The sequence below is a fragment of the Antennarius striatus genome, chromosome 11 (assembly GCF_040054535.1).
Source record: "Antennarius striatus isolate MH-2024 chromosome 11, ASM4005453v1, whole genome shotgun sequence".
NCBI classification, from domain to species: domain Eukaryota; kingdom Metazoa; phylum Chordata; class Actinopteri; order Lophiiformes; family Antennariidae; genus Antennarius; species Antennarius striatus.
In genome coordinates this window covers 3363732-3485627 of record NC_090786.1, presented here as the reverse complement: position 1 = coordinate 3485627, position 121896 = coordinate 3363732, and the positions used below count along the sequence as shown (strand labels likewise).

The 121896-nt window shown below is 43.4% G+C and overlaps 9 protein-coding genes, 1 long non-coding RNA gene and 1 other non-coding gene across 13 annotated transcripts; 3 read left to right on the top strand and 8 right to left on the bottom strand.

The window, feature by feature from the left end:
- Positions 1-218: 218 nt before the first annotated feature.
- Positions 219-22517, bottom strand: si:ch211-250c4.3 (uncharacterized protein LOC100535981 homolog). Of its 2 annotated transcripts, none has more exons than XR_011037379.1 (8): positions 22225-22517; positions 12622-13424; positions 7109-7270; positions 6196-6358; positions 3699-3823; positions 3420-3541; positions 2285-2518; positions 219-1840 (listed from the first exon to the last, which is right to left on the bottom strand). XR_011037379.1 is itself a non-coding variant. In XM_068327996.1 (8 exons), the coding sequence occupies exons 1-7, from the start codon at positions 22301-22303 to the stop codon at positions 2327-2329; spliced, it is 1551 nt and encodes a 516-aa protein (XP_068184097.1). In that variant the 5' UTR covers positions 22304-22515; the 3' UTR covers positions 219-1840; positions 2285-2326. The 2 variants fall into 2 exon arrangements, 1 of the variants encoding a protein (XP_068184097.1); XM_068327996.1 differs by having other exon boundaries at positions 2285-2423; positions 22225-22515.
- Positions 22518-26252: 3735 nt separating this feature from the next.
- Positions 26253-28924, top strand: LOC137604031 (uncharacterized). Its single transcript, XR_011037378.1, has 3 exons — positions 26253-26365; positions 26491-28046; positions 28251-28924. It is a non-coding gene; the product is annotated as an uncharacterized lncRNA (long non-coding RNA).
- Positions 28925-29456: 532 nt separating this feature from the next.
- On the bottom strand, positions 29457-31131 carry calhm3 (calcium homeostasis modulator 3). Its single transcript, XM_068328113.1, has 4 exons — positions 30845-31131; positions 30608-30735; positions 30410-30537; positions 29457-29979 (listed from the first exon to the last, which is right to left on the bottom strand). The coding sequence occupies exons 1-4, from the start codon at positions 31129-31131 to the stop codon at positions 29533-29535; spliced, it is 990 nt and encodes a 329-aa protein (XP_068184214.1). The 3' UTR covers positions 29457-29532.
- Positions 31132-31810: 679 nt separating this feature from the next.
- Positions 31811-38410, bottom strand: hells (helicase, lymphoid specific). Its single transcript, XM_068327315.1, has 22 exons — positions 38155-38410; positions 37622-37719; positions 37388-37506; positions 36996-37118; positions 36863-36904; positions 36748-36781; positions 36592-36650; positions 36449-36490; positions 36144-36371; positions 35885-36067; positions 35661-35804; positions 35346-35542; positions 34799-34892; positions 34551-34712; positions 34320-34462; positions 34006-34234; positions 33796-33915; positions 33589-33705; positions 32739-32898; positions 32556-32652; positions 32390-32466; positions 31811-32272 (listed from the first exon to the last, which is right to left on the bottom strand). Exons 1-22 carry the CDS (start codon positions 38160-38162, stop codon positions 32184-32186), a joined length of 2565 nt encoding a protein of 854 aa, XP_068183416.1. The 5' UTR covers positions 38163-38410; the 3' UTR covers positions 31811-32183.
- A 1278-nt stretch (positions 38411-39688) lies between these two features.
- On the bottom strand, positions 39689-47329 carry LOC137603432 (ras-related protein ORAB-1-like). Its single transcript, XM_068326896.1, has 6 exons — positions 46931-47329; positions 42776-42848; positions 42395-42490; positions 41875-41970; positions 41117-41248; positions 39689-40917 (listed from the first exon to the last, which is right to left on the bottom strand). Exons 1-6 carry the CDS (start codon positions 46942-46944, stop codon positions 40717-40719), a joined length of 612 nt encoding a protein of 203 aa, XP_068182997.1. The 5' UTR covers positions 46945-47329; the 3' UTR covers positions 39689-40716.
- Positions 47330-49203: 1874 nt separating this feature from the next.
- On the bottom strand, positions 49204-53315 carry cep68 (centrosomal protein 68). 2 transcript variants are annotated; one of them, XM_068326893.1, is made up of 8 exons: positions 53230-53315; positions 52408-52670; positions 51142-52155; positions 50847-51063; positions 50603-50769; positions 50349-50459; positions 50183-50273; positions 49204-50083 (listed from the first exon to the last, which is right to left on the bottom strand). In XM_068326893.1, exons 2-8 carry the CDS (start codon positions 52636-52638, stop codon positions 49908-49910), a joined length of 2007 nt encoding a protein of 668 aa, XP_068182994.1. In that variant the 5' UTR covers positions 52639-52670; positions 53230-53315; the 3' UTR covers positions 49204-49907. The 2 variants fall into 2 exon arrangements, with proteins under 2 accessions (XP_068182994.1, XP_068182995.1); XM_068326894.1 differs by lacking the exons at positions 49204-50083; positions 50183-50273 and having other exon boundaries at positions 50542-50769.
- A 594-nt stretch (positions 53316-53909) lies between these two features.
- Positions 53910-55044, bottom strand: sdhaf4 (succinate dehydrogenase complex assembly factor 4). Its single transcript, XM_068327928.1, has 3 exons — positions 54887-55044; positions 54568-54681; positions 53910-54362 (listed from the first exon to the last, which is right to left on the bottom strand). Exons 1-3 carry the CDS (start codon positions 54951-54953, stop codon positions 54253-54255), a joined length of 291 nt encoding a protein of 96 aa, XP_068184029.1. The 5' UTR covers positions 54954-55044; the 3' UTR covers positions 53910-54252.
- A 2086-nt stretch (positions 55045-57130) lies between these two features.
- Positions 57131-60359, bottom strand: tlx1 (T cell leukemia homeobox 1). Its single transcript, XM_068328089.1, has 3 exons — positions 59918-60359; positions 58802-59003; positions 57131-57341 (listed from the first exon to the last, which is right to left on the bottom strand). Exons 1-3 carry the CDS (start codon positions 60357-60359, stop codon positions 57131-57133), a joined length of 855 nt encoding a protein of 284 aa, XP_068184190.1.
- A 17733-nt stretch (positions 60360-78092) lies between these two features.
- lbx1a (ladybird homeobox 1a) lies at positions 78093-79989 on the bottom strand. The gene is made up of 2 exons (XM_068328032.1): positions 79439-79989; positions 78093-78775 (listed from the first exon to the last, which is right to left on the bottom strand). The coding sequence occupies exons 1-2, from the start codon at positions 79764-79766 to the stop codon at positions 78252-78254; spliced, it is 852 nt and encodes a 283-aa protein (XP_068184133.1). The 5' UTR covers positions 79767-79989; the 3' UTR covers positions 78093-78251.
- A 22059-nt stretch (positions 79990-102048) lies between these two features.
- On the top strand, positions 102049-111981 carry slc2a15a (solute carrier family 2 member 15a). The gene is made up of 12 exons (XM_068327474.1): positions 102049-102254; positions 103455-103553; positions 104185-104345; positions 104964-105088; positions 105623-105768; positions 105857-105989; positions 106208-106395; positions 109702-109812; positions 110479-110580; positions 110650-110725; positions 111309-111436; positions 111554-111981. Exons 1-12 carry the CDS (start codon positions 102210-102212, stop codon positions 111806-111808), a joined length of 1569 nt encoding a protein of 522 aa, XP_068183575.1. The 5' UTR covers positions 102049-102209; the 3' UTR covers positions 111809-111981.
- On the top strand, positions 104442-104514 carry trnak-cuu (transfer RNA lysine (anticodon CUU)). Its single transcript has one exon. It is a non-coding gene; the product is annotated as a tRNA-Lys (tRNA).
- Positions 111982-121896: the final 9915 nt, after the last annotated feature.

Here is a 121896-nt window from a genome sequence, read left to right as displayed (position 1 = left end):
TCTTAGTGTCCATAGCATTCTTGTAATTACATAAAGTGACCACCAGAGGTCAGTCAAGACTCAGCAGTTATGGAACGTTTTGAACGCATAAGGCCTTTGAGCTGCAACAAGTGAGTCAGAAAACGTGATAACCCTCAGTTAAGATGAGTAAACTTCTTCTGCTATGATTGTTATTTTTATACCACTGTAACAAATGACTTCACACAAAAATGTCTCATTCATTAACGTTTATTTTTAAAAATAAATTTGAATATTGATGCAATACGCACGATGCAACATTAAACATACATGCTGATGTCCTACATATTAACATCAGCTATCATTTATACAAAAACAGGTCCTGTATTTTTACCAAACACAACATGCATAATCTGAAAGTCAGTAAACACATCTTCGACATTCTTTGAGTACACTTGAACAACAAAATAAGATGTATCATAGCATAAAACTCAACAATATATTTTGATGGTGAAATCAGAACTCTCTGATAGTATAATTTATTTAAGAGCTAAGTTTTTTATTAAAACATTTTTTTCTCTGGAAAAAAAATCAGAGAAAGTCATTATTATTTGTATTATTATCTTTTGGTTCCATCTGCGGATCGCTTGTACATATGGTTTGTTATCCCATGATTAGCTTCTGCCAGGGTTGTGTTTATCTACAGTTTTCTACACCGCATTAATTTGTGTGGGAAAAGACAAATGGACACACGTCAGGAAGAAAGACTTTTGAATTCCCTTGTGCGGAAATGTAAATAATGCGTTCAGTCTCAAATTTAAAATTCCACACTATTGTTAATTTTATAAAAGCGGCACCATCTGGAGGAAAATAGAGATCATGATGAATTTAAAGCTGAGGGTTGTAACCTGTCAACAGGTAACGTCTGGAGAAACATGGACGTTCCAGAAAACTGGAGGTCAAAAATTTTATCTGAACACACTCCTCCTCCTGCAGGTGAAATTTGATATGATATGCATTTTGGTATCTTTTTGCATCCATCTGCATCATGAATTATTCTACTAACTATCTAATATATCGCTTCTAATGAGTTTTCTCACTCCTTTTATGTAACTGCAGCCGTACCTCTAAGTCCTGCAATCACATCTGGAAGAAAAGGGAATTTTAAGTGATGCAAAACAAATAAATCACAGCGCTTAAGGTGTCAAACATAAGCTCTGTGTGAAATTTAAAGATGCACAGAAAGAAATGTCTGCAGTCTCCACAGTTCACGCTATGAAAATTTCAAATGTCACGGCAGCCTGCGTGTTATCGTCAGCTCATCTGGTAACATGATGTAACAGCCACACGCCATGAACTCTGCAGTGTTCGTCTCCACCACGCTTCACACACATTATTTTTGCATGTAGTGCAGTTATGCAATATCACACACACACACACACACACACAATATACAAAAGCAGTATGTAATTTACAACTCCGTACAAAATAAAAAAAATATGAACTATATTTTCACATCAGTCAGATTGTTTAGATTTTACAGCATCCTGATAGAAAGTGATGGTTGTGTAAATAATAAAAAGAACTTTAATGCAGTTCAATTTTGTCACAATTTATAATTTCCACATATGGTGACCTCATCTCCTTAATTTCTTAAGGACATTGAGTATATTTTTAATGTACATACATTTCATGAGTCTACACTCGTTTTCCCCCATTTTTGAGTCGTCTCCTTCAATCGCCTGTTTCTTCTCCTTCTTTTCCTTTTCTTCTTCTTCTTCTTCTTCTTCTTTCTCTTCTTCTTCACTGTTTCTTTTCCAGTCTTGGATCATCTCCGTTACTTCAAGGTATCCTTCTACAGCCCATGTGGAATGATGTGGACCTGCAAACAACAGAAAACAACAGAATTAACATTTGGCTAACACTTTCAGGATATAACACCTGACACAGGGACACAGGTGACGGATGATCGAGTCCTGATTGGGTATAAACAGGGGGGGGAAAGCTCAGACATTCGAGTAAAGATGGGGAGACGTTCACTAGTCTGTGGAAAAACCTCACGGGAAAAAAACTTTGAAGATCTTTTTTTTTTCCTCAAGCACCTTCAGAACAGTTCTAGGATGGTTTCCAGTGGATTGAAAAGGTGGTGAAACAATAAATTTATGAGTCACAGTTTATCAGATCAAACGTTGAACTCATCGGCTTCCATATTACACGAGTCTGTTCATGCCTTGTATTCATCTTCTGCTCAGGTATGATCTCACACACACACACACACATACACACACACACACACACACACACCCTCTTATCTTATCTCTCTGACCTTCAGCTGCAGCGCTGATGAGCACCAGCCCTAACTGGATCTTTATTGTTGCCACAGGAAGTCCAATTTGCTCTGGTGGCCCAGGGAGATCATGGAGTTCCTCTGTCTGCCGGCGAGTTTCACAGATCCCAGGTCAGGCCTGTGAAGCAGAGAACACCACTATTGTGAGCTACTGGCTTCTTGGCTGCACGTCCCACTTTTTCACTCCTTCGGTTTGACTCATGGCAGGTCGACCTGGGAGTAAAACACATTTATTGTCTATTATTCCTATATTTCCAGAAGCACCATCACAGGCCAGCGTGCACAGCTCATTGGGGGGGTTGGGAGGGTTCTTTCTAATGAAACCTGGATCGCAGCCACCTCTCAGCAGGTCTCAGCTTAAACCCATATGGGAATTCTCCCACTCCTTCTTGCATACCTCAGGCCTGACTCTCAACCCCACCCCACCCCCCCTCCTCTGCTCATCTGGGTCCGAGCCAAGCCCCGGTCCTCCAACTCCCATCAGATTCCTGCACTGTGCAGCCTCTCAAACGAAGAAAAGCTTCCTTCATCCACGCCCAAGCGCCCCTCCATTGGCAAAAAAAATGAAGCTAATATCATCTTTGACTCGATTTTTAAAGGAATCTTCTGCTTTTAATTCGATATTCTCTTCTTTCCCATCATACTAAATAACTTTAATCACCTTTTTTTTAACTAAACACAACAAAGGCAACAAACACCTCCCCCTCAGAAAACGTCGCCAAACAATAATGGACTCTAAATTCATTTTCTACAGTTGTGTATTTTGTATTTTTGATGATTGAGGATTTTCAGTCAGCGTTCCATTCTCACACCGGAGTGGAAAACGTCTTTCTTTGTAGACTTGGATTTGCGTCAAGTCGTCCTATATTCATTTCATGCTCCGTTAATGAGATATAGCTTCCTCTGATGTGAGCAGTCAAACCCAAAAACATCTCCAGATAAAAAAAAAGAAGAAGTACGAGAACAAGGTGTCCTTATAAATCTGGATATACGATGTATGAAAGAAGACAGAACCTTTTATTGTTATGAGAAATAATCCACTAGCTTCTTGAAATAAATTGTAGATAATTTGTTATGTAAGAGGATTTCTTTTGAGCGTTAATCTATTACTCACATGTAAAGCTGTGGGCAGGACATCTTCAGGGAGGTGGAGGTCAGTCCCAGCCGGTTCTGGTTCCTCAGCTTGGTTTTCCTCACCAGGTCTTTGACTCGTCCCCACGCGTAGCTGTCGCTCATCTGAACACAAAAAACACAAAAGACTTGACGATTTCATCCAAATTCACATTTAAATCTGAACAGACTCAGCACTGTTTGGCTTTTCAGCGATGCAGAAAATACTGTATGCAACCATGAGGTTGATGCTGTGGACATAGAGATGGTTCACGTGGCTCACCCTGCGCCGGGGGCTGGACAGCCTGTCAGTGCTCTCCCCCAGGAAGCGAACCTCCCCTTCGGTGTAACTCATTCGATTCAGGCCTCTCCTCCGCAAACCGTCACCGCCACCGCCGCCGCCGGTGTCTGAAAGATAAAACACAAACCAGCAGCAGTTACAGTTTGTGCAATGGGAATGCTGGTGTTAAACCTGCCTGACCACCAGGGGGCGGTTAGCAGGAGAAACTACAGTTCTGTATTTGTTTACTGACAGAAATGTTAGTAATTTTACACACCGGAGATTCAAACATGAATTTTTCCGAACACTTTCAACGTGAGGTTTGATCTAACTTAACTGATTGTTATGAGTACAGGTAGTCCTCAACATACGAACACAACTGATTGTAAGAGGTTGTTTGTAAGTTGAATAGTCATTATTTATTAAATTCCGATCTATAATCACCATTTTAGGTTATTTAAATGTCATTACTATTCCAAATACTAAAGTGCTATTCCTTAAGACTGACCAGAAACAATTACAGGACATCAAAAAAAACACATAATGAAGTAAAATACAGGTACAGCTCATTTAGAGTTCAGTCGTTCTCGATTATATGTCGGTTTTCAAAAAAAAAAACACTGAAAAATAATCAAGTTTAAATCCTTTCACTCAACTTAACGTCTGTTTGCCACAAATTTTGGAGTCATAAAAATCGCTAGAAAATTAAAAATATAATTTAAAATTAAAAGTTGATTGAAAATATCATTATACTGTACAATAAATAAGAATATATATATATAAACTGTAGTTTGAAAACAGACTTAAAGAAATACAAAACTCATTGTAATAAAAACACACTAAGTTTGCAAACTAAATGCCATCTGCAGCATCAGCTGCCATGTGACCAGGATCACGCCGTTAGCACACAGAAGGCAGAGACGCCAATGCTGTGATCCTCACTATTCAATAGCTAATGGATCAGTCCAGTGTTGCATGACTGGACAACCGCTCACGACCTGGTTAATCATACGTAGCAGCCCAGAATCGGGGTTGACGTCACCCTACTGCAGGCGTTGAGGAGGCTGATGATGCAACACTGATATGAGACGCACTAAAATTGTAAAAGATTTATGGTGCTTATCTTTTTGTTTCTGATCAAACTGAACTTTTTAAAAAAAACTGGCTGAGCAAATAAACACTGGAGTGTTTTCAACTCCACTGGACGTACTTTTTTTTTTACGTGCTCTTCCCTACAAAGGAAATAACTGAATAAACAGGAGGTTTTATCAAGCTGAGTCAATATTTTTATTTTTGCTATCAGCAAACTCAAGTCACTGAAGCGTTACGCTTTCAGCCAAACGATTGAGAAAGCAGGCAGCATGGCTTCCTTTGCCTCAGAACGACCCGAAACATGTTCCCATTCCTCATTATGGATCCAACAGATAATAAATGAGACAATCTCTCGTTTTATTCAATCTTTCATGAACAAAACATGAAACTTCATTAGGTGAAAGTAGTGTACCAGACAACACATTCTGAAGCTGTGCAATGAACTTTCACTATAATGGTGTTTGGATGGTGAGGTGAACTATTTGTGCACATGGTGAAACATGCTGTGAAGGGAGTGACCACTGAAGCACTGATGGAAATCAACAGGCAGGCCGATCCTTTCACCTCCCCTTCCCTCCCACTTATCTTTCAGGGGCTGAGTTTCTACTCATCAGGACTCCTGCTCGACAACAAAACCACAAAATAGTGCAACCACTCCTTTCTTCCACACTCTGCAGCTGGTATTGACTATAAAACTTTATCATGAGGTAAAGCATTTAACCCTGTTCAAGGCAGAGCCATCCACCCCAATGCCCTGCGTCTAATCTGGGCCCCTGATCTTCCCTGACTCCAACATCTCCTCCCGGTTCACTTTCCTGTCCATCAGAGGAAGATCGGATGCATTCCGGACTCGGCAGGACTTTATGTGTTCCTGTCAGGAGGGGGATGCCAGAAATTCCGCTCATGTCCCGCTCTAGTAATAATTTGACCTTCCCCCGCGTGGGACAGCTGAGCAGTCCGCCACCGCCGCCTCCTCGGGCAACGTGAGCCACTCCAAAAGCTGCAAAAGCTAACATCTGGAGAGACGTCAGTACTCCCAAAAACACAAGAACATCACCTGGAGATCAGCCAGGGAAACACCGAGAAAGGATTCTTCAGGATCAGGTTGTGAAACATAACAGGGGAAGGTTTGGATAGCTGGACAGTTAGATCCACCTCAGGTGGGCTTTACGCAAACATGGGAATTGAATTAATATGAGGTTGCGCGTTTGGTGACACGTCCAACCAGAGCAGGTTATTAAGCGATCCTAAAGTAAACATTAATCAGGTGTGGTTTCAATAATCTCACTTAAGTCTGAGCAAACGTTGTATTATGGCCTTGAGACTCTGTTGGGCAGGGACGTCTTATCCCCTACCTGAAGCATCGACAGAATTGAATTGAATTGAATTGAATTGAGTTGAAAGTTACCTCTCCTCGTTGATAGGAATGGTTGCCGGGACACCTCGGGGATGGTGGACAGGTCTGAGAGGGTTCCGCTGGGGGACAAACATTCACTTCTAGACTGTTTCTTCGCAACTTCTTGGAAGGCCAGACTGGCAGCGCCACAGCTGCAGTACTGCCTGAAAAAGTCCTGTTCAGGAAGACAACGACAAACTATTTACTATTTTTTTTATTTTGCATATAACAGTTGTGTTTATTTCACTCTCTGTTCTTTAATTTTTTTTGTCTAGTGCAGGATTACACAACACCTACTAGATGGATTTTGTTGAAGCTACAAGCGTTGGTGATGTGGCAGGAATCATCAATCCCAAGGAACTCACGTCAGGCATGTTTTTCCTGCTCTACCATGTGGAATATTATCCTTTACACATGTGTGCACAGACGCACACAAACACCTGACAAGCCTCAACCCAAGTGGCTCATTATGTAAAGTCACTTCCTGATGTTTATCTCGTGATCTCTTTCCCTGCTCTGAAGTTACCTTTCACCCACTGTGGAGTAGGGCTTCACGCGGGCCTCTGGAAAAACATCAACCTCCACCAACCCGTTTCCCTCCCATCATCGAAGGAAAAGCCCCTCGTGCTCGACTTCATTACGTAATCACTGATTATTTATATTCCTGGAGAGTTATGAGGGTAGATAAAGGTTGGATCATCATTATGTGGTGTTAGAGTCTTAAAGAGGTTTGACAAATCACACCTGAAGATGCCAACTATTTTCCCTTTAAAATTGCTGGTTTGCTCGCCAGGTTTGAAGGATCTACTTCCTTCTGTCATCTCTCAGGGATGCAAGTTCATGCTGTGCTTCTTCCTCCTGGATGGCGGTACTACACTCGGATGAAAATGTGCTCCTAGAATAAGTCAAAGAGTCCGTCACGCACCTCTTTTGTCTTCGCCATCCTGCTGTCCTTCTGCAGGTTGCAGATCTGCCTCTGCAGCCGGAGGTTGGTCTCCTGCAGCTGGCCGATCTTCTTCAGGAGTTGGCAGATGTGCTCCAGGTAACCCAAGCCTGAACCCAGAGGGTTGGAATTCTCCTGCTGTGCCTGATAAGCAGAGGTCAAGCAGATGATTCAGCATTTAAAAGAATCATAAGCAAGGCAGTTTGTTTTAGTCAGTTGTCCAGTGGCATATGGTGCAGGTGGTCTTGAAGTCTTGAAGGCTAGCAGCTACGAAGGAAGCAAACCCAACATGAATCACGCGAGTTTAAAGACAGATTGGTTTAAGTTGTGTTTTTATATCTACCAGGTCAGGAGGTGCAAATTTACAGCAACACGAAAAGAGGAAATTCTGAGTAAATATTTATCATCAGCATTCCCAAAAGTGTCCCAATAAAAGCAGGATGTGAGCTCAGGTCGGGGTCCATTTTTTCCCACGTTTGACGCTGAAACTCAGGTCAAACTGGGACTTGTGATGGAAACACTATTCAAACAATGGAGCAGCAGCCGTAACAGGTTAGAGGATTGACATCATTCATTTCCTCTGATGAACAATCCCTCAGATCTCACAGATTCTGGACCGTGAACCCATTCCCAAGTGGTGGGTCACTTTGCCTTGATCCTTAGATTTTCATGACATCATGAGAAACCATTGTTCATGCTACCATCAGCTGTTGTGCACGTGCAATGTTTGACATAAAATGCAGGAATCGGTTTTGATTGCTATTTCAGGGTCTAGGAAGGAGGTGTCATCATCTGTTGACCCCTAGTAACCTCTGTGATATCCAGGCCATCAGAGCTCTGGTAGGCTTTAGGTGGCTAATTAAGATAAGGAAGGGTATCCCTTCCAGTAGATGACCCTCACTTCCTCAGGGGTAGCTGCTGATGAGGAGGAGGGTCTGTAATCAGAGCCCGTTCTGGCTGTGACGGTCCTAATGCTCGGGCCGGTGCTGATCTTATCCACGACCCCACAAAGACTACTGAGTGATCCGCAGTCAGGAGGAGAGAGTGGGATTCAGGAATGCCCACGTTTGCGTGCACAGGCCAATTTTCAAATGGGCAAAACACACGCAAACCAACGGACATACAACCCCCCCTACACTTCCTGTGTTTCCACTGATCCCGTGAGTCAAGAGGCAAAAATGCCTCACAGATTGATCAGACTGAGATGACACGCCATGGAATGGCACAACTAGAACATGTCATACATTTGGATGAAGCTGTTTGAATTCAGCAACTTAAGTCACTCATAAAGTAGTTTTGGTATGAATCACCAGATTTCATGTAGTGAACTTTAATGGCTTAAGAAGATGCCAAATATGTTGTGTTATCAAGTAAAACTGGTGGGATGTGGAAAAACTCCAATGTCACCCTGCAAAATATTCCAGACCTCCCTTCCAGTCGAGATTTTCCAGCTCCCATTGGGGAATCCTGTGGCCTGGCTGGATGAGATATGTAAAACTTCCAGAGAGCTGGGTCTACTCCAATGTCTCTACCCAGTTGGACAGCTGGAAAAAGGTTCCGTCTAATATGAAGACTCTACTCCGAGGTCCCTGTGGTTGTGGTTCTAACCCCGTCTCTAAGGCCGAGTCTGGACACCTAACAGAGGAAGTTGCTTGTTTCTACATCATGTTTAGCCGTGTGTACTCACAGTTGTCCCGTAAGATGAAGGGTTCACAATCACCAAGGTGATATTCAGACTTAAAGCAAGTGAACCATGCTTTCCTCTCACTCTGTACTGGGACAGATTGGTTATGTAATCCGATAAGTAAGTTCTCAGTAAACTCTGGGGCCTCAGCCCAGTTGGACATGGCTGGAAATACCTCCACAGGGGGGTGTAAAGCGCTCCTGGAGGCAGATGCCACAGCAACCTCTACCAGCTCTGTCTTTATTAAAAGGAGACGAGGTTTGACCTCAATCTTCCTCCAGTGGTGTCGGTCTTAAACTGAGGGATCAATCAAACAGAATGGAAGCTCCATGTTTACCTTGAGCAGAGACTCAAGGAAAACAGGGACTCAGAGCTGATGGGCTGGTGGTCTTTAAAATTCAGGGAATGGTGAAACATCCCAGAAACGCGAGGCCATCTTCACTTTTAGGGGTTTCCCTTATCTATGCATCCGAGATATGTTCCTAATTATTACAGTGTTGGACAGGAATGAGGTACCAGATGTGAGTGTGGAGCATACAGATAGGGAGGAAGGCATGACCAGATCACGTGCGCCGGTGTTTTCAACACACAGATAGCATTTCTGCCCCAGTTTCCTGCACTTTATCTTTCAAAGCCCTGGAACTCAACACCGTGGGCAGGAGTTGCTCGTCTGTCCATGAGTTTGTGCCACGACTGAGATGTTGTATGGTTTATTTTATAATATAAAGTTACCAGAAGATAATATCTGTTGGATTAAACATTTCTCGTAACTCAGTTGAAACCCTGACAGGAACACTTCTCAGCAGGCTTCACATTTTAATTACACGCTGCTGTTATTGCCTGACAGGAATCATGACAGCTGTACACTAATAATTACATCCAGCATCTACAACTCAAGCCCTGGGGAGATTATAGAAAGTAATCGAAGGGAAAGTCGTGAGGGTTGAAGCAGAAAAGGACTTAAAGATGAAAAATTCAATATAGCCCTACTCTGGATTTGAAGAGTCATTCAGCTGGCAGACGGGGTTGCATTACTATTACCTATAGTGACAAGTGATGATGATGATGGTGGTTGGGGGGCACTACCGCCTCACTGCCTGTCACCAACATACCCTACAGTCCGTCACGCTGGGCCCCCTAAAAGCCATCGCCACACGCCATTACCTCACCGGGGGCCCCAGGGACTTCAAAGAGCCTTCATCTGGGTAAAAATGTGAATAATTTGAGATATTTGACACCTATTTGATGCGTACAGCAGGTAGGCCGCCAAGGAACCTGGGGGGGGGGGTCCAGATGAGTGAGGGGCTGCCAGTCAGCGACAGTATCGCTGAGAAAATCTCTCGTCCTGGCGCAGATGAACAGGTGCTGCATGACAGGCGGGCACATGAAAAAGCTGCTCTGCACTGTAAAGCACGACCCCCCCATGCACACAGTACACACACACACACACACATATCCCAACCCCACCTCCAAACCGCCGCCAAGCTCTGGTTTGGTCCGACCAGCCGTCCAGGAATTATGAGGTTTTATTGGTGGACTATCCCAACTAGTTGGTTGGTTGGTTGGTTGGATGGGTAGTTAGGTAGGTAGATAGATAGATAGATAGATAGATAGATAGATAGATAGATAGATAGATAGATAGATAGATAGATAGATAGATAGATAGATAGATAGATAGATAGATAGATAGATAGATACATAGATACATACATACATACATACATACATACATACATACATACATACATACATACATAAATATAGAGGGTTGCGTCAGGAAGGACATCTGGCGTAAAACTTTTGCCAAATCAAAGATGCGAATCAAACCTATGACTTCCATACCGGATCGGTCGAGACCCGGGTTAACAACGACCGCCATTGGTGCTGTTGACCTACAGGGCACCGGTGGAAATTGGATTACTGTTGGTCGAAGAAGGAGAGGAGGAAAGTGCGTTCGCACAAAGAAAGACAAGAGGAGCGCCAAGAGTATAGGACTATGGATGTAATGAGGGAGGACATGAAGGTAGTTGGTGTGAGAGAAGAGGATGCAAAGGACAGAGCTAGATGGAGGCAATTGATTCGCTGTGGCGACCCCTGAAGGGAAAAGCCGAAAGGAAAAGAAGAAGAAGTTCTGTGGATCCATGACACCACACTCCAAAGTAACTGAAGGCCTTCAAGGCTGCCAGTAATGACGGCCTGAAGGCCCGACTCTACGTCTGTGATTCCAGGAACATCAAACAGGTGATTATGACTTTGCAGGTTCAACAGCTGTCAGGTGCTCTTTCTGCAGATCCCACCGACTGTGAACAGAGGAGCCTTTTTTTCTGGACATGAATGAAACAAACTTCCTCAGATCCTCGTGAATGAGTACAGTTGCTGTGTTGTCACACACCTATACTTTAGGTCAGCGACTTGTTTTAAAGAGATTATCTGACGGACCTTCGTGGCTGGGTCACACTTATAAATAACGTAGAGAGAAAATTGATGACTCTGAACTGTATTTTGGTTACGGTGAGGAATGACCTGGTCATAGAGAGTCTGAAAAGAGTCTAAAATTAGAGATAATTACAGAGGGCATGGAGTATTTTTGTTGTTCAACCAAAAGGGATTATCCTCGAGTCTGGAATAACCACAATTGTCCTTATTCAACAGTTTTGAGAGCTTTGCAAACAACACAAGCACAATGGAACGTATTACCCAACATTCACAGAAAAAGGTTATCACAGTTTGAACTGATCCTGAAGCCACTGAACAAACACTGGAAACATGTAGATCACCCATGTGTGAACTTGTCGAATTTTGTCAATATCATGAAACCAAACAACTGTGACTAAGGCAAAGAATGAAAGCGATCTAGAGGTAAGAAACAAATTTCTTTTTTTTCAGTCCCAGTTTAGTCAGAGACTGAGAATTTGACCCAACTGGACGTTGGGTTTGTATCTCGACGCAGTTTCAAAGTCCAAGTCCAAGTCAGGTTTATTGTCAAATGTACCATATATGCACGACATACAGCACAGATGAAATTGCAGTCCTCTCTGATCCACGGTAAACAGGCAGTACAACACAGACAGTACAACACAGACAGTACAACAGGCAGTACAACACAGACAGTACAACAGACAGTATAACACAGGCAGGACAACACAGGCAGGACAACACAAGCAGTATAACAGGCAGTACAACATAAACAGTACATCAGACAGTACAGCACGAAGTGTTAGACGAAACACAAGGGGTTATAAACATCTCTACACACTCCCTAATCCCGTAGGGGAAGTGACGTTTTCGTAGTCCCTGAGTTGATGGGGGGAGAGAGAGATCCAGTGACCCTTTCCACTGCAGCACCGTCGATGGTTAGTGGAGCATGCTGAGTGCGGCTTCTCAGGGATCATCCGGACATGGATGAGACAAAACAGCAATACCACCAGAGAGCATTCAAGCAATTCGAGGCGGATGTGTGTATTTTTGTTCCCAAACAGACCATCAGTCTGATCAGGAATGTTAAACATCTTTGAGGCAGTTTACCAGAACTTTACAGGTTACATAAATCTTTCCCATCAGGCTTGGGGAGACCTCATTTCCAAAGAAGAGCAGGAGGATGTGGCCAGAAAAGATCAGGAAGTCAGTGAGCAAAGATGATTCAGGATGTACTGCATTTCCCTTCCATCATCACGCCAATGTAGCCTCACTTGGATGTACATTACATCGAGATATCGTCAAGTCTACCGTCACCATAACCATCTTTGAAGACTATCATCGAAGAACTAGAACGATAAACCTTTATATATAACCAACCTCTCGGTCTGCTTACCTCACTTAGTTTGCAGCATTCCTCCATGTACTCCTCCAGACTCTCACTGGTGGAACTTCTCCGTAAAGGTTTTGGCTCAAACTCACCGCCCATCAATCCATCACAGGCTCCCACTGATGAATGCTTCCCATATGTCCTCATGTGCTCGAAGCAGGTCCTTTCAGGTAAATTGCCATTCTCAACTTTTCCAGACATCTCATCTCCTTCAGGACTGATTTCTGGAGAGTTTTTCTGGTCCCTGTCCACATCCTCACTTATGTGTAGTTCTTCCATCACAGCTGAAGAATTGAGTCCCTCTACGCCATCCGGAGTAGTCACTGCTGTACACAGACCGCTTTCCACCGAGTCCTCTGCCTGATTGTTTTCAGAGGTCTGTGCATATGTGGTGAGTTTATCAGTAAGAGTTGTGGGGTCAGAATTTAAGTTGCACAAGTCACACGAAGACTCTCGACTGTGGACAACAAAGCTCTGCTCAGAGCCTGTTGGGGTGGACGGAGAGTTCGCTCCACTGGGCAGCTCCACTCCGGAGTCCTCCGACTCAAACTTGTACAGTCTCGGGAGCTTCGAAGCTGAGAAAATGGCAGACAAGTAGTCCGAACTAGACTCCCTCTGAGGCCGTCCCGACTTGTTATCAAGGTGTGAATTCACCTCGGAGACTTTGCCAGAGGCTGAGATGTCACAAAGAGATGCTGTGGCTTTGGTGGAGTCACTGGGTACCAAGATCTTCTCAGGGAAGTGGCTGAAGAGCTTCATTTTCGTCAAGACAACCTCTCCATCTGGTACAGGTTCTTTGTTTCCTTTCCCTGTTAAACAGAAAAAGAAATGTAGGTTCATTCTTGGCATTCTGAAGCCTGACTTTTTACTACAAATCTGTAGATTTAAGGTGGTTTAAGGACTGATTGGATCTAGTTTTGGATCAACTCTGGTCAGACAGTGTGGAAATTAAATGACCCTATAGATATGCATTTGCTATGACTTGGTTACAAACACACACTTTTATTTTCTCAGAAATAACAACCTCCCACATTTGCATTCATGGGCGAATGCTTTCACACAGAAACAAACATCTCTGATAGGCCTCAAAGGAAACAGAAGACCTTGAAATACCACAGCCAAAGCCAAACCCAGAATGTAAGCTCAGGACCGCTGGAGAGTGGATTTGCTTGACTTAAGGTATTTCAACAATGACCAAATTATACCTGACTAATGTACAGCTATGACTCTTCTTTAGAAACAAAATTAAAGGCTGTAACCATGAAGGTATTTCAACCATTCTGTGAGCATTATCAATAAATCAGCATATGAGTGAACTCTGGTTGACACAACTTGTCTTTGTGTAATCCTGCATTCTTTCACTCAAACACTTCATGACTACAGTTTGTGTCCGTTACCCAACTGTCCCACATTGACGTGAAACTCCAAAGACCATTACAGGAAGCAATCATATGTGTCCTCTCCCCTTTCTCACTATGGGCAATCTGATATGCCTTGCTGTCAATCAAATGACATTTTTTTCCTCCCTTCCAACCTTTGAATTTTTTAACAACATTCCATCTTTCGCCAGAGAACTGAAGGATCCACATGACGCTTTGGGTATTTTTAAAATTCCTGAAATGAAACTACGGTTTAGCACAATTTTACAAGATTATAATTCCGCTGTAGAACACTAACAATGGCTGGGGTTGGGCGACTTCCTCCAGGGTGAATTTGAGATCTTGCCAAGGCAAACATAAGATTAAAAGTTGATTGAAGTGGTAAATCCAGTACTTTTATCCTCACTGAGGGTAACATTGGAGAAGGGAGTCCTTGGAAGGGAATTTTCCCCAAAGCATGTTGAGCAATTTTGACCTGACGTGGGATTCTTTGGCATCCTGATAAAAGCGAAAATATAATACAGCGTTCAAGTGTTCGTGTGGACAATCACCTCCTTCTGTGTGGTTCAGATTAGGGGATGTTCAGGCTGAGGGGAGGTTGTGAGTGTGACGGGTGGTGCGATGCACTGAATGATGAATGATTCATAGGTAATTAGAGGTTGTTGGCTGATTGGAGGGATTTTAAATTTGACCATAGTTGGAAAAGACTCAAAATATGAAATGTGATATCTTCAAATAAAGTAATAACATCGGAATATTTCCTTTTGATACACATATGGAGGCTTTTGTCTCCATTTCAAAGTCAATCAGTCAACATGTCCGCAGTTCCAAGAAGATGACAGCTGTTTTGCTAGCCCAGCTGTTGAATAGGAGCAGATCTGCCAAAACACTGATAGTCCGGTGTTGTTTTTGTGCTCAATCAGCGGCTGGAGGCTCTGAACCCGGTCGTTTCCCATGTTAAACAAGGTCTGTGTATTCCCCGAGCGGTCCAACACAATAACATATTGACCATTTCAGAATTTTACCAAGTATTTTACATGTAACTGTGACAATATAGTGTTTTTAAACACATATCACAACCTTAATTCTATCTTTAAAGCTAATTAATGTCAGAAAAATTCACTATACAAATAGGAAAAACACCTGAATTTATTGTAAAGATCATTTTTAGGGGTCACTGATGAATTCCGTCCTGCCAACAGCAGGCGCTCAAGCTGAAAATGGTCATATGGTTTCTGTTATAAAGGCAAACACTGAGTTTGCAATATTTGCAAATGTATATGTCTGCCATTGGTTGATCATTTACCATTCCATACTTGAAGATTTCGTTATTGATTACAAAGATTCATCATAACCTGAAATCAGTACCCTTTAATATTTATTTGATAGATTTTACTAATCTATATTCTTTTCCTACGTAATGAGGAATTTTAAAGACTCCTGTCGGCATCTTTAAAATGGCTCAATTCCAGCCGTTGACTTCCAAAATATACTTTCTTTTCTGTAGAGTAGAAACTCATTTCCTGTTTTTGTCACTACTGGGAATTGCTGAAGCAACTGTTTCCATTGTGGTTTCAACTGGTCGACGCTCAGGCGTATTGTTTTCCCAAATGATCTCACTGTTACTGGAGCTCATTGTGTTTTTAACTTTAAAGCAAAAGCCCCAGTGTGATGACAAGCTGTGTCATCGCTGGGAAAATAGTGCTGATAACGCTTATTTTTGCTGTCAAATGTTGATATTTAAAATATCTTACACATTCAACATTGTCTGATTTGAATAATAAACACACTGTTCTATTCTGATTGGTCTACAGTTAGTGAAATGGTAAAGAAATGTATGTCTATAAATCCAATTTGGTAAACTAGCAGTTAATTAGATTCCCAATTATTAAAAAGATTTTTTTGGGTAATTTTTGTAAATTTTGGTAAGGGTTAAATGTTTAAAACTTTAGTACACCATGTTTGGCTTTAAATCCCCTACTTGTGCTTACCTGTTCCATCACACCTGACAAAAAGCACAAGCTTCTCTATACACCTGCTGTTTCTGATGAATTGCACAATCAAAGTGTCTCCTCTTTATGCACCTCCGAGCCAAACTGCCACACCTCTGAGATTATAAACTCAAATCTTTTGTGATCATTTCTGTTTCTGTGGTGGGCTCAGCTTTACCTCAGGGTCCCTGACAACAAAGATTTAACCCAAAGATCAGTCAACTAGGAGCCCCTCCATTAGCTGGAGGCCGTTCTCGTCTTCAACCACAAAGACAAACGGAATAATAGTTCTAATTGTGAGTCACCGAAATTGCTGAAACCAAAGCTGTTTGGTGGTTGAACGTGTACAAACAGGCAGATATTCCATCAGATTATTCCTGGCTGATACATTCAGGTTCATCGACCCAAATGGATCTGAATGGAGTCCCAGTAATGCAGCATCGGGATCATAAATACACCTGAAGGATGCGTTCACATTAAACACTTATTTCTAGCCAATCGGATTGTATTTGAATTATTCAGACGATGTATTTTATGGTTCTGTTTACATTTTATGTGACGGAACATGACAAGAGTGAGCAAGAAGCTATAAAGCTGTCACCATTCTGTCCTTCATTATGAGTCAAGTTACTGAGGAGACTAATTATATGCCTGATTTATCACCACCCTGCAGCTGAACTAATCTGTAATTACATTTAATATCTAATGTATTTTGTTTGCCGCTACAAACATGACAGCTACAATACAGTTAGATAAAGGAGGATTAAAACAAGTCAAAGAGTCTACAAAGGTACCAGCAGGTCCTCTGCGCTAAATCCTAACATCATCCTGCCAATAATTTTGGTTATCAACGACAGCTTCCTGTTTGACACTTCACAAGGTACCAATCCAGGAAGTTGGTTTTTTTATTGTTGGTTTTTTTCTAATAACTTTTGAGCTATTTGTGAAAGAAAAATGAATCCCCCTGTAAGATGGGATTCAGACTCCGTCACCACCTCATGGGACCAGAACCCTCCTGCTTCAGCACCAAACACCATTAATTCATTCATTCGTTCATTTTCTGGACCGCTTCCTCTGCTTTCACGGGTCACTGGGGTTGCTGGAGCCAATCCCAGCGGACTTATAGGCATGAGGCAGTAAAATCTAAATCATAAACTGCACAATCATCCCTTGTGAACTTAATTCACGAAGGCTCTGGAGTCCATTTTTAATGACAGAGACAAACCACAAGATAAAGAGTGACTAACGTCAGTTAATCAGGTATTGATTTCACAAGCAGAACTTGTATTTTCCGACGCTTCTTATTCCCATGAGCGACCAACAAGTCAACAAGTCGACGCTAATTACAGGATGAAGTCATCTGATGTGACTTATCGTTACACAATCCCCGTCCTTCCCTGCACACAGGTGTCGCCCTCCTCCAGCTGCCCTGTCACAAGCCAGTATTCTGTTCTGTAATTGCCTACAACGCTGACTCAGCCTCCTTCCAGTCAGGACAAGTCGTTTACGAAACGCCCGCCCTCCTCTTCCTCCTCTCCGAATTCATCCCCAAAGCCCAAGAACATCCTTCAGCCGTTTCCCATCAGGCTGCTTTCACATTCCAGGCAGTGTTAGTATTGTCTTTCAAGTGACTCCCCCAACAAAGGTCTCAGGATTAAAGGTGTTCAATTAGAGTTAGTGGGAAAATTAAAGCTGCCTGGAAGGCTGGGAGGGGGGGAACGCAAGCGCCATGCAGGGGTTAACAGATCAGTCAAACTGCGCTTTACTCTTATTAAGTATACCTCTGGTTCAAAGCCTTGACTCCTTCAGACTGAGTCAAACTGAGGCACAGATGGAAAACAGACAGGGTGGACAGGATCGCCTGTTTTTAAAGTTCAAATGTACCGTTTAAAGGGGAACGCCACCTGCTCTACACGTCAAAGCTTTTCCAGGTGTTGGGAACTAAAAAAGGTGGAGGAGGTGGTCGACTGAGGCTCTTTATAGTCATAGACGTAGTTTTCTTTTGCTAGCATTACCTTGGATAGCTTGATGCTAATGGTCTGAGCAGATTGGATCTGTGACATCAGAAGCGGGCGACCAGGTGTGTGTGTAATATTTAAAAAAGAAATACTTTCAGTTAATTTCTGCTAAAGTGACAGAATCTTTTATTTGGGAGGAATCTCGGAATCCAAGGAGCAACTTCTGGAATGGAGCGACTCTGGTTCATCAACAGGTGTCAAGACTTTAGTGGAACGCTTTTTGCGTAAAAAAAAAAAAGTGAACATGACCACGAGCACGAGCGTGAGCGTGAGCGTGAGCGTGCCCACAGATGTGGGTGCAGACTTGTGCACACCTTGCCCATTGAAAGTCCCTCAGGGGGTTTCTCTCGTCAAACGGATGTCACATTCCTGCCTTGTTTGTCATGTCTGGTTTCCCAGAGCACATTTGATTCATGTGTGGAACAAGAACGGCTCGTGAGTTCGGCGCCGCAGACACGCACTGACAGCCCAATGTCGACAAATAGGATCATCTGTTACCTAAACTGATGAGTTTGAACTCTGAAACCTTAGAAGCGAAGCCTCCAGCTCTTGTGTGGGTCCTGGTGTTGCCTTCAGGTTCCAGTCGTAGTTTTCCCGGGATTTAGGGGAGAGGTTTTGAAACCCGGCATGCATTAGACCTCGGGCTAAACTGTTGGCTGGGTTGGCCTCTCAGATTCCAAGCACAGGAGGTCATAAACAGGCTGTGACAAGCCAGTAATTTTAACGGCACAGGTGGGTTCAGCTCCCTCCTGGCACAGGTGCTGGAGGGGGGGGGGGTCATGACAAGCTGCAGCAGAGATGTTAGACTGGAGCTATGGAAGCAATATCATTGAAAGTCCATTCAGAAAACCACCTTTCGCCCTATAAGGAGGCCTTTAAAGCCAGAACAGGTGACATAAAGCAGATGTGTGATAAGGCAGGACGAGCCGCCGCCCTCCAACGCCACGTCCTGACCATCACTTAACCTCTGAACCCAGGAGAAGCAGCAACATCTCCAGATTTGTCTCTCGACACATAGCCTGGGCGGCATCTCGGCTCAGTTTTCTGCTTTTTTTGACCGTGGCGTCATCAAACCTAAAGAGGAGCGAAGTTAACGGGGCCCCCAAACTCTGCTCGGTCTTATCAGAAAGCATTAAGATAAGGCAAGAATGTGCAGAAGCACTGTAGGTCTGTCAAAACACCGTCCAGTTTAATATCTTCTGACGTTTTGTTTAACTTCTGACCCCTCCCTGGATTTTCAACCAATTGGGTTTTACTGGGTTTGTCTTTGGTCCAATTGCTCAAAAGGTATCAAGAACCTCATCAGATCAAAAAGAACTGAGCTTTTACTTTTTTGTTTCTTTCAAAGAGTTCGGTTGTGACGTCAGGTCAAAACGTACAGTTTGGGGTATTTTCATGTTTTGACAAAGGGAAACGTGATAAATTATAAAACATTCGGTTCAAAAGACAAAATACAAAATTTAAAAAAAAAATCAAGGTCAACATGTTTTTTCATTGTTTTTCTTCAAAACAACTTTTTCTAGGTCAACACTGAACAGTCACATTTCATTTCCTACATAGTTTCACCAATGCTACAGGGAGAACCACTGAAACTGTTGCGTTCTCCCTCCTTTGTCACCTCAACTCGTGCCGTCTTCCAGCGTTATCTTTCACATTTTTATCTCGAATCTCCGTCTAAAAACAGGTCAACAGGAGGGAACCAACGCAGATTTACTATCTGTACTTGTTTATGCCACAAATGTATTCAGATCACACCAGACACAGGAATGGTTTGCTCTGGAAAGTGTCTTAGAAGAATATTTTCCGCATCAGAGTTTGACTAGATACATACAGCATAAATGTGAATGAAATAAAAGCTAACAAATAAAATAATGCGAATTAAAATAAAGTTTGCATGGATAAAGGAGGAGAAAACATCTTTTTATTTAATAGTTGCAAAGCCCCCGCTGTCTGAATCGTGTGCTGAAATCGGTCCAGCTCTGCACGACCGATGTGGAGAAACCTGAACCGAACGACATTTGGTTTGAAAGTTTGCTATGATTCAGACCAAAGTGGGGCAAAGTATGATGCAACCCAACACCGGTCGGTCCAGCTCACCTTCCACAAAGTTCAGAGGAAATAGCAATCCTGTAATGTTCAAGAAAGTTATTAAAACATTCCTGGATCCACCCTGATATCTGGATCCGCACCAACCTTTAATGGGCCCTTTCCTAGACTGTTCCTTATCTGTCCACCAAGTTTCACCATAATCAGGTCAGTCTTATAAATATTTAGGATTATATTTAGAAAAAAATATCAACAAACCAAACTATCTGACCTAGAATTTCATGGAATCCATGTTGGCTTGAGTCCCATCATTGACTAAGGTCTGTGGGAACAACTCTAATAGTCTTCGCCCAATTCTGTCATCAAGCATGTCAACGGAGACGCCAAACATCAATCGATCAGCCGTCCATCTCTTGTCACACACAACAGATTTCTTTATTAGATACCTGACACCTGATTGATATCCGTTAACGCCTCCCTACAACCCATCCTGTCTATTCATGACCTCCATCCGTTGCCTCGGCGTCACATAGTTCAGGGATTAGTCAGAGGTTTTTGGGGCGTCTCTGGTCGCTCTCCTCACATCATATTTCATCATCTCCACATCGGACAGAGATGTTATCTCCTTCTCCTCCGGCGATGAAACGATAACAAGGACACACACGAACGCGCCCTTAAACGCCACCCCACCCCCCAACTGAACTGAACACAATGTGAGTGCTATCTCCACAATGGGCCTCTTCTTCCCACTCTGGCTAACATGACTGCTCCCAAACGGAGCGTTGGGGAGTGTGTGTGTGTGTGGGGGGGGGGGGCACAACAATGAGTAGATTTATCATCCCTCCCACAACAAAGCAGTCGGAGGATTTTTCTGCTCGGCAGGTGTGGAGGCTCGTACTGTAAATACGCTGCTGGTGATACCCGAGAGCGGATCGGACACGGAATGCAGGCCGACCCAACGCCGGGATTAGAGCGGATGGGGGGGTGACAGGGAGTCCCGCTGCAGAGATTTACACTGCTTTTTAGTCTGGGAGTCAAATAAAGAGACTTTAAAGTCCACCTGATTCATATATCTACTAACAGGGCATCGTTTGACTTATGTCAGCCGTTTGAAGCCTTTTAGCCTCTTTCAGCTCTTTGTTTTGACTTCACAGGCCCAAATGTTGAAGATCTGTTGAAACCTAACCGGAGGTGAAAGGAGATTAAAGATTGGAGGAGATTCATCAGTCGGACACAAACACGACCAGAACCATCATCATATCTGTTTGGGTCATGCGACTGGTGTCCCATCCCTCCACAAACATTCCTGGAATCCAATTCGGTCATTGTTGGTGCAAAAACAACTGGATTGGTCTATTTATCCTGATTTGAATCAAAACTTGATGAGTTCTTGCTGTTAGAAACGTTTTCTAGGTAATAAATTGAAAAAATTCAAATTTTCTGACTTGTCTTCCATCCATCTACCAATTTTTATTGATTCCATCCAGTAAATTTTTAGTAATCCTAGCAAACAGCCAAAGGATGCATTCATTTTTGAGCCTCTTTTAACCAGTTGTTTTGGCGTTCAGATTCTTATCCACCTTGTTTCCAGCAGCTGCAGGTAACAGCTCTGATAAACCCACCGCCCATCACAAAGGTGGATCACCTCAGTTTATAACTCCAGACCAGTTCTATCAGCTTTACGTGCATGGCTGCTTGAATGGAGCCACAGGCTCTCCTACTGTCCAGGTATTTGTCCTGCAGAGGTAAAGAGGTGAACCGCTGTTACCTAACAATGTGTAAAGACCTTCAAACTGCAGCGTTTGAGCTGCCCGTTCTGCCCCGCTGTCACTCACGGGTTCTTTCAGTGTGCTTCTTTTATTGAGTGTCTCAGAAGATGACGGATCAAGTGATAAAAGATTAGAGCTTCCTGAAAGAGAAGTTAATCTACCGTCTTGGAATCCAGTCAAAAATGAAACGGACTCAGAGTCATATGATGGAGCAGCTTATCTCACTTGACCGATGACCCTGTAGAACTAGTTATGTAAAAACTGAAGGGTTTTCATAATTCTTCAGAGTGCAAATCATCCAGAATCATGCAGTGAATAGAGGCTCATCTGCTGGAGCTAGAAGCTGATGGGAAAGGTTCAACCGATGCTGCTGTGAAGAGACAGAAACCCTAAAAGGTGACTTTACCTTTCCTCCAAGGAGCCAGGATGGAGAACGACTTCTGCCAGCTGATTGCCAGCCCAGCCTTCCTCCCCTTCACGCTCATGTTGCTGTAAAATCCCCCGGTGCTGAGAAGTCAAACGTTGAGAGGATTTTTTTTATTTTTTTTTTAAAAGAAGGAGAAGAACGTCCTCAGAGATCCGTCTTCTCATCTGTGGCGGAGGTCGACCTGGAGCGGGGTCATGATACCTGCCTTCCCTCAGCCGCTGGCCTGCCGGACCGCTTCTGAGAGTGTGTGAAGGCATCCAGCTGAGAAGAGTGGAAGGGGCCGGCCTCCACCGAACAGTCATGGGGAGGAGGAGGAGGAGGAGGAGGAGGAGGAGGAGTGGTGGCAGACGAGACCGACAGAGGTGGAAGAGGAGGAGGAGGAGAAGGCTGAAAGACCCAGCCTAGAGGTGAATAGAGATCGACAACAGCTGAGGATGAGGATCCAGTTTTACGTCGATAAGATGGAGTGAATGATGATTAAACCTCCCTTCAGGCCACAGCGTGTCGCTGTTTTCCCATTTTAGACATATTCGCTCATATTTGTTTGGAAAAGTTTTTTTTATGCTGGATGCCCTTCCTCCCTTGCACATGACCTTGCATAACAAATGTGTTACACAGACCAGAGATAGCTTAAAGCTAATTTTCATCTGTAATAATTTCTGTAGGAAATATAGTAGGTTTATGAAAATTCAACTATTAAAACAAGATAAAACGACATAAAGCTGATCATCTCGTATTGATGAAGATGAGCTTTCCCCAATCGGAACCAATCCGTATTTATTGATTGTAAAAATACAAGCCGTGTGCAACCCAGACGTCGAAAATACAATCGGAATAACCTGACGACTAAAAAAAAAAAAAAAACCATGTCATTTAATTCAAAGCAGGTGTAAAAAATAAAGTGTCGTTTATGTAATCCAGAGTTATTCCATGAGGGAAATCTGAGATCAGGTGGATTCAACCCGGCGTCACCTGAGAATCCAGAGGAGAGCCTTTCGTGGAATCTCCACCCAGCGTGACGAGAAGAAACCGACATTATCTCTGAGAAGATCAACATCTCAGCTCAGAGAGGGTGGGATGGGGGGGGGAGGGTTCTGTCTTTCATTAACTCCATAAATGCAGGAAATACCAAAGTATGGATCAAATGACGTAAGCAAGACTTACAGAAAATGACAGGACTCAGCGTGTTCATATTTCTTCCACTGGTGGCCTGTCTTGTATTCCCGTGGATGATGTTATTTAAATATCACATTGCTCTCAAATATTGACCGTCGCTCTGGACATCACCTGCCTGGTATTTTCTGAAACATCATTCCCGTGTTTTTATTCCCTTGACTGGAAAAACAAAGTCCTGGGATCCAGACACACCCACAAAACTGCAATCAGCGAGGTCTCACGCCGCTCACAGTAACAGACGCTCTCATCACATTCATGTCATGTCAGAAACGTTCACGCTGTTCCGTCTTTTCGGTTCGGGGAGGAATGCATGAAGCATTCCAAGGATACAGCGGTAAACATCTCAAACGTCACATTTCACTTGTTGTTTTTGGATTGGGAAATGGAAACTCGAAGTGGAGTCCAAGACCTCACACATCCACTGGAAGCTTTATCTGCATGTACGTCTTATAATAATCTCAAATATTTTTAATTAATCTGTAATAAAGGCAACAGAACCAAAGGTTTTGATATCACAAAGTTCCAGTTCTTATAAATCCTGAAAAGTGATTCCGCTTTCTGTCAGGTTCTTCTGTTTTCTTGCCCCGTTTTTCCTCTTGCAGACAAATAAACTTATTAAATTTTGAGATTAATTCATTGCAAGAAAAACCGACTGTTAGGCAAGGCTGATTTATTCACATTGAGGAATTTATTTAATTTATTTTATAGATAAGGCTAAACCAACAGTAAGGAATGCAGCGACTGTTCTGTAATTCATGTTTAAACAAAGTGACACCCATTGTAAAAGATTTATATGCCCCTTGGGGGGCGTATTTACAGGACAGGACAGGTGAAGGGGGTGAAGGAAGAGACAACACAGGTGTATAGAAAGGGGCGTGGCCGACTGATAAAGTGACAAAGGTAATAAGACGAAGAATGTTTCACACCTTTTCTACTGTATGCTAGGATCACAAAGATCAGTGTGGCATTCAGGGACGGCTTGGAAAAAAGGCCGCTCCCAGCACCTCAAAGGCAAACTTCAGTAACTATCCTCCACTTTAAGTGTCTGTTTTGTCTTACACAATAAATTTCATCAAGGAAGGCATGAAATATAAATCAGTTGAGAGAGGTAACATCTTCTAAAAATACATTTAAGTGCATCCTGACGAAATTAGAGGCTGGGAGCGTCCGAAATAATTACCTCCCTGCAAAGGTGACGACGAGCTCCAGAAAACAAAAGCAGCTCCGTCAGCGGAAGCGGCGAGTGTGAACTTGTTTCACCACCACTCTGTCATTAACCGTGTCTGAGTTCATTTGTTTTCCAGCAGCGCTCCGAAAAACAACAGATCGGAGGAAGCTTGAAGAGACTCAGCTTCTCCCCGCTGGTGTTATCACCCGGATCATGGAGGCTTGACCTCAAGAGCTTCTTCAGTAAAGCAAATCATTTCTGTCACTTTTTAACCTACGGTGGTTAAATGTGACAGATGGAGGTCACATTTTCTTTTGATTGATTAACCCTGCAGGACTGGCTGTCTGAGCAACAAGAAGTCATTTTAACAATTAGGGTTCGTAAATTTTTAACAAATACGCTCATGACAACGATGGTATAAAAACGTCTGCAGTGTTTCCAGAGGTTAAACCACAAACTGACCTCTGCACACGCTGGATGTAGCGGTTAGCTCGACATGCCGTCGCCATCTTTTCCCGCCGTCCTGATGTGTTCAGGTGTGCTCGGTCAGAGTCGATGGCGCGTCACTTAATCGTTCCAGGACCAGACGTTCCCTGAGACTCTCCGGGTTCATCGTGTTCCTGAGAGTCTTCAGGACTTCAGAGAGATCCCCAGAATCTTGGTAATTCAGAGTCAACTCCGAGTCTGTGTGTTTTGGCCCTGAAACGCTGAAGTCGGGCGGAGGATTTGGGATGAGTTGACCGACGCTCTCTTATATTAATACCTCTGGGGCTGATAGAAACAATAAAAACACATCTGGGTTGAATCGGGATGTGATTTATTCCATCGGACCATCTGATGTCTGTCCTTGAGGGACGGATCAGGGCGCTGTGGTTCCACTTTCGGATCGCAGCAAGTGACATTCGGGATCATGAGAATCCTCTTCTTTCATAGGTTTTTTTTTTAACAGTTTACCTGAGCTTCACTTTTGGATTTTCATTCCCACGTTAGGAGGAAGAGGAAGAGGAGGAGGGGGAGGAGGAGGAGGAGGAACGCCAGAACATTTTCTTTGCAAACATGAATAATGAACCAGGGTTCACCTCTCAGTTATCAATCAACAGTCGCCGCTCCAGCCAGAATTTTCCCTGAAGAAACGGTGACATCAGGGATGAAACGGGCCCAAATTAAAAGAAAAATAGCAAATATAACATCCTGATCGTTCAGTAATATCACACTGAACGAAAGACCAGTGGAAGAACTGTAAGGCACACCTAAAAGCCTTTAATTTTCTCAGAAACTTATAATCCAGTGCATCTTATATATGAAAACATTAGAATAGGCCATTCATTGAAGGTGCGATTTATAATCAAGTGCCTTATAGTGCAAAAATACTGTAACTGAACAAAAACACAGATGAGGTCAAAAGCAGAGACGAGGGCCGGTCACGGACGGGGCGTCGGAGGGGACAAATCCAAACATTTTAACAAGCTTCCAGTATGATCCTCCCTCCGACAGGGTAAATTGCTATAAATGGGGTTATTCTTAGGCTTCTCAGCAACACCCGCTCACCCCCCACCCCACCGGACCTTTCATGTCCATCCAGTAATTGTCCCAGAGACTCTAGTGGCCAGATAGGATCACGGATGTTGTCTTTTCGCCTCTGCCCCTCGAAACGTGAGAAAAACAAAACATTAACTGTGATTAAACCAGAGAACGTCATGTGTGGCTCTGAGCGGTGGGATGGAGGGACGGGATGCAGTAGCGGAACCTCAAAACTCAACTTTTAAAGACATCCAGGTATTTATTCTCTTACTATTTCTAGTCATCTAGCGCTGTCCAATCAGATCTCAGCTTTATGTGTCAGCCTATCATCTCGCTGCTGCTTTTTTTTTTTAATTATTTGATTCTTTTGATACCTCCAGCAAGCATCGTTCCATCAACCTGCACTGTCTCAGCAGCCCCATGGGCCGTCGCCGCCACCTGCCTTTATACTCCATACAACATTTAACCCTTCTACTTGGACTAATCCAGATCAGCCAGGTGTGTTCTGTGTAATCAGCAGAAATGGTGAAAAATCCTGCATCTGCCCCTTAATCTGGATCCGATTAAAACTTTACTGGTCTTTTCTCTGTCACATGACCAACCCTGGCAAAACCTGCCGAGTATTTTTAAAGGAATCCTGCAAACGGACAAACAGGCGCTGGTGAAAACATAACCAACCTGGCAAAGGAACTGATACCATGTGTTTCCCACAGCAACACACAACTTATCACTAATACATGCCGCCTAGAAACAAATACAGAATGTCCACGAAATGTCAGGTTAGTTTTCGCACAGCTTGCCCATCACGTTTGGAATGAAATGTTTATGGACTTTTAGATGTTCTGTTTTTGTCTCTGAAATGTGATGTTTTAGTAATATTTTATTTGATAGAGAATCATTGTGTTTTACTAACATGTTGTTTTTAGATCCAAGAACCTGATACAGCAGCGTGTAAAGGCAATATTGTTCCTGGTGTGTATATATTATTTTCAGAATCACCAATAAACTCCAAGCTTCTTGTGGACAACAAATTGAAAAAAAAGCTAACATACAGAGACTTATTTCAAAGATTTGTATGGATGCATTGTTTTCAAAGCTTATTGATCAAGAGGTGGAGAACAATAGATCATCAGGTAAAATTATTTTTGAATGTTTGCTCATCCAATTTTGTTATATTTCGCTACCTAAACCACAAATTTGATCGAACAATTGTAAATACAACAAAAACAGACATAGTAGCAGCGAATTGTTTTAGAAGATATTTCCCAATGACTCTAACTTGTCTCCAACCTTCACAAATGTGAGTATTTTTCCAATTACTTGCTCATATTTGTGATTTAAAGTCTTGTCTTTAACACTCACTAAATTTCTGAAGATGTTATTTTATGTTATTTTTTATAAAGTTCATTTTTTCTTTACCTGTGCAACTTTAGGGCTCCTCGCACTACGACAGTAAAATTTTGGGTTTTAGCCATCATTTACTCAACAAAAGTGTTTTGGGGCCCAAGAACCACGTCTAAGAATGGAATGACGTCACAGCTCCACCTCACGTGCTGATGGCTGATGTGTTGAAAGGCTACACTGCCACCTGCTGCCTTGGAATGCAAACTACAGCAGAAATATGTGGGGAAAAAATCATACAAAAAAAACACATGACAGATATTCATAAGTCAGGGCTCTCATTGACAGAAAACACACCTGAGCATCCATACAGGGTTCAAAGGAATCATGGAATTTTCTGATTGGTTAATATTTTCAATATTGTTAATTGTCTTTCCAAACTGCTTTGGATCAATTTGTGACAGTTTTCTCAAGAAATTTTTGTTTTTCTGACATCCAGATCAGAAATGTTACTGACATGACCGGCCATCATCTCTGCTTTCCAAGACTGAATCAGTTGTGCTTTTTTGGGGATACTTGGTGCGGCCCCCCCCAGGTAAGTCAAGTTTGACACCCCTGGTTTAAGTCCATAATTGGAATTGTCTTACAATTTAATAAAAAGCATGAAAGCACACAGTTGTGTTTTTCTATTTGCGTATTCACAATGACGTTCCAACAACTTACTTGTGAATAGCAGCGTACGTAACAAGAAACTGCTTTGCGGAAAGAGCTGTCCCTGAAGATCACGTCCTCCTTGCAGGGAACTTTGATCATGATTCTGACCACATCCAGACCCGTGTTGTTGGGCATACCTGAGGAATCACAACACCTGGTTTTATGGTGGAACTTTGCCAACACCATCTATTCTATACGGGGATGTGTGTGCAGATACCTGTGAAGAGCGAAGGGTCGACACTGACGCTGAAGGCACAGATGAAGATAGATAGTAATGAGGATCCAGACCATCGGTGTCAGCAGGGCTGAGATGGTAGTGATCTGAGGGTGGTGGACACCAACAGACTGACCAGACTGGTCCGCAGCACTGGTGACATTGTTGGGGCACAGTTGGACTCCCTGACGGTGGTGTTGGTGAGGAGGTCATTGTCCAAGTTAAAGGTCATTTTAGCGTTGATGGGGCACAGGAGTTTATTCAGTAGCAAGATGACCCTTCATAAATACAGTACTGAACGCCATAGGAAATCTTTCTCACCTGTGGACATCAAACTATACAACTCCTCACTCTGATGAGGTGAGGAGGAAAACCTATACATACATGTACATACCTTTATATTCTCTTAATTATTGTCTTCAACACTCACTGTGATATCTTTATGAAATTATTTTCTTTATTATATTGGCCTCTTCGGGCTCCTTGAATTACGTTACATACTATCAATAAACGTTCTTTGCTTGTGACTGCCCCCTAGAGGGTACATCAGAGTACAATCTAAAGTTAAATAAAAATATATTCACAAATAAATAACACAAACTTAAGTGATTAAATGTACAAAAAACATATCTAACCAAGATGAAAGGCGACTCCAGAATTTAATCAATGAAATAAAACACACTGCGCTGAGAGACGACGAGTCAAAAGAGTTGAATGATGTTGGGTTTTGGGTTTTGCCCACTCAGCTCCATTTGCATGTTTTTGTGTGTGTGTGTGTGTGTGTGTGTGTGTGTGTGTGTGTGTGTGTGTGTGTGTGTGTGTGTGTGTGTGTGTGTGTGTGTGTGTGTGTGTGTGTGTGTGTGTGTGTGTGAGCAAAACCAAATGCAAACCAGTTCCCATCACACTCATGTAGTCAAATGACTCTCGTAGCATGTTAGCACCAAAGAGCTAACACTTTCTAGGAGTCTTGGCAATAGAGCTGCCATTGAAATACTTGACTGAACACACACACCTGTGCACATTTAGCGGTGCAGTCTTCGATGAGTCAGGAGGGTTGTGTGTTTGGAGTTTACATCTTTACAAATCTATTCAGGCTCTTTGGTCTACTGGAATCTTGGATGACACTTCCCAGGTCTCCATCTTCCTCAGGTGTTTAGACATCTGAGTATAAGGTCTTCCCATCGCGCCCCTCCCAGGTCACACACACTGTGGGTCTGTGGGCTCTCCTGGTGACGTCCAGCTCAGGTTTACTGAAGTACCACTTGTCCAGAAGCTGGTTCACCTGCTCCTGCTTCGATATGCCGTGAAGCCTCTCCTCCTCATCCTCCCACTCGTCCGTCTCCTTGGTGATGAAGGGCGGGTGGGGAAGACGCAGGATCTGGTCTTCGGACGCGTCTTCGAAGAACTGCACCACGCATTTCTGGGCGAAATCCCGAGCGTGCAAAACGCAGGTTTCATCGAAGAGCTTCTGCTCCACATCCAGGTAGTTGCTCCAGTAGCGCGTCTGAAGGAAGGTGCCGTGGTTGTCGAAGCAGGGCTTGATGAGGCGTCCCAGCGCTCCCAGTACGATCAGGAAGAGCAAGATGGACCAGCCGAAGGCCTGGAGAGAGTGGGAGAAGTCAGCCACAGGAAGCTCTCAGTCATTTGGGTGCAGCAAAAGTCAAACATGAGTACATTTTATAACCAAAGTTCTCTCTGAATCTTTGATTCCTGCTTTCACCTCTTGTTTGTACCAGAACACCCATTTTTTCCCCAATTCCTACCTTACTTTCAAGCTTTATACTTCTATTACTACAAGAATTAATTGAAGAACGAATCAAGTTTCAACTGAATTATATGTCAAGACTGTTAGACTGATAGGTCTAAGATTGACCTAGACTTTATCACCAGTGTCCCCTACAGGTAGGATGAGTTTGAGATCCCTGGTTTAAGTCCATAATTGGAATTGTCTTACAATTTAATAAAAAGCATGAAAGCACACAGTTGTGTTTGTCTGTTTGTGTATTCACAATGACGTTCCAACAACTTACTTGTGAATAGCAGCGTACGTAACGAGAAACTGCTTTGCGGAAAGAGCTGTTCCTGAAGATCACGTCTTCCTTGCAGGGAACTTTGGCCATGATTCTGACCACATCCAGACCCGTGTTGTTGGGCATACCTGAGGAATCACAACACCTGGTTTTATGGTTGAACTTCACTGTTCTATATAGGGATGTGTGTGCAGATACCTGTGAAGAGCAAAGGGTCGACACTGATGCTGAAGGCACAGATGAAGACCTTTCCATCCAGCAAAGTAACGAGGATCCAGACCATCGGTGCCAGCAGGGCTCTCTGGAGCATGGCTGAGAACAAATATCTGCAGGAGACACCAGGAAGTCACCAGGAAGTCACCATATGACTCATGAAATTAGTCTGAAGGTGACATCTGCTCTCAGATTCAATGTCAAAAGAAGGACCTCACTCACTTCACCACAGCAGGGTTTTTGGATCGGTTCCCAATGGGTCTCATCCACTCATCCATCATGACCCCCGTGTGTCGGTTGACCAGGACGCCCAGGAAGAACAGGATGATGGGCGGGACGATCATCACCCCCAGAGAGTACAGCTTGTTGTACTGAGGAAGGCAGGGGCAGTTGAAGTCAAAGCTGGTGTAGAGCTTGACGCTGATCAAGGCCAGGATGATGCAGATGCCGTTGGAGATGGACTCCGAGTTGGACTGGAAGTACTGGAGGACCAGCTTCAGACGCTCCATGGCTGACAATCAAAGTCTGGAACGTGGAGACAAACCAGATAGGCCTCTTGGGGTTTTCCAAATAACGTAAAAAAACAAAATATGGCTTCTGGAAATAACGCAGTCCACCATCAGAGTGGGTAAACAGCCTGAGCTTCGGTTGTGGGAGGCTTTAGAGCCGCAGTGTTCGGAGACAATGCTTGAATGCACTTGACCAGGTGAGCGCAGTGGCCACGCCCTGCAGAACTCCCAACAAAACGCTCCACCTGCTCAGCTTTTGTTCGTCCTCTTCCTGTCTCACAGCAGACAGCGATGAAGAGTCGCATTCCTCGTGTGGACATGCCTGACGAACAAAAGACGAGTCTTTGATGTGTCACATCTATAGGGGAGTCTGCGCCATGGCAACGGGTTTGAATGAGATCCAGATCCGGAGGACAAACTCGAGCAGAAAACCTCCACTGAACAGATCGAGATCTGTTTTGTTAACGCCTGAGAATTTAACAAATTCATCCAGAAACATCACGAGAAAGATATTTAAACACAGAGCTGCACCAAACTTCAGAAGGTTCCTCCTAGTTTGGTGGAAATCTGCCCGGTAGTTTCTGTATAAACCTGATATAAGTATCATCCATCATCAGAGATCCAGAAGAAATCAAACAAACAAAAACTTTACAAACAGGTTTATTTATTTAAAAGACATGAAAAAAACATGAACGTGTGTGAAAGTGCTGAGGTTACATCAGATGGACCGAAGAAGACGAAGAAGACCCGACAAGACGATGTCATCCCGGCTGAAGGTCACACGGAGGTCGGAGTTGAAGGACAAATCTCTTTACAAAAATAGAACCGTTGTGGGTTTTTAAGGTTCTGGTGTCGAGTCAAAGTCGGTGCCGCTGACAAACTGAAAGTGTTTCGGCCTGACAGACCCACCGGCAGTCAGGCTTTTGAAAGAGGGTTCAGTAGAACAAACACAAAACTGACTGGACAGAAATATAAAAAACTAGAAAGTAAAAGAACAAAACAGGAGGTTTCAGTCTACAAGCATCGGTTTCTTTCCGTTTCAGCGTCTTCTCTCAGGTCAGTGTGATTTCTGAAGACTCCTTAGCGTCTATCACCCTGAAGACCCCCACCTTCTCTTTTTTGGCGCTCCCCCGATCTTTATCTGAAAATAATAACGATGGTTTAGCTCAAGGAATTTGAAAAAACAGTGAAAATCATGATGATGATGATTAAAGCAGCGATGGATCTCCTTTGATCGAAGCTCCAGGCGTCTCCTCACCCAGCATGTCGCTGCGGTCCAGCAGGATCTCCAGGTCCTTGTCACTGATCACCTTCCCTTTAGAAGCTTTCATTTCCCTGGGCGGGAAAAAAAAGTTCACATCATTTTCAGCTTCTTACGTTTTCCAAATATTTAAGAAGTTGCAGATGGGGCGACGGTTTCTTACTTCTCGGTGCCTCTGGATTTGAGCATCTCCATCAGCTCATCCAGGTCGATGCAGCTCTTGCTCTCATTCAGATCTGCTTTCCCGCCTTTGAATTTGTCTACGGAGGAAGAAAAAACGAAGCCGTCAGAATTCTGAGAGTTAAACCGAACGTCCGCCTCGTACGCCTGTGGTGAAAACACTCACTCTTGTGAATCACCATCTGCTCCAGCTTCCTCTTGGCCGAGGCTCTCTCCAGGATCTTCTGGTCGACGGTGTTGGCCGTCACCAGCCGGTAAACCACCACCGGTTTGGTTTGGCCGATGCGGTGACAGCGGTCCTGAGCCTGCAGGTCCGACTGGGGGTTCTGGGAAGGGAAGAAAGCTACGGATGAAGATGCGCGGAGGAGGCGGGTCACAAGTCCAAACGACACCCTCAATGTTCTCGTCTGCGTCTTTGACGCACTTTTTTTGAAAGCGGGATCATCAGCCTTATTAAAATCGACCAAACTGAAACACGACATCTGCTTTTTTTTACACGCTGCAGTGAGAGAGCGAGGAACTGGTCTTGCGCTATCACCATGCTTCCAAAAAAGATGCATAAGTATGACTAAAGATGCATAAGTATCGACTAAAAAACAATCAATAGTTAATGACGAAAACGAGATATATTACTATGGAACAGCAAGGAAGAAGACATCTTTCTTTTTAAAACTGTCCTAACAATGACTATCAGGCTTCAACATTTCGATAAAAATAATATAGAATTTTACTTTTTTTTTTCTTTTTACTTAAAAAGCTACGACATTTGTTATTAAAAAAAAATCATTCAAGATTAACAGTTTGTTTAGTTCTCTTGCGTAAAGGCTTCTACCGTTTATTCTTTTATTACTCTTGGGAACCATAAATGTCATGTTGGGATGCACACATTCTTTTTGAAGCGCATCCCAGGGATGCACTCCTATCCTGAGGTTAAAATGAACTTTTATGAGTTTTTAAGAGATGATGATAAGAAATGCTGAACTTGTTCTTATTGTTGATTTTTAACCTTCACCCACCCAGTCGCTGTCAAAGATGATGGCGGTGTCGGCGGCCGTCAGGTTGATGCCCAGGCCTCCCGCTCTGGTGCTCAGCAGGAACAAAAACACCTCCGGATCCTTGGAGAACTTTGTCATCTGCAGGAGGAGAGGAAGAAGAGATCGGTGATGTCACAAACGTTTTGTGGACCGACAAACTGAACTCTTTCATTGATATCCTTTTCTTACGTTTTCCTCTCTGTCGGCGTACGACATGCCCCCGTCCAGTCGGCTGTACTGGAACCCCCGCAGGAAGCAGTAATCCATCAGTAGATCCAAGATGGACGTCATCTGACTGAAGATCAGAACCTGCGTCGGGAAAGACGGCCGGTGCATTCAGTGAACGCGTTCCGCGTTAATGTGGATTCCAAATGAACGCCGGTCGGTGTCGCTCCTCACCTTGTGCCCCCTCTGCTTCAGCGCCGGCAGCAGTCGGTCCAGGATGAGGAACTTCCCGGAGCTCTGAACCAGCTGCTCGTCGATCTTGAATTCCTGAGTGGCGGGGTCGAGGGGGTACTCCACCAGGTAGGGGTGGTTACAGCATCTCTTCAGCAGCATGAGGATGTTCTGCATCTTCAGGTAGATTTGGGCGTCCCGGGGACTCTGGGAACGCATCGCCGAGGAGGAGCTGCAACGACAGGATTCATTCCAGTCAGATTAAATCCAATAGTTGTTTCGTCATGGGGGGTGGGGGGTGGGGGCATAGGACTCACCCTGGCTCCTGATCCTGCTCCTGCTGGACCCTCTCCAGATATTTCTCCAGGTCGTACGGCGTGTTACCTTCCTTGTAGTCCACTAACTTTCTGGTGCGACGCTTCGGCCGGCCGCTGGACGTCAGATTGACGGGAGCCTCCGTCTGTATGGAGGACAGGATGGAGGTCAGATCCCTGAACCGGATCGCACCGGACGGACCTCCTCGCCTCAGCGAGTCTCCACGGCGTTACCTTTTCCCGTCCCAGCATCTTTTCGATGGATTTGTTGACCACAGCGGTGTAGAAGGACTCCTGCTTGGCTGTCAGAGGAGCGTAAACGATGATCTCCTTCTTAGGAGGAACCTCCAGCGTCACGTCTGACTTCAGCCTCCTCAGCAGGAACGGAGTCAGGATCTGGAACCAGACAGAACCTTTAAACCCATTTCATCAGAGCGTTGGTGTGATCGTGTCAGTGGCTTCGCTCTCATTGGACGACTGACCTGGTGCAACATGCTCAGGATGTTTTGCTCGCGCTCAGTGGCGACCACGCTCTCAGCCTCCCCGAGGTCGTTGATGTCGAACCAGGACTCGAAGCTGCGCAACAAGAGGTCAACACGTGTCGTCACGTCAATCAAGACTCTAGAACACGTGTGTCAAACTCAAGGCCCGGGGGCCAAATGTGGCCCGCCACATCATTTTATGAGGCCCGCAAGAGCATAAAAGGTCAGAGTGTCTTAAAATAGGTCAAAAATGGGCTTTGACCAAAACTACATTTCCCACAATGCAGTAATTCAGCCCATTTTAACTCTGACAAAAATGTTTTGGACAAGGTTAACATCCTAACTTGTGTTTGATGTTATTTTTCTTTATTCATTGATAGTTTGATCCTTGATTGATGGAGTTCTGTGGGTTTCATAACCTGACAAATTAAAAGCATTTCTTTTACAACAGAGAAACTAACAAACTTTTTTTTTCTACGTAACTGTAATATTTGTAACTTGAATAAGTAACAAATTCAGAAGCTCCAGAAGCTACGTGACTCCGTACCTCTTGAGGTCATCGAAGACCTCCGGCAGCAGGAAGTTGAGGAGGGACCAGAGCTCGGCCAGGTTGTTCTGCAGCGGCGTTCCCGTCAGCAGCAGCTTGTTGTCGGTGGGGAGGAGCTTCAGCTCCTGCACCAGCCGACAGTTGAGGTTTTTGATCCTGTGGCCTTCGTCTACGATCAGGTACTTCCACTGGAAGCGCTGGGACACAAATCAGATGCGGCGTGTTTATACGGTGTGGGAGTGGTCGGAGGTCATCAGGGGTCAAGCCTCGACCCGGTTATCTTTAGCTTTAGCAGAGGAAGGGAAGCAATCCTACCTGTAGAAACTTCCTGTCAATCATGGAGATCTCAAAGGAGGTGACGACCACAGGATTCATGCTGAGGGGCCCCTGGGGCCTCCGGATCTGCTGCAGGATGCGGGCCCTCTCCGACTGGGAGCCGTGGTACAGCAGCACGGACACCTGACGGACGCGAACACACCGTCAGCCATCGAGAACGTTAAATGCGTGGCGGACACCAGCGGGTTAACTCGTCCTCCTACCTCTGGGGCGAAGCGAGTGAATTCGTTGATCCAGTTGGGTAAGGTGGAGAGGGGGGCCACCACCAGGAAGGGGCCCATGACCTTCTTCTCTATCATCATGGCGATGTGGGCGATGCACTGGATCGTCTTCCCCAGTCCCATCTCGTCGGCCAGGATCCCGTTGATGCCGTTCTCCCACAGCATCTAAGAGGACGACACAGGTCAACGCCAGAGGACGAGGACGGGGGGGTCCCACCAGGGGTTGTTTAGTCATACTGACCCTCAGCCACTCCATGCCTTCGATCTGGTACCACCTCATCACCCCTCCGCTGAAGAGCCGCGGCTGCTGGGCGGGGACCGGCTGGCCGTTCACCTTCCTGTGGGGGTCCAGGCGGTGGACGGCGTTGTCTCGCACCGACTCAGACAGGCGGGCCTTGATGTCCTGGTTGGAGTCGCTCATCCGCTCGATGTCCTCGGCTTCCAGTTTCCTCTGAGACCCAGACGCATCCTGACGTTCAAAACAAACAGACTGGTGACTTAAACTCCACGACTGAAGTCTGTTGATTCTTCTGCACTCGTCTTTACCGTTTCCTCCACTTTGGCTTTCTTAGCTTGTGACATTATTTCCTGGAAGAAACAAAAGAAATGGAGCAGAATCAATGTAAGCAAATCATTTCTGAGCAAAAAAAACAACCCAAAACTAGAAAGTAGAGTCAATGATGTCTTACTTCTTTGGACATGACATCAGATATTTTGTAGTCTTCTTCCCTCCTCCTCTTTCTCTTATCTAGTTTAAGACAGAGTCAAATTTATTTATATTCACACAGTCATCAGCATATTAACAGTAATAATCTGGATTTGAATGTATCAGGAGTTCTTCTCACCTTTCTCCGGTTCTGGATTGTTATTTTTCTGCATCTGAAACAAAATTGATCGTTAATGAATGTTTCTATTTAAAGCATTTAAACACAGAGTTAATATCCGTGAAGATTCCCTCACCTTCTTGTCTTTCTTTTCTAATTTCTCCTTCTTGACTTTCTCCTGAACGTAAACGGAACCATTAACCATTGATTCGTTGGACAGCGAACGCCACACGAGACGTTTATTTATTCATTCTTCTTTTTTTTTTTACCTCGTTCTGCTGTTGCTCCATTTTAGTCAGCAGAAATTTAGAGTAGATGTTGCTCTTCTGAAGCAAATGCTGAAGTCTCCTGTAGCGAATGTCATGAGAATCCCGCTCCCTCGATTCACGGGCCTAGAAAACAATCCCACGATAGTGACAAAACAGACTAGATTAGTGCTGGATATCCTTTGAACATTTTTTTATATGGGGGCAAAAACCAAACAGCTATTTATACCTTCACTAAAATTTCTGATTCTAACTTTTACTAAACTTGAAAATCTGAGGGAAAAAGACTGACTTGATTATTACAAGAACTCCTAGTCATCTATTGATGACCAGATTAAAAATGATCAATTTTCACAAATAAAACACACATCAGAATGAATTAAGAAGCAGCAAACCTGGTCCATCATCTCCCTCTCTTTTCTCTGCCCTTCCTCCATCAGCTGTTTCTCCTCCTCCTCCATTTCCTGAGTGATGACCACCTCAGGTCCCACGTTCTCGGCGTTCACGCCATCCTCTATAAAGACATGGAACAGTCAAGGTTCAAGACTGGGGACATCCCAACAAGAAAATGCCATAGATTGTGATATGATTGCTTTAATTCCTGTGTCATGACCCTGAACCAGACTGACCCCTGGCAGCTCCAGTCCCCATGGATGTCCCCAGGGGCTCCTCGGATTCATCCGGCTTGGGGCAGTGAGGGGACACACTCCTGGATTCCTCCTTCACGCTGCGGGCAGGAGGAAAACAGATGGTTAAAGGCTTCCTGCTGCTTTGAAGGAGGAAAAAAAAAAAAAAAACACTCCATGTGCGTTTGGAACTTCAAAGAACACATGAAACCAAAGCTTTCAAGACCCAATCACGTGTGAAACCGTTCGATCGATAGACGTGTATATGTCAACTCTGCGATTTTAAAATTATTGTAAAGGAAAATTAAATTAAAGTTGAAAATTAATTTTATTTATTTTTTTTACATATTTTTTTTAAGTCGATGCATTAAGCATGAAAACCCTTTTTTAAAGTGTTTTCATGCTTAATGCATTCTTAACGCGTATATCCTTATCGGTTTATCGGGTGAATGAGACAAGCAGCGATGTTTATGCAGATTTTTACACACAAATTTCTTACATCTTCATGCATATTAACTGTAATAGTTCTTACTCACCAGCTCATTGTGACAGTAGTGAGGCTAATTCAAGGTTTTTTTTCCGGAACGTATAGAAAATATTCACTTCCAGCCGACGCGAGTTACAAAAGCAGTCATGTAACTCGACAGCAGTTAGCTAGCGGTTATGTTTAAGGTGCTGAAATTAAGTTCCTCAATAATTTCTGAAGTGTATTCTTTTATCTAAAATTGTTCAAATGCACTTAAACTAAACTTTTAACAGTTTAAATTCCACGTTAAGTCGTGCGCCGCACACAGATGGTGAGCAGTGTGCTAAACCACGACAAGCGCAGAGGGTGACGCAAACTATGTCCAGGTAGTATTTTCAAAATAAGACGCATGACGCGGACAATCCGCTCGGACACAGAACACAGAGGCGCTATTGTGTTTTATTTTGAAGGCCATATCCGTGAATTGTCGCCGTAACATTGGTTAACTTGATACAAAAGGGACTTCGCTTGTAGGTGGGCTTATTAATTTCGCGCCAGTACGGAAGAAACCACTGTTATGAGAAAGGGGTTTTTTCGTGGTACAAGTATAAATAATGCAGTGCTTAAGAAGTAAACAAATACGAACATCATGTCGGCAATAATTAAGTATCATTTAAAAAGGATGTGTAAAATATTTTTCTCAAACTCTACAGTATTTTATGAACAGATTCACTATTTTACACTATTTTACAAATTATCCACCCCTCTTAAAATGAAACATATGCAGCACCTAATGTAATATTTCCCGCGAGTGTAAAACGCTGGTAGGCTTTTACTTGTGTAACTTGCATGCAGTTTCATGGGTAAATGGGAAAAGAGTACACCCTTTGAAAACATATATAAATCTACTGGGTCAGATTTTTATTTAAATCCAACACAAAGCTGGTTTTCCTCAGCAAGATTCGTGAGAATTTAAAGAAAACGTGACTTGATTAAAAGCCCTTTAATCCAGAATCACACTGTTTTTATGGTGTCTGTTACGACCCTGCAATTACAGTACATTCGTATTCTTTTATATATTTTCCATCCTTTCATTCATACTTAACAAATTTTAAGAATTTGTTTTACATTGCTGTTTTTATAACACCCATACTCCTATAGGAAATTTAAAAATAACTATTTTAGACCCCAAAAAGTCCATTTGCTCCATATTTATGAGAATAACCTAAACCTGTATGAACAAGAATCCACATATCAATTTGCATATTTTCAATAACAGTTGACTTTCTCATTCCCCTTAAATGTAGAATAATTAAAAAACTGTTTTAACTACAGGTTCCTATTTTGCAGTGTGAGATTTGTTCTAAAAAGTGCTGCTTTCCTCTCTCCGGACATTATCAGACACATGATCCCACATTTCCGTATCAGTGGAAGTTACAGCTTTGCTGGATTTCCTGGTGAATCAGCTGACAGACGTGGTCAGCAGAAAGTGGGCCACATATAAGAATTAGGTTAACTAACCAACAACTTGGAATTCACACATAGATGCACAATGGAGCCTTGTTCTACCATCATTCTGCATATACTAAACACCAGTCATAGGGTTCATTTCAAAACAAATTCAGTTGCCTTTATTATGAAACAAGAGAACATTGTATTTTATATATGCACTTCTGTACTGAGATTACACAGCAATTTGCAAACAGACCTGGCAGGAGATAACTGGCAGGAGATATGCCGAATCAATGCAGAATAAATAATTCCAACAGGTTTTCTACACGTTACACCATGAATTGCCAACAGATTCTCCCACTTCATACAGTCTGGTAGTACAATATTTATTTTCAGTTGAAGTGTTACATGTTGAGCAACAAACTCACAGTTCAGCCACAAATTTAATGCAGACATAAAGAGTCAAGACTAGCCCAATAACGTTTTGAACACTACAGAACTGGCAAATCAGATTTGACATTATATACATAATGTTTATGTACATATAGTTTTGCACTGGACTTCAAATGCTGGACTGAGACAATGGTGTGCAGAGAATGGCGAGGGAAATTAAAAAACAGCACACACACATTCAAATGGTGACAAACAGAAATGCTGACACAAACAGCAAAATAAACACCAAAAAGAAACAGAACAAGGTCCAACCGGACAGAAATCTTAAAGAAAACTGATTCATTTACTAAACCCCACCGTAGGAATGCAGAGAAACACACACTCACTCATTCACGCACACACACACACACACACTGCTCTCATGAACCTGTATTCAGAGAGCCAAATAAGAGAGAAGTCTCTTAGAGGTCTGAGAAAGGCGATGATGAGGAGGAGTAATCAGGGCCGGGTGGGATGATCACCCATCTTTAGAATTTTTCATCAATAATATGACAGAATGACAAAAAGGACGCTTTATTTGTTTTTTGGTAGTGCGACTATATTATATACAGTACAAATGCAGGCAACTTCATCCTGTTCTCACATTTCCATGTTGTGAATCATGTCTTCTCTGTCCTGTCTTGTTGTGGTGGGGCTTTGCTGGGAGTTTTTTTTACGGGGATGACGGCCAGGCTGACGCGCCTGCAGTGTGAGAGGGCGGGGCATCAAAGTGGAAGTGGTTTCTCTCTCAGCAGCATCCTCCTGATGAAGGCTTGACAGTAGTGCCGGGGGTCAGCTTCACGTTGGGCTTCTCCCCTCCTCCAGCTGTCGCCCCCGGGCCCATCCTCTTTTTGATTTCAGCAGCCATGGTCATGAAGGCCTGCTCCACATTGGTGGCGTTCTTGGCACTGGTTTCCAAAAAGGGGATTCCCAAAGAGTCTGCAAACTCCTGCACACAGCAAAATAGATTAGATCTCTTAGCAGTTGTCAATTTTAAATTTAGAGTGTGATAGCCATACGTGAAGTTATTATTCAGATAAGAATATCTTTAATCTCCCATGTCTCGGACAAATGTTTAGATAAAAGCACTCAGAAAATTTGTAAAAACATTATAACTTTAAATGTAAGAGTGAGATTAAGTGCTTTACCTTTGCAGTGGTGTAATCCACCACCTTCTTTGTTGTCAGGTCACACTTGTTCCCGACCAATAATTTGTTGACATTTTCACTGGCGTAGCGGTCGATCTCCTGTAGCCACTGCTTGACATTGTTGAAGGACTCCTTACGCAGAAAAATGCATCAAAATCAGGACAAAGCTGCTAAAAGTCATCAACAGCTTTTGCACAACCAAATATAAAACTGTTAAAAGCACTTTTTTTTTGCATTGACTGTTTTTTCCACACTCTTCATAGATTAATTGCGTTTCAAAAATTACATATAAAACAGAGCAACCCTGCAGAATGATTTTGTAGCTCATGAACTTTAGTCACCACACAGATGCTATTTATTCATTGAAGTGCTACAATAGAGAAGATTAAACTTTCAGAATTCGGGCAAACTTCCAACATATTGTGTGCGCAGCCTACGCTTTCATATCTCTATATGAACAGAGGACAACGAGGCTCCAGCAGGGCCGTGGACTCTGATCAAAGCTGCCCACAACTGATCTACACGTCACCAACAATCACACACAAGGACCTGTGTGACTTACTGCACCTATCTCTGCCCTCAAGTCATAAAATGGTACAAACGTTACTGAAAATGATCACATATGGAACGACAGACGATGTCACCACATAAGAGGCCACAGAGAGAAAAACAGAAACATGCTTGATTCTCAATCATCAATCTCCTATTTATTAACGGACTAATGAACAGCAGTGTAAATAAACTAATGACATACAAACCTGATCTGTGACATCATACACTACGATGATACCGTGAGCACCTCTGTAGTAGCTGGATGTGATCGTACGAAACCGCTCCTGACCTGCTGTATCCCACTGTAAAAGAAGGTGTTAGCATTAGCTTAAAGGTCACGTCATGTAAAACAAATGTTTCCTCACACACCGCTTCAACAACGAGGGCCAATAAGGATCAATACCAACCCAACTTAAGAATTAGAAGCCTTTGCCTTGTTTGTTGTTGACTGTTTATTTTACAGGCTGGACTGTTAAACCTAGCATTAGCTTTCAAAAAGTTAAAGAAATAACAAGAGTAGTAGGTTGGATGTTCCTTTTTTACAAACGAATGTTAATTAACACTAACTAGAGCACAGAGCGACGTGTGAACTTTTGAAAGAATAATAAACATTTCCATTCACATCCTGTTCAAGAAAAGAAAATAACTTCTCCTGTCATGAACTACTTTTCTGTGCGAGCAGAGATTATTAGAGGACATTGACATGAAGAGCACTTTGCTACTTACAATTTGAAGTTTAATGGTTTTTCCATCTAGCTCTATGGTTCGTATTTTGAAGTCCACACCAATAGTGCTAATGTAACTTTCTGTGTATGTGTCATCCTGCAGAGAGAAAAGTCATGAATTAGACGGCTCAGACATCCGGTTCACTTCCTGTTTTACTAAGTACACACAATTATTACTATTAGTCATGACTAAGATTAGTGGAAAGCCAGCGTTGGCAGAGTGAACACTTCCACAAATTCCATGTTGCCTGTAATATTATACCTTTAATGAATGACTTACAGGCAGGTTAACTTTACTAACATTGTTTGACTAACAAACCACGTCAGATATGTGATAGTGACAATTGAAGTTAATAAAAAGACCAATTTGAGGGATACTTACTGCAAATCGAAGGAGAAGACAGGATTTTCCGACACCAGAGTCACCGATTAGGAGCAGCTTGAATAAATAATCACTGTGTATGGAAGAAAAACAAATCAGAGGACATCTAGAAATTGTTAACCAGTAACAGATTACTCATTTAACTACAATAATTCCTGCCATAGTGAGAGGTCTGGGAACCAGTTCATAACTCAGACTTCTATCATTGACACCAGGATCCTATTAATATACAGTCTTTGATTTTACGTTGTTTAGTGTTCTATTCGTGTTCACCAGCGCTGCTGTTGTTACATCATTTTCAGTTTGAAAAGCCGTTATTTTGCAAGGAAAGGAAACATTCAGGACAATGAGCACCGCTGAGACCAGAATTTCAGGAGGAAGTACAAGAAGCTGACTGATCATGTGACTGACATGTGGGCCGTTGAAAGGACTGTCGAAAACACCTTCAAAGCGCTTCTTTCTTCTGCTCGTGCTGAGTCTCTACTCTGAGATCACTTCAAACCTCCACCTGGACTTTAACCCACAGGAACCTAGTTTTGGTTCCTGGGCCAGAGGTCCTGTCTCATCATTTGTTACATTATAACACATCAGGGTGAAGATTCATTTTCTAAACATCACAGTTTTTGTGTAAAACAGCAAATAGCACTACAGTGATCAGTTAAGGAGAGAGTTCCAAGTTAAAGAAAATGTCCTCCTGCCTGGATTGACTTGGATCCTGCTGCTCAGGTACAAATAATCCCCAGCAATGAAACCCAATAGCAAAGGCACACAACCAGACAATGGGGTAAAAAAAAGTTGAATAAGATTTCTTGTTAAGTAATAATTAAGCACAGTAAGCTCTGTGTTGAGGTGGACTGAGAGGAAAACGATATCTAATTACTGCCTGCTTTAACTTCAGCGCCTCAGACTCCAGATTTCATCAACTCCTTACAAATCTCACAAGTAATGAGTCTTGATTTTTATATTTTTATATTTGTTGGTGACTTAATAACTTAAAATTTTAAATACTTATTTCATATCCTTTCTGATTATGTTGGAGTAGAATGAGTTTTTTCCAAATCAATCCAATAACGGTTTCACACTAAACAGCTGAAGGTTTTTAATTTCAAAGGATATTTATTAGCTTTTCATCATAATCTGCAAAGATTTGTTACTGAAGAGGGACTGTGGTTCAATGTGTACAGATTTCAACTAGTACATCAACAAAACACACGGAAGCACCGTGATGTACCACTGAGCTAATCCGCTAACGTGTGACTGCAGCTGAACAAGTTTACCATCCTAACGTTTTTCATCAAGACCCAAGAAATACAGGTGAAGTCAGTTTGCCAGAACCTAAACCCATTAAGGCTAGGATACTGGGTCCCATCCCTCCCCAGCATCCAGCCAGCACATAAAGTTCAACTACAACTGCCTGAATTTATTCCAATGACCTGAGCAACTCTCAATATTCAGGTTTTGGGTTCATGACTGGCCTTTCAAAAATGGGGGTGTGTCGACGAGAAAACAGGAGGAAGAATGTCGCCTTCCAACTGTTTCAAAATGATTACATACCAGAAGTTTGGCCCGAGCACCAGGCGCACCAAGGTGTGGAGTCTTACTGTGAGGAAAAATAAATCTAGCTCAAACCCAGCTGCTGTGTGTTTAATGAGTTTCCAGCCCAATATGCTTGATCTTCACAGTTCTGAAGCAGGGGAGCAAATGTACTTTCAGTTCCTGGGACCATGATTTCTGTCTTTGTGGATAACTAACAGATGTGGATGGCATGTTAAATTCTCAGAGCCATGTTGAGGCATCAGGAAAATCATAAACAGTCAACCCTCGGCTTTCGAACATAATCCGTTCCAGAAGGCTGTTCGAAAAGCGAGTTGTTCGAAATCTGAAACTATTTTTCCCATTATAATTAAATTAAATAATTTTAATCCGTTCCAAGTCTAAAAACCAATTTTTTTGAAGTATTTTTTTACTATTTTACACCATAAACTGCACTGTATACTGTTAACCATAAATAAAAAGGGGAAGAAATAGACACTGTTTTATTTTAATAAAAGATATCCTATCGAACTTTGAACACAAATGCGCTACGGAGGAAGCATCCTGGGCATTCGAGTTCGCTCGGCTCTTGAGTGAGTCGCGTTCAGGTACACTCGGCTTCTTTCGGTTTGGTCGAGAGCCGAATTTTGGTCGAGTTAAGAGACATAAAATTCTCGGATTTTCTGGTCGAAAACCGATTTGGTCGAGAACAGAAGCGTTCGAAAACCGAGGTTTGACTGTAAAAGAGAATTCTTCAATTAAATTAATATTATCCAGTCAACCTTGAGTCTATTGTGTCACAAGGCGGTTCCAGACAGTCTGCTGTCAAAATAAGTCTTAACTTAAAATTAAATCCATATGAAACTAAGCAGTAATGACAATCCTTCACTTTCCTAAACACACACACACACACACACACAAATGCTGACAGACCCAAACATCAAATAAACTGCTTATCTGTCTAATATTTGGTTTCTTCAAGACCTGCTATTGTTCTGCCTTGTTCTCTTTCTTCTTTCTTTTTCCTACTAATCCCATGCAGCCGCTCACTCCTAAAACACCTAAAAATATCTCAAGCATAAACCCAGTGCCCTGGCAAAATAACAGACGATACATTTTTCCTTCGGTTTCAATGATTTCTACTTTAAAGCATGAAATCCAGAAGTGAAACCCTGAGATGTGGATGTATTCTGTTGAGGTTGAAGAGAAGGTGTTTAACCTGGTAGTATGTTTGCAGACACAATCTCACATTAAGACAAATTATATATATATATATATATACATACTGGTGCTGGTGGTTCTGATCCGACTGATAATGAATAACAACCAAAGTGAAGGTAAAATTTTGCTTGCACGACTTTTTTCCCCCATTTTAACAAATTCCAATCATACCATCTCCATTAGAATTGTGACTGTGGACAATGGCCATTCGTATTCAAGGCTGACAACACAATGCCTTACAGTTGACCAAAATCAAGACTGAGAAAAACCTCCAAACAGAATAAACTCTGCTGCTGTGTTGACTCAATGCTACAAGTTTCTCTGACCTCAGATCTGCAAATCCAAGGTACCACGGTTCTCTTAACTTTGGTCTATTCACCATTCTATCCATATCAACAGAATACTTGTGCCAATGATGTGTCATATCATTCCTTTTAAGAAATGCCTCAAGGCCTTTGATTCCTTTTTGTCCTTTCAACTGGTAGGGTGACATTCAACACATTGCATCATTGTGGAAAATCTATCCCCAAAATTCTGCTGGTCCATCAAGAAAATATCTAGGACTGGGAAACCTGAGACAAGGGGAAATCTGAAGTGACAGATTGCTAAACTCTGCTGTGGTGAAAGAGACGGCTCGCACTATGCCATGTGACACACACATGATTTAGAGGATATGTAGGGCTGCTTCAGCATTACTAGAGGACTGAGTCACGCTCAATGGCAGGTGAAGGGAACATATTTGGACGTAATCAACGGATAGCAGCTGCCATAATGAAGTTTTAAGTTTGCTAATAGTGCCTTATAGTAAAACAAAAACAAAAAACGACGAGAGGTTAAAATACATCGGCTTTCAAATAACAAAACCAATTAAGTTAACCATGTCGTGTCTTGTTTGTGTTTACCACTCAATTTCATGTTGACTTTCTAAATTAAATTAGCTAATTCTGACTGACATCGATGACAATGGTATTTTCATCTACATTAAACCCACTAAACTCAAATACATAAAGATAGATGTACACTTAATCTTAATCTTAATCTAACAGACACCTATGTCCGGTACTTTCGTTTCAGCGTGAAATGCAACGAAGCGAACCCCGTGTGGTCAAGCTAGCATACCGCCGCCGCTGGTCGGAACAGCTGTGTTAAAATGTCAGTCAATTAAGTTTTTAAAATACACAAATCTAGTGAAAAAAAATTATAATACACATCCACTAACACCTACGGAAATATTTTCAGTATCTTTGTAAGTCAAAAGGTTGACATTTAAGCTAATGCTAGCCGCTAATTTAGCTAAACTGCTAATATTACCGGTAAGTTATCTACCGATGCTAACTTACTTGTTAGCTTGTAACTCTGCTTATTTGTCAGACCAGAATAGAATATTTGTGATATACTTACTATTCGGGATTCATTGTCAACGTCTTCTAGTGAATTCCCAGTCGTGAAAAGTCTCTTTTCCCCGTCGGCAGGTAAACAGCGCTGTTTACTAGTGAGAACGGGAGCGGCGGCTAGCTTACACTGCCCCCAAAAACCTCGGCCGGCTGGTTGTTTCTCCGTAAAAATCCAAAATGGCTGCAACTCCAACAGGAGAACCGCTAACATTAGCCAGCTGTTTGGCGTTAGAGGAAACAAAACTCGCTGTTTAAATATGTCGTGTCGTGGGGAAACACTCTGGAAGTCTACCAGGATAAAACCGATAAACGGATGTCCGCCGAACCTGCGCCTTTCTCGGCCTCTCTTCTGTCAAGTGTGTCGCTACCGCAGGAGTGAACTGTCAAGCCCTGGAGAGATGACGTCATTTAGTGAAACGTGGCAGAGACGAGTCGGGCTCGCGCCCCGCGTCGTGATATATCACATATTGATCATTGATCATTGATCGTTAATCATATCAGGCATGTTTCAATTTACATCTGGGTTGACTGGATTGGGAATATTTTATGAGGCTTTTATTTACAAACACGTCATTCTTATTTCCTGTCACATCCGTAAAATTGAGTCACTTTAGGTTATAATTTTTTTTATTATTAATTCTTCATCCGGTTTCAGGTGAACAAGTGTCTCATGAAATCCTCCTCTGAGTAATAATCGTGTCGTCACCATTTTTTTTCTTTTTCTTTTTCTTTTTTTCTAAATAGGAGTGACCAGGAAGTAGTCGCTCGTGTCAGCACCTGTTCACAGGTGTTCACATTGTGACGTCAAACATTTCACAAGATGGTTTCAGGCCCACGGGCAGAATTTGATTGATTGAGATTTTTATTTTAAAAACCCTCATGGAGTGTTAAAGAAGATATTTTTCCATATTACATTTTAAAGTGTTTTATGATAGTGTTTGAGTCAAAGGTCACGTGGATCCTCACCTTATGTTGATGTGTTCTACATCTCATGAGGATTCCACACACAAATTCACAAGTTCCTCCTTTCTATTTTCTGTCCTTCATTCTTTTCTCTTGGGGTTTAGGTGATCAGTCAGATTCAACTTTAGTTTTGAATCTGAATGATTCAACCACCATGGCCTTGACACGACATTCTCCATCCCAAAAAGCATCAAGATTCAATTTAAAAACATCTGAAGTTGCATTTCCTTTCATCTGTCGCTGCAATACGGCACCCAGATGCTAAATGTAATCAATTAAGCGTGGTGAAGGGTCTGGCATTGACATTCCAAAGCGGTTTAATCTGTAGTTCATCAGGTCCTTTTTATTCAGTTTGAACTTTGTCCTCTGGCCCAACTGCAGAACAATCAAATTAAAGAAGCAAAATGTTTTGTATCACACTTTCAGGACAAGAAACCTGCTTCTACATGAATGTTTTGAGTGTTTATTTTAGCTTTCTCTCTCTGTAAGGCTGATAACTAACAACAGGCCATCAGGTCTGCAGAACGGATGATCAAAAGTTCAGAGTCCACAATAGAAACAGAAAGGAAAAGTAAAGCCCAAAAACCAGGAGATCAAAATCATAATAAACTTGTGACGACCATTAACAGTATAATAGTGTCTGCGTTCCATTTAGGTGTGGCAGTTCCTGGTATTGTGGCCACATGGTGGCAAGAAAAAGTTCAGTTTTTTTGGATGTTATGAGTAAAAAAAAAAAGTTTTCTAAATTTCATCTCACATCCACTTGAAGCCGGTTTCACACCAACATGTGATTCCTGAGTTTACACTCACATGACCCACAGGAATTCCTTGCTACATTCTCCACCTCCCTCACCCGTCAATACTCCCAGTCTCTCTGTTTCTGTTGATTATTGTAATACCATTGGTTTATTGTCCTTATATTAACTGTTCTTAATAACAGCCCTGGAGAAACAGTTTATGTGAACTCAGTGTGACGATGTGAGGATGAACAGGGAAAGTGATACCCTGTCATTCAACCACTGTGGGGTCATCTTAGAGCCCAGGATTCAGTTCCCATAACATGAATATTTAAGCGTTGCTGATGATGGACCGGAGCGGCGCTGTGGGTTCAACTGTCGCCTCGCAGAAAGAAGATTCTGGGTTCGGATCCCCCTGAAGACATTTCTGTGTGGGGTTTGCATGCAATCCAGAATTACTGGAAAGAACACACCTCCATAAATGAGGCGGTGATGGGATGAAACCAGAGAACCCACACAGACAAGAGAAGAACATGTCATGGAAGTGTGGAGACAAGTCAAGAACAAGAACATTTAGCAGTCAGATTTATTTGAATTATAATTTCACAGTAAATATTAGTGGTTTTACAAAAGGTAAATAGTTTGAGAACAACGTAGTTGTTGGTTCTAGGTGACAAATTATTTGTCATTTAAACACAGAGGGATTCAAATGTGGTGATAGTCAGTAGAACTAGAGAGAACATTCCTGTATTCCTTCTTAAGGGCACTTCTTGGTCCGGCTTCAGATAGGGTCGGACCACCGGGGGTCCGAAATTCAATTGTTTAAATTTCAATTTGAACTTTTTTTTTTTTTAATTGAAATTTTTTTCAAATTCAAATTTGAAATTCAAATTCAGTTGTTCAAAGTTTAATTGCCCCCTGGGGACAAATAAAGTTTTTTGAATTTAATTGAATTTGAATTGAAAAAAACTGACATTCACCAAAGCTGGTGAAAAAGCCATTTATTTTGCTAAGAAGCAAAATAGAAATAAGATCCCTGAATAAAAAGGGTTATTACACATTTTATTTTTTAAGGCCAAGCCAAACTTCATAGGAGCAAACTGGTCTCCAGTCCCTGAACTGGATGAACATACATCATGTGACGTCACACACACGGCGCATCAAATACACGTTTTTAAACATGGTTTTTTAAAAAGTCAGTTTTGCTTTTGGTGAAACACGAACGAACCTGTTGGTACGTATGAAAAATAAATAAGTGGAATAACGCGCTGGAACAGATCTCGCTCATGAAGTGGACGCCTGGACCCCCAGAGGTGCGGGCTCCCCTTCTCTGCTCCGATGGGCCGCTTTCATCCGGGTCAGGCCGTCGACGGTGGAGCGGATGGAGGAGAACAAATCCTCCATGTGGGTCTCCAGAGCTCCGGATTGCCTCTCGATCAGCAGCAGGGAGTCTCGTAAAACTGCAGACGAAGGGAAGGAACGCAAAAGGGACTGAGTGGGGGAAAGGATGAGGTGAATGCTGGGAGTTTTCATTTGTTACGTCAGCGTGGGGGACTGACATGGAGACGTGGTGTTGATGCAGCTGAGGAGAAGCTCTCCGGTGTGCAGGACGGAGGAGGTCAGGGGCTGATGGCCGTCCACCTGGAAACTCTGACAACAACACCCCCACGTTACAAAGACGGTACGAGGTCGTAGGTGTGTGGGCGTGGCTTGAAGACGGCTCACCTGAGAGGTCTTCCGGCCGTCTGTGTCCACAGTGGGGACAGCCAGCAGCTGCATCTTCTCTAACGCCGCGTACAGCTGCTGGATGAGCTGCTCCAGGAGGGAACTGAAGACCTGGGAGAGACAAAAACACGCATGTCTGACATGTGATGGTAACGTATGCATCAGAAAGAAGAACCCTGAAGGGGTTAAAGACCTGTAGCTCTGGTAGGTGATGATGTCATCAGATGTCAGATGTTGTTTGACATCATTTCTACCTGGATGTGCTGCATCAGGGATTCATTCTGCTCCTGGCTCTCCTGGTTTCTCCTCAGGCCGACGCCACGCAGACGCTCCGCCTCCCCGAGGCCTGATTGGCTCACTCCTCTGACAGGCTCCACCCAGGCTTCAGAACTCCTCCCCCATGCTTTGGAGCCCCAGTCGGCTGTGGATCGACATGAGGAAGACAATCTGGATAAAGAACCTCCATGAGAATCCAACATGAGAACATCCGTTAAATACCCGTGTGAGCGGCGCTCATTTCCTGTCGGATCATCTCGTCTCTGGAATGACGGCTTCCTCCAGGATATTTGGCGCCGAGCTCCTCCCCCTGGTCTCCATCCTCCTCCTGTTTCTCCAGCAGGAGGGGGGTGGAGGAGAGGATGGAGGTCGCGTCCGGATCCAGAGACTCCCAACTGGCTCCGAGGGGTCGGCTCAGCTGGGCCGTCGCCTCCCTCACCTGCAGACAGACGCCCCAGACCGATGAAGGAACGCTCCGTCGAGGGGGGGGGGGTTCCTGAGGGTCCGGAGCACTGACCTGTCTGGAGAGCAGCTGCAGCTCCTCCAGTTGCTCCGGTAACGGCCGGAACTCTTCGTCCACCTCCCCTCCAAAACACCTGGAGCGCGGAAGGAGACTGGTGGAGCGGATGAAGGCAGGGGAGAGGGAGGAAGAGGAGGAGGAGGATGGAGGACGGTGATGATGTCGCTGACGACTCGTTCCACGTCTGCTCTTACCGTCCGGACTGTCCCGGGAGAAATCCACGGGATCTGACTGGGAGATACTGGAGTCTGGATCGGATTGGGTGAACGCCTGCAGGTCAGGTGACCTATGACCCACGCTGAGGGAGAAACCCAAACCTGACAGGCTCCTGGAGCTGCACAGCTGATCCGGTTCGATCCCCGAGTCCTGAAAGTTGGGGTCGGTGAGCAGGAGAGAGTCTCCCCTGAGTTTGGAGGGATTCCACTCAGTCACCACCTGCCCCGGCCTCAGGGGGTAGGTGTAGTCCAGCAGGGCCTGGTACTCCCTGTTTGGGTCCCATCTAGAAGAACTCCTGTCCGGTGAGGGGGGCGGAGCTTTAGGGATGGCACACGCCCAGTAGTTCGCCTGATGGGGAGACATTGGGGATACTTTTGATTGAGAGCGTTCTTTATCCCCTTCTCCACTTTGCTCCGCCCTCCCTCCCTGTCCCAGTCGGGTCCGGCCCATCCTGGAGCCCCCCAGACGAGGGGTGTAGGTGGGGTGCAGGACGGTGGAGGTCAGCCGGGGCCTCATGGGAGGACTAAACCTCTGGACCTCCAGGATGGAGCTGGAGGGGCTCCGCTGGGACGGTCTTCTGACAGGGAAAGGAGATCCTTCACTGAACGGACCGACCCGGAGCTCCGAGACCGCCAGGGGGGAGCCGAGGTCGTCTCTCCAGCCAGAGGAAGAGGAGATGTCACTGTGGGAGAGGTCAAAGGTCTCTGGGGGAAGAGCTTCTCTCGCTCTGGTCAAGACGCTGAAGGCCGGGTGGAGCTGGTGTTCATCTCTTCTTGTTGGATCCAACTGTTTGTCCTAGAATTAAAAAAGGAAAATGAAACACTGGTCTCGTCTGTTCACGTCAGAGATGCATGGAATTCAAAACTTGCACGTTTCTGCTCGTCCTGTTAAAAATGATCGAAGAATGAAGACGAATAAATGGAGAAGAAGTTGTAATAGTTCCGTTTTTTTTCATCTGTTGCGACTAAATTTCAATGGATGCAGCTTCATTCGTCTCAAATTGAGCCCTAACAGTGAATAAACGTGATTCTACACACTCCTGCTCACCCGCTGTGTGTGTTCTGGTGGATCTGTCTTCTTTAAGATGGACGCGTGTTGTTCCGTGGCGAACAGAGGCTTCCTGGCTGAGTACCGTCTGTCCGTCAGGTACCTGGATTTGGGCGCCATGGCAACGCTTTTGTGCGGCTGTCGTGAGTCCGCGGCTCTCTCCGTTTCATCTGGGAATCTCCTGTTGAGTAGACGCGTCGTCCATCGCCGCTCGTGTCCCGTGGCTTCCATTGGTCAAATCCAAAGCAGGAAGGTCCTGTAGACTTCAAGCACAAAGCAAACAGTGAGTGACTAAAAAAAAAAAGATGAGTTATCCTCCAATCACAGTCAGGCATCTTATTATGGTGGGTGTGGTTTTTGGAATTGTTCACTTCCTGTATCGGCCACCTTATTAATGGGTCATTGCTGGTGGAAACCATGGCAACAGGCCGTGATATCAAACACAAGTGACCGACACAGAGGGGGAAACGTCCTCAGAGCCCCTAAAGAGCCTGAATCAAACCCCAGCCCGCACAAAGCTGCCTTTATGACGTCACTATTAATAAAATTGATGAAAGATGATAAAAAATGGCGTCTGGTCAGAGAATGGACACGCAGTCTGAACCAACTTTGGACACTTCTTTCGGATCCAATCGCAAATCCGAGCTGTTTATTCTCTAAATTCTATCATTTATTTTGACACGTTTCCCACCGCTGAGCGGGTCTGATGGCTGCAAGTTGACCCAATAATCACTAATCGATGATCTATCAATGCAAGACCGGTTGATAAACTCCTTATGTAGCCATGGAAACTCTGTCCGGTTCCCAAAATAACTCACTTACCACATTTATCAGGTTATTTATCGAGGACTGTCCATTTGTTTTAGACCCCAGCTCCAGACTCCTTCCTCTCGCCGTGCTGCCTTCACGGGCTTCCCGTTAAATTAATGTCCGTTCAGCTGAGCGCTGAATGTTATCGTTCTGATTTTTTATTTGCTTTATAAAAAAAACCAACTCATCTAAAACCTAGTACTTAATTGTACGATCTATCTATCTATCTATCTATCTGAAGTCATATCAAGACAGCGGAATGAATCATGGTTATTTTGGACACATAGAAATCAAATGGGTTATACTGTATATCAGTAAATGATTATTGCTATGACTGAGTTATAAGGTAGCAATGTGATTATAGAAAATAAGAGAGACTGAACACTTAAAATGGATTTATTATTAACATAACCGCCGAGTAATTGGATTTAAAGCTTGTTTTGTGAAATAAAAGTTCATTATTACAACGTTCATGACGGCACGTAAAGGCAGCATAACAGACCCTTCCGATTTGAAATCGGAACAGAAGTGGCGCTGTGAGTCCCTCTAGCGGATAAAATAGGAAGTACAAGAACATCTCATACGTCCAAATTTCTAGTAATACTTGAACCACACATACTGTACTGCTACTGCTCCTATAATAGTTGGTAGAATATCAATGTTATGCATTTTGATTTATGTGCTCTTAATTAATCAGCAACATACAAGACTTTTAAATAGGACCATCTTTCATTTTATTCATTTCAAAATTCACACTTGCTGACAGAAAGCAGAACCAGGAGGCATTGCAAAAAAAAAAACAGGTAAATGATATCTCAGAACTACAAGTTACATGTGGTATTATTTCTTTTCTTGGTACAAACATTATCAGCTGGGATACACTTGTGTTAAACTTGCTTTTCAACCCTCATGTCAAGAATACACTGTAAGGATCCACATCTTGTTCCCTGCACGTATGAATCCAGTCACTGTTGGAACTTTTTCAACATTCTCCACAATCTGTGGATTATAAAGTGTCGATTTTAGGGTAATAAACTAGAAGTCAACACAGCGGCCTTTTCTCTCCCAGTCTCCATAGCGGGTGGGCTCTAGACCTCGAGGACCCCCCTTTTCCTTGGTTACAGGGTTCACATCATCAGGGAATTCTGGGGAATAACAACAGGATGGTTCTGTAAAAGACTGTTTTATTTCACAAAGGCTTTATCTTCATTTAAACAGTTTACAGTTAACACGGTGTTTAATTTATTATTGTAGTTAAACAAGTGATTCCATCCATTATACTTATTAAAAGTCTGGTGATATTTTTCAAAGACGTTTCCAGCTGCTTATTAAACTATTTATCGTTCTCACTTTCCAGCACATCTTTGGTTTTCTCCTCCGGGCTGTCAAACCGACCCTGCGGGGTTTTGGCTTTCTTCAGCGGCTCGTTGTCCTTCAGGGCACCGCTGGACGTCCGACAAAACCCTGAACAGCCAGCAGAGGAGAAAATAATGACTTTTTAAGGAACCATGTAGCATAGCATGCTAACTCTAGCTCTGACTGAAACCATAGAAACATTACGCAAATCTACATGAGACTCTGTGGCTACATGAAAACGACAGGTGCGCATGCTAACATAGAAACAAAGGAGCTAGTTTAGCCGCTAGCTAATTAAAAAGGACGCACTGACCTTTAAAAACAGCCTCCACGGCTAGCCTGTGTTTGCTAGCTGAAGAGCAAACCCGTAAAACAGACATGCCGGCAGTTTAAATGAGAACAAACGACACCTTCCCTCTCTTCTCGGGCACTTTCACAACACTGTTGTTGTTTGTCGACTCTCTTTTACGTCATCATCCGGCCCCGAAAGTCACGGACAATGCTATGTTTAAGTATAGCCACCAGGGGGCGCGCAAACCGCTCGCGATGAGTTTCAAGGTGCGCTGATTTTACATCAGTCAAATAAAAAGTCCAATCAAAGATAATTTCACTTACAGGGTATTTCACGACTTCATATTTTGATTTTTGTCTTTTGTGTGATGATATTTGTTGATAAAGGTTGTTGAAGATTTAATGGATTAACTGTGAGCAGCGTATCTTTCTAAACTTTCCCTTTTTCTTATCAGTGAGCACTTTTCTCCCGAGAGCAAAATGTGTGTGTGTGTGCGTGTGTGTGTGTGTGTGTGTGTGTGTGTGTGTGTGTGTGTGTGTGTGTGTGTGTGTGTGTGTGTGTGTGTGTGTGTGTGTGTGTGTGTGTGTGTGTGTGTGTGTGTGTGTGTGTGTGTGTAAATACAAGGGGCTACCAGTTACTTAGTGCAGATAATTTTGAGTGGATGATGAAATTCTCCTCTACATTCCTCGTCAAACTTCTGGAAAAGCAGTCCTGGAGAATGTCACATCACATTAGTCACACACACACACACACACACACACACACACACACACACACACACACACACACGCAGCTGAGGCCGTAACTTTTTTATTCATTCATTGAATAATGTCGTGACTTTTAAAAAATTTTTCCCGGATTAGTGTTTTTTTCTTTACATTTATCTGTTGAACACGTGGGTTTTTATGCATTTATCTGCTGTTATATATAATATTATATATTTTTGTGTTTTATTTCTGCTGCATCTGTAAAAAAAATAAAATAAAATTAGTCCATATGCAGGTAAATTTGGGTTTTCTCCATTGGAAGAATTCAACCTTTTCAGCTTGTGTTTCAAATAATCTCTTTGCTCTTGAGTCTCATGTGGTTGTTCTGACCCCTGGTGACCCCTGGTGACCCCCACCCCCACCCCCAACACCCCGGCTCACCTTTAAAAGGTGCATCAACGTAATAATGGAGAAAATGCCCCAGAGGATTAACAGCAGAATATTTTGTTGACAGTGTCAACATGTCATCCACAAGTCTGGATCCTCCACAGGAACACAAGAGGTCATGTCTGGACCCCCCAGTGGTCAAAGAGATGAGGTGCCCTTAGCATGTCTGTGGTTTTCATTTTTATCCTTTACAAGACAGATCATTCTAAGAATGTTTTTTCTTCCTAGACACATCACCAAAGGGATGCTTTTTACTATTTAGGGACTTCAGTCATTTGCATTTTTTAAATCTCCATGGTTACAAGTGGAACTTCATCTCATTTGTCTCAGATAATAATTTGTGGGTTTAACACACCTGCGATGCTTTTATTTTGAAAATTGAACTTTCTGTCTGATCTAAAAGAAATTTAAGAATTTTAATGATTCCAAATCTTCAGTTGGGGTAATCAAGATTTATCTTAACTAGCGCACACACACACACACACACACACACACACACACACACACACACACACACACACACACACACACACACACACACACACACAGTCAGTGACTCTTGAATCACCCCCCCCCCTTCAGAGGTCCTCTTTGTCCTCTCTGACGTCATCACACTCGTTACCAGTCGGGTCACGTGTCAGATTATGTTTTTAATTGAAAGGTGCAAAAAGAGAAGTGCCCTGTTTTTACGCATCTGAGTAAAAAGTCCGTTAAGGTTGCAGATAAACACAAACAAACACCGACGACAAATATTTACACACACCGTTTCGTTTTTGTCACACATCAAATATGAAAAATATGCTGTTTCTGAAACACGGAGTCCTCTCAGGTTCAGTCACACAACAAGCTGATGGTCCGGGTCCACGGCGCACGTCGTTCATCATGACGGGCCTGAACTATTTCCCAAAACGTCTCTCCGGTCCCTGCAGGACTCAGTCTAGACCCCTGAAGGATCCAGATGTGGGGCCCCATTAGATGGGAGTGTTGTTAGCAGTTAGATGCAGCACCGCGGGGGGGGGGGGGTGATGTTGAGAGGAGATACGGGTCCCCCCCCCCCCTCCGCGCTCAGCCCCGGCCTCCAGCGCCTCCAGCAGATAGTCGGCGCCCGGCTCTACTCGCAGGTCGACACGCTGCTGATCTTGGTGGTGTTCTCGGTCCAGGGCTGCAGGTTCTGCAGGGCGTACAGGGAGCTGTTCTGCAGGCACAGCGGGTCGGGGGTCACCGGCTGGTTGATGGTCTTCTGGAAGGCCTCCTGCTGCAGCTGCATGAGGATCCGGTTGGCCTGCTGCCGCTCCGCCTCCCGCTCCTCCGCCGTCTGCCGCCTGCAACACGGACACACGGGTGAGACGTGGAGATCTCCGGTAGGCCGTGAAGGCATCACGGTCACCTCGAAACGTTTCAAGCCAAAATTAAATATTTATTTTAATAAACTGCCTTTTTTTGTTAATTATTTTTTTTTTTGCCTGAATTTAAGTCTGTTTCATGACATGAGTCCAAACAATATCCTAAAAAGCACACAGTTGATCCAACAAATTGTGACATGCGGGTTTTTAAAAAAATAAAAAAATAAAAAATTTTGGATTCTTTTTATTTTATGTTATTTCTTAAAAATATATAATTTATATTATTTGAAAACAAAACAAGGAAAAGATATTCACTATTATACCTCATTCGTTTTAATTATTTTTGCTTATAGGCAGACAGAAGACAAGCAACTGTTCGAGGCTCACAATCCGGTTAGTCGGTAAAATCATCCTGACTGCTGTCTCACAGAGGAAGGATTTGGACTTTATGAGATACTAAAAAGCATTCAAGCTTCATTTTCGTTTTTTGCGAATTATTACGAGGTTTTAATAATTTATTAACTATAAAAACAAAATTAATAGAAAAAGCAAAAATCTACACAAAGTCTAAAGGCCGGACTTTACTTCAACTCATCATAGAAAACGAGAAGAGTCATTTTATATTTTAATTAATTTTGACTCGAACGAGATAACAATTATTTATTAAATAATCCAAAAATTAAACAAAATTACAAAATTAATATTCTTAAATTATTTAATTAACATTTTAATCAAGCTGAATAAATAATGTGAAAACTTAAAATAAGAATTAATTTCTGCTAAATGCATAAATAATATTTTAAACAACCCTTTTGCCTACTATTCATTTATTTTCTGGATAAGTTTAAAAACAATGGAAATAAAGACACTCAGATATAGAATTATAATCGCAGTTTTAAAGGAAAATATTTGACATATTATTGATTTACTTAAAAACTGTATTTTTAATGACTTTACCTCGGCCTTTCACGTGAATTAAAACAAAGTCATATTAATAAATATTAATAAATTCATTATTAATTAAATATTGGGTTTTACTTTTTGATCCTCAAATATTAAAAATAATCATGTCTATTCGAACAAACATGCATCTTTCTCATAACTGCCTCACAGAAAGAAGTCATTTAAAGCCTGATTATTGATCCATTTTAAAGTTGAACAATCACCTGGATGGGTGATCAAACTGTCACTTTTTTGCAGAGTATTTACAACGTCTAATCCAACAATCCTGGAATAAATCCAACCTTCCCGACAACTGTCTTTTTTTTTCTGGACAACATTTGCGTGTTTTTTGTTATATTTGCGTCAAAATTGTGCGTCAGAAAGCAATCGTCAGTCATGAATGTGTCATTTAAAAGTTCCGGTCAAATAATAACATGTTAAAACCCCAGGAGGAGGAGAAGCCTCTGAAATATGTAAACCTAAGAACTGAGCTTCACCTCCACTTGGTGCGTCGGTTCTGGAACCAGGTTTTGACCTGCGCGTCCGTCATCTTCAGAGCCTTGGCCAGGGCGGCCCGTTCGGCCGACGCCAGGTACTTCTGCCGGTGGAACCGTTTCTCCAGCTCGCAGATCTGCAGCCGAGTGAAGGATGTCCGAGGCTTCTTCTTCTTAGGAGGCGTCCGGTTCTGGTAGGGGTGACCTACGCGACGCGTCACAGTGAGGGGTGAGAGGGACACTGGACCGGACCGGACCGGACAGAGCAGGGCGTGAAGGAGGAGCAGGAGATGAAGGAGGGATGAAGGTGTGAAAGAGCAGAAGAGCGTGAGCAGAGGACTGAATCTGACCTGAATGCATTAAATATCATTAAAAAATAGACCTTAATGACGCAGAAAAACACACAATAATAGAATCATTTATTCATTCCGCACTTGTGTGTTTGCTCCAGATTTATTTCTTATTCCCTCGTATCATATCAGAACTCTCTGGATGTTTTATATAGTAGTAAAGTTCCAATAAGTCTTTAAGTGATGCCCCTGAAGGCAAAGCAGGCAAAGCAGCAGAAGATACACAACTCAAACACACTGGACACACACACACACACACACACACACACACACACACACACACACACACACACACACACACACTGACGATAAGACCTTTAAAGAGGAGCAGGAGGAACCAGACGGTCGGGTACCGACAGGAAGAACACGTGACACGCCGGTTTATTCCAATTATCACTCATCTCAATTAATCGTTAAATTATTGTTCAGCTCTGATTTTAAAATTTCAGGTAATCAGGTTGAAATAACGAAAACCAGATGCTCCCACCAGGAAAACATCCCTGAATGATGTTTTTCCTCTTGCTAGGATACCGACCAATTACATTCTAATCGATTTATCATCGATAGTCACTCAGAGACCTGATAAAACGTTTTAGAGTTTGTAATATTATCAAAATATTCAGCCACGTTTTGTACGATATTAATTGTATATTATATCACATGATATATTATATTATATTATATTATATTATATTATATTATATTATATTGTATTGTATTGTATTATATTGTATTATATTATATATTTTATGTTATTGTATTATTATACCTGAGAACCTGTCTTTGGTGTACCGCCGGTTGCTCTCCATCCACGGAAACGTCAGCGCCGTCAGGTTGTTGATGTTCCCGCTCACCGGCGGACCGGACGCGTTCCCGCAGCTCATCGGCCGGTGCGCGGGAACGCGGATGACCCCCGCGGCGTTCGCGTTGGTCCCGCTGGCGTTCACGCCCATGTTCACGTGATAAGGCCCGCCGAGGGAGGCCATCCCGCACGAGCTGGCGGCGCCGTTATATCCGTTGTTCCCACACGGGAACCCCGCGCCGCCCATTCCGCCGGTGTACGCCGCGTGTCCGTAGTCCGGCTCGTGCATCTTCACTCCCAGCATGCAACTCTGCTCCACGTTGCTGAGGATCTGATCGATGCCGAAGCTGATGGGCTCCACGTGCGCGTGCTGCTGCAGGTGCGCCCCCAGAATCCCGAGGTGGTCCATGGCCCCCGCGAGCCCCCCGCTCCCAGCGCGAGGCTCCCACAGAGGTTGCTCCGCGCGCGCCGCTCCCTGGCCCTGGACTCCTCCGTCTGCGCGTCTTCAGCTCGAGCCCCGGTCGTTATCTAGTGAGGGCGCACGCGGGTGGGTTTGTCCGTGCGCGCGCGACGGGAGGAAGGATGTCCCCTCCCACCTCCATCCCGTCGCGCGCGGACATCCATCAAACTGCCAAATAGACAGCGAGAGATTAAGAAGCAGCGGGCGGACCGGATTGGTTAAAGACTGTTCGAGGCTCATAAAACACCGATTAACAATCGGGGAAGATCAATAAGGGAACCAATCAGAGCCAGACACGCGCGTCACGCACATTATTTTTTTAAAAAAAAAAGACTTTCTTTTTACCTCCATCCTCTTCAGACGCACAAATCGGCTCCTTTTCGGAAGAAGTTGGTCCGAGATCGTGAAGATTTTAAAATTGCATAATAACACGGACATTGTACTCCTAGAATAAATAATCTGGATTAATTAAAAACTGCTCCAGTCTGTTTTATTATGAGGCTGCAGTGGTTCTAATGGATTCAAATGAACCGGAATAAAACACTAAGAATTATTGATGCTTAAATGCGGGCCACTCGTTCATTGTTATGGAGCCGGAATCATTATTAATTCATGTTCAGACTGATGACATTGCCGCAAACACCGATGCGTTTTCATTTGTTACCGCGGGAACCGAGGATTTTTTTTTTTTGCCCCCCATTTTTAATATGGATTAAAAGAAACCAGAGTTATAGTGAATTTTCAGTACGACAAAATAAGTCATTATTTGACAGTGGAAACATTCATTAAGAATATTAATGATCGGTGGCTCTGCAGGATATTCGGTGGATCGTTACAAATGAACGGAACTCTGTTTAACCGTAGATCATAAATAACGAGCAGCATTTTCTACATTTCCCAATAAAGATATTCTAAAATGAACAACAATTAAATGTGGGATTAAACCATGTGGTTCCTTGATTTACCCTCCTTCTTAAAGCCACTGGGACTTAATTACTTCACGCGTATTAATAATTGATCAGCTTCTAACGACTCTCATTGGCCGATTGACCAATCATCAAACTTTAATGCAGCCGGCAGCCTATCAGCTCCACGACACGCAGTCGTTTGTTTAAATGTGGACCAACAACCAATATTATGGGGTGGAGAAGAAAGGGGGCTAAATTACTCGGATTACTCAGGGAAGATGAGGCGTTCAAAGACAGTCCGATAAAACTGCACTGAAAAGTGACATTTAAAGTGAGACCTGTGTTGTTGCGTCACGTGATGGAAACTTATATGTAGTCTGTGGGAAATAACAAGATGTGATTGAAGAACCAGTCAGCAGCAGAGCATCATGGGGAAAATTACAATTACAAAATTAAAAAGACAGGGGAGCCATTTTTATTCTCTCTCTCTCTTAAAATTTAATTTTTCAATTACCAACATCATTATTCTTCATAGTTTTTAGTAATCTTGTAAGGTCGTCCTCTGATTGGTAGGCTTTGAGTTCAATTCCCGCCCCTTGAGGTCGGAATGTGCCTTTGACGCGTGTGATTGGCTGTCACCCCTGTTTTGGCTCCTCCCTCTGGGTGTGAATGGGCGTGAACTTTATTTAACGTTCTACTATGATTGAATTACAGATACTGATCTCTAATGGTCTTTAAATACAGGCTACATAATGTCTATTGATTTATATTGTTTTAAATTTAAATAAATACAGGAGTCAGCTGTCTAATTTTATCTCTCAAATTTTAAAACACATTAACAAACCGTTTAAAAAGATTTTTTAGTGAAACTGCTGCTACTTAATTTCTGTAGATTTAAAGTAATGTATAAAATACCTAATATAAAATTATCATACCAATAAAGATAAATTATTATATTTGTCCAAAACAAACATGATTAATGCACCTATATTGTCATTATTTATTGATTTTCTTTCACAAATTAAAGTTTAATGCACAAAACAAAATGTGCTTTATTGATGAATGTGATCCAACAGGAGAAAATGAATTTAACTTCTTGTCTAAAATGTTTGTAATGAATTAAGGTTTTTGAACACAAACGTTTAGTTTCAGTCCAGTGAAGGTTATCAGTCCAACAAACTCGAATACACAACTGAAGAATAACTTGTTCAACAGTGTTTTAATGTGAACATGTTGAATAGCTTCTGTTGCTCTGAATTCATCCTCACTAGCGTTTTGTTCTTAACATTGATAACAGAGATTTAAAAGATCTATCCAGTCTGCATTAAAATGATGCTTCTATTAACAGTTTAATGACAAAACAATATAAGAATGCGATTGAATTGATTCTGGAATCTTCAGATGATCTGCATCTAAATTTTGCAGTTTTTATCGATTGGATTGGTGTGAAACACTTCGGTATAAAGTCTGTGTGAGTCCTAAAAGGTGAATCCACAGGATATGTAAAATAAGACATCCGTCGGCCCCCGGTGGATCATTATGTGCTGCAGTCGGACGCTCTGAAGGCCCACTACGCCTGACAGCAACACCACCAGTGGCATCTTTTCAAACTCAATTATCGAGCAACTGTTTTCACTCCGGCGGCTCGGGTGTCCTTGTGGGGCCTGGAAAAAAAAGAAAAAGAAAGAAGAAGAAGAAGAAGAAGAAGAAGTCCTCATTTCAAATGGAGACACTTATTGATTTCTTCCTCCTTTAAGCAGCAGGAGCTCCAAGGGCCGAATCAGCGGCTCCGACTGTCAGGGTCCATCAGAGGCTCGGACTAATCTCTGATGCGACAAAAACAGATGACCCCCCTCCCCATCCCCACCCTTTCAAACAGCCCCGTCTGAAGGATTACAGCCAACACTACGGTGGTCAGTCCCGTCCGTCACACGTTACCGCTGCATCGACGTGTGTTTGATTCAATCTGAGGTCCATCTGACGCCGGGATGCGTCTAAATCTGCAGAAGTGCATCGTCAGAATCATATCAGTTGTTTTGCAGGTTTGTGGATTGAAAATGAAAGCGGATAAACCAGGAAATTCCCATAAATCCATCCCAGTGATAATAGGTGGAGGGGGCTAGGGGTGTCTAGGCGGTGGTGGTGGTGGTGGTGGGGGTGTCGGCCTATACACCCCAGACCAGACTGACAGACGTTAATAAAGTTTTTCTCTTCCAGGTCTGAAATAACAGTTTGAGGCGCTGAGATAAGTGAGTCGTCATCCTGTTTATTCAGTAATGCAGGGAAACAGCAGCCAACCAAAGGGAACTTATGGACCCCATAGCCCCCCCAACCCACCCCTCTTGCATGTCTGCCCCCCCCCCATGCAAAAAGGAAGCACATACCTGGCTGGGCTGCTTCTGTTTTGCACGCCATCAGTATGTGCTCAGACTTACAATCATTTTATAATGCGTCTGTAAATGAAATTCTTATTTATAAGGAGCCAATAGAATGAGGGCCTTCTGCTCCCGCTGCTGTTTTCCTTCCTGGGCTGTGATTGACAGCTCCCTATCAGCGCACTTATCATCTGAATGTCAAGGACTTCCAAAAAATCCCATTTTCAGGTGATTGATGGAGGCCAGTCTTCAAGACAGAGAGAGTGAGAGAGGAAAAGTGGGTCAAAGAGGACGGCTGAGAGATCCCACCGGAGCTGAGCGCCGCCAGCGATTTCAGACCGGGATGAAGCCGTTTGAATACGAAGATGGGATCAGAGTTTAAATGGAAACTTTTGACGATTAAGTCTAGATTTATTCAACTGTTAATTTGAATACTGTAAATCCATCATAGATGGTTTGAATGGAATTGAACCGGAGTTAAATTCTTCTGCAGATGTTAAAAAAATGCATGTTTCCATCCAAACGCTCAGATGTGTGCAGACGATCTGACAGATTAATGACACAGGTTAGATTTTTTTTTTTTTTTTTTTACAGGATATGACAGAAGGGAAGAGAATGAACGCTCAGGAATGTGTATGATAGGCCGACGGTTTTGGGGCGGGGTCTCAATCACTGATCGATTGCGATTGGCTGCGATGCGTCTTCTCACTCCTGTGCACGAACGTCGTCTGACAAAGTTGAAAAAAACGACTCCGAAATGAGTTGAAACTCCAATCCCCGTGTACGCCTCGCTAAGCAGGATGAAGAGATGATGTTTCATATCCAAAAGGTCAAAGGTCAAGTTTATTAAGTCCGGTCGTTATTTTACACCTGAACATGAGGATTGAAGGTGAGGATGTGGGATCATTCTCGCCTCCAGCCAAACCTCGGGATTATTCTCGACTGTCTTCTTCTGTGGTGTTGGGATCATCAGAACGTCCTCCAGGCTGCACCGCGTTCGCTAAACCAGGGCCTGAAAGGCTGACGATACCAGAACCGTCCACATCGTTCCCATATAAGGCCTCCTGCCACAGGTTGTTGACCTCCTGGAGTGGTCGATGGGAGGAACGGGGAGGAAACCGGGAATGCTTTGGCCCCAGCGTTCAGAGCGGAAGCTGAAACTTTTAGACGTGGATGAAGAAACGTTTTCTATTGTGGGACCACGGATGAACTCTGTGTGAATTTCCAGAGAGGAAGAGTCGCATTCGCTGGGATCAATCAAGCTGCATGGACGCTAAGAGTGGACATTCCACTCCATGCATGGGAGAGCTTTAAGTGATGCTCGTCTCCTCGTTACGTGGACGATTAGCTTCTGGCTAACAATCATTGGAAATGCATTCAAAACGCTCAACCATGTGAAGCCTCACGTTGTCAGCAACAAGTGTCATTAGAGCTGAGGCCTTAGACACAACAACGGGGTTGTGATACTGCAGAGCAACACTGGAGCCGGTGTGAAGCTTCCCGCCACAGACCAAACACAATCCATCATGCCCCACCGGCTAATGTAGCGGCTACATCCAGCCGTCAGCACCCAGCACACGTTACGGGGAGTATTAAATGTACGTCTAATCTCTCTAATGCGTGTTTTTATCGCGTTGTCACCATGGAGCGGTTGACGGCCGTGGCGATGCCAGCTTTTATAGCAGCGGGGCTAACGGGAGGTCTGCTGCCTGCAGGGTGACACGCTGTTGTTGGCTTCGTCTTCAACACCACGTGAGTGTTAGCGTTAGCATCCGGCCGGTTTGGGTTTGGGAGCGCGCCAAAAACACGCTGGGGGGGGGGGGGGGGGGCTGGGAACCAAGAAACACAGTCGACAAATATGTGGTGATCAAATACGCACAAATCTACACACATAGGGCAAGTTGAGTTGAGTTAAGATAAGATAAAGTTAAGTCAAGTTAAGTTGACTTAAGTTCAAGTTAAGATCTGATCAGATGACTTAAGTTAAGATCAGATCAGATAACATGACTTAAGTTAAGATCAGATCAAATGACTTAACTTAAGATCAGATCAGATCAGATGACTTAAGTTAAGTTAAGATCAGATCAGATCAGATGACTTAAGTTAAGTTAATTTAAGACCAGATCAGCTGACTTAAGTTAAATTGAGTTACGTTGAGATGTGTTATTTGATGTAAGCAAATGTTTCTCTCTGGGTTTACAAAATAAGAAATTAAAGACAACCAGTCTGAGTTCAAACACACACTCTCTCTCTCTCTCACACACACACACACGCAGCCAACAGGTGGAGTGTGTCTGGAGGAACGGTAGCCGCTGTCAGCACTCTGAGGCCCTGACAACCCCCCCCCCACACACACACACACACACACCATCCGTCCAGCGCGTTGCCGGCGTCTCCGTCCTGTTCTGAGGCTCGGCGGGTCGAGGGTGCGCTTCCTGTCGTCTCTGTCGGATTGGGACGAGTGGGGATCATTCCGGTTTCCAGTTCTCATTCATCCACTCAGCAAAGGCAGCTGGGAGTCGTCGCCTCCCACGGGACACGAGGTCACGAGGTCGTCCTGCTGGACCCAAACCTGACTGACTGACCAACCTAACCAAACCCTCTCACCTTAAATTTAGCTTGTAACCATAGAAATGAAAACATACAACAAAAGCAGTAAACAGCACCGTTTCGTAGCACGACTGATGCATATAGAAAAAAAATCCTCTCCAGAAACATAAAACGGTAACCATGGAAACAGCTTCCTGAAAGAAAAAGGCCGAATTCAGGACTTTGTGTTTGGAAAAGAAAGTTTGGTAGGGAAACTTTGAGCGCTTCTTGGGTTGTGCGGCAGAAATGAAAGATTCCCCTTCAGATGGATGGTCGTCCACGGAGGTGGAGGATAATAACACAGTAATAACAATAACTATAATAATAATATTGGAGGAGGAACTGAACGTTCTGCTGAACGTATAAAACACCAGGAATTTAAACGAGGCTGTGTTTCTGATTTACTCCAGACGTGATGCCTGGAAAATATATCACATATCATGTAGAATGAAGACGTATTGGACATGTACAGCACACACACACACACACACACACACACACACACACACACACACACACACTGATGTTTAATTCGACAAAAATTTGCAGAAATTAACCAAAAAAATGGGATAAAAAAAATAAAAAAGATTTTAAGACTAAAATAAAATCAGAGTTCAACCAAATCTAGAAAATCAGTTGTAGTTGTAATAATAATTATTATTATTGCACAAACACACACACTCTCCCATGCATGCACACACGTTCTCTCACACACACACACACACACACACACACACACACACACACACACACACACACACACACACACACACACACTTCAGAAAACAGACTGTCTGGTGCCTGTGTCGCCCCAGGGGTGTGTGTTTCTGCCTTAATGACGTCCTTGGATCTGGATGGAGGTGCAGCGTCTCCTCCTCCGCCTCAGTCAGAGAGGAGCGACGAGCTGAAGCGACGTCTTCCTCCTCCTTCTGATGCTTCTTGTCGTCTTTTGGCGTTCCCTCCTCTCTCTCTCTCCTCTCTCTCCTCTCTCTCCTCTTCTCCATCCAAACCCTTCAAACATTTGAACAGCTCAGCTCGACTTCGGCCAATAGCCCGCTCTGTCACTTCATTTAGATGCGATCACACTGAGAAACTCAAGCGGCGGCTCAAGTCGCTCTCCTGTTTCCATTGTCTCCTGTGTGGAAGCTTGTGGTTACCATGGTTTCCAGTCAAACACTTCATCTGTGGGGGTTGCGTTGGTCAGCTGTAGCGCTGACTGCGGCCTGCGAGACCGAACTCAGGTCATTACTTTCCATTTGAACAATTTGCGTGTGTGTGTTTGTGTGTGCGCGCGTGTGTGTGTATGTGTGTGTGTGTGTGTGTGTGTGTGTTTGACAATTTAGACAACAAAAATTCAGCTCCCAAATGGAAGTGGTGAGAGTCTAAAAGGCAGAGACAGAAACACAAACATTAAAAGTTGACAGTTGAAAGAGTGTGTCTGTCTCCCAGTGTGTGTGTGTGTGTGTGTGTGTGTGTGTGTGTGTGTGTGTGTGTGTGTGTGTGTGTGTGTGTGTGTGTGTGTGTGTGTGTGCGAACAAATATTTTCTCCTTCTGTCTCACTCTTATTCCCCGGAGGTCAAAAGGTCAGCTCTAATTGGCTTAATGGACCGTCCCGACCTCAAACAAGCAGCTCGGATCAGAGGCCAGCGAGCGTCCGAGAGGAGCAACAAACCAGTAAACAGACTGGTGTTAGACAAAACAGGGGCCCCCACCAGTAAGGGGAGTCACTGGGAGCTCCGTCTGTGGAGCGTCTGACTGGATTTCACTGGTTCAGGTCCAGAAAGGTCTGCTGGGAATTCTGGTGTGGATCCAGATGAGGAAGCAGATCCAGGATCTTAGTGTCCTGGATCCAGAACGCAAGACACCAGGAAGAAGAAGCGCTGGAACTGGGATGGATTGGACGATATTTAAATTTTAAATATAACAATTTATTTTAGTTTCTTTCTTTTTGGACATGGACATAAATTTCACATGTAGATTATTTTGGTCCGTTGCTGTTGTGCTTTCTCAGTGACAGCTAGAAGAAGACGTTTTATGGGTGATGGATGAAGCTACAGCAGCTCTTTATTCTCAGACGCCGTCCATCAACGTAGACGATGAAATCCTCCCCGAGTCAGACTCATCCAGGGGGGAAGGAAGTGATCCAGTCGTGCCGAAACATAATTCACGCTCAACAAGCAGTAAAATCTGCCTCCGGAGCATCGACAGAATCCACAGTGGGTGTGTTTTTATGACCTGGACTCGTCACACGGGGGTCTGCCGTGTTTTTATGGAGCGGTATCGGTTCGGATAACGACTGCTTGAACTCTGGGCCGTCCAGAGAATAAATTTCTCCGAGTGCGACAGGCCCAAGAACGGCAGAGTCAAGAGCTTCCGACCAGCGGCAGGAAGCTGGAGAAACGACACACACACACACACACACACACACCCAGGAGTTATGGTAGGGTCTGACCTTTGACCTCAACCTGGAACGTCTTCTCTAGGAACAAACCGACGATCAAAAAGTCTTCAGATGTGCAAAAAAATATGAGAAGTTGGAGATTATAGGACCAAAATTCACTTGTTTTCCGGTCGATGCAGATTTCCGTGACAACCGCTGCTGCTGCTAATGTAGCTTAGCTATTTATCCACATTAAAAAACTTAATTAAATGCTAAAATTACCAGCCTGACGAATAAAAGTGGCACAAATGCTTTTAAATACAAACAACGCGTCTTAATAGAGATGGAATTCCATGAGAGGAAACCCTCAGGAATGGAGGAAGATGCTCTACCGGGTATTTTAGGCGTGACCTGGAACAAATAATCCCATAATAGAATAAAACATGTGTTTTTGTGAAGAGGAGAGTGAAGAAAGTCGATCTTGGATGCTTTTATTCCCCTCAATGCTGCGCAATAAATAAGAAGAACAAGGAAAAAAATCTATCAGACCCCCCCCCAAAAAAACTCAGCTGAGTCCATTAATACGATGACATCATCATCATCATCATCATCATAATAAGTTTTATATGCTTGAAAAAACAGATGACTTTTTACATGACACATATGTCGTGTGTGTGTGTGTGTGTGTGTGTGTGTGTGTGTGTGTGTGTGTGTGTGTGTGTGTGTGATTAGAATATGTTTGACTTGGTCATAAGTAGGGGCAGTACGACAACACTCAGCAACAAAAACAGTGTCAGAGTTTGAAACAGGCCAGACCTCTTGCTGCTTTATGGTCCCATCACTCACACACACACACACACACACACACACACACACACACACACACACACACACACACGCACACACACATTCCTCTTGCTCTGTCTCCACCTTTGGCAGCCTGCTCTTGTCCCATCATTGTCATCATCCCGCCCGGGGATGGCGCAGTGACACACGGCAAGCATATTGAGTGTGTGTGTGTGTGTGTGTGTGTGTGTGTGTGTGTGTGTGTGTGTGTGTGTGTGTGTGTGCGTGTGTGTGTAACGGCTTGTAATTTTAACAACCTTTAATTGACCAAACTTTTGTTCGACATGCTCGGGAAACACGGCCACATCAATCTCGCGCCAATTACAAGCGACTCCATGCCGAACAGGCCCCAAGTCGCCGTGACAACCCGGATGATTGATCACCAACAGCAATGATTCTCTAACCTGATCAGGCAAATTACCGTGGCAACCGCAGGGGCCATCTGAGTCCCGCTCTGCAAAATTAAATCCACTGAGCTCATCACCACGAGTCGGTGACACTCGTGTCAACACACACTCAGACACACAGGAGACTGGTCCGCACACACACACACACACACACACACACACACACACACACACACACACACACACACACACACACACACACACGTATATATACACTCACACACACCAGCAGCTTCCTTCTTTTCACACACAAAGACACAGAAAAAACGACCGGGGCCTCTTGGGGCCCCGAGCACCAGGTGATAAGAACGGTAGGGGGACATGAAGACGTATTAATGTACTAAAGACTTAATGAACCTCCATCCAGAACAGGGGGGGGGGCGAGGGGCTGAGGGAGGGGGGAGGACAGAGAATGGTGTTTACTTTATTACTTTACAGCAGATTAATGGGGATAATCATTTAAGTGATGGAGATGGATTACCCTCTCAAAGCTGGCCACAGCCACCCACCTACAGCCAGCACACACACACACACACACACACACACACACACACACACACACACACACACACACACACACACACACACACACACACACACACACACACACACACACACACACACACACAGCTAATGAATCTGGGGACGGGGTCCGTCTATGCGCTGCAGCCCACCTGGTGACGACCTGATCAGGTTGATCCAGGCTCAGGTTATCAATCAGAACCAGTATTGATCGTGACGCGTCATCGATCAGATATATCATTAAGTGCTTTATTTTTTATGTTGGAAACATTTTACATAAAGATACAACTTTTCCTAATTGTAAAAACAAGAAGTCAAAGCCTATTTCCTAGTTTTTAAGTCGTCTGTTGTCACTGAGGTTTTATTTATTTATTTATGTTTTATTTGTTTGTTTGTCAACTTCAAATGTCATAAAACCAATTTATTAAATTCCGTTGGGGTTGAACGATTCTTGATCCAGATCGGAACCCCGATCCAGGACCGTTTTTTTCTATTCCTGTAAGATTTATTGATATTTTCTCTAATTATGTAAAACCTGTTGCACTGATATCGACTGCTTTCATTTTTCTGCAGTGTCATCATTTTTCTGCACCGTCATGCTAAGGGAGGGGGGCCGGACTGTTACCTGTAACCATGTAATCTGGATTCAAACATGGAATCCAAATTCAATTCTGGTTCCACACGTGTGTGTTCAGGTCTGGAGGCCGAAGCCTCCACATCCTCCGGCGCTCATCCTCTCGAGGCGGCGTTCACCAGACGGCGCCGCGCTCCTCGACTTAACCCTCTCACGACTTCATTATTGTCATGCGGGATGAAATGGAATCTGCGTGCAATAAGGTAACGTCTGCTCAGGGTCTGCAGCTGTAAATAAACATTAGGCTAATGGAAATGTGAAGCGTGGACGCGGCCTGACGCTCGGCCTTCTGGGTGATTGAGTTTGAGGACTGACGTGGAGCTGATGGAGAGAGTCGCCGCTCCCTGAAGGAAATTAAGACGCCGCTTTGTCACAGACGTCTGGGCCGTGTAGACGAGATATTGCTTCCATCCGCTGGCAATAAAACCTGCGCGCACACACACACACACACACACACACACACATTCTGACACAGAAAGACGTGTTGTGAGTGACACACACGTGCAGACGCTGTTGCATATACATTGTGCACTGTAAGACACACACTTCAGCAGTTATTTGCGTGCACAAAAACACATTTATATGGGCACAAAGACACACACACACACACACACACACACACACACACACACACACACACACACACACACACACACACACACACACACACACACACACACACGCCATCCACCAAGAGGTTTAATTACTGTCCTCTCTTCCATTCTCTCCTGCCCACTGCTGCAAGATAGATATCAGTGTCAGAGCAGCTGACAGATTGAGACAGAGCACAGGCACCCCTGCATATGCACACGCACACACACACACACACACACACACACACACACACACATATAGAATCTCAACCACGACAAGCTTTCACACGTGACCAAAAAAAAAATCGCACTTTCTGTTTTTCTGTTTTCAGCATCCCACCCCCCTCCTTCCCTAACACACACACACACACACACACACACACACATGAAACCACAGACACACACACTTCCCATACCTCCATGGTTACGGGTCTGCAGTGGGAGTAAATACTCCTCCTGAGTCAGACTGGTTGGTTTGGATTAAAGCGGAGTAAATCTGAGCTCGGTTTACAGAAACGCATCCAAACACAAGTGCTGCATAAACAGCACTTAAGGTGTAAGAGCTCCACATCCATCCACCTCCTCCTGGAGGCGTCCACCGTAAAAAAAAAAATTTAAAAAAAAGAAAACACGCAGGACAGGACCTCCCCAGATTTGTTCCCGGTGAGGTCAATGCGTGACCTCCAGCTCACAAACACACAGAACCAGATTAAGAAGAAGAAATCAAAAGATTATTCCTCTAATTCTTGTTAAAATAATCAACTCTGTATTAAATCATCAACAGAAATAATTCAAGCAGTTCCAGCTGTAATGTCGATGACGACGCTGATAGACGGCCCTGAACTGCTGTATTTTTGGGGACTGTGTTATTTCCACGACGACCGGTTATCTTTAAATCTCTCCTGTTTCTTACTGGTAAAAAGCAAAATAAATAAATGGAAGCAGAATCCTGTGTTTATTTCTCATTACCATAATCATAGAAAGGCACTGCTTATTGTCAAAGGCTATGCATCAGCATGAATAATTTAAGATGAGCAATGAAATGCGGCGCACAAATGCGTTTTCACACCGTTAGCTCCACCGGTTTGTGCATTTCAATGAGACGTGGTGATAAAAGTCCACCTGTGTGTGTTTGTGGGGAAGAAAGATTCCAAATGAAAGTCCTTTAATGCAACATGTGAAACAATATGGAAGCAGATATTTATTAGAGCTGCAAGCAGTACTGAGAGGCTCTATGTTTGGATGTTTTTAGGGTTAAAACAGTCATTCGATCTGCGCTGCATTGATTTGGATGAATTTCAGTTTTAAATTTTGTGTCTTTCTGGGATTTCAAAGGTCGTTTCTGTAGATTTTCTAATTTTAAGAAAAACTAAAAATGTGTGTTTGATGGAAATAATGCAAAAAACAAAAAGTTTATCAGACTGGTGAATGAAATTTTTTAGTATTTTCACTGTTTTCTACCAGAACTTCTGGTTCTGCCTCGCAGGAGCTTTTGCATGAACTTCTACTGCAGTGAGGAAACGCCCCCTTGTGGTTCACTGAGGTACAACACAAAGTTCAACACAACCTGAAGTCCCGCAGGACGAGCATCAATATAAAACATCCTGCTGCAAAAAAACAACAACAACAACAACAACACAAACCCTAGATTCTAATATTTTTTTTAAAAAAAGCATGTACTGTACTGTTAATGGTCATGGGGGAGGAGGGTAAGACTTGGAAACGTGAGAACTGCGGGGTCTGACAGGAGACAGTTAAAGGTGTGAAGACAGAAGACAGCTGGACACCAACGAGCACTAACGAGGAAAAGAAAAGAAAAAGGAGAAGCAAATGCGAGGAATAAACACAGAATAAAAGGAGAAAACAGCTCGTGAAATTTCAAGTCATTCACTTCCGGAAAGGGGTGTGGTTAGTCTCTAGTAATTTGCAATTTAAACAGAGTTTTGCTGGAATTTCATTATACTGTGTGTGTGTGTGTGTGTGTGTGTGTGTGTGTGTGTGTGTGTGTGTGTGTGTGTGTGTGTGTGTGTGTGTGTGTGTGTGTGTGTGTGTGTGTGTGTGTGTGTGTGTGTGTCTCTTACCTTCTTCACTCGGGATTGGCTGTCATTTCCTAACTGACCACACGGTGGCAGCAGAAGCCAGTAAAACAACAGCCGACTGGTCACCGCGGCTCTGATTGGCTCACAAGCCCCCCACCGGAACCTCTTTTTTTTTTTTTTGGATCTGTTGTTGTGTCAGGGGGTGGGAGGGGTTCCAGCCCCCCCCTCCATGAGTATTTTATTGTAAACACAGATCAGAGTCACATTTAGCTTTATGGACATCAGCTGATTGTTGTGACAGATGATCTTTTCATGATAATAACGCCCCCCCCCCACAACTAACGCCCACGTGACGTGGCTTACTAAAGGGGGGGGGACTCCTTACGTCTATTTTTACTTTAGCCCCCAAACAGGGGATCAGATTAAATTCATTGGAGGCTGTGGTATTAAAACCATCCCCATGTACTATAAATTACTCTGTAGAAGGAAATGCCATCTTGCGTTGCTCCAACAGACTTCATTTCAGCGTTTCCATGGTAACAGTTTAGGGGTTTTTTTGTGTTTCATTTATTAATTTATACAAGAAAACATGAATGTCTGGAAACAAGCTTGACGGTATAATGGGTTTAAATTTGTTTAAATGGGTGAAATACATGTTGTAGTGGTCATTTTGAAAACTTATACCGCCATCTACTGTCCTGGTGTCGCTACTGCAGCAGATTCATGTTTGAAAATTAACTTAAAAATGGAACAAAAAGGAAAACTTGACAACAACAAAAATCAACTTCAGCACTTAGATTTAGTTTTTTGACTTAACCTGAAATGTCTTTATAGAACGGCGTCAAGGGTCGTTAAAGGTCAAAGAGCAGCGGAGGAGTCGACGTGCACGCCCATCCTATCTTAGCAATGCATCATGTGATCGCGAAGCTGATTGGAGGTTTCCCTTTCGCCTTTTTGACGTAGTTAGTTTTCCAAATAACGCTGCCGTGTGATTCCAGGGAGGAATATAAGTCCTTCACTGCTGAAGCCTGTAAGTCTCCTGTGGCTGACTGAACGAAGGCAACACGATTACACCTGTGACACACAGGTGACCCCAAAAAAAACCATAGTGAATGCACACACACCTGAACACACACACATATATATACACACACACACACACACACACACACACACACACACACACACACACACACACACACACACACACACAAGCCCGGCCTCTGTAAATCCAGGATCCTCTGACAGGACACATTAAGAAGAGCCTGCTCAGCATGAACACATCATAAAAGTGGACATGTAATTTCTGTTTTCACCAAATAGCCTGCCGACTTCGTTCTGCATCTCTGCTTTTAATACACTCGACAAGCAGCTTCGCTGCCGGAGAGAGAGGGAGCGCTCAGGCCCCGGGGAGGACGGGCAAGAGACTATCGCTGTGCATGGAACCAGGGAGAGAGAGAGGCTGATGCCTTCCAGCGCCGCCGATCCAGTCCTCCATCTGAATTATCAACTAGAATTTGATTAATATGCAAATTCAGATGGGGGGGAAGGAGGTCTGGGGTAATTTCTCTTTGTGGATAGTAATTAATCACTGGTTAAAGTAAATTAATACATATATCAATTTTGTCAGGAACACGCTTTGTTCAATAGCCCGTAAAATTGAAGTTTGAAGTGTTAAGGGGCTCTACAGGAGCGTTATAACTAAAACTTTCAAATCCACCCTATTTAGTGATCAATCAGGCCCTGCCCCGCGGCAGAGGCAGCTCATTCTGCCTGACACACACACACACACACACACACACACACACACACACACACACACACACACACACACACACACACACGCACGCACAGTACAGACGCCTGCTTAACACACACTGGTCCTGAGTCAGAGCTGCAGTACAACACACTGTACTACATTACAGTACACTGTAGTGTACTACTGAACACCACAATGTACTACAGTAGAACACAGTAGAACACAGTAAAACACAGTAGAACACAGTAAAACACAGTAGAACACAGCGGAACACAGTACAATGCAGTAGAACATATAGTGCCAATATGAAAGAGTAACATCAATAGAATACACTTAGAGTATCCTACAGTATTATCTATAGAATATACTTCATTGTATTCTACTGAAGTGTACTCTAATAAAAGTGTACTCTACTAGGGTATTCTACTGAAGTGTACTCTAATAAATGTGTACTCTATGAGTATTCTACTGAAGTGTATTCTACTGTGGTATAGAGTACACTTCAGTAGAATACACACTGTTCACAGTTTTACTCTGGATGAAAAATGCTGGTGATCAATTATGATCACAATAATACTAAAATCTGTTTATATCATTTTAGCATCTTATTTTAATATAGTTCAGTAAACAAATAAATAACTGTATGTTACAGTGTGATTGTGTTTTTACATTTATTATTATTCGCCTACAATTAATTATTATTATTTAGAGTAAAGTAAATAATAATAAATAATAATAATTATTATTATTATTACCATTATTGTTATATATACAGTGCATACATATATATTTTTAAATATACACATATATAGTTAATACAAATAGAGAAAATAAAAAATAATGCACGCTTTCATGATGATGATGATAATAATAATAATAATAATATTTATTATTATTATTATTATTATTATAAGAATAAGAATAAGAATAAGAATAAGAATAAGAATAAGAATAAGAATAAGAATAAGAATAAGAATGATAATAACTGACCATACGGAAGTGTCCTGATTAATGTCTCTCTGGTTATTAAATATAATTGTTGTTGTGTTGGTAGCTCCCAGATGGTTGTTTAGAGGTCCACCAGGAGGGGGGGTGGGGTCGGGAGGGGGGGTCGGGTCCACTTGTTTAAGCAGAAGGCCATGCATCAAACTTCAATTTTCCAGCCGATTGAGTAAATGATTGTGTGTGTGTGTGTGTGTGTGTGTGTGTGTGTGTGTGTGTGTGTGTGTGTGTGTGTGTGTGTGTGTGTGTGTGTGTGTGTGTGTGTGTGTGTGTGTGTGTGTGTAGCCCATGTTGACTAATGAAAAGCAATAACACTTGCAGAATGTCCCTCCCCGGCTCCCAGACCTGTGTCGGAAGCGGAAGACCAAAAACAAACAAACAAGAAAATAAAATTTAATCAATGAAGGAACGATTAAAAAAAACAAAATCAAATTATCATTAATAAATTAACGGGGCGAGAGCTGCTCTGGTCGTTTCAAAATATATTGTTTTAACATAAGCCTTTATATAAATCATATTTATTTACACCAGCTGCTAAAATCATAATAATATTAATAATTACTTTCTAAATTATAGAAAAAAATTGATCATGTGAAAAATTAAACAAATGGTTTGCGTCGGTTGCTTTGGTTGAGTTTAATTTAAAGGCTACACATCAAGAGGAATATAATTGTATTTCATGAACAATAACCTCAACTAGATTTTAATATAAAATCACAAACAATGATATTTGTCGAAACCCCCGTGACATCACGAGTTATCTATTTATACGCAGCCATGTCTATTTTTAGACCCAACGGGAGCGGACCGATGCAGACAGCTGATGAAGAGCAGATGAAGAGTCCATCATTCGCCCACCTCCGCGCCCACTCGGTCACATTTACATTCATGGTCGTGTTTTAAAGCGCGCCAGCGAGTGTGTCTTCATTATGTGTGACAAAAACAGGGGGCAACGTTGTTGAAAAGACGGGTTAAGTCAATCCATCAAAGTGACTCGTAAAATGAGGGGAGAACCCTGGAACCATATGGCCGCTCTGACGCGCTCCTCTGGCCGCCTTTGTGCGTCCAGTCCCGCCGGACGGTGCGCACCGGGGAGAGACGCTCGTCTCCGTATTTGCGCGCTGCTGGAGAGCGGCCCCGCGGGGAAACGCGCACGCGCATGCACGCACACACGCACACACACACACACACACACACACACACACACACACACACACACACTCTTCAGTGCCTCTTCTTTGTGATTCTTACAGATAGAACAAATATAAAAAAGTTTGTGACACCTGAATTTTAAAGAAATATGAGACCAAATGATTCCATAAAAAACTCAATTTTCCATAAATCATTTATAAAAATATGCAAAAAAAAAGCTGAATTTTTTTTTTATTATTTTACATTGTCAATATTACAATGTTAAATTACAGTTTATACAGTTTATGCGTAAGCCAAAGGCACTTAAAGGGTGTACGAGGTGTTATAAATATAATACTTCGTTATTTTTATTACAAGTTTTTAGCTACACGTTTTTTTGTGATTATAATTTAATAACTATTAATATAGTAAAAGGCTAAAAAATAACCAGCCCGAGCTTTATAAAATGATTCGTAGAATTTCCATTAATGCCAGAATAAAATGAAACGGACCTTCTGAATGTCACAAGTTTGTAGATTCAAAATAAAATCTTTTTTATTTCTGGTATTTTGTCAGCATCATTCGTGTCCATGCGTGAAGGATGGAATCCTCGTAAAGCCAGAGTTCTCCCTGCAAGCACTGCGCGTTTTGGCGCGTTAGTCATCCACGTCTATCTCCTCATCCTCGTCCTCCGAGCAGCACTTAATGCTCAACCGGTCCGTGTACCACGACGATTCGGGCGAAGGAGGCGAAGTGTGCGTCCTGCTGGAGTCCAGGTTCTCGGTGGTGTCGTGGGGGGACCTGGAGGAGTCCGGGTCCGGTGCTGGAACCGTCGTCCCCCCGCCGCCCAAACCCCCGGCCGCGCATTTCTCCAGCTCGGCCAGCTTGGAGAGCTTCTCAAAGGCCACGGAGCCCGAGGCCTTGGCGGACTCCACGTCCGCCTTCATCTCCTCCAGGTCCCGCTTGAGCTTGGCGCGCCGGTTCTGGAACCAGGTGATGACCTGCGCGTTGGTGAGTCCGAGCTGCTGCGCGATCTGGTCCCGGTCCGCCGGGCTCAGGTACTTCTGGTACAAGAAGCGCTTCTCCAGCTCGTAGATCTGGTGGTTGGTGAACGCCGTGCGCGACTTCCGCCGCTTCTTCGGGGTGTTCCTCTGGCCGAAAAGCGTCAGACCGTCTCGGCCTGAAAGGAAGAGGATGAGGTGAAAAACAGAACCACTGATGATGGAAGTCTGCCCAACCTAACACCTTCACAAAATAATTAAAACCAGACAAAACTTCACATCATCGAACGTTTAGAATATATTTTTTCATCGCGTGCAGACATTGATTATCAGATTGGACTCAAATACAAATATATTTCCTCTTAAATATTATAAAACAGCAAATACTGATATTACAATTCACTCTTTTAAATAGAAGATAAATTTAGTTTTTAAAATATTAAATTCGGAGATGTGGAATTGCTTTAGTCACCGGATGTAACGCCAGAAAATATAACAAGAGAAATCCTGTGAGAGAAATACTTTCGGTTTCTAATACTGTAATAATTCTACTAATAATACATTTAATTTAAAATAGTTTTATACCAATAAAAAGAAGTGAGAAAGTCCCACATTTCAATCTGTTAACACTAAATCTAACTGATGCCTCTTTTTAATTAAAAACAAGTTGCAGGAATATTCTGGAATAATAAATAAAACGTTTAAAACACGTTTAGAAACACAAGTTTCCATAACACTGATATTATTCTCCTCGTGCTGGTTTTTTACTAAATAAATCATGCAGGTTCAGACGGTGGTAATTCCATTTAAAGCTCCAAAAGTAAACGAACGCAGCCCTTTACCCTCTGCAGCCTGCAGGACGCTGACCTCCAGGCCTTTGAACGTTTTGCTGGCCAGCTCCTCCAGCGCGCACAGCGGGGACGTTTGGCTGAGCAGAGCGCGTCCGGACAGGCTGTGACCCGTGGAGGGCAGCTTGTCTCCCGGGGAGACGTGGCGCGCCGCGCCGCTAAGGGAGAAGCTCCTCCGGACGGACGGCTTGCTGAGGATGTCCTCGATGCTGAACGGCGTCAGCGGCTTGTTGGAGTTGGCCGGAGGCGGGAGTTGATCCAGCGGGCTGAGCCTCCGCTCCTCCAGCATCGCCGGGCATTTGGAGTCCTCCTTGGAGGTCATGCTGGCGCAGCGGGTCGCGCTCGGACTGCGGTGATTTAGAGAAGAGCGAATCAAAGCGCGACGAGCTGACAGTTGTGCAGAAAGATATATGACGTGGGCAGTAAAGATAATCCACGGCTCGGATCACAGGTGTCTCTCCAGCCGCATGCTGGCCACTGAGCTGCGGGGTCTTCACTCCACCGGCCGCCTTTCCGCGGTGACGCACGACGAGGCAGGAGACGAGCCCATCCGGCGGACGAGGACGCAACAAAAGCAGCGGCGACTGACCATCATTAACAAGTTATTGCTGGCTGGAAAGCAATCAATTACTCTCTCTCTCTCCCTCCCTCCCCCTCTCTCACTCTCTCTCCCTCCCCTCTCACTCTCAGAGTGTGTGGGACGCATTCAAATACCCGGGATCGGTAATTAGAGGGCACGCAGGAGAGGAGGAGCCCAATTAGGAGCAGGCCCGGTTAACGCGCCCTCTCTGACATGAGACAATTTGTCATAAAAGCAAATATATACAGTATATACTGTATGTATGTTATATATTCTCACGTGAAGACACGTCACAGCATCGATACAGCTCGCGCCTCGGCTCGTGCCAATTCGGATAATCCCTTTTTGCGTCAATCTCCATCCCAATTACGCAGAGGAACTCCAACTCCCATCAAGCGGCTCGTTGGAAAACTGATCATCAGCGCAAGTGTGAAAGAGAGAGAGAGAGCGATCAGGAATAACACTTGGAAGAGTCACAGAGAGGAAGTCACCCCCAGACGCGCACGCACACACACACACACACACACACACACACACACACACACACACACACACACACACACACACACACACACACACTCACACGCATACGTATAACTCAGCAGCAAAGATCCGACTCCCTGCAGACACAACGCGGGGCCGACAGAACCCATCCAGGACAGGAGATCCACGGAAACCTCAACAATCAACACGCTTTAAAACGAAATTAATAAATCAGGTTATTATTTTTGAATGTCTTAAAATTTAAATTTTCAGGACTTTTTAAAATGTTCCACGTTATTGAAAAGAATGAAAACTGATGTACGCTAAATATTTCTGCTTGGTGTTTAGAATTTAATAGGAAAATAAGAAATACAGTGTGTTATTTTATTCTCTATAATTTAGTAGTTTAGTTTGCATTTAAAAGATAACTTTTTTTCATATTTTAGATGTTATCATTTTGATAAAAACTGAAAAAAAATTTAATTTGATTAATTTGACATTCACTGTGAAATTAATGATTCAGTTAATTAATCACGGAATCTCTCTACATCAGTGCTGATGGGGATTCACTAATTATTTTTTAAAAACATTTCCGGTGTTGTTTTTGCCACATTCATAAAAACTTAATAAATATAATATTTTTTAAATTTACTATCATTTCTTTACTGTATTTCAACCCTTCCTCCTCTTTGCATCCACGACCATTAGATGTTATGTATGTTCTCATACATGTGTGTTCTCATACATGTGTGTTCTCATACATGTGTGTTATATACATGTGTGTTCTCATACATGTATGTTTGTTGGTTTGTCAGCAGAATTAAACAAAAACTACAAAACAAATTTCCACTTTCCTTTGTGGTGCATCAACACACTGATGATGAAAATGATGTTAAAACTTCACATTTTTGGTGTTTTGTAATCCGGATACATCTGATGGAAACCAACAGAACCGTTTGGTACCGGTATCAGTAAATATGTCCTGATATTAGAAGGATTCTGTGTTGAGGAACTTTTTCAGCTTGAGTCCAGATGTCCTGAGATTTGACGACCATCCTTGAGAAATTCCACCAGAATTTTATTTTTCTTGCCAGCGTGGAAACGTTCAGGCCTTGAGTTTAGGAGGTAAAACCAAGCGATGGGGGAGGGGGTTCGTTTGGCTGGAATGGATTGTCGGTGTGGGAACAGATGCAGAGGCCTGGCAGCAGTCAGACCGTTACACAGTCGTTACACACAACGCTGCCTCGCCAAACACCCAACAACAGCACAAACATCTGCTGCAGACATTTACTGCTACAAGACCACTGCTAGCACCCCAGGAGATTACTATTACTGTTACTATTACTATTACTATTACTATTACTATTACTGTTACTGTTACTGTTACTATTACTATTACTGTTACTATTAATATTATAACAGCACAAACATCTGCTGCAGACATTTACTGCTACAAGACCACTGCTAGCACCCCAGGAGATTACTATTACTGTTACTATTACTATTACTGTTACTGTTACTATTACTATTACTATTACTGTTACTATTAATATTATAACAGCACAAACATCTGCTGCAGACATTTACTGCTACAAGACCACTACTATCAGCACAGTACATTTTTACTACTATTACTATTACCGTTACCATTATTGTTACTATTACTATTACTATTACTATTATTATTACACTTACTATTACCACTACTATTACTGTTACCATTACTGTTACTGCTATTAATATTATTATTACATTTACTATTACCACTACTATTACTATTATTCTTACTATTAGTATTGCGGTTACTATTACTATTACTGTTACTATTATTATTACTATTACTATGCTATTACTATTACTGCTACTACTACTATTACTATGGTACAATTACTATTATAACTATTATTATGACTATGACTATTACTGTCACTATCACTATCCCTATTACTGTTACTATTGCTGTTACTGTTAGAATTACTATTACTACTACTATCACTATTACTATTATTATTACTATTACTATTAATAAAAACCCACCAAACAGACAGAGATAGATAGATAGATAGATAGATAGATAGATAGATAGATAGATAGATAGATAGATAGATAGATAGATAGATAGATAGATAGATAGATAGATAGATAGATAGATAGATAGATAGATAGATAGATAGATAGATAGATAGATAGATAGATAGATAGATAGAGAGATGGATGTTAAATCAGATCAGTGATGGGGGGTTAAGGGGGCCGTCTGCAGCCTCAGCCTCATGCAGCTTTGACAAAGTCCCGGGACGGTTTTATTTTGTAATTTACTCCTGCTCTGGTCGCGCCGTGACATTCGATTATATGCCTCGTCTTGGATCTTTTCGGAGTGCCCCCCCCCACACACACACACACCCAGGCCCTCCCCACCCCGACCGCACCCGGGCCCCTTTCATTCTCCATCAGTGAGCTCAGCCTCCGCGCTGATGGATGCGATGTCTTCATCTGATACCCGCCCCCAAATGGAGAAACATTCACTTTTCCACGTAGGCTTTAATTTCATCTTTGGGAAGTGTGTGTTGTGTAAAGTGCCGACCGGGGGCCACTAGCTGCTCTGTTGTAAATAAGGACCCCCGTGGCTGTACAGGCCCCCAATGACACCGCTATCATTAAAGAGCCGCGCAGATCTATAAAAAGAAATGGGCTCAGCTTTCCTGCGTTTGTGACGATTTAACCAGGAACTAAAACAACATCATCATCTTCATCACTTCAACATTAACCGTGTTTATATTTCCTATACATCTGGCAGTGGTTTGCATTAGATAACATGTGTTTCGATGCAAACCAGCACAGTTTGCAAGCATAACAAAATATTGACATGATAAGGAAGTATTAAATGTTTCACAAAGCTAAACTCCTCTGTTTGAAAATTCTAAACTGATCAACAAAGAAATGTAACTGATATGAAGCTCTGACACACACGACGGGTACAGAGCAGATTAAATTCTCTGCACGACTTTTAATGATTCATGTCTTTTTGGAGCAGAAGTCATGAATCAGCCTCTAACTTTGAGTGCCATGGATGATCTTAAATCTTTGCAGAGCTGCTGTCAAAAGTCCAAATGTTTTCCACTCCTTATTCATCCGATGGATCGGCCCTGGTATTGACTGGTGATGCATTCACTGACTGAAACAGAAAGTGTTCACATACTGCAGAGTGGCGATGAATGGCGATGTGTTCACTTACTGCTGAACGCTGGTGCATTCATGTACCAAGGAAGAGTCACTTCTGATGCATATAATTAAGTGCATTTAAATGGTGATGCATTCACTGACTGATTGATGTGAGGTGTGCTGCAGGCAGGATAATCCAGTTAATTTATTGCACACACTCTCCTGCATTCGTCAGAGTAAAACGGCGCCACTGCTGAACGTTCTGCAGAGATTAGGATTGAGACGATGAAGACTTCGGATGGAGCAGGAGTGAAGAGCAGCAGCCTGTGCTCCAGGGAGAGGCGGACAAGTCGAAGTGTAAGATAAAAGTAGAGCTCTAACAAGAGACTGTCTCTCTCTGACCTGCAGCCAGGACACTCAGATGTAGACCACAAATCACACTGTCATCCTGTCCACCAGGGCGGGGCAATGTGGGGGGGGGGCACTAAGACACTACAGAGAGAAGAAAGAACACAGGTGAGATACGTCTGATAGGGAAGGTCAGGAGACCAGATGTTCTCAAAGCGTGCAGGATTTGATCTGAGATGATTTAATCCAAGTCCGCTTAATCCAAATCCTAAAAATGTAGTTGATCTGCAGTAGAACCACTTCAAAACAGGTCCTTCCTCACTCCATCATGGGCATTTTTCTATTTACATCCTGCTAACAGACAAACAAACATGCAAACACAAACTCCGTGGAGGTAACAAGTCGCAATCGGAACTCAAAAACCTCCACTATGTGTGGAAACGGACATCTTCCTTTGTGCAACGGCCACTACGTTATTTAAATCAGTCAAGAACTTTTATGAGAATAACTGCATTTGCTGTGCTATCAAACAAACAAACAAACAAACAAACAAACAAACAAAACTGCAGGTATAAAAAAAAAATGTCCTTATGAATAGGAATTCCCATTTGATGAGAAATCCACAAGATCCAGAGAGGATGAAAGTGAAGAACCAGATTTTTTTTTCTAAACATTAATGATAGAAAAAGTTTGTTTTCAAATTACATTTTAACATTTTCAACTTTCAAACAGTAAATTATTGGAAGACCACGTCTTTTGTCGACCCATCCTGTCTCATTCCTGAATCCACGTTTGACGTGCTTTCACAGTCTTTACTGATTTTTACTCGTATTAATCGGGATAGGAAATACATTTTGATGATTTCACAATCCTTGAATCAATTTTGTTGAGATTAGATTTGTTTGGTTGGGTTTTTTTTACTTGGGTGATGATGATTTACACAGAAATGTGTTAAAAACAACTCACAGATTGTTACTGTGATTGTTATAAAGATAAAAATTCAGCTTGACAAAATAAACCCCGCGCCGACGGGACGTCCCATCGCTGCTGAACTGTGACTAAAGTGATTTATTCATTACTGACGACCGCCGTCTGATGTGTTCATTAATAGTGAGGCCTCACCCGTCCTCCCCCCTGCCTCCCTCCTGCCCAGCTGCCCACCATAACAAATCTCCACGTGGACCAGGAGGAGGGTTCCACGGCTCTGGTTTCAGATCTGGTTGTTTTACTTCCTGACCCCGAAGGCGAGATGGTTCTTTATGAACGCCCGGCGTCCGGGGAGGCTTTCCAAATGACCTTTCAGGATCATTTGGAGGAAGAAATAAAGATCAGAGTGATTTCCAGCGCCTTAATATCTGCTCTGGCCTCTCATGTTTAAATTAAATATACAATTAAACAGTTTTTAATAGGGGAGTCTAACATTACGACAATTATTCTTTTTATAGCGGAGCTAAAATTACATTTCAAAGCTTAGCGCCTCTGCTAACCGTTTTTGGCGGGATTACAAAAAAATACTTGATGATTTTCTGATGGACAGAGAAATGTTGCTCAGATATTCCCTTTATTCTAAGGGAATAATCCCAAATTAGACATATTAATTGTCTAGATATCTTTTTCTTGATGCAGATCTGGTTAATATTCAAGTTGTTCACCTTCGCGGATTGCATTTAAACTTTAATTTAAATGAAATAAAAAAAACACTCGACGTTTAAAAGAGAGTGTAAAAACAACCCCCGGATCTTATCCCTATTTAATCTGGATTGACACTAATATCTAACGGGATCCAAGAAACGGACACGGATGAAGACGTAACATAATAAAGCAAAAACGATCCTTTAATGACGAATCAACGAATCATCTGAAAAGGAAGCCGTTTTGTTTCTCCCAGACGTATTGAGGTCATTAATAACAACAGATTATTTAGTTGTCGCTCGAGCAGAGCGCCATTTGTCAGCCAGGAGGGCGCTAAAGGAAAATCGATGTTTAATTAACAAATGTGTTCGGCGGAATCAGGAAAAACCGGATTGTCTTTAACATCTGAAGGTCTGAAGCTCCTGTGTCTCTGGAATTATGGGAAACTGAGTATTATAGAGAGATGTGCATCATCTCTGCTCCAGTGGCTGTCAATGAGAGGCTGGGAGGAGACCCAGGATGTCACATGATTATGACATCACCATGAATACATGGTGACATTTAATTGGCGCTAACTTATCATCCAGAGTAGGTCTACGCATCAGCTGTAGTTGCTATGGTTACGACTAATGCAGAAAAGACTTTTTACACACAAATCAGGCCACCAAGCTCATGAACTACTTTCTTGTTATAGATCCATCTGTCCGGCGGTATAGGTGAAATGATTAGTCAGCTAATCAATTGGGATTGGATTGATAATTATTGCTTTTCATTTTAACACCCTCCAGTGTTCAGATGAAAAAACAGTTCTGGATTCACATCCCGCTAGCGCCTCTGTGTTAGTTTAGGTTCAGCATAACCTCAGCTAACGATTTAAAACACGTCGTAAATATTTCTACAAACTATAAAACCACATTTTTTTTGTACATCTGTCAATTTACACGCATGAAATTCTGGTGAAAGCTAAAAATGAACACCACTCTGCCCCGTGGAGCCGTAGGTTCTTCTACTTTTGCTTTTATCGTCTGCAAACAGCCTGTGGGGTGTTTTACTGCCACCCTCTGGCGGTAGGGGAGCATTACAGCCAAGTGCAGATTAAAAATAAAGGAAAACAGTTCAATAATAAAACAGTAAGCATTGTACACTAATCGTTTTTTTCCTGAATTAATAACTGTGTGAATATTTAAAGATCAATACAGTATTAACATTCAACAATATTGTATAAATTTTATCTCTCATTATCTTGGAAAAGCACAAATCTCTCCAGATATACGGACACGCCAACAACATTTATATTCCCAAACTTCCACTGGAAGCAGTCATGGAGTGGACAAGCATTTTATTTGCCTTTTAAAGTAAAAAAAAAACCCCAAACAAATCAAATAAACATCTAAAACGATCTCCCTCTTCCATCAGTGCACAAACCCACCCCTGTGGTTATACCTCCATCGCTCCCCAGCCTGTCCTGTACTGTATTATATCGCCGTCAGAGGTGTGAAATGCCACCTCGCTCCTGCATTGATCCAACGCCGGCCTCTCAGATCAATAAGAATTAAAGTATTCCTCCGGCTAGAGGAGAATCCAGGGTCACGACCTCCTGGACTCACAATAATTGGATTAAAAGGTTGCATCTTGTGCACAACATGATCACTTATACGGGAACAAATGCATATATACATGTTTAATCAAAACCCAGGAGGGATGAAATTCATAAATGCCAGTTCTGATTTTAATGTAAAAAAGGTCCGATTGTTCGACCTCATCAGCCGGCGATGGTTCCTGAAGGGCCGAGGCCGACGTGGAGACGTCGTTTCATTCCCCCGGCTGTCCGCTCTACTTTTATATCCATCAGCGATGACCTAGAATTCCCAGAAGACCTTGGGAAATGTCAGTGAGGATGCCTGAGAGACATCTGGGAGTTATAATTAGAATTTTTAAGCATATTAATAATTTGATTATGACCAGCAAGTGAAACCGTGCTCCCAATATTAGCGTAAGCGGCAACCCTCTGTCCGGCGTGAGAGCGTCAGAAGCTCGTGGGTCGAACCCGAGTTCGTGTTCGTGTGTGTGTGTGTGTGTGTGTGTGTGTGTGTGTGTGTGTGTGTGTGTGTGTGTGTGTGTGTGTGTGGTAAATGTCCTTTTGAGACTGACATTTTCCTTTAAGTCACCCGGGCCTCCGGAGCTGCGTCACACTTGAACTCCGAGTAATGAATCACAAATATCTACTCCTGAGGCGTTCGTGCATGCGTGTGTGTGTGTGTGTGTGTGTGTGTGTGTGTGTGTGTGTCCAAGTGAAAATGACCCCCAATGTAAGATTATGTCAATGAAAAAGACATGTTCCATTTTTACAGCAACGACCAAAAGCAAGAAAGGATGTTGGGGTCAGTTTAGTGTGTTTGTACTCGTGTGTGTGTGTGTGTGTGTGTGTGTGTGTGCGTGCGTGTGTGTGTGTGTGTGAGTTCTCTAAAGATGGTGATAATACAGCTGATAAAATGCTGACAGTTTGACAGACGGAACACGATCCAGCGGTCTTTGTCAGTCCTCGTCAATGGAGTCAAAGGTCAGACGTGGCAACGCTGACGGGACGCTCTGGAGGATAAAACAAACCAGCTGACAAATAACATCAGACAATTATGACCAAAGATCTTCAGCCTGACAGGGTGGCTGACTCTGATGAAGGAAACAATTATTTATCGCACGTCTCAAATCGGCAGAACGAGTCAAGGAGAAATAAATGTATTAAAAAATGTTTTTTTTATTACATTAAATACCTTATTAGTAGTAGTTTACTAGTAAACTATCTTTGCTAGCATTTATAAACCTTTAATTTGAAATAAACGGAAGGCCAAAAGCATTGAAATATTTCTCCATAATGAAAACACTCTGCAAAACCCAAAACTAGCACGGATTTTTTTAAAAACACACCTGTGTTTGTGTGTGTGTGTGTGTGTGTGCATGCACATGCATACACACACACACACACACACACACACACACACACACACAAACAAATAAATACCTCTGGCTTCTCAGATTGCTTCAAGATTTATTCCCCTGCCAAGGCAGCAGAAAATTGACTTGTTTCATGGAGGCAGGCTATTGACACACTACTGAGAGAGAGAGGGAGGGAAGGAGAGAGAGATGGAGTGCATGGGGGGGGGGGGGGGGCAAGACAGATCAAGGTGGAGAACGAAGGAACGGGGGGGGGGACTAAGAAAAAACAGAAGTGGTCGTCTCAGAGCAGAGAACGATTAATGGGGTGCAGGTAAAGAGAGAAGGAAGGGCGACGCACTGAGAGAGACTGGGAGTAATGTAATCAGCAGGGTGGGAAATAGCTGTGAGTAAAATGGCCCGGCTGACATTTATATAAGAGGATATTGATGACAAGAAGACACGTCTCTGATAAAGCTGCTCATTTAACCAGTTCGTCATTCACAGCCTGCAGAGACACCAGCAGACGGGGTCCGTCATCCCGTCGTGTCGCCGTCGCCCAATCAGATAAAGGAGCGGCGTGGAGTCGGAGGGAGAACCTTCAAGAGCATAAAGAAAAGAAACAAAAAAAAAAGAGATTAAAATTAAGTTGCTGCAGGATTTTTATTGCCTTTGATGGAGGTCACATGATCGGATGATGGATTCAAAATATTTTACCACAGATGTAAAATTAAAAACAAGTCAGTATAAGGTCAGAATGAAAACTCAGGCCTCAAGAAGATCCACATCTTAACCTGATGCTCAGAATAAAGTGATGCAGAAGGTGTAACCATGGTGATTGTTTTCTGACGTAACTTCAGAAGATTTGCATCCAGGCGTGAGCGAACAGCGTCGACCCGCGAAGTTATTCACCGACGGAACCGGCGATAAACGAATGTCTGCATAATTTAGGCCTAAAAAAAATAAATAATTGCAGACGGAGACACTCATAAAGGGAAATGGGCAGATGAACGTATAATAATGGATTCAGCTAAATAAAAACGAGCGCACACACACACACACTCACACACACACACTCATACACACACACACACACACACACACACACACACACACACACACACACACACACACACACACACACACACACACACACATGCCTAAGGGGGTCAGGCCCTACATTAGACAGAGGCCAATACTGTTTTTATGGCTTCTTACTCGCTTAACCAGCCAAAACGCACAAAAACACACAAAAACACACACACACACACACACACACACACACACACACACACACACACACACACACACACACACACACACACACACACACACACACACACACACACACACACTTGGGAAGTGAAGCTGGTGGGCTGGGCAATTTTTCTGCTGCTCTCAGCTCAGGGAGTCCTGGCTTCATTTTTAGCCCCCACCCCTGGATTCTATCCACATGTGAATACAAACACATTATGCTGCTACCGGTTGGATGATTGTATACTGAACTCATACGTGGGAAGCCATTCTGATAACGTGAAATTGGAGTTAGGTGGAACTTCAGCGACGTTCCTTGAAGGAAGCCTGAACCAGTTTGTTTGTTTTTTGATTCCATCCAATCAGAACCAGCGGTTACATCTTTAATGGTTCCAGTTCTATCACCGCGTCAGCAAAAACCCAGGACAGAATGTTGGGGTGAACATATGAACCCCTGGAGGTGCTGCTCCATCGTTACGTCTGCAGATCCACTGATAAACGAGCTGCTCTGTAACTAAAGAACTCCATTTAACAGTCAGTGGCTGATGGTAATCTGACTCCTGTGGGAGGCCTGGCCGGTGTGTGTGCATGTGTGTGTGTGTGTGTGTGTGTGTGTGTGTGTGTGTGTGTGTGCATGCATATTGGAACAAACTGGATGGACGAGCGTTAAATTTCAGCAAATCCGATCCGGTTTCGTGCAGCTTTTCGTTCGTAAAAACGTCTGGTACGAAAAATAACATCTGGAGTTAGAAAACACGTCGACCTATTGTTAGTCCTCATAACAGTTATTAGAATTTAGCATGAATGAAATCATCAGACTCAATGCGGATCATAAGTTACAACCGTGAAGCTTTAAAAAATAAATAAATAAAATTATAAACTGCTTCCAACTCCGTAATATTAAAATAATGGCGCTGCTTCCTCCAGGAAAGCCTCTATAATAGTTAGAATCAGCTTATGCTATTGTTAATGGTCGCCATAGCAGCTGTACGACCATCTTTTATACCATAAAGGCTAAATTCCTGCTGAAAACTCTTTATTTCTAATAAAGTGATTTAGCAACCAATAGTTGTGTGTTTATCTGTGTCTTATGTTTATTATAGGAAATATTTTTCACTTTATTTTTCACTATTTCTCACCAAAAATGTTTTTAGATCAGGCAAACTGCGGCTACCTCTTTATAATTTCCATGCTGACTAATAAATTTGAATAATCTTGCACGTCAGCAGCAGTTCGATTCGTCGATATCTTCGTTAGCCTCGTTTTAACACCGTCAAGTTGCATCCACTTCTTCTATGTCATCATCCGAGTTCGTTTTCCAGCGGGAATGGAAGGTTTTGGGACGTAAATATAATCTGACACCTGGCCCAGCGTTAACCCTTTGTGCATGCCAGGCAGATACTGTCACATCACAGTGATCCCCCGCCTCTGGTGAGCCGGAGCTGCTGAAAGCAGGGAAAGTTTATCCCATCCTGTGTCCCCAGAACAGGTGCTGGATTTTGGCATCAATGGTTCAGCTTAGCAGAAAATAGGCTAGAGAGGTTTGGAAAAAGACTTCTTCTTTTTTTTTTTACTGCACATGCGAGGAAAACGTTTGGATTCTGGGAAAGTCGGAGGGATGGAGACGGAGTTTTGTAGTCTAGGTGTGTGGCGGCGTCCTGACGCCGAGGTTCATATCTAATGTTGGGTTCTCACTAAAGAAATAAGAAATCTAATCATGCAACAAAACTCGTTTTTTAATCTCCCTTTGGTTCTCGACTTCTACCGTCGAGATCACGTCATCGAAATCAACTAACCAACGTTCGACTCCTTTCAACACGCCCCTCAAAGGATGCTAATGGAGCCACAAAGGCCCTGCCGTTACAACCAGCCAACTGCTTTGTCAACACATTAACATTAAATGGTCCCGATCCGAATGGACGGCCATGTTGAACATTTGTCCGGCCTCTTCCACCTCCAAACATTTCGCCGCTGTCACTCCGTTTTACGAGGCGGGATTAAAGAGCGGTTGGCCGGAGATTCCAGGGCGCTTGCAGAGCGACCGTTCCCCTGCGACTCCGCCTCAGAACAGCAACATGGGAACGTGAGGAAACCGGGAGAAGGCCACACGCGGAGGACACGCAAAGTCCTGCAGCCCAGATATGTGGCTCACACGTCAGTAACACGCATGAGAGGGGGGAGGGGGGCGATGTCAAGGAGACGACCATAGATTGAGGTCTAATGCGTTTGAACTGATCCTGCATGATTGAGTCCAATAGGGATGGAGTCCGGTGTTGCCATGTCAACAAGCCAGCACCTTATAAACCAGTGTAAACACATCTACAGTAATCCCTCGCTTGTTCGCGCTTCAAGATCCACGGCTTCACTACATCGCGGATTTTTAGTAGGTAGTAGTGACTGAAGAGGATTTCTTGATTTCTGAGGAGGAAAGTTGGTATCGATTTTCATCAGGATTTCGCCAAAAATTGCCAAACTTTTTCCCATGAAACTTAGCAGATTGATGCTACTTAGATCAAACCATACATCTGGTGTGGAGGTAAAGACGTACAGACATGAATTTGAATTAAAAACACACCCATAATATGCAGTTTAAGTAGTTGTTAAACATTCCCTGAACCAATAGTGTGATATTTCTGTAAATAAACTTATTATAAGTGTCTGAACAGACCCACACGGGTCACATGGGCTGAATCAGGCGTGTGTTTTCACGTTGAACGTGACTCCACAGGCCGAAGCATTTTAAGGCTGGAGCTGATGCTCCGACGGGACAAAGGACGTGAACCAATGTTCAGCATGTAATCAGGACTCTGTGTACAAGCCCAAAGATGAAAGTGCCCTCAGAGGGGTATCTGATATCAGCCCACGCATGGATTATAAAGGGATCAAGCATTTAATTCCCTCCCCAGCCGAAAAGTTCAGCCTTAAATCAAAAGCTGGGCTCCACAGGTGACGTTTGCATTTTTATTTTTTTTCCATCCACAGTCAGAAAAACTCCCTCACCATCAACTGGAGACGACGCGCCGATTGGATGGATTGCACTAAAATAAAAACCTTTAACTATACATGTTAACTTTCTTGAGGTTTGGGAGGGTTATCAGCGATAGCATGTGCAAAAAAATAACCATGTTATGAAGAATAACAAAGAAGAAGAATATTTTTAATGTATTTTTTGGAGCATTTTATGAAGTATTTTGCCACCAAGCGTCCTGTCAAATAAACTTTATTCCTTCATTAGAGACGGGGAACATTTTTAGAGCGGTTGCTCTACTGCTGAGCAAATACGCGAGTTAAAGAGCGTGCAATGAAATAAGGAAGAGTGAGATGAACCAAACTGGTGGAACAAAAGGTTAATAATTCTTATGAGAGAAGAATTGGCAAGAACGGCATTAAAAACAAAATAGCAGGCGGCTGAAGCCAGAGGCGACGGCGGCCTGACAGCCTTAAATGGAAAGGCTCGACTTTACTGTACGCCGCACCACAAGTGTCACCGGCTGCACGGCGTGATGCTTGTCTAGTTGCGGAGAAAACAATCACAGTACTCAGTCAAGCCATTAATAACTGTTTGTGAGTCAGGATGCCTGTGTGTGAGTCACATGCGCTCATTTGAAAGTGTGTTTCGGTGCTCTAGGGTGTTAATTTCCAGCGATGGGATGAGTCCTTGGCATCCCGGCGTGATTCATATTAAAAGTCAATTGGCCTTAAAATTTGGCCAGACCCCCAAAGTCTGCAAACGGCGAGACGTAGCTGTCAGCTAATGGCGGCGCGGCCCACAGTCATACTGGCTGAAATTGAATCTGACCACAGAAGCCAATGGGCCAGAGACAGAGAGTCACAACGACTGACCATTACGCTGATGACGACCATGCTGCTAACCGGCCTCTCATTCCACTGCTGCAGGCGAATGGAAGTGTGTGTTTGCATGATTTCTGGTGACATATTGAGATTTATGAAGAAGGAAAAACATCCAAAAAGAACCATTAAACCCATGTGTGCAAGAACGCACCAATCGCATGTGCAGAGGGCGTGTTTTGTGCGCCGTAACCGCTTGACTCGAAGCATTAGGTCGAACCATCAGTGTCTCCTTGCTCTTAATTTCTCGCCTGTGTGCCTGTGTGGTGAGGTATGTCAGCACTGGCCGGGAAATAGAAAGAGATGAAGGCAGAGAGGCTATCACCCTCCTGCTGCTCTTGTGATTTCACAAGAAACCTCAGCTATAATTACTGCACACACTATTTGCAGCAACACCAACTTTACCACTTAGCAGCAAAGCAACTGTTACGGGAAACTTATCTCACGCCCCTCCGTCGGTCGGACGTGACAACGGAGATACGACTGACTTTAAAACAGAAGTGTTTACTATGACATCATTAACTCGGAGTAAGGAGGGAAAGTTGAGTTTGGTTCATGAACAAAGGCAGGAAGTCAGAGAACTTTTGTAGGTCGAAAATAATGCCTCAAATAAAAGAAGTCAGGAATTGTCCCATGCAAAAAACCAAAAGGTGACCATCTGAAACTAGTAGATGTCATGTTGTTATATATTTGAAGGAGGTTTAAACTTCCTCTTTCTTTATATAACTACATGCAGCAGTGGAGTAATCGCCCATACTAAGCTAATGAAGAAAATACTAAATCAATCAGGACAGAGAAATGAACTAAACAGAACTGATTACTGAACCAGATGATGTGTGATAATTAGTCTGTCAGAACATCTTTAGCATTTTAACTAGAGCTGGGCTCTTTGCATGCATCTACATCTCAATGGCAAATAAGCAAACAGCAATATGAATAAATTGTAGAATTTTAAATGACAATAATTTATGGAAATCCCACTTTGGCAATAAAGAATTAAACATATTATTATTATAATTACATAATGTATTATAATTATTATTTACATATTGTATTGTGATTGGTTGAAATGCAGTCCTGTGATCCCAGGAAAACTAGCAGTGGTAAATTTGGAAACCAACGGAAAGGAAACAAAATAATGTACAATATGTTCCGCGAATATTTTGTTTTCCGTAAAACTTGTTGGGCGAAAATGTCAGTGACATCCGGCGGAGTCTATTTCACATGCAAACAAACACTAAAAAAAGACAAAACTGTTGCTGGACACTTCCATTCAGTCTCTCCCTGAAAGAGGAGAGTTAATTTAATTCCACAGAGCAGGGTTTTTGGACAGTTGGTTAAAGAGGCTGCCTGTGGCCAAAGTGTTTCTGGTGCGGTGCCCAGTAACAAATAGTCCAGCGACGAACTCGGAAAGTAGTTTCTGCGTAACGACACAACTGGCAGTCGCTGAAACTTCACTATTTTGCAAATGCCCCGCTACCGAAAAGAAAACAGAGACGTCTGCGTCACTTAATCTTTTGTGTTTCCCCATCCAAAACCAACAATCCTTTTCATCTCCATCCATGCTTTCACTGGATCCATCTTGGTGGCAGATGTACGAGGCCTGGGGCAGCTCCCCGCACTACATGTGGCAGAGAGCCTTTGTTAGCGTCTCATTCTTCTCTCCGCCACGACAGCAATGATCTGACACGGCAGTGAAACCCTCTGGACTGTGAAATGCTAGCTTTGTCCCCTATTTAGCCTCCATTTTAGCCAGAGTTAAAGATGGGGCTACAGCTTTGAAATGTCGCTAAAGATCCTTTTAATCTGTAGAATATTTCTTTACATTAAAAAGTTCTAGAAAAGCCACAGAAAAAGGAATAATTTAAGCTTAATAATAGATTGAAAACAAACTTTTTTTCAAACGTCTATCATCCTAGCAATGCTGCCTGCTAGCATGTGGCTAAGACAAACATCATAAATCACTGTGGCACTATGCTAGCGCACTTATCATTAATCTCATCAGTGCTATGTTTCCACATCATTTCAAGGCTTTGCTATGATTCCTTCCACTAATTTGTCGGTAATGAACCGTCGATGCTCAGTGCTTGATGAATACATTGATAAATGACCTCCTGGTGGGTTTTGGGACAGGACACAGCTGATCCTATTAGATGATCTCCAGCCCTCATCCTGTTAAATATGTGAGTAGAAGCTGTGGAGAAAGTGGTTGATGATTTAGATGTGATAAAATACTAAGGCCTGCCATTTGTCATCAGGTCTGGAGCCTTTTGAGTCAACTTATTCTAACCTTTAAACTGTTTCTCCTTCATGTATTGTATACAGAATTACTCATCATCCGGTTTCACTCATTCTCGGAGAGGTTACTTCTTTAGGTTTACACCAATCAGCACAGACATTAAAATCACCTCTCTACTATGGTCTAGATCCCCAGAACACCCCTGACCTACCTGGGGATATGGACTCCAGTAGACTCGTGAAGGTGTGTTGTGGTTCCTGGTACTTGGACTCTAGCAGGAGATCCTTGAAGTCCTTCAGTACACCAGACACACATCTGCTTGATTGTGTTGAGATCTGGAGCCTGGTCCACACCTTGAACTCTCTATTCTGGTGCCCTACGGTCTACTGTAGGTACTTTTGGTGGTGGACAGGGGTCAGCATGGACAGTCTCTCTGTTCTGCCCCGACGCGGACTCAAACACCACAACCACAATGCTATATTTGTCCTGATATATATGACTCTTTTGGCTACAGTACCTCATTTGTTGGGTTGAACAAAACAAGACAGCCCTTACAAATGATTGGTTGTCCTCATTTAAACCACCTTTGATAGGTACTACCATGTCACACCCAATAAGACCAGCAGGTTTAGAAACAAACTGACCCATTCGTCACTCAAATCTTTATGTTAGGACATTTCCAGCACACAGCTTGAAGGAGAACAATGTTTGGCTCTACCCCCCCCCCCCCCCCCCCCCACTGACAGGAGTCATGGTAACAAGATAATCAATGTTATTTACTTCACCTGTCAGTTGTTATGATGTGACTGCATTAATATTATGTAAATGAACAACCAATCAATCTCACCCGTGCTTTTCACCACCGATTATAATGGACCTGGGTTAAATGAGTTTAACCCTACAATGAGTCGAGACAGGGATGGACTCAAAGGGTTTTTAATTGCTTCATCCGGATAGACAGGTCTGCGCACGTAACTGCACCATTACTCCCAAACAGAGCAGCATATCAGAGAAAATTAGCATTTTATTCATCCAATCACAACAGGTGGTCAATATGTGAAGATGACTGGTTGGGGATGTTGGCCAGCCTTTGTTTATGGTCAGTATTTCCTCTCATAAATGTTGCTCCATGGATTAAAATGAAGAACCTCACATTTTCCATCACACCGGTTTAACATGTGTATCAACTTGTTTTGGTGTACAAAGCTAAAAAGATTTCCTCCTGCAGGTTGGAAACGAGTTTTCCAGTCTTGGTCTTCTGTTCTTGTACTGTATTTTCAAGGCTAGGAGAATGTTATAAAAGCATTTTTTTAAAAAATCATCCACAGTGACATTACTGCTAAAAACTGACCTCATATGGAATATAAACTCTTTGATTTGGCAACACCATTTTTCCTGATGGTATTAAGATGGCTAGACTTGGAAAAATATCCAAAGCAAAGTCCAACCATCTTAGAAGCGCTTAGATTTGATGGCAAGAAAACGCTAACTTGTTTGCAGTCAGGCTAAAAGATATGAATGATAGCAAAAATATAAGGCTGGGTGTGTGTCTGATATTAAAGGTTAGTCTAATAAGGAGGTAATTAAATCAAGATTCTGACAAATTGCAGTGTGACTAATATGTCTCCCCCTTCTGGCAGAAATGATAACTGCATGCTCAAAGAACGCTCAAGAATGGACACCTAATTTAAAGGTGATGTTTCAGCCTCCCAGAGTGTGGTGGTGGTGGTGATGATGATGATGATGATGATGATGATGATGATGATGATGATGATGATGTTTTTTTTGTTTTTTTTTCTTTAAAAATAAAAACATCTGTTGCTATTTATTGTAGGACATACCAGCATCGCTACGCGTTTCTGAAGTTTTTGATATGTTTTCATGTAGAATCTGGGGCTAAAAGTTAAAAGAAGTCAGCTTATCATGTCTATAACTCGGGAATCATCTTTGCTGGAGGATGGAAGTCAACATGAATCAAAAGCCAAACACGCTAACACATCGTAAATGTTATATCTCCATGAATAACATGGGAACCAAACCTGATTAATCAGACGCTCCCTCACAGTTGGATCACAGATATATAATTTGGATGTAGATGTATTGCATCCGTACGGACGTGGAGACGACCGTCAGTGATGGAGTGGATGGATGTCAGAACCAAACCCCACTCAGAGCAGTTATTACCGCCGCAGCTTCTGGAGGAAGGGCCGCATTATGAGACGCGTCTAACAAATTGCTTATGCTCCTGTAATTGGATTACAAGGACAGCTACCTGCCACTGCTGGGACCTGGCAGGCAAGCACCACGCACACACACACACACACACACACACACACACACACACACACACACACATGCTCAAAGTCATTTGAACACACAGACACTTTTTTACTGTGATTTGCTCCCATTTTATTTCAATAGCTTTATGTTGTGATATTTTTCAAGAATAATTATTTGCCGTGTAGCGTTACCTTTTACATGTTCACTACCATGAAACTTACGTGTGTGTGTGTGTGTGTGTGTGTGTGTGTGTGTGTGTGTGTGTGTGTGTGTGTGTGTGTGTGTGTGTGTGTGTGTGTGTGTGTTTGAGTGTTAGAGAGAGAGAGTGTTTCAGCTGCTCATCAGGGAGTAGCCTGGTTAAATACTGGACCTTCCCACCATTAATCACACACACACACACACACACACACACACACACACACACACACACACACACACACACACACACACACACACACACACACACACACACACACACACATTGAAGCTGTCACACTGTGATCAGTCAAAGACGGTCCAGACAAAAGGGTCATATGTTCTGGACCATAAACGACTGAATTTACACAGGAAGTGTGTGTGCAGAGGCACACACACACACACACACACACACACACACACACACACACACACACACACACACACACACACACACACACAGTGTGAGTGTAGAGGCTGACGGAGCTGTTCATCGATATGATGATGATGTTGTTGCTGATGAGGATAAATCCCAGCTGAGGCTGACACGCCCTCTGGAATAATGGGAGCAGCTCTATTTGCTGCCCCCTTGAGGATGAGTTCATGAACATCGGTGGAGGAATGAAGTCATTCATGGACACGATGGGGGGGAACACACTTATTTATTATGCAGGTAAATAAAGTTTGGATGAAGCCTGAGCTTATCTTTAACTGTCCTCTCACTGCTTCGAGTCCTTGTGAGATACGTGATCCTAACAAACACATTAAAACACACACTCACAGGTAGGTTCCACCTGCACACCTGAGACCTCCATCTTTAGCTTCCATCTTTATGATTTAATTCTTACTGTTGATACGTCTTCAACATTTATACGGCCATTGGAACTTTCTGCTGGTAGTTGTAGTTTTCTACTACCGTGGCCGTAATACACACACACTGATTCACACCTGTGTCATCACACACTTGAATAGTGGGTGTATGTGTGTCCACATAGAAGCTGAAGCCCACAGATCCACCCAGCATGTCTCAGTTCAGAAATCACTGCACCAAGTTGACCAAACAGCAGGAATTCAGACGGACTAAACTCAGGTGTCAGCATTTACCAAGTGTGTGTGTGTGTGTGTGTGTGTGTGTGTGTGTGTGTGTGTGTGTGTGTGTGTGTGTGTGTGTGTGTGTGTGTGTGTGTGTGTGAGAACGTGTGTGTGTGTGTGTGTGTTTCACCATACTGCAGGAATTATATATCACTAGACATCACACACACACACACACACACACACAGACACACACACAGGCTGTCTCGCAGCATAACTAATGGGACGGTTTCACGGCGCTGACAGCGAGCGGTGTGTGTGTGTGTGTGTGTGTGTCTGTCTGAGCATTATGGCTGTTACCATAATAATGAGAACAAATGAGAGCCATCCATTTCCTCCCTGGCAGCTAGCCCCTCCCCCTAATGACCGTCTGGCGTCACGCTGGGAAAGAATCAGCCAATGGAGCGGCAGCGCTTGGGGGGGGGCAGCAATGTTATTATAGTCACCTACTGTATCTATCATCTCATCCTAGTGTGTTTTGTACATTTGTTTCCAGTAATCCATTGATTTCCATTTATTATAATTAATCTCTAATCTCATTTCGATTTAATCCTCGCCTTCCACCTCTGATCTCACCACGTTTTAACTTCCTGCCTCTCCTTTCTTCATCTACTTCAGGGGTGTCAAACTCATCTTCACCGAGGGCCACAGCAACATGTCTTCAAAAGGGCCAGATGTAACTAATAAATGTAACTAAATGTAACTCAATTTAATCTAAGTTTAAAAAAAAACCCAAACATTACAGTTACAGAGAAAGAATATGTTTGCTTGCTATAATCCCTGTCACGGGTTCGTTGAACGTAGTGGGGAAAAGAAATGATGGCACAGCCACAAAAGATCCATTTGGTGGTTTTTTTAAATTTTCACCAAAACAAGCAGTGAAAAAATATTTACAGTGAGCGATAAAAATCCCCAAAAACCATAAAAACTAGGGCAACAAAAAGAAGTATATACAGAAAAACTCCAACTCTCACACCCCGGGCCCAATAAAAGCGGAAATGCTCCGTTTTTGTACCCCCATGCCCCTCCCCTGGTGGACCAACAATAATTACATGGGGTTGTTTGACAATACCTTGTATAATCTATAGAGAAACCGACAATATTATTGAGAAACAGACAATATTACTACAACCATGCTGGACCAATAGATCAGAAGACAATAAAACATGAATGCCCATCATATGGCTGCTTGAACAATGATGAAAACCCTGCAAAACAAAAAACAACCCCAAAAGTCACAAAGTGGTTCAGTCCAGGTAACAGGGCTGTCCTAACAATGTGCTTATTTAACCCACACCCAGGTTGTCACCCCGTTTGGCCCCTGAACCGGAGGGGAACCAGCGCAGCAGTGACAGGTGAGCGTCTCTCGCACAGTTCAGTGTGGATGTGGGGAAACGCCGAGTGTGCACCCCTCGAACGCACCGCCACGACAGTGTGTGTGTGTGTGTGTGTGTGTGTGTGTGTGTGTGTGTGTGTGTGTGTGTGTGTGTGTGTGTGTGTGTGTGTGTGTGTGTGTGTGTGTGTGTGTGAGATGAGGACATGTGATTGTGGACCTGTCGGAGAATGTGTGTGAAACAGTGTGAGCAGGACCGAAGCTCCTGCCGGGGATGAGAGCGCTGCTGCGGCCGCTCTCCTGGGCAGGGCGAGCGGCACAAGGAACGGAGATGGACGGGGCGGTCTCTACCGGTCTCTACCGCCCCGTCACACCCTTTAATCTGTCAGGTTATCAATTCAAACACATGTTAGGACATTAACTTTGTTCAAAATAGTTTTGTCAACATTAAAATGGGCTTAATTAATTAATTACTGCGTTGTGGGAAAAGTAGTTTTTGGTCAAAGCACACTTTTGACCCATTTATTTTTAGAAACACTGACTTTTTTTGCTCTAGTGGGCCACAGAAAATGATGGTGAGGGCCACATTTGGCCCCCTGAGCCTTGACTTTGACACATGTGATCTACTTCCTCTCCTCTCCTCTGTATGGGTGATGTTTGTACAAACGTGACTGTTTTCCCTGTGGGTTGAATCTACCACTCGCTGGAAAACAAACTGGTTCACGTTTTCCTTTGTGTTGCCAGCTGATTCACATACACGCTACCTGGTGGATTAGTAAATTTGCCACTGGTCATTTTCCACGTGAGAAGGTGGGGCTGCAGCTCAGAGGGGGGGGGGGGCACTTTTAAGGCAGTATGTGTGGATGGAGCAGCTGCCCGTCCAATCAGAAGCCAGGAATGGTAGTGGCAGATCTTGTAGCATTTTTCTACTGGCTGAACAAATTAAACACATTTCCCTTCACTTTTGATTGGATGGGCTGAGCTTGCCCCCCCTGTACCCCCCCACCCACTCACCACAGGAGAATTCATTACTATTTTTTTGAGGGGGGGGGGTTATGTGTACAGTAGTTGGTTTTAATGTAACTTCATTATGGAGGCTTCATTTTAAATGGGAACTGGGCCAAGGTCAAAGGTCCCCTCCTCTCTCTCTCTCTAAATTCACTTAGAGCTAATTGCTTCCAGCAGGCCGTCCTCTCCATCATCACGCTGCTCTCTGTCATGAGATGACACTGTGTGTGCTTGTTATCAGAGGAAACTCTGCACAGGTTCTGGCTCGCTTTAACCCGTCGGGTCCTGGATCCTGGTTCCTGCCACCGCCATGAGCTCGTCTGCAGCCTAGAGAGAAAACTTTACATTCTTTGCCCACTGGTTTGGATGACACAGATCTCAAATGGCTGAGGAAATTTTAATTCCACCATCAGGGAAAATCACATCGGTAAGTTGGCGCTGTCTAAATACGTTAAGATCCTGGATCCAGATCCAGGCCCAGCAGCTAACAGGATTTATAACCACCTTTCAGACTTGTGTGAATGTTAGCGCTCCCATCTTGTAATCAATCCGGGATTGACTGAAGTGTTTTTGAAACATCGAGATTGTAGAGGAATAGAAAATATTATGTCTTTAGATGTCAGATGGTAACACATCCTGATTCTTAATAAAAAATAATGAACCTATAACTATCATATGAGCTGCTGTCTATAACAAAAAGTTATAAAGGAGATATCAAAACTCTCAATATGTGATTTTCTTTCACATCGTGATTTGAGAAATTACAGGAAATGTCTAAAATTATTTTTCCTGCAATGCAAAAAAAAGTTACGGTTGATGAGAGACGATATCATATCTGGATTCGAGGTGTTTAATCGTGAGACGGTCCCACAAAGACATCAAAAGACAATTATAAAAAACAGAAAACAATGAAACGTCACACTCGCACCGATCTGAGATAATTGACAGTGATAATCGTGTTTGCGTTTGTGAATTGCTGTTGATGTTTAAAAAAAAGTGTTGTTTTTTTTTACCTTCTGGCAAAAATTTTATTCTAAAGTCAATAAATCATCAAGTAGAGTTAGATGCAGCCCATGTACATAGATGACGATGTCGTGTTAGCTTGAAACAGGTATTTGCATGCATTGCGTGTTTCAAAGGTTTCCTTCAAACTTTACACTAACATTTTAAATTTAAGGTGAATTTTTCTTCCCTCCGGAGAAAAAGTTTCCCGTCTTGCTCAGAGTTGACATCCAGCTTTTGCCCCTTGTTTTGTTTCTGCTGAGGAATGTGAAAAATGTCTAATAGAGGATTTAGACCAGTGAATTAAGCCTCATTGCTCAGTAAAATTCCACAATTCAAGAACGACTGCTTGTGAGCACATGGATTAAACAAACTGGGCTCAGTAGTTTCAAAGCTTCACATTCAAATCTAGTCACTAAAGTTTTTAACTTATTAGAAATTAAATGGTTCTTCTGTTTATGGTCCAAAAGCTGCTGGTTTTAGAATTTAACTCGATATTTGCACAAAAAATGTCAAAAAGTACCTCAAGGTTGAAAATCCTTTTGCAAACATGGCTGGTTCTGTGGAATCAAAGCTCATTCGGTTTTTGTTCGTTACTTCCTGAAACATCTCCATCCATCTGCAGCAGCTGACCGGCTCTTTGTTGGCAGTGGCGTTCCTCACCTCCTTTGGGAGCTCCATGCTTTATGGCTACAATCTGGCTGTGGTCAACTCCCCTGCTGTGGTAACACACACACTCAGACACGCACCCTAAAACTTTCCTGAGATATTTACCATCTCCGTGATTGGAGGATTTTTTTTCATCCCACGGTCAAACGATAAGGAAGCCGAAGCAAGAAAGAACCAGACTCGTTGTGGACTTTATTAGACAGCACTGAAATTGTCAAAGTGAAGAAGAGGACAACGATGTTGGTCTTGTGACTGGAATATTTGAGCCACATGACTCACAAAACCAAGGTTTCTGTTCCCATCAGGAAGGAATGGTCTGGGATTGGCTATTGATCCAGTACAGCATCGGTCCTATAATGAATACACTCACTACAAATGTGTATCTCATAGAAACACACGAATCTGATCAAAAATTAATTATAAAATGATCAAAATATTCATGCCACAACAGTTGGTGTTTTGTCAGACATGGCGTTTTCGTTTTTGTGTAAAGACTAAGACTAACTACGTTAACCGTTAAGCACAAGACTAATCTAATATCCATCTCAGATAATTTGAGCTTATTATATCACTGAAATATATCTACTGCTGCAGACGTTCATCAAACCATCTCTGCACAAGAAGACAAGCAAAAGCTTTTTCCGTGTTTGTAATTACTGAATTTGTGATTTTTCTTCATCTCTCAGTACATAAAAGCGTTTTACAACAAGACGGTGCTGACTCGGAAAGGAACCGGACTCAGCGACAAGGACTTGACCGTCATGTACTCCCTCACCGTGTCCGTCTTCGCCATTGGGGGTCTTCTGGGCTCCCTCGTCGTGGGTATGTTGGTCACCCGATTCGGCAGGTGAGATGTTTGAGAGTGGAGCTCTCAGTCTTTAACAAACTGACAGAATGGACTCTATCATTTCTTGATTGGGGCCATTGTAGGCTTTGGCATCCAGCCCGGCTAGCTCAGTCGGTAGAGCATGAGACTCTTAATCTCAGGGTCGTGGGTTCGAGCCCCACGTTGGGCGTGAGCATTTTGTGAATGTTGAGTTCTTTACCCTATCATTACTGCCATGCTGTCCTCCAAAAAGCCCCCGGCGTCTTCTCGTCCCCGCCGCCCTTGAGACGATGCCTTCAAGGTGCAGAATAAAGTTCTTTTATACCCAGAACTCCACTCTGCTCCACCGTTTGACGGGATGTTAGCAGACATTTAAATGCAAATGAAAGCCAGCAAATTTATATTCCCATTTACAGGACGATCGCTTTCGTCACTCGGCAGCGTTTTACGACCAATCACAGCTTACGACTAACCTTGTGAGCTGTCATAGCACTTTATGTTTAATCAGGACTTATGCAGGAACAAATCATTTAAGTGTGTAAAAGCGCTCCTCGTTTTATAAAGTGCGTGTGTGTGCGTGTGTGTGCGTGTGTGTGCGTGTGTGTGCGTGTGTGTGTGTGTGTGTGTGTGTGCTTTCAGGAAAGGCACAGTGGTCAACACAACGGTGCTGGTGTTCATTGCTGGCTCACTCATGGGCTTCAGCAGGATTTGTAATTCACCTGAGATGGTCATCTTTGGCCGCTTCATCACAGGGATACACTCAGGTACACACACACACACACACACACACACACACACACACTCATCTGTTGGTTTTGGTTAAATTTTCAATGAGAAAAAAACCAAAGAGTGAGTATTCATTCACACAAAACTCTCCAGAGCAGCAGGAGTTCAATCGAGTCTTTCCATCCGTTTGGTTCGTGCTGACTGGAAAGTGAAGCAGGGAAGCCGTTTTTAAAAAGAAGACAATTCATTTTATAATTAATTATTCTGCTTTGTTTCGTTGATTAACTAGTTAGTCTAAGTAATACCCCCCTGTGTTTTGTTTCAATCCAAACCCAACGCGTCTCATTGACTCACTGCAAACCACCAAAGTTAGTGAGCAGATATTACCATTATGATTATTGGCAATTATCTTCTGTTGATCAACAAATGATTCATTCAAGCTGAACGCGGAGCAGCTTTCATTCAACCATTGAAAATCTGAAACATAAACCTTCACGTGTTCTCCAACCTCTGCTGAAATGTTTTGACCCTAGTTTGTGGTTAAACTTGTCGTTTTGCTTCTTTTACTGAAGGTGTCTCTCTCAGTGTGGTGCCGATGTACCTTGGTGAGATTGCGCCGAAGAACCTGCGAGGCTTCCTGGGTCTTGTGCCAAGTATTTTTATTGGAACTGGAGTCTTCCTCGCCCAAATCCTCGGTCTAACCGAGCTTCTTGGAAAGGTGGGTCAATGCAACTTTCATAGAACCATCAGTATCACTCTGAAGTCCCAATGACAAACATTCTCTGCATGTGTTCTGACTACTACAGGAAGAACACTGGCCTCTCTTTCTCTCTGTGGTGGTGATACCCACCTTCATCCAGCTGATGCTGTTGCCATGGTTCCCAGAGAGCCCCAGGTACCTGCTGATTGAAAAGAACAACGTCCACGCCACTATTACAGGTCAGTGTTGTTGCACTTGAGCGAGAGAACACCTGGTTTATTAGAGAAGCTGAGCTTTTTTGCTGAATTAGGTGAAAAGAAAAGTCTTGAAATGTTCAAGAAAGTTTGAAAAGTCCCCAACCAGCTCCTTCTGGTATCAGTGGAGTATTTTTCTTTTTAAATCCTGCTGACGAATCAACAAAGACCTTTCTACTTCCTGTGTCTTCCGTGTCTCTCAGCCTTGAAGTGGTACAGAGCCAAGTGTGACATCCAGGCTGAGATCGAGGAGATGCAGGAGGAGCAGCGCTCGCTGTCGTCGGTGGAGACGCTGTCTGTGTGGAGGCTGTTGCTGGACAACACGGTCCGCTGGCAGGTGCTGAGTGTGGTGGTCATCAACATGGGCATGCAGCTGTCTGGAATCGATGCTGTAAGGACTCCGAGGAAACTGAGTGGTGTATGAGTGAAAGACGAGGATGTTGGATGTCTGTTTACTTGGAACACAACTGCTCAACACAGTGGAGAAAGACTCTGAGGTCCGTCAAGTTGTGCTTCAGTTCCAAGAGGGTGATTGGGGTTGAGATGTTGAGGATGTACAAAAAAATTAACTTATTAGGGAACTTAAAGGGGTTTTAACCCCATGATCACAATCCATCTAGTTTGTTTGATATCTGTTGTCCAGTTTTGAGACATCGGCTGCTAACACGTGATGAACCTCGACGGTACTTTGCTTATGGTGCCAGACACTATTTCAGATGAGTTGAACTTTTAAAAAGAAGTCAAGCTGAAGGTGAAAATATTACTCCGTAATCTGTTTTAGCTCTGAAATAATATCCAACGCCAATCAAGAAACTCTAGATCTCCTCTTTGTACTTGCCGTCAGCTGTTAGATGGTTTCTCTGCGTTACGATGACAAGAATAAGATGTTTCAGTCCTTCATCGCCCTCACCAAGACTTCATTTCCACCCCAATGACTCCCCCCGTTTCCCCCGCTCTCTCGTCTGATTGATATAGCTTATTAGACAAAGACACTGAGATGAAAATGGACCTAAATGATCCCTCATTGTTTTACAAGCCTCATGTGGTCTCATGAATAAAGCCAGAAGCTGATGTCATCATTTTTCTGCTGATATGATTAGCCAAATTCTCCCGCTTATCTCGCCCTGGAGACTCATTAATTATTCAAATGATTACCGGGGCGCCCGGGCCAGAAAGTGCACGCTGTAAGCACTGGAGCTGAACTCATAAGCACACCCTTCTCCAGGCTGTATTTTTAGCTGCTAATTAGCCTGAACTTAACAAAGTGGAGCAGTGCTGAAGCAGGCACATACTGAGGGAGGATGAGGAGGATGACGGTGATGGCACCGGTGGTGAAGGTGAAGGGGGGTACGCGTTGGTCTGTAATGGACGTTAAATGTTCTTGACAACAACAACAACAAAGATGAAGGGTCTGATCATGTTCATTTTACGAGAATTTGAGATGATGAGTTTCTCTTCCATGAGTAAAACCAGATTATACAGGAGGGCGTGGCTAGGCAGGGCGGGGCCACAGGAAACTCTGGAGAACTTGATGTAAAGACTGGTTCTTCCAAATGGACCATCTACTAGCTGTTCCCTCATAATGGAACCATCTAGTAGCTGTTCCCTCCAGATGGAACCATCTAGCAGCCAGTTCCTCTGAATGTTCCTGAGAGAGTCTCAGTTCTATAAGGGGAACCAATGATTAGGCGTCTCAGGGCTGAAAACATCTAAATCAGTGGTTCTTAACTTTGTTAGAGGTACTGAACCCTGTCGGTTTCATATGCTCACTCACTGAACCCTTCTTTAGTAAAAAAAAAAAAGCTTCTTTTTTTTCCCAAATTTAAGACACATATGTTTTACTGGTGTATTAAACGAATTGTGCATTAATGTCACCTTTTTCAAAGACGAAATCAAGACTGCATGAACCAACATGAAATGACCTTCCTGCAAATCAGTGACTTCTGCTGTTGTTATTGACAGACCAGATCAGATATGGTGGCTTCACCTTGGCAAGTGTTACTCTGATGTCATTTTCACAGCAAAGTCTGTCTGTGTTGTTTTCCATGCAGCTTAAGGAAGCGTTCCTTTATTTTTTCCAGTGCGAGACGAGAGTTGTTGAATTTGACATTGCAAATCATTCAGAACGCTGACTCCCATCACGTTCCGTTATACAGTACGTTCATTCACGTTGTACATATTCGTCCGACCACTTTCTTTTTTTACTCAACATAGTTACTATGTGTCATCACGAATTGACACGATGTGTCGCACGTACAAAGTGAACGTGCGACACTGTGTACGTGCAAAAACACCCGACATCGTGTCTTGACCTCCGACTCTCCGAACCCCTGAGACCGACTCTCCAAACCCCTAGGGTTCGATCGAACCCAGGTTAAGAACCACTGATCTAAATCGATTGTCAGTCTTCAAACGGATCAGAATCCCAGCTCGCCAGCTTGGCGGGCGTGGTTCAAAAATCAATCAGCCAATCGGAACGTGTTCCTTAAACTGACATCATCCAACCAGATTCTTTCTGCAAAGCGCCATTCTGCACCTGTTTTATAAGATAATGATCAGATCTGACGTGGAATCAGTGAAATTAAAAAAAAAAAAACTATTACAAATATTGATTTGTTCTTGTTCCAGATTGAAATGTTAATAAAATCTTAATGTTAGAAAAAAACTCAAAACGTCAACGTGTTTGAGTTCAGCTGGACTAAAATCAATAATGTGACTAAACATGAAACTAATGAGAACATCAGCACAGAGTAAAGAACTACCTGACAAGGTGGTGATGATGGTGATGATGATGAAGAAGATGGCAGTGAATGAGATGATGATGGCTGCATTAGTTGATTATGCTGCCAATCATCCCGTATTGATTATGTTAATCCCCATTAACGAAGAAGAGAATGTGATTCGGGGCGTATATGTGGAACAATCTGAGCGAAGATGATGATGATGATGGTAATGATGAAGGTGATTGGTTTGATTACATTGATGTTCAGAACATCTATGTGATGATGAGGATAATGGTAATGGTCGCCATGACGCGCTGGATGCTGGAGGTGATACTGACTCTTAAGTGCATGTGACAGTTGGCAAGCTTTGGCAAGCTTCCTGTGTGTGTGTGTGTGTGTGTGTGTGTGTGTGTGTGTGTGTGTGTGTGTGTGTTTCTAGGTGATCCTCTAACTGCCTCCGTCTGCTGTCTCTGGTTAATACACCTCCTGTGCTCCTCCCGCTCCCCCCTGAAGCCTCAAATTGAATTGAATTGAATGCGAGCTAACGGCTGGCGCCTCTCTGTGGAAATGCCGAACCACCTGTGCGCCCCCCCCCCTCTTACCCCCACCCCCCCATGTTCAAAATTTCTGCCTCCTCATTTAGGTTTTTACACCCCTGATTCTCTTCTCATGGTGTTCCATTACTGGGAGGAAGTGTTTGCTTTGGGCTCCAGGCCAAACGGGGCGCTGATGGCTTCTGGTTCGTTAGCCGCCGCCGTTAGCCGAAGCTAACGGCTGCTAAATTCAGTGCTAACGGTCAGATAGCGTGACGGTTTAGCACACGGGACATAAAACACACCAGTGACTTTGTGCCATATCGTCATTGGAGTCCCCATGTTCTCTCTCCTGGGAGTCTAATCCAGGAGAACATCCACAGATTACTGGGATTAGGTGTCACACCTCAGATTGTTAATGTGCTCGTTTCTCCACCACAGATCTGGTTCTACACCAATGACATCTTCGAGAACGCCGGCATCCCGGACCCAGAGATCCAGTACACCACGGCGGGAACGGGAGTCATCGAGATCATCGCCGGACTCATCGGGGTGGGAATAGAACCAAAGACCTTCAGTCCCTTTGAGTCCCTCTGAGAACAGTCAGAACACCTGTTGTTCAGGATGTAGTTCTCCTCTCAGCCAATCAGGGTGTGACCACGCCCCCTAAATAAAAGCCTAAAAGAGGTTTTATTTAGGTGTGATCCCTTCAGATACTTAAGAATTTCTGATTTGTGAGCTAGAAGTTAACACGTAGAAAAAGATCTGGGTTGATTTAGTCTTAATGTAGATGCAAACATTTGTAGCGTGAGCAAAACCTGCCTCCATTTGTTTAATGAGTTAAATAGAAATTAAATATTTGTCAGCTTTCTATATTTGATGAAATTTTAGAAGACTATAAATTAAACATTTTCTTTTTCCCACAGAGGAAATTTTTTAAATCTCGCAGTTAGATAGCGACATTAATTCTTATCATAGTTCTTATCATGATGATTATTTTTTGTCCTATCCTTAAAAAAAGGGTCCCCAGTTTGGCTGTTCTTTGACATGATGATGTGATGGACAAAAAAAAAGGTTCACTCTAATAGAAGTGATCACACAGAATTAGTCAAATCAAATTAAATCTGTTCATACAAACCACAATATTTAGCTCCTCTTATGAACAAAGAAATTGGAGGATGCTTTGTTTGTTGTTTATTTGTTGTTGTTTGTCTGCAGTGTTTCACCATAGAGCGGCTGGGCAGGAAGCCCCTCATGATCGGGGGCTTCACCGCGATGGGCATCTGTGGAGCCGGAATCACACTGGCGTTATATCTACAGGTGTGTGTGTGTGTGTCTGTGTGTGTGTGTGTGTGTGTCATCATTAAGCGCCGTCTCTTCTCCCTGCAGACGCACCTGTCGTTCATGCGCTACATCAGTGTCTGCTGTGTCGTCGGCATCATCGCCGGATTCTGCATCGGTCCAGGTGAGTGACGGCGTGTGAAAGGATCATGGGAAAATTCCACAGCAAGTCGCATCTCGTCACGTCTCTTAAATAACGTGTTTTTATTTCCCGCCCTGTGGGGAAACTACTCACATTAAACCTGCGTGGACAGGGACAGGTGTTCAGGCTGCTGACGCTTTGTGTGGTTTCTTGTTAAATGGCGCCCTCTAGAGGTCGATTCCATATCTACAGTGACGCGTTAATCACCAAACAAGATGTTAAATAAATTAAATAAAATAAATGAGTGATGTCGCCTGTATGAAAATAAATCTAAATACTTCTGTTTCTGTAATCATATGTGTATGTTGCATTTATGAATATTGTGGCTAAATCTTATTTTTAGAGTACATTACTGCCCTTTCAGCCCCGCCTCCACCCCAGCATCCACCTGTTGCCCTTAGCGACAGGCCTTCATCCATTCCCCAGCTTTTTCTATTTACACATCTATGATGAACGATTATTTCAAGCGATTAAGTTAATCATAATTCTATAGCATTAAACTGATGACACCTCGATGCTAGTGGATCATCTCAGTTTGTAAAGATGTTTTCTCATCTCGTTCCAGCTGGGGTTCCCTTCCTGATCACAGCAGAGCTTTTTAAACAGTCCCACCGCCCAGCGGCCTACATCGTAGGAGGGTCCCTCAACTGGCTGTCCAACTTCACCGTCGGCTTCGTCTTCCCCTTCATGCAGGTAAGCATTAAAACACCAGGATCGCCCAAAAAAATAACAGAATCTGACAAACATGCCAGACTCCCAGCCTCACTCTGATGGTTCTATCCTCATCCCTCCATTGCATCCGGACGTCAGAAGTCAGCGGGTTCTTACTGCTACTTGGTCTTTGCCGCCGTCTGTCTGTCCGTGGCCGTCTACGTCTACATCGTCATCCCGGAGACCAAAAACAAGACTTTCATGGAGATCAGTCAGATGTTCTCCAAGAATGAGGTGGTGCTGGAGAACCAGGGCCTGGTCCATGTGGACCATCTGAAGCTGAAGAAGATGAACGGCTATGGGGGTATTGATCATAGATCGCTGGAGTTTGATAGCTCCTCTTCTGTGCCTTAACTGAGCCTCAGGTGATCATCGGGACTATCAAACTGGTTGGTTCTGCTCCATCACGCTAAACAAACAGTGGACTCAGTGAAGCTGGACTCTTTTTTTTTGGAATTTAATCAAACATTGCAGATCATAAAGTTACAATCACACTATGATTATTATTTTGATAAAATAAAAGATACAATAAAAGACTCTTCCAGTCAATTTAAGGTCAAATCCAATAGTTTTCTCATCTGGCTTTTGTTTTCTTGCCCATTCACGAAACATCCTGACACTATTTTTCACTGTCCCAGTATAACAGAGTCCACAGGTAATGCATTAATACCTGCTGATCAGAGATCAGACCAGTATGATGCATCAGAGGTGGATTTACTGGTTTCCTTGGGTTTTTTTTTTAGTCTAGCTGAGATGGGTGGGGTGGTGGGAGAAGGTGTGTCCTGGCCTTGTTTTAAAATGTTAATCATGGCCGCCTTGCCCCGGGGCTACAGACATGGCCACAGATGCTGGAATGCTAATGGAGATAGCCAATAAGCATCTGAGCTGGTTTCTGTCGGTGTCTTCTCCTCCTCAGGTTCATCCTCCCACATCTTTGATGAAAAAAGTCAAATACTGATGCCCCCCCTCAATCAATCAATCATTAATTAACCCCATTGATAAGGGAAATGGAGCTGCCAGCCAATCCGACTCTATTAAAGACACATCAGCAGTAGGAAATGTCAAACCTGCACACCAATATGTACTGCGTTTACTAGAAATAGCCACTAGATGGCACTAGTGATAAACCCACCTCTACTTTGTAGCCCCCTGATAGCAGGTGGAAGAGGACAAACTACCCATCGTTATGGTTGTGTGTGTGTGTGTGTGTGTGTATGTGTGTCTGTGTGTGTGTCCGTGACCGGACGCTCCGACCGGGGTCGGGCTCCCGCACACCTTCTCTTTTTGATCACGACATTATTGCTCTGCAGGCTGACGACGACATCCCAGCGGCCCCTCCTCCATTCACCGTCCATTGACCCGCAAACATGACACGGAGATGTTATCACCGTTCACTTACGACTCCCAAAGCCAGAAAACAACCAATCACCAATACACGACCCAATACGCAAGGCGGCCCTCAGTGTCTGTGACTCGACGGGGCCCGGAGCCCCTCTGTTGTGGAGGGGCAGTTTACCTTGAAACCTATTTGAAGTCATTGTACCCCGGAGCAGGTCATTGTGTGACCGGCCCTCATCTCAACAAGAAGCAACAGTTCGCAACTACCTGTAAGAGTGGATCCCCCCCCAGCGGCGCTCAAAAGGGAGAGTGTCTGCCTCTGTGAATAACAATGCGACCGTTCCCCGGTTGAGGCCCCTGTGTTTGGTCCCTGGGATCCAACAGTGGGTCTATTGGGCCCTATGAAGGCCCTTTACGGTGGCTAATACACGAAAGACAACAATAGCCGCTTCTCCTGCCGCTCCTGATTGGCCGAGCTGAGACTCGAGCCGGGGTGTAAAAATACAATCAGGTCTTTGGGTTTTTGGAGCTCAATGGCAATTTGATGGGGTGTTAATAGTGGTTAGGTTACCAGTGGTGCATGCTGGGATGGAGGGTCCAGACTGGATTAAGTTAGTCGCTTTAAAGACGTGTATTTGCATTTAAATGCGTTAGCTTTTTCAGACGTGATGATGCGCAAATACAGTCGCTAAAATTGCTAACAATTAAGTTTTTTGTCTTATCTTAATAAAAAAACTTTCTAACAAATCATCACAGGTAGCTGGTTTTACCAGAAAAGCACAACTTGTGGCATGCAAATGCAAACACAGAGCTGGTTTAACACCTGAAACATCTCAAAGTGGGCTTCCCGCCGAATTTCACGCTAATGCCTCCAGAGGTTTTTGTGAAATCCTGCAGACAAACCAACAAATAAATGGACAAACTTCTGCAGCAGCTGCAGCTTTAGCTGAGGTGTATGTTTTTCTTAGTTTTTCTCCTTGTCATTAGCATGAATGAAGCCTTCACTCATGCATTGGTGAAATATCTGCATGTCTGCTCTCCACACCTCCACGCTTTTTCTGCGTATTCAAAGGCCCACAAAGTCCTCGACCGGGACTTCATGTAACGTGAATACACAAGTCGTCTGCTGATGCAAACTGACCTGAAATGCTCGGTTTTTCAGTTTAGTGACAGAAATTATGCTATAGCATGGTTTTAAATGCTAAAGCCTGCAGTATTTAGTGTTGTTTCCAACGATCAGATGGAAGTGAAGCTTGGATTTATAATCTTCTTTTTTCTTTTTAATCCAGTTCATTTTGAAAGTTAACGCCAAAAAACTTTTTTTGCAGACTTCCACGTATTTTTTATAGTGTATAAAAGTCTGTTTGGTTTCCATGGTTACACATTCAACTCTAGCTATTTCTGAACTCAAAATGCTTGGTGTGTGGTTTTTTTTTATTTATTATGATTTCTTTTTTTTATGAAACAAGTTTCTCACATAAATCGGAAATGACGCTGATAGAATTTTGCGCACTTCACTTTTAAAAATTTAACTTAAATAACTTTCTTTGGCAGCAGTAGCTGAATGTGTGTGTGTGATTGTGTGTGTGTGTGTGTGTGTGATAGTGTGTGTGTGTGTGTGTGTGTGTGTGTGTGTTAGCAGTGATTAGCATAAAGCTAGATGGATTGTTTCTCTGTTGGTCTCATCCTACAGGTGATTGATCTGTTAACAACTATTTCCCTTACAGACCTTTGATTGAGTGCTGCTTGTCTTTGCCTGAAAGGACCAGTGTGTGTGTGTGTGTGTGTGTGTGTGTTTGTGTGTGTGTGTGTGTGTGTGTGTGTGTGTGTGGCTGGAGGCCAGAGCAGCCTCAGCTGGGTGTCTTTCAGCTTTCTATTTATGAGCTCTTCTTTACATATTCATTCTGCTACTGCTAACAAAGCTCACCAGTTCTCCCAGTGTGGCTGTGGAGCGGCGTCACTGGTGGCATGACGGAGGACAGAAAGGACAACAGAGACCATATTGCTCTCCTTTTACATTTATTTCCATCATTTTCTGGTCCATCCTGATGCCTGACTCAATATTTTGAGCCATTTTTTGGGGAGGAATTTTTTATTCGACATCCAGCTTTATTGTGAAAGGAATGATGAGCTTTTTATTTTATTTTGGTAATGAAAATAAAATTTTAAAAAGTTATAAATAAATGTTGACACAACAGTTCCATGCATACATGGTAAACTTTCGTTGTTTTTTGTTCATTCTTTTATCCGAATGGCATTTTCCTGAGTTAGCTGCTAACCGCTAAATAGCCTCTGCTGGCGGGAAAACAAGCCCCTCCCATTGTAGCCTTTAAAGAGGGCGGGGCAGAGCATAGGTGTGCCCGTCCCACCTGAAACAGACTTCCAGATGCTTCAGATAATTGATTTGGATTATTTCCTTTCAGTGTTGTTTCCTGTCCATCAGTTTTAGTCTGTAATCAATACTTTTAGGTAAAACACTACAACCTCAGCGAACAATCAACTTGATTGATTACGTGCTCGTAGAATATTGCTCATACAGTTGTTTTGTCACTATGGCACTTTTTTTTATCACAACTAATAATGGTCTAAATTTTGTTTCTGAACATTTCCTCCTGTGTCAATGTGATCAATAATCAATAGATCCATCGTATTGACCGTTTCATTCTCCGTGTCGGTTGTGTCGTCCCTTTCTAAACCAAACCTCAGAGAGAGAGAGAGCTGACAGCTGTGTAGATAACAGGGCCCTGGTTGCCATGGTGAGGGGATTTGATTGGCAGCTGGAGGGGGGGGGGTTGATTGATAAGGACCCCCCCCCCCTGCTATTCCAGCGACAGCTCCTGTCGGAAAACCAACTCATTTCACATCAGATGTATCAACTGGTACAGCCCGTTCCCACCCCCCCCAACACACACACACACACACACACACACACACACACACACACACACACACACACACACACACACACACACAGAAAACAATAGCTAACAGGGACGAGACCAGTTTTAAAACATCACTTCTGAATGAGGCGTTAATTGAATTTACACTAATAAAATATTAGTGTGTGTGTGTGTGTGTGTGTGTGTGTGTGTGTGTGTGTGTGTGTGTGTGTGTGTGTGTGTGTGTGTGTGTGTGTGTGTGTGTGACAGTGTCGTTGATCTCCTGCTGCATGTATTTGGGGTTTTTTTTGTTTTTATTTCTAACATAAAAACATTGTGTGTTTTCACACACAATCCATTTTTCTCGTTGTGTTTTAAACCCAGGTGTCGAGGGTCAACGCCGTTACACGTAATGACGTTTGTCGCTCGGTGAGACCGACTGATGAAGACCTGACGTTAATCCCACCCGGCTAGCGCCGTTAGCCGGTGAGGTCAGACGTGCCGGGTGTCAGACGTAGCAACACGTTAGCTCTGGTGGTTATTTCAGTCAGCTGATAAGCAGGAGCACACAGAGGAACACACATGATGCTCCGGAGGGTCCGAATTAGAACGAGTGGTTTAGATGGAAAAGATGCTCAGATCAACAAAAAACAACTGGAAACAGGATTTTAAATTTTACAGCGGATTTTTTTTTTTTTTAACTTTTGACCTCTCTTCTTTTTTTACCTTTTAAAAAAAACTTTTTAACCCTTTTTCTCAATTACCTGTAAACTACTCGACAGTTTGCCGGGAAGCCGTGTGAAGCTTTGATGGTTGGGCGCCGGCCCCCGTCCGGTCTGAGCGCTCCCACGCTGAAAAGAGGAGAAAGATGAGAAGCTGTGTGGGTTTTTTTTGCAGGGGGCGGTGGGGGTGTCTACGTGCTGTCAGTGTGTCTAAATGGACAGCGATGGGTCTCTGCTCCGTGGGTCGTCGGGGTTATCAGCCTCCCTCAGATATCAGCGACCTCCTCTGTCGCCACCCGGGGGTGACGGGCTCAGCGACAGTCCGGAGCTGAGATAACGCTTCTGACTGACAGGATCGTCTTCTCCGGCTAAAGCCAAGCCCCCCCCCCCCCCCAATAGACGCCCCAGTACCACCAGCATTCCACCGGGGGGGCTCTAATTATGGACTGGTGACCAAACATGGCATCAAGCAAGGAGAGGAGAATAATTCTACGCGTGTATGAAAGAGGAAGAGTTGCTTGGATGGATTCTTGTGCAAGGGGTCAAAGGTCACGGTTGTGCAGAATAGTGATGCAGATCTTTCCGCCTGTTTTGTTTTTGGGATCAGGAGCGAAATATCGGCTTCAGAACTGGCGTAAAAGATCTCGCAATGGTTACCCAGCGACCATCCTCTACACACATTATGCAAGTCGCACGTATGATGTCATCAGTGCGTGACGCACACCTTTCCTTCGCTGCGTTTAAACAGAGACGGATTTAGCGCTGTTGCTAACTGCGTTCTGCCCGTTGAACCATCCTAATGTTCCAAAATCCACTGGTCTGATGTTCTTTGAACTCTTTTTGGGTCATTTCACATGTGCTTTGAGATGTTTGTCTACATTTCAGTACAAATCCTCATCTTCTTCAGTCATTTAGGAGAAGAAGAAGTCTTTCCTTTCAACGCAAACTTTTTAGTATTCTCTTGCATTTAAAGAAGTGATCAAACTGTTGAATGCATGTCCTTCAGGCGCGGTTCCACCAGTCTGAATCTCAAGTTCTCGGCTGTAGATTTCCCCCATCATGTCGCTCCATGTCGTCTCCTCAGCAAATCCGGGGCGTCCGTTCGCCCCGCTCCCTGCAGCTCCACTCCTGCAGGTACTGTGCAATGTCGTGCTCCAGCTCTCAACCCCAGAGCGGCGTCTGGTAAAGCCATCAGGGCCAGCGTCCCTTTGAAGAAGGGGACCGACAGAAACACAACAGCACTGAACACGATGCCGCGTCTCCCTTTTCCACCAGCCTGGGGTTTTTTTTTTTTGTTGTTTTTTTTTTTTTTCTTCTTTCCCTCTACGAACAAATTCCTGCAAGACCCTGTATTACTGTCTGCTTTTTCAATTTGTTTCCCTCCTCGCTCGCCGCCCGATCGCTCCCACCCTCGTCTGCTGCTCCGTTCCACTTAACCCTAACCTGCCTCCTGGTTCTGCTCTCACATCTCCACACCTTTGGACATTAACACTGACAGGTTCTGCCGACGGAACGCGCAGATCTGCCGCTTTCTCAACGGCTAAGCGTCTTCAGCGAGTCGTTTCTTCACGTCTCATTTGAGTCATAAAGTGGCTGAACGATGGAGCGTTTTAAAATTGCCCACTTTCTCTTGTTCCTATAGAGATCGACTGCAGGGGAAGCCGCGACCGGAGCAGCCAATAGTCACAGAGGAAAATCAACACGGGACCTCTCAGATTTATCTCGGGACCACTTTGAGTGTGTGTGTGTGTGTGTGTGTGTGTGTGTGTGTTAGAGATGTCACACATGCTGCTCTACTCAGCATCAGACCCATTTGGTGGTCGTCCTCTCAGGAATGTGAAGACTGCGGCCTCCTGGCGGCGTCCAGCGCGCTCGCTAATGTCACTGTCGCGACGCGCCACCTCACCGAGATAAAGAAGATTGTTTGTGCAGATTTGGTGACAAGAAGCGTCATTTAATTATCATTCTAGGATTATCCAAAGGGATTAGATTAGAAAGGAAACATTGGTGCCCTCGGGCAAAGGCATCGAACCTCTAACTGCCTCCAGGGTGTCACCATCGCTTTATATTTGTATTTCTATTGGCTCTCCGTGTGTTTGTTGTGTTGGCGTATGTGTGTGAGAGAAAGAATTTCCCCTCAGGGATTAATAAAGTTGTTTCTTCTTCTTAACGGAGCGCCAAATGATAAATAATGTATTTATGACATATCTGAAGGTAAATAAATCATTTCCTACTGAATGAAATGCCTTCCTGACGTCCATCTACTGCTAGTACGTGTGTTGGATTTTGTACCTCCACAAGGGGGCAGCGAGGAGTCTCAATAGCAAAAACGCAGCAGTGGTGTGAACTGTGACGATCACGGACAGGATCGAAAGGAAGAGGTCGACGTTCTCCAACCAGGTCACAAAACTTTGTTCAAGACGTTCCGATGTTTCGTTTCCGATGACGACGTTCCTGCTTGTGTTCCTGTTCCAGTCCCTCCAATGTGTAGAATTGTGTACGGAAAGAAGACATAGTATCTGTAGGTGTTTTTAACGTGACATTTGCACGATAAAAATATGTTTGTTTGTTTCTCTGTTATAAAAATAAATCCTTTTAATTTCTTCAGGTTATTAAACCCACAGAACTCCATCAATCAAGGATCAAACTATCCAAGAGAATAAAGAAAAATAACATCAAACACAAGATAGGACATCACCTTTGTTCAAAACATTTTTGTCTTACTGCATTGTGGGAAATGTAGTTTAGGTCAAAGCACACTTTTGACCTATTTATTTTTAGACCCTCTGACCACATAAAATGATGTGGAGGGCCACATTTGGCCCCCGGACCTTGCTTCAGGATGATGTCATCTCAGAAGCGGCCTTCTTAAACTGGATTAGTGGAGTTTAGGTGCAGTTTAGTGGTAAAATGAAGCTGTAAAAACATCTAATGTGGAGGTCAGCGTCCTGATAACCAGAGTTTTTAACCACGGACACCCCTGAGTGTCACCTCCGAATGTCCCTGTGACACGACAGACAACCACGTGACAAAACTGATCTGCAACCTGATCATCGGCTGATTATAATAATGATTATAATTATTATGCTCACCAAAGACTCGTCGAATCGATTCGACTTGTGTGTGTGCGTGTGTGTGTGTGTGTGTCGCTACCAAACGGCACACACGACACACACATGTGCAGCGGGGGACCAGTTGGGATTCAAATCAATTGCGTTGAGCCCACCTCTCTCTTTCCCTCACACACTCACACACACACACACACACACACACACACACACACTCGTCACACCATGAGTCCATCAGGGTGAACGGAGCACCTTCCGCCTTAAACCCACGCTGCTCTGCTTGCCAAGTGTGTGAAGGCTTTCCCACGCTGATTTGGACTACCTCACCGGCGTGCCCACATCTGCACAAGTGTGTGTTTGGGATGTGGGTGTGTTCCTCAGTCCCATTTTTTGAATCTATTATAATTGTATGTGTGCAGATACAGTTTATTGTCATTTGTGTGTCCAAATAGCAAGAATGTGTGTCTTTCTGTATGTCACATCTCTGTTGTTTGTGTGACATTTTTAAATGATTTTTTTTTTTCCATCCAGGGAGGGGGGGTGGAACCAGCTGTACCAGGGATGCCTCATCTATATCTATGACACTCGGTGGGGCATCCAGCGATGGTTCTGAACACTCCTTCCTAACATCCACAGCCAGTTTGTGACGTTCCCAGAGAAAGACGCTTGTAAAATTCTCAAGAGTCTGACTTTGGAATTCAGTTTTATTGAGATTCCTGATACTGAAATTAGACGAAAACTAAGTTGTTGCTTCACTTCCACAGATCCGAAGCTCAAACACAGCTTTGATTGGCGGAAATTTATCCAAAGGAAACTCCTCAGCGTCTTTTAACTTATGTCTTGGAATTTCCCCTTGAGGGACTAATAAAGAAATATCTTATTTCTACATTAAAATATTAGAAATTTTCTCAAATTTTCATTGGAAAGTTTCTCCATTTCATCAAAGAGCAGTGATGGAAAGTTTCTTCTTCAGACAAGACAAACAGGTAGTTTCCACTGTCGGCATCCTCCGAGACTCATTTTCCCTTAAGATTCCCAAATTCCCAGATTAATTCTAACGTTCCCCCACAGAGAACTGACGTGGGTTCGGTTCTTCAGGGTTTATAGGATAGAAGTGAACTTGTTTTCTTTCTGGGTCAGGTGAATATTGGGGGTTCTGGTTGGGGTACATCAGCACCAACTGGACGACCCGGCGGTGGCGGAGTCCCCATCTGTCCTCCGTTGGATCTTATTCTCAAGCATTGGCAGTCGAGTGAAAACAAAGCCAGTCTTGAACAAATCCAGGAGAACCCAGGAGGCGGCCGCAGCCTCTGAGCGGCATTTAAATCGTCATATGGAATGGGTATTACCAGCATGTGTTCACTGAAGGAGGGTATGTTTGGTCAAACCCAGCAGGGCAATCAAACACACCCTGGATTTGAGACCAGGAATGCTTGTAAGTTCATAAATGCCTCTCTCTACCCCTCTCTCTCTCCCTCTCCCTCCATCCAGATGGATTAACATTTGAAGGCACACACCTAAAAAAGTGGCTGGACTTGGAACTCAATTTTTGGGCTCCGTCTATTCTTTGGATTCATTTGAGTGTTATTTAAAGCAGCAGAGCAGCTGTTCGTTACTAATGGGTCTCACACACACACACACACACACACACACACACACACACACACAAAGGTTGACGGAGGGAGGCGCGGCTTTGAACGCACCATCCAGGTGAGGCCAGTTGGGAACTGATGCGGTCGGTCAAGTTGTGCAAATTGAGGATTTTTGCACTTGTTAATGTGTTTGATTATTTGATTGTTTCTGACACCTTGAAGTCCACCTTCAAGAGGGAGGAGAGAGGAATGATGGAGGGAGGAGGAAAATGCAGAGGGAGGAGGGGAGGCGGCAGATGGCTGCACGTTGGAATGCAGAGCAGGGAAGATGGAAGGAGGGAGAGGAGGAAGAAGTGATGGGTAGGGGATATCTGAGGAACGCAAAAAATGGGTGGAACGACATTCATCTGAAGAAACGTCCTGATAGAAACGTGGTTCTGCTCTACAGAACGCCACAGCGATCCAGAAACCACACTGTAAACACAAAAAGGTGTCTCAGGGACGAGCTCTAGTTGCACCGCTACGGCAACATTTGGTTAGCCGCTAACCGCTAGTAGCTGCTGTTTGAAGAGCCAGAGATTTTTAACTCGAAATGAAAAATTTAATGTGTATTAATTTACACAATAAAGGCAAACTTTTGCAAAACCAAAACGTACCATTGCCATGTAAACGCGTAAAAAAAAAAAAAAAAAAGGCATCAAATTGCGTGTTCCAGCCTAATTTGTGCGCGAGGATGATGGAAGAAGAAAATTAAATTAAACTGTCCGGTTTTTATTTCTGCTGATGACTCCAATGAGTTAAATTTAAAATACAGATTTGCTTAACCGCCGCTAATCTTAATCT

Excerpts from the sequence above, each read along its gene's own strand:
- calhm3 (XM_068328113.1), bottom strand. The coding sequence starts at position 31,131 with ATGGAGCGTCTGAAGCTGGTCCTCCAGTACTTCCAGTCCAACTCGGAG. Across the intron at positions 30,736-30,844 it reads AAAAACCCTGCTGTGGTGAA|ATATTTGTTCTCAGCCATGC; the intron begins GTGAGTGAGGTC and ends TGTCTCCTGCAG. Across the intron at positions 30,538-30,607 it reads CGACCCTTTGCTCTTCACAG|GTATGCCCAACAACACGGGT; the intron begins GTATCTGCACAC and ends GTGATTCCTCAG.
- cep68 (XM_068326893.1), bottom strand. The coding sequence starts at position 52,638 with ATGGAAGCCACGGGACACGAGCGGCGATGGACGACGCGTCTACTCAAC. Across the intron at positions 50,460-50,602 it reads CCCTGATGCAGCACATCCAG|GTCTTCAGTTCCCTCCTGGA; the intron begins GTAGAAATGATG and ends TGTCTCTCCCAG. Across the intron at positions 50,084-50,182 it reads CATCAACACCACGTCTCCAT|TTTTACGAGACTCCCTGCTG; the intron begins GTCAGTCCCCCA and ends CTTCGTCTGCAG.
- si:ch211-250c4.3 (XM_068327996.1), bottom strand. The coding sequence starts at position 22,303 with ATGAGCGTGAAGGGGAGGAAGGCTGGGCTGGCAATCAGCTGGCAGAAG. Across the intron at positions 13,425-22,224 it reads CCTGGCTCCTTGGAGGAAAG|GGAAAGGAAACAAAGAACCT; the intron begins GTAAAGTCACCT and ends TCTGTTTAACAG. Across the intron at positions 3,824-6,195 it reads ATTCCTATCAACGAGGAGAG|ACACCGGCGGCGGCGGTGGC; the intron begins GTAACTTTCAAC and ends TTTATCTTTCAG.
- sdhaf4 (XM_068327928.1), bottom strand. The coding sequence starts at position 54,953 with ATGTCTGTTTTACGGGTTTGCTCTTCAGCTAGCAAACACAGGCTAGCC. Across the intron at positions 54,682-54,886 it reads CGTGGAGGCTGTTTTTAAAG|GGTTTTGTCGGACGTCCAGC; the intron begins GTCAGTGCGTCC and ends CTGGCTGTTCAG. Across the intron at positions 54,363-54,567 it reads AACCAAAGATGTGCTGGAAA|AATTCCCTGATGATGTGAAC; the intron begins GTGAGAACGATA and ends GTTATTCCCCAG.
- LOC137603432 (XM_068326896.1), bottom strand. Across the intron at positions 42,491-42,775 it reads GTCTTCTCCTTCGATTTGCA|GATGACACATACACAGAAAG; the intron begins GTAAGTATCCCT and ends TTCTCTCTGCAG. Across the intron at positions 40,918-41,116 it reads TGGATTACACCACTGCAAAG|GAGTTTGCAGACTCTTTGGG; the intron begins GTAAAGCACTTA and ends TGCTGTGTGCAG.
- slc2a15a (XM_068327474.1), top strand. The coding sequence starts at position 102,210 with ATGGCTGAGGAAATTTTAATTCCACCATCAGGGAAAATCACATCG. Across the intron at positions 106,396-109,701 it reads AGCTGTCTGGAATCGATGCT|ATCTGGTTCTACACCAATGA; the intron begins GTAAGGACTCCG and ends TCTCCACCACAG. Across the intron at positions 111,437-111,553 it reads TCGTCTTCCCCTTCATGCAG|AAGTCAGCGGGTTCTTACTG; the intron begins GTAAGCATTAAA and ends TCCGGACGTCAG.
- lbx1a (XM_068328032.1), bottom strand. The coding sequence starts at position 79,766 with ATGACCTCCAAGGAGGACTCCAAATGCCCGGCGATGCTGGAGGAGCGG. Across the intron at positions 78,776-79,438 it reads CGTCCTGCAGGCTGCAGAGG|GCCGAGACGGTCTGACGCTT; the intron begins GTAAAGGGCTGC and ends TCTTCCTTTCAG.
- tlx1 (XM_068328089.1), bottom strand. The coding sequence starts at position 60,359 with ATGGACCACCTCGGGATTCTGGGGGCGCACCTGCAGCAGCACGCGCAC. Across the intron at positions 59,004-59,917 it reads CACCAAAGACAGGTTCTCAG|GTCACCCCTACCAGAACCGG; the intron begins GTATAATAATAC and ends CGCGTCGCGTAG. Across the intron at positions 57,342-58,801 it reads AACCGACGCACCAAGTGGAG|GCGGCAGACGGCGGAGGAGC; the intron begins GTGAAGCTCAGT and ends TCCGTGTTGCAG.
- hells (XM_068327315.1), bottom strand. Across the intron at positions 34,463-34,550 it reads AGATGCTGGGACGGGAAAAG|ACGGAGGCTCCCGTCAATCT; the intron begins GTAACGCCGTGG and ends TCCTCCATACAG. Across the intron at positions 32,653-32,738 it reads GCAGATGGTGATTCACAAGA|ACAAATTCAAAGGCGGGAAA; the intron begins GTGAGTGTTTTC and ends CTTCCTCCGTAG.